We start from the raw sequence: 144,179 nt of genomic DNA, 5'->3' as shown, positions 1-144,179 counted from the left end.
AAAATATATCTTCGGGTTTATTTTCTTAAAGTATACTTCAAGGAAAAGGTCACGATCCATTCTCTAATCAAGGTGCAATTACCCAAAAGCAGAATGGGATTAATTGCCACCCTGACACTCCTGAGAAGCCACTCCTGCCTTTTGGCAGCTCTGCGCGCTCCTCTTCGTCCTCTTCACTTAAGGGAGCTTCTGGAGGTTCTGAAGACCCTGGCTGAATCCCTGCCTCTGGCACCACATCTTCTCCAGCCTCCTCATTGTCCGACTCGAGCGCCAGCTGCACAGGCTGCTGGCGCAGCACCACACCAGCTGTCGGAATCAGCTACAATCCGCACAGGCCACTGACGGGCCACAATAACTATGGTGATTGACTTAACAACTGTGGAAGAAAGATTGGAAAATGGGGCAAACTTGCTTAACAAATGTTTCAGAAACAGAAACATAGGAACAGTAATTTTGGGCTCAATAATGATCGTAAATGGAGGACTACCTGTACTCTGTTTTTTCTTTTCATTTTCAAAATTTCTACTTACATGATTTATTTCTTGGAACTCCATTATAGGTTGCAACTGAGAAAAAAAATAGTCAAAGATATGTATGTTAGGAGGAAGGATTTTGTTTAGTCTTAAGTGTTAATGAATTATTTTCGATTCATGTATTTTTGTGACATGGTATTAAAGTTCTAGCAACCTTAACATTGTATAAAACTGTACTTTTGTATTGTCTATTTTTTTCTTTAAGTTTTCTGAGATGACAGAGGCTTACTCTGAAAGATTTAAAATCCTATCATTATGCATGGATATTGAATTAAAGACTGATTGATGAATGCAAGTACAGAAAAGCTGTATACAATCAACGTAAAACATGGTTGAAAATAAATGGAATGTTAGTAAATAGTACAAGTAGACAGTAAGACAAAAGTGTATGATGTTCCCTTGGTTGTTTTACACAGAAATAAGTAATTCATGCTGGAGTTACATTAGAAGTATGGATGTGCTGATTGGGCCATGACAGGGTTTACTGTACAGTTTTGTAGGCAAAGGATGCTATGTTTGTGGCTGAGAACCCAAATGATTCGCAATGAGTGTTAAGTAATAAGCTGTATGATAAAATACAAATATGAACGACTCAAATGACAAAATTAACTGAAGTTTGGGTTAGGGTTAGGTTTGGTTTCACAGAGGATATAGAGGATAAATAGGATAAAATTGCAAAACAAATATAAGAGTGAATGGGGTAAGGAAAGTTGAAAGTTGAAAACTTCCTTGAAAACACAGTACAAACTTAAAGAAAAACAAATACCATAAGTGTATGTACACAGTGAAATCAAATCTGATTTGAAAGACTGAAAAGTGTATGAAGGTGCTGATGTAAATTCCAATTAGTTGTATTTTCTCATATATTCTCCCTTTGAGTTATTTTGCGTACTTATTATTATTATTATTATTTGCAGTTTGCATGGCATTGCTTTCCCCAAAGGAAAGAGCATTATGGGTACAGAGGACAAGATGTTCATCTGCTCTTTGTCTACAGCATAGTCAATCAGTCTAAATCAGACTATTTTCTGACCTTGAATGAATAAGACCACATTATAGTTCTTTTCAATACCACGTTCAATTCTTGTTTTTTAAAAAAATTTCTTTTGGCAAATGTTGACTTCCTTCATTACTAGGAAATGAATCAGTTGAAGGTTTCCCAGTAGAATATTAATTCACTAATTAGTTATTGGAAAAAAATCATTGCATATATTTTCTCGAGGTCCAATTTTTTACTTTAAACCGATCAGAAATAAAAAAAAATCAAAATGTGCTCCACCCGTTACATTTCATGTCACTATATGAACATATAGGGAAAGTTCAGACACTTCTAAATTTCTTAAGTAGGAAGTGACATTTTTCCTCCCTTTGTTCTTCAGGTTTCCTGCAGATTGCAATAAAATATAGGATATTTTCAAGACAGGAATACATGTAGATTTGATTGGCTTGAACTAATGGAATATATCTAGAAGTTATTTTGAAAAAAAGATCTGCATAGTGACCTTAGCTGTATCAGCCTTACCTTTTATGCTCCAAAACAGGTTCTTCTTAGTGCAAATATATGTAAAGCTGGTTTTTAACATACACTCTCATTTTCAAGCAATTATAAACAGTTCAGAGATAAAATAAATAGAATAAACTGTAGGCAAGCATTCAAAATATGCCATACTAAAAACTGTTTTAAGGTATTTTAAATAATTATTTATATAGCTTTGTAATAATTAATATATTACATTGCAGATGATCCTTCACAGAAGGTAGTTTAAGAAAAGAGGTGCATGTTATCCAAAACAAATGCACTGCTGTTCATTGATATAGAATGGGCTGAAGCTTCTAGTAGGAGATGCTTCCAAGCCACTGTTCAACCAGATTTCTTGCATGATCTGTTCTCGCCGCTCTATCCTTTCAGCCAATTCGGCTGCATCCAGGGGACAATAAACTGAATATGAAGTCCTGCATAAGCCTGTTAGTTCATCAGTAAAATCTGAATCAGAAGATTCCCCTCTCTCTTCCTCTTCTTCTTCTTCCTCCTCCTCCTCCTCCTCATTTCCATCAGCCTTCTGATTTTCTAGCACCAGATGCTTTTTCATCCTCCGTAGTTTTATCATATCATCGCAGCAAGAAATGTGCATTACCAGAGCACAAAGTGTGAGCATTAGGCCAACGCAAACACTAGACACAAACAAGAGAGCAGCTCTTTCAAGGTGATCTGAAATTAGAAACAAAATCCCAGACTAGAGCCTTATGTAGAGATTGATGGGAATAATAATAATTTGCTGTCATTTCTGAAAAGCCTAGACTTCTGAGACAATCTTAATATCTAAATCTACATAATCCATCAGAGCTTGCTAACATGTTTCTGGCCAGCAATATGGAAATGAAAATAAAGTACAATACCAAAATTAAGAAAACTCTTAAGTGAAATATGATGTTAGGTGATATAAGTGATGGATCCAGTGGTGAAATCCAAATGTTTTTACTACCGGTTCTGTGGGCGTGGCTTGGAGGGCGTGGCAGGGGAAGGATATTGCAAAATCTCCATTCCCACCCCACTCTGGGACCAGAGGTGGTATTTGTTGGTTCTCCGAACTATTCAAAATTTCTGCTACCGGTTCTCCAGAACCTGTCAGAACCTGCTGGATTTCACACCTGGATGGATCTATACAGTTTCTTGCAAAAATATGAAAGTAGTTTACTATTATCTTCTTCTGAGATTCCAGTTTTCTTGCCTACAATTCTGGATGTCCTAACACAGGGGTGTCAAACTGGATTTCTTCAAGGGCTGGATCAGCATTGTAGCTCTCTGTGTGTCAGCCGGGGGGGGGGGAGACGGGGCCATGAAGCACCCTGCTGGCAAAACGGGCTATGGGGGGATTGTGTGCAGGCCACTTGCTCCCTGTTTCTGGTCTGGATGGCCTTCTGCAGCACTTTGCTGGCCAAAACGTGCCTCAGAGGGACACATTTTGACTGACAGGGTGCTGCAGGAGGCCATGCAGGCCAAAAACAGGGCCCGGGGCTGTGCTCCCCCCCTGAACACCAATTTGGCTGTCAGAGGCACTGCAGGCAAGTCCCATGGGCTAGATTTAAGCACCCCATGGGCCGGATTCGGCCTGCAGGCATTGAGCTAGGGCCCTGTCCTAACAGATCCATTTCCCCCCATTTTTCAAGATCAGCAAAATGCTATTATTTAGCTCAGCCTGTAGCTACCAGTACCAGAGAAAATGTGAATGATCTCTTTAAGGATTTTTCCTCCATGGAGTTAATTAATTCAAAATAATACTTTAAACACATGTTAATTAGGATATTGTTCGCAAAAGGATATACCATAATAAATCAAGGAAGTTTTAAATGCTGCAAATATTATGTGTATTTAATATTTTATACTAATTCTGGAAAATGTAACTGCTAGCATTAACAGGATTTCTTATCAGAACACAAGAATATAAAGTAAAGAGGTCTACCTCTAATGTATGCAAATGTAGCCAAACTGCTGCTAATTATAATTCCTTCGTTCTTTGGAATTCTTGATTCTTTTGGATCAAAATTTACATCTGTGAGAAAGAAAAGAGGTTCCTAAATTAGATTGTAGTTGAATTAACTTTCCAAACTGAAAAGGAATGTGTATTTGTTAAATAAATAATTTAAATGTCCTACCACAAGCAATTACCTTCTTTAATGTCTCCATATTTCCATGTTGTTTAATAACACATTTTATGCATTAAAGCAAAATTAATTTTAAATTTCTATTTTACTTTATTATATAACACAACTCATAAATACATGAGAATGTCCTTTAAGATAATACGTTTGTTTCCTGTTTTTCCTAGGAATTTTTTAGCACTGTTGATATCAGGAAATTAATAAGAGGTTTCTTCCCACAAAACATGTTCTAAGCCAGGGGTTCCCCAGGCCATGACCCAGAATTGGGCCACGTGTGTGGCTGGCCAGAGCGCACATGCGCAAGGGCTGCATGCATGAGCACACCAGCCCACCACTCAAGCAAGCACTGCATGCATGTGTGCACATGCCAGCCCACTGCTTGCATGGCCCAGTTCCCCTCTTCTCTCTCCTTGCCAGGCCGCCAAGCCACAAAGGTTGGGGATTGCTGTTCTAAACTATGATTCCCAGCAGCTAGATATGAGAAGAATTACTTCAACTTAATAATTAAGTGATGACTATTTTATTTATTCATAAGTTCTGCAATAAAGTTTTGTTCATGTGATAAGCAACAAAGTCAATGAAGTCAGTTTAGTCTTTAGTTAGTTTAGATTCAACTTCTACTTGTCTCTGTCCATTTCTTTGTCTTCGCCTCATTACTTTTTGTGTGTGTTGTTTTTGCTACACCATTCAAAATGAATTGAACATTGGCTCATCCAAAGTTCCATGAAGAGAGACCCCTCCTCTTCTAGATCATTAAACGCTTAAAGGCAAATGTCCATAGCAAACCATTAAATTTACCATATTCATCTTCTTTTGGCTTCCAAGAGGGAGGGAGTATGGTAACCATTGGATTAACTGCTGCCAATATGAATCTTGGGACTGTAAAGTTGAAAATAAAAAAATGTTATGTGTTGATTTTAAAATATATATCCTTCTCTTTCTATAGACAAAACTGGAAAGTTTGCTAGCAGCTTTTTTTTTTCACACTTCACATTTTAGAAGTCAGTCAATCAAGAATATTTATAAAGAGAAGTCAATTTCTATACAAATATGTCACTTGTTGAATTGATGGCTTTTATGCATTGCATTGTTGCTTCACCGCCAGTCATAAACTAACTGAAAATATATGAAAGTTCAATAATCAACAGGCCAAACTCCACAAGGCCTTTCAAATATTACCTGACTAATTTCAAAGCTATGATCATCCAAGAAGAATCTGGATTAGTCCAAGAAACATAATTAGATTTTTGCCAATGTGTTTCCTAGTCAAAATGTATAAATTGTAAACAAAATTATTATCATACCTATCTTACATATTAAAATATGGGAATAATATGAATTTTCCATATATATGCACAATGCCCAGGTTTTGAAATGTTGCGATTTGTGAAATTATTGATTTCCATACTTTTCTTACCACATGCATAGCTGACATTGAGGTATTTTTTCACCCCAGGCATGCATGGTCTTCCAAAGTTATGACTGTTAGCAATAATTTTACACCTTTGCTTTCCGTAGCATTTCTTCGACAAGACTTCTAAAGCTGAATAGGAAAAACAATCTGAAAGGAGAAAGAAATATTTATTTATTTATTTAATTAATTAATTAATTAATTTGATTTATATGCCGCCCTTCTCCGGAGACTCAGGGAGGCTTACAATGCGTTAAGCAATAGCCTTCATTCTATTGTATATTTATACAAAGTCACCTATATGCACATATAAACAAAAATGATTTATCTGAAGAGATTACTGGTACCTGCTTGCAGAGATATAAATCTATTGGTACAGGAACAATACTAACTCAGAAAGCCCAACTAAATATAGATATTGCTTCTGATAATAGTATGGTATAGCCTTTATTGTCATTGTACATCATGTATACAACAAAATTGATTAATTTTTTAAAATTGATAAAGGGCAGTGATGGCAAGGAAGAAGTGATCATTTACATTATTTCTAAGAATTTGTGGTTGGCTCTATGCAGTGATGATATAAGAATGTATGATCAAGCCAATTATGTGACCCCACCCAGCACATTGGAGAGACAAGTAAGAAGAGATTTTGCTGTGGACTGAATGCACAGACTGAGTTAGGGTAAACCAGTTCAGGACAGCTAAACTTAATTATTAAATACAACAGTCCCTGTCAAGTATTTGCAAGCCATTGGCACATGTGTCATATAGACACCAGTGGAGGCAGAGAGTGTCTCCACCCCTATGTGGAAAGGAGGGGCTTACCCTGAGTATAAAACCCCCTCCAACCTTTTCCACCTTGCTCTCTCCATCTCTCTCTCTCACTTCTTGTGTTTGTTCTTCATGAGACTTGATCTCAGTTGTACATAGTTAATATGCTTTATCATATGAATAAATACGTTTAAGACATTTATTTATGCATCTGCCTCTGAACTCTTCTATGCTCCTGGGTGTTTCTACGATCCCAATTCCACGGTCCCAATGTAGCCAACTAATAGAACTGTGGCAAAAAACAAAACCAAAAAAATCCCAACACCCCAGGGTCAGTCTTAGAGTCAGAAGAAGGATTTATATGTGCTCTGGAGCAAATACAGCATGTCTGATTTAGAATCATCTAATTTACGAACAGAACCATTGTACCTTGGAGTTTTCATTTAAAATGCAGATTAAAATTCTAGACATTTTCCTAAAATAAAATAGAATTAATATATTATTCTAATTAATTTAAAATGAAAATATATTTCATTATTGATATGTACATATACATGTGCACGTACATATGCATTTACATATATACATATACATATTTTACTGTTTATTGCTAGAGAAAAAATACTGATGGATTCTCTATTATTTTTGCTTTAGATCTTTGTAAGTATCAATGTAAGCATTAATGCAACATGTGCCAGTAATTTACTTTAATTAATAAAAGGGAAAAATGCTTTCAGATATGTGACAATGACACCCCTCTCCTTCTGCTTCACATAAATAAATACACAGAATTACCAAACTGAAATTGAGGTTTTGCTCTGGAAGACTATTTGAGGAATAGCTTGGAAAAGATATAAATAGTTATTTCAAAGCAAGGAGATAAAACCTTAAAGTTGGATGCATGTAGATGTGCACTATTGATTCAGCTGATACTTACAAGGACATGACCAGACTGCAAATATGTTGGGATACTTCCACACTGTCCTGAAAATGCAAACTATCTCCCTTTTATGCATCTTAAAATGTTGGATTTCTCTGCCTGAAATGAGTAGGCTGCATGTCATTTAGATGAAATACTCTTTGTTAAAATTGTGATTTCTAATATAATCAATAGTATATCCAAATGCAGTGAATGGATTTAGGATAAGAAAGGATCAAAGAAAAATCAAAGCAGTCCCATTTAAGTTGCAGATAAAGGACGGGAATTAAAAGCAAAAACAAAACAAAACCCTGTGTTTCATTATCATCTCTGAAGGAAAAATACAGTTCATTCTAAACCCTTGCAATCCTTGCCCATCTTTTGCAGTTAGTGGTTAGCAACCAGACAGGTGCCAAATAATGCTGATAGTTTTTATTTGGTGCACATATATCCAGCTGGAAATGAAAAGAAGCAGCCATCAAAGCAGTTCTGAAACTAGTGGTAAAACATCAGCCCTGGTCTGAGCTGCTATTTAATCGTCCAGCATCTGTTGTTTTCAAGGGAAAGATCCTTTAAGTCACCAATTAGCTGGGTTTTAGCTGGGTTTTGACATGCAAATTATGCAGAGTTGTTGAAGCCATAAATTGCCCAAAGTTTAATAAAACTGACAAGTCGTCTTTTCTCTATTGAAAGCCTCTTCTATTTTCAAGTTCTGGTGTCTCTTCGCTACTACACAAAAGCTATCTATTCAATGGAATAACTACAGCCAATTATAGTGAAATTAAGGCTCCTTGGCACTCCAATGTGTATATTAGTGAGCGTATAATACTGGAAGGATATGTGTCGGAAAGAAATATGATCTCAATTATGTTTAGTAAACAGCAGAGTATTAATCAAAGTTCTAAATACTGTGGGGTGGGAACAAGAAGGGTAGGAATGTGGTGTGTAGATTCTGGTGCAGATTCCCTTCTGCTCTTATTCAGAGCAATTTGCTTTGGGAGTTAATTTCTAGGACTAGCAATGGCTTCAGGGAAATTATTTTTTTTTTTTTATTGAAAAGGTTTTCAAATACAAATTTTTCCCCCTTTTTCCCCCCCCTCCCCCCCCTCCCTAACCCCCCCTCCCCACCCTTCCCCCCCTGTGACTTCTTCGTAACAAAAAAAAACCCTAATTCATAACAGATTACTTACTCCCTCCTCAAAATACTGACCTTTACTTACTAAAAGTATTATAAATCCCCCTTTATCCATACATTTCAGAAAAGAAGAAGAGAAAAAAAAAAAAACAAAAAAAAACAAACACATTATACTATAACTATTATAAAATAACTCTAATTTAGCATAATAGTGTTTTATATCTATGCATTATTGCAACAATTCAAAACCACCTTCCACTTTAAAACTATACAATAAGTCCTACTTTAATAACATTTCAAAGCGGGCTCCCCATAAAATCTAATTTAACATTTATTCCACTCTATCCATTTCCTCCACTCCCCTAAATGTATCACTTAAAAATCCCTTTTCTTAAACTAATCAGTCTGTAGCTAGCTTATTCACCCACTGTCTTACAAATTTACCATACACAACAATTCTTGATATCTTTAATTCACTACCCACACTACTTAAATATATATATATATATATATTCCATTATATCTAAATAAAAAAAAGAAAAGACAATAACTTTAAATTTATAGTCCATATAATATCTTCTTGAAGTCTTTCCACTGGATTGTTAAAACCAACATCCATAATAGGGTGACATAGCTTGCGGATGCAACAGTTTATTCAAGATCTCCAATCATATCTGCCCCCATCAGTAGTAAACATCTTCTTATATATATAAAAGTAAAAACAACCACCCGAGTGACATTATAATTGTATTCCATATAATAATAATTGTGGGTTTCATCAGGATTATTAATTTCCATCATCGTATTGGGTAACAACCCGATCTTCTGCATGTCCCAATGTGATTCTCTTGCCTTATAATTCAAGATAATTATAATATATTTATCAACACAAAAAGAAGTTTCAAAATAGATAATTCAAAACCATCAATTTGAGGCTCTTTCCATGTCCCAAAATTACGGCAATGCAGAGATCTGCCACTATCCTCAGGATGATATTGACCAATATGTCGCCTCCTCTATGTTTTCACATAATCATTCATATTTTAAAATCACTGGCTTCACTGTTGCTTGGGTTAGAAATTTCTATTTTTGTACAACCTATTTCTTTTTTTGTTTTCTTTTTGTGGGTTTGACCTCCATCCTAATTTTTTGTGTCTCGCATTTCTTTTTTATCCCTTGTATATCCTCTAATTGGTTTCCATGCTTGTCCTTGCCTTGATAAGTCATCACATTAAAATCAGATGGCACTTCTCTCAAATTTGTAGATAATCCAGCTGGGGTATCCGATAAATCCAAAGGCAATTTATCTGGTACAGTCTCTGTCTTTAGTTCCAGCTCCTTCTGCTTATCCTGTATTATATCTGAAGACGTTAAATTCATTTTCAACCTATTTTGATAAAATTCTTCCGCCCTTTCAACAGTATTTAACTGGTATCTTTCTCCTTGATATCTCAATATAATACCAACTGGGACGTCCCACCGGAATTGAATATTTCTCCTTTTTAACTCAGACACCAGAAAGCCAAATTTCTTCCTTTCCATTAATATCTTAGGTGGGAGTTCCTTGTAAATCCAAATCTTTCTTCCATACAATTGCAAATTAGAATTGAAGGAATTTTGCACAATTTTATTCCTAATTTCTTTATCTGAAAAATAGATTACCACATCTCTAGGCAATTGCCTTTGCTTGGCAGTCCAAGAGTTTATTCGATAAGCTCTGTCAATCCTACAAAACACTTCCTCAGGTTGAATCTTTAAAATCCCAGCTAGAAATTCAGAAGATATTTTCCTTAAGTCATCTCTGTTATTTTCCTGCAAACCTCTAAGTCTTATTGCATATTCTGTGAAATTATATTGTATCTTTAGAACCTCTTTTTGAATCCTCTGTTCCAGATATTCTACATTACCAGACTTTTGGTCAGCATCCATTTTAAATTTTTCTTCTGAACTATAATCCTGAATATTTAACAAATCATTTTCAATTTTTTGAAATCTATTGTCCAATTTATCTTGAATTTCATCCATTTTTGACTCTAGTAAATTAGTATTTGTATCCAACCGAATCATGAATTCTGGCAATTTTAAAATTTTTTGCTGCAAAAAGTCAAACTTGGATTTCACCAATTCCTTAGTTTCCTGCTTAAATTTTTCAAGTTGCTGATTCACAATCTCATCCCTTCTTTCAATCTCCTCTAAGAGAAATTCTATTATATTAAAATCAGGTTTCTGGGACTGAAGAGTTAAAACATATTGCTTTAAATTCTTGGTGGGGGAATCCCCCCCACCTATTTGTTTGTCTGACTTCACAAGCCTCAGTGCCATGTTTCCGCCTAAGCAGGCTTTGTTAGAAGAAGAAAAAAAAAAAGACAAGACAAAAGACTTCCAGCCAGCAACACTCAAGCCTCCAGGGAAAAAAGAGAAAAACAAAAACAGGAGCGGAGTTTTGTCTACAAATGTAGCCAGTGGTATTTATTCCGCTACATTGTAATAATAAAAAACGGAAGAACTTTCCCTCTCAAACTCTTCTCCAGCCGCGGCAGACGCCATTTTAAAAAGAAACTTTTTTCCTCTTTCTCTTCCTCTATTCTCTTAAGTAATTTTTAAAAGATAAGTAAAATACTTGCGCTTCAGTATTACAGGTCCAGCTCACATTTTCTTTGAGTAATCTGTCAAATTCGCAAGCTTGCTTTTGACGCCTGGCTCTGCATTAGCAGAGGTCTCCCAAAGCCCGGAGCAACGGCTGGGGATATGGGGCATCTCATCCGCTCCATCCCAAAAGTAAAAGAAAAACTTTTGGGACTCTGCAGAGAGTTCTACCCACCCCTGCCGGCTCTATCTCCGTTTCCTCATGGGAACGGAGTTTTTTCGAGCCGCCGTTCCGTTGTGAAGGCGGCTCTAACAGGCAGTGGAAGCTGACGATCCCTAAGGAACGTCTGGCGGCGGCCAGCAGCAAACAGGAAGTAAGGGGAAATTATTTTTAATTGGAATCACAACAATGGGAAGAGGTAACACCATCCTCTGCATGCTAATAGAGATTATTCTGTTCCGCTAAATATATTATGTATATTAGAAACAATACATGATACCACATATTTGTTACATATGATTTCACCATGAATGTAATCCTTTCATTACATTATGTATTGTACAACCTTTTCCCACGCATGCTAACTACAGTAGTGGCCAAAATTGTGGAAACCTTTTGGAAAAAGTGTATTTTTGAGGTTTGATGGCTAATAACACCACTTTTTTTTTTTTTTTGGAGTTTCAAGATAATCATATTCCATTGCTGGAATAGCCCAGACCTTAACCCAACTGAAAATCTATGGAGCCGACTAAAGAAACTTGTTAGTCAGAAGTGACGTAGCAATAAAACCCAGTTAATAGAAGCAATCATTCAATCTTGGTTTCACATTATAAAAGCTGCAGAACTAAAAGACTTGGTTCACTCCATGGGAAGACGTTGTAAGGCCATAATTCATGCTAAAGGTTACCCAACTAAGTATTAACTGACGTGATAATTTTTGTATATCTCGCTTTTTCTATGGTGATAATTTTTGTATATCTCATTTTTTCTACGTGTTTCACTTTTCTTCTTTATACTGTAACTGCTATTCTAATAGCAAATCCTTCATAAAAGTTATTGCATGACATTCTTCATTAAATTATCTTTCTATTGATATATAATTTTATGGTACTATTCCAAAAAAGAGGTGGTGTTATTAGCTAATTTTAGAAAACACACTTTTCCCAAACGGTTTCCACAATTTTGGCCACTACTGTAGAGTATGTTTTAGAACCATAAATTAACCTAAATTTTTATCCAGACTCTTTCAGGTAAATTTACCTTGGGTAATATATTGTCTTTCAACTGATATATTGCCTATTAATTTATTAGGAATCTGAAGGCAAAAAATTAGTTTGAAATTACACTAAGGGCTAAGCTTGAATTGGCTAAACTTCCTAGTTTAACCAATTCAAAATACTGGGCAGATTAATAAGTATAGTGGACCAGTTATTTAAATAAATCATTAAGTTAAAGTAATCAAATTACAATTTGTATTGTCCTTCTTTGTGCTAACATGGAATTCCATTATTATTTTTAATCATGTTTAAAGAGATACGCTTGTATTACTTGTGTCAACTTGATCAATTCACCAGTGCATTGAGTATACTCAAGTCTTATAATCTTTCTTCGAATTTGATGTGATCATCCTAGCCCTAACCAAAAAAAAAAAAGACAAGGAATGTATGGCTCTCTTTGGCCAAAAGGATCTCCCTGATCAGCAAAAGCAAAGAGACATGGTATGCTTGCTTACCTCCTTATACAGGAGTTTATACTGAATTTATGACCAGCATTTGCAGCCAAACTCAGAAACCAGTGTTGTCACTTCCACACTGTCAGCCAAATCTTTCCATTTTAGAGGGGGATTTGAAGGAAAGATTAGTAAGAAAGCGAGCATTGTTATTCTTTACAATATAATTCCAAGTCTATTGTTTATTTCTTAGTTCTCTTTATATTCCACCTTGTTCTTCAGTAACTTGTTCTTCAGTCCTTCAGTTTCCAGAGATTTTTCAATTTAGTTTTTTAGTTTTTGATGGGGTTGTGCTATCCCAGGTAGAATTTATCTATAAGGTACAAATCTTCCTGGACCCTTAGTTCTTGCTCAGTGAACAGGTGGCAACCATAGTCAGGAGGGTCTTCATCCAGATACATTTAATGTGCTAATTATCACCTGTTCTGGACCAGAAAGTTGTTCTCATAGTCACTGATGACTTAATTATTCTCATTTGGACTACTGTAATGTGCTGCCCGTGCCTCTACCCTTGAAGGCTACAGCTGGTCCAAAATGAAATAGTGTAAGTGGCTATGGGCACATCCTGTTTTGCTCAATGTATGACCACAATTGAGCCCAAAATTTATGTTCCAAAGTGAGGAATTTGTTAAGTGAGCTTTGCCCCATTTTATGACTTTTCTCGCCACATTTGTTAAGCGAATCAATGCAATTGTTAAACTAGTAACACAGTTGTTAAGTGAATTTGGTTTCCCCAATACTTTGCTTGTTAGAAGGTTGCAAAAAGATAATTGCATGACCCCAGGACACTGAAAACATCATAAATGTGAGTCAGTTGTGAAGCATCCAAATCATGTGACCATGGGGATGCTGCAACGGTCATGTGAATTTTTTTTAGTGCAGTTATAACTTTGAATGATCACTAAGTGAACTGTTGTAAATTGAGGACTACCTGTATAGATTTGAATATGTGGTTCAACTGAAATCTCACTAAGGCAACCATGCTTTGTTCGGTTTATTTCTTTATGGGTGAGCACTGAGTTGCATCCTGGAATTCTTTCCAATGGGATTTCTTGACATAAAGGTTTTAATATTTTAATTGGCTAGCCTTTACAATTCTTTGTTTTCCCCTCCTCTGATTCTTTTCTTTTTCCTCAGTAATAGATATTTGGTATTTTGTCCAATAGTTATTACGTCCTGTGACTAAGATCAAGAGAAATCTATATAAGCTATTTAAAAATACAAATATTTTATGTAAAAATAAGGTGAAAAAAAATCCTTGGGTAAGCAACATTTTAAAAACCAGCAGGAAAAGGACAGTTCAAAGCATGTAAGCTGCAGTGAGAAAGATTTTTTTTGCAAGGCAGAGACCCATCTGACTTTCACACACAATGAAGCTCTCTTTGAAGATCTTGATCTACTTGTAAGTCATTGCTTGATACAATATATACCTGGAAGTTATATCCAGGTATATATTCAGGTCAATCTGAACAATCAGGTCATAGTAATCAATACATACTTAACATCTACTATTAATTTAGAACTATTTCCATTTAATCATTTTTGACCATTTATGCCATTCAGTAACACAGAAGCAGAGTGAAAGGAATGCATGAAAAAAGCAACATGATTATAAGGAAGCCATCATTGACTTTCCCAGGTAAATTTCATGTCATACCCACACAGTTGCTCAATTCCAAGAATTCTGAATTGGGAAACAACTACAAGCATTCAATTCCCATGCTAATGGGAGTCAGGAAAGGCAAATTGTTTTTTTCCTACGGGATAAAAACAAACATTATAACCTTTAAATTCTAGAATAAAGAGTTCTCACTTAAACTTTGTCAGCCTACCATATTGGGGAAGGTAATCCATTTTTGTTGAACAGAAGTCCATCTCGTGGGCAGACCTGCCATAAGAGGCTGAATAGATGTTAAGAAATTTTGATTCATGGCAGTGTAGTTTCAGTTCTTCATTTTCACACACTGATCTAGTTTTATATTCACCTGAAAGAGAAAAGGACAAAAAAGCAACAGTGAGAGATAACTGGACTCTTAGATAAGTGAAAAAAATATTATGTGCAGGTCCTGTTGCTACTTATGTACACAGAGATTAGTGTGGAGATAAATGGTGAACATCACATACAGTGTTTCCCCGAAAATAAGACCCTGTCTTAATTTTTTTGAACCCTGAAATAAGCACTTGGCCTTACTTTCGGGGAGGTCTTATTGTTTTGGGGTGCATGGAGGAAACCAGAGGAAATGGCAGGGACCAGCTGCTCATGTGTTTAAATATTTTCGGGGAGGGCTTATTTTCAGGGGAAGGCTTATTTTATGCTCTCAATCAGGCTTATTATCAGGGGATGTCTTATTTTAGGGGAAAGAGGGTACTTACTGAGAGATCCAACAAAGACATAGTTCTAAATTGGGGTTTATTAACTCATATGATTTAGTCTGGTGATTACTGTATTGACATCTTTTTTGGAACAATATTTTAATGTATATATAGATTTATAGAGACATTTCTTAATGTTAAATATTTTAATGTTGAATTATATTAACATGTGGAATTTTATAATTTTTGAGATATTTATTACAGGATTGGAGTGTCAGGAATTGCTAGGTAAATTATTGTGAGAAATTGGAAAAGTACTATCGTTTTAGGTATAAGGGACTGCAATACACCTGTCAGATATCCATTATTGAAAATAGTCTTTTTTACCATTCCAAGAAATGACACAATACATTTCCCTTTGGTACAGATTTCATAACTTACTAAAAATATTTCTAATTTGAAATATTCATAAATAGGTGTTGCAGGTACTTGTTTCATAGGTAGCCTCAATAGGCATTTTATAGGTAGGTATTTATTATATATGTTATATCTAGACTGTTCATAATTTGTTTGAATTTTGCTTGTTATTATTTGCCACTAATATTTTTTTTAGTTTTATTTTTGTAGTTAGTTGGATGCTTTGTATTTTTCAAAAGTTGCTATACAGTCAATTAAAAAAAGTTATTAGCTATAGAAAAAAGGGACTACTCATAGTATTTGTGGCAGAATTATACACAGAATGCTCAATAGAATATTTTTGATACAGAAGCTGTGATCAGTAGACTAAATTTTAGGTAGTTCTCATTCTATGCACTTTTGTATTCTATTTTTCTTAACTAGACCCAAAATGTTACCCAAAATGTTACAGAACTCCATGTATCACTGTCAATTAGTTAATTTCAGAGGGAAAAAAAGTATTTTTATTCTGTACCACTGAGCACTACTGGGCACCATACACAGCACTACTTTTCTCTGGTAAAAAGATAGAATGGAAAATCAAAAAAGATTAAAACCAGAGGTGGTATTCAGCAGGTTCTGACCAGTTCTGGAAAACCGGTAGCGGAAATTTTGAGTAGTTTGGAGAACCGGTAAATACCACCTCTGCCTGGCCCCGCCCCCATCTATTCTCTGCCTCCCGAATCCCATCTGATCGGGAGGAAATGGGGATTTTGCAGTAACCTTCCCCTGCCATGCCCACCAAGCCACGCCCACCAAGCCATGCCCACAGAACCGGTAGTAAAAAAAATTGAACCCCACCACTGATTAAGACCAATCCCTATCATGTTGGAGAATTATGGCAGATGTTTTAAATATTCATAATTATTGATACTCTTCACCACGTGTTATGTACCCTGTGCATTTTCTTGATAACCAGTTGTACCCCATTGGACTAGAAAAAATAGGGCAAGAGTTTTCTTTGGCCATATTCCAAACTAATCCTTTAGTATAAAGGATTGAGACTTTAAGGATGAGCGAGGATACACTCCCAGTGACTCTAGGTACTGATTGGGAAATTGTTGTCTCTGGGCTGCATGCACCACTAAGTCCTTCTTTGTTTCCCAGCATCTATTGGGGAACAACAACAAAAAAAGTTGTTGGCAACTACGGAGACTTTGCCCAGCATTTCTCACCAGACACTTATTAAGAAAAAAAAGAGTTAAAATTTAAAGGGATGTCAGCAACAGCTCTAGCAGGCTTTCCCAGCTCCATAAATTACTGCATTGAGCCAATGATGCTGCATGGTAAAGGAGGTTGAATGCACTGTCACTTTTCTATTAGTAAAACAGAACAGTAATGTAATATAAATAGAGTGGCCTTCTTTTGTTTTTTTGCTTATACTACATCCATTCAAACAAACACAGAAGAAATGTAGTTAAAACAGTTCAGGCTGTAAAGATGAATCCACAGCCATCTGTGATAACTCTATAATTTTTATTTTGGGATATTTTCTGGCCAAAGAGTGCTGGTTGTTTCTGGATAATACGGAAAAACATTTTTCAGACATTGCTGATAATACTGTTGTATATGTGTGAATGTATTGGAATATATTGGAAAAGCAGCTACAGGAAGCTTCGGGGCTCTGTCAAATCTTTATATATAGTGTCTAGCATTACATACAAGTACACGAAAAAGGGAGGAATAATGCACTCAAGAATATTCACAAAATTTTACACAGTAATTTGATTGGCTTGCACACTGTGCCAAGCTACACTTTCTATAACCATAGTTTACTTAATAAACTACAATCCACATAACATACAAACCCATTAACTTATAATTGCAACATTATCAGCTACTTCTAGTCAGTGCTTCCTGCTCTGGGTGCCCTCCTGTTATAGGGACTCCAGTATCAAGAATTCTCATCAAAGTTCATCCTGGGTAGGGAAATTCACTAATCTACAAGATGCCCCCATTGGGTAAGGGTAAATACAACAAACATTTTTATATGTGATTGCAATTTTTGAATTTAGCCAGGTCCGGGCTTTGCAGAAATCCATGCAAGGATTTTTGTGCTGTTATTACAATTTAAATTGAAAGAAACATACATAAAAATGGTGTCTGACCATTCTGCAAATTACTTACTAGGTCGGCACTTAAAGGAGACTAGGAGATATTTAGTGACTCCTGGACATAACTCAGATCCAAAAAGTCGACTGTTAACAAGGAGTTGGCAGTCTCTCAGGTCCTGGCATTCATCAAGGACTTTCTACAACAGTGACCAAAAAAAAAAAAAAAAGTCTTAAAAGAAACTTTAATGAACTATACAACAATGCAAATCCTGACTATTTAAGATCTATCATGACAAACTTTACCCACTGATTAACAGTAATAAATTTATCCATTAGAATACAAAAATAAGATTTCCAAAGCAAATTATGTGAAATAATATTATTAACAAATCACTACCAGAAATGTTTCTATTCTAAATAAACTTAAATATAAGAAGCCTCAATTCAAATCTCCACTACAGGCTGTTTTATGAACACGAATTCTGGAAAAACAGGAAGCTGTAGTAATGTTAGAGTACCATTTCAGAAACTGTCATGGGAGAAGCAGTTTGAAGATTTACAATTCACTGAACTTGAAGTACATAATTAAACATTATGATCATAATTACTTTTGAAATTACCATTTTTAATTCTCCCCAACCCCACTAAATGAAGACACATTCAGCTACTAGTAAATGAAATTTATAATAAAAGCATAATGCATTTCTATCATACTTGGCTGTCCTAAATTAACTTCTAATGAAGGGCTGTTTAAAACTTCAAATATTTATATACTGTGGCTTTACTGCCATTATTAGCATTCAGAAGCAAAGTGCTTTTAACCACTTTCCTCAAATTTCTGGACGTAAATATCCTGAGCCAAAATATTTAAAATGGGCAAGGGATTATAATTTGCATGCAAACAAATAAAAGAGAACTGAGAAAACAATACATAGAGGAGAATTAAAGAAATGTCCACAGAACTACAATATAATGAAAATTACTATCTAATATTCTATATTTTTAATACAATCTAGCTACTGGAATATAAGAAGGGGAAAAGGGTTTAAAAGCTCCCTGGAGCTCCTGATGCAGAAAACAGGTGACAGTTTTCAACTAATTTTTAGGAGAAAAATATATTGAAACTGTAATATAAGTCCTAACAACCAACCATTCCTGGCATAACATATACAGATAGTCCTCGCCTTACGACTACAATTGAGCCCAGAATTTATGTTGCTAAATTTGTTAGTGTTGCCCCATTTTGTAACTTCGAATGGTCACTAAATGAACTGTTGTAAGTTGAGGACTACCTACATTTAACATACTGTAGTAGTTAAAATTTAAACTCTTCAAAACTCCCCACAATCTAGAAAAAAAATAGAAATATTGGCTTTGACAACTGAAGCTCTTAATCTCTTTCCATGGATCATGTGGTTCTATTAGAAGCTTGCCTGCATGTGTTGTGTGGCTCAACTTGTGCTTCTAATAGCCAAAAAATATTGTTTGTTGCATTTTATAAATGAGGATGCAATTCCTATGCTTCCTTATTAGACTTAAGGATCCTTCCACACCACCAGAATTCCCGTGCACAATCAGTTTCTCAAAAAGCAATGTGAAAGTAGGCCACAATTCCATCTATTTCAGTTCTGAAATAAAAGAACCAGCAAATAACATAAATCAGTCAATATTCACCTTCTTTCCTGCACCTGGCCAAAGGAAGAGTTCAAAGACTATAACTCAAATGATAGAATAGAATAGAATAGAATAACAGAGTTGGAAGGGACCTTAGAGGTCTAGTCCAACTCGCTGGCAGGAAATCCTACACCACTTCAGACAAATGGTTATCCAACATCTTCTTAAAAATTTCCAGTGTTGGAGCATTCACAACTTCTGCAGGCAAGTTGTTCCACTTATTAATTGTTCTAATTATCAGGAAATTTCTCCTTAGTTCTAAATTGCTTCTCTCCTTGATTAGTTTCTACCCATTGCTTCTTGTTCTATCCTCAGGTACCTTGAAGAATAGTTTGACTCCCTCTTCTTTGTGGCAACCCCTGAGATATTGGAACACTGCTATCATGTCTCCCCTTTCCTAGAGCTCTAATGACAAAAACCTTACACTAATTTCATATAAAAAGGAAACAGAATATAGGTAGTCCTCAATTTACAACAGTTAATTTAGTGACCGTTCAAAGTTACAACGCCACTGAAAAAAGTGACTTATAACCGTTTTTCACACTTACGACCATTGCAACATCCCCATGGTCATGTGATCAAAATTGGGGTGCTTGGCAATTGGTTCATATTTATGATGGTTGCAGTGCTCAAGCATGAAAATGGGTCTGAATGCTTATAGATTAAAATTCTCCTTCAGAGCTTCAGTGAAAAAGCATGTATATAAAGTGTTTATTCTGGAAAACAATACTCTAATTGGGATATTTTTCTATTTCAGAGAGCTTAAATAGAAATAATCAGATATGTTTCTAAAAATATCCTGGTGTATTTTGGAACAATTGGAAGTCTTTTAAATTAAAATAAAATCAGACAAATATTTTTCATTTCAGTCCAGTCAGAACACCAAGTACAGATGTGAATTCACTTTTTTTTAAAAAAAGCTGGATTTTCATAGGCTATTTTTCCACTGTTGCAAAGCAGCACTTATAAATCAAGCTTATGAAACTTCTAGCACATGGCACTATGATTCTCCTCTGATAACAATGATGAGCTTTTATTAAGTGTAAAATCATGGTGGTTTCTACCTTATCTTTTGTGGCTGCAAAGTTCTTTGATTAAGAACAATCACATTTATCACATTTATAGGAATATTCTATGCAAACATATTTGGACAAATGTTATCTTGACTATAATGTCCTTTACTTCTAAGAATGTATGTACAAGGACTGCAGTAGGTTGGCTAAATGCTGCATTTTACAAAATAGGAAAGACCAGAAGAAAGAAGTAGATGGGTCAGGACAAAAATGAACATACACTTATATATTTGTAATATAATCTGCCCAAATCAACCCACTGCAGGATGTGGATCTATACCACACTGACTCCCATACGCTTCATATTCCCATTCATTGTAAAAATAAAAATATGAAATACATTAAAAATGGAAAGATGGCATACTTAAAGGCAAATTACAACCCTTAAGCATCACCTTTATATCAAAGAAAGATTTTACTATACATTTGGCTCAAAATAGCTTCTTAGGAAGAAGATTACGGGTGGTTGGAGTGATTTGTTTGGCTGTGTTACTTAGCCAGGAATAGGATTTAAGAAAGCAGTGACATATAGACTGTATACCAGCAAAAATATGGTGGAGATTTCTACTTAGCAGTAAGAGCAGACTATATTTATCATGATTCAAGTACTGCATACTGAGTGTGCATTATTACTAAAGCAAAATAAAAACGATTAACTATAATAGTAATCCTAAATAAATTATCAGGACTTCATTTCATGTTCATGTTGTTCAATTTTTATATTCAAATCTAGTTTGTAACTAAAGTGTTATATCTTGTTTCTTTTTCTTCTTTTGAAATCCATCAAAATAGTACTAAGACAAATATGGATTGCAGAAAGGCTGGTTTACCTGCTTATAGCAGAATAGTACTCCCCAACAATGTGTGTGTGTATGTTGTGTGTGTGTAATTTTATTCCCTTTTATTGAATGAATCCTAGATGTGAAATGTTATATCCTTTCATATTGTACCTCCAAAAATTTTGGAATTCTGTGGTAACTAGAATAATGCTCAAATATCTTATTATTTCTCCATTTAATACAGCAGGATAAAACACAGAATAAAATGCAGAACCAGAACCAGAACCAGTGAATTTGCTTCTAAACTCAGTCTGGAATATGAAGCTTCAACCTACAATCCTATCTGCTTTGCATCCTCTACAGTTCAGTGGTATGTATTTATGGGGATTGAATGAATACAATGGGAACTCATGTGTAAATATCATGCCAATTAGGAGGACTAAAGAGCCTATTGTGTAGTGTACATTTAAGTCTGACCACTTTTTTGTCCAGGAAAAGACTTTCCTATTCTTTATGTTGCTATTTCTAAGTTATTCTATAAGGAAATAATTCTTGCTTTAGAAGAGGGCAGCATTAGCCACATTCCCAGAAAACGTACAGTAAATATAATTTGCCAATATATGATGAAGTGACTGGGCTGTAGCATTATTATGGCTTGGAACATAAAAATGCTCTACAATTTTATTTTCATAGCTACAAGAAGGCAGCCAAAAATGCCAAAGGTGAGAAATCAGAAAATCTCTGTATGGATCCTCTGAATTGTTAGCCTAGTACTAAACAGTCTTGCTACAAAATTGGCTGATTGATATTTCAATATTCTTATTATTGGTAGTATTCCATTATCTTATCAATACTATGTTATACATTATGTGGCTGATTGAAAATCTGGAGCCAGAATTTTTCTGTTGGCAATATAAATTTAAGTCTTTCAGGAAACTCCACTGACCTAAACTAATGCCAAGACAATTCTGACAAAACTAGTGGATTGGCACAAATTAACATTGGACCATTGGTCATGAATCTTAATAGACATTCACATTGTTGGATGGTCTTTTGTCCCAATCTGCTTGGCAAGAGAGGAATTCAGACAGCTCATTCAGCAACTCAGTCTGCAACAACTCTTCCCACCTCCCAAACTGGATTGCTTTTCCGATGATGAGACCCTGCTCCAATGCATTCTTGAATAGCTTGTGCCACTCTACTTCAAATTTCAGCCAGTTTCATTTTAAAAATTATGGACTTTAAAATGTGAATGTCATTTTATAATTTTTGAAGAATCAAATATCAGCCTTAAAAGTACTCAGATTTATTCTCTGTATCAATATGGACAAACTTTTTATTCTGAAGGGACAAAATTATGAAGAAATGTCACCTGACAAGGCCTCATAATTATACATTGTAAATCCTCCAGCAAATTGAACCGACTCATCTGCAAACTTAATCAAGCTTTATGACTGATATTCCAGATGTAACATGCTGAATCTTTATTCATTTCGTTTTTAATCTACTGTAAATAAATTATCTAAAATATTTCTGATTTGTTTTAAATGCTACAATATAGTATTTTATACCTGCAAGGTAGTAGATGCCACACAGTTTAGTGGCTCTTTCACCATGACTTCAGGTTGTTGTGCACTACACAAGTGGTAAGCTTGCCCATAATATGCAGATTGGACACTTATTGTTGAATGCCGAGGACACCGTAGACTCAAATGATCACCGTCACAGGCATACACAGTATGGTTTCGCAGGAGTTTGGTTAGGTAACCTAAAAAAATATTTAACTGTGTTACATTTAGTGAAGCAATATTCCTTTCTCCTTTAAATTTGAATTATAATGATCAATAACTTTTGGCTTGATTAATAGTTTGGGATGCTAGTAAAGATCTACTTATCTTTAAAACAAATCAATGCCAGAATAAAATTTGCTGTTGCCATTGCTAATCTCTGTTCTCTTCAACTATGTCTTCTTCAAGTCCTAATAAATAGTGTTACTGCGTAGGTCTCAAGAGAAGTTGTCCCTTTTATGATTGTGTACATGACTAGGTCCCCTAACAGTGGGAGAAATGAATTCATTATCTGCCGGGCTACTACAGTGATTGAAAGTGACAAATGTAGAGGAAACTGATAAACACAAATACATCTCATCTGCTGTATTTCCTCTAACTTGCTGGAAACCTGGGGAGATTGTGTCAAAAACAGAAAGGGGGAGAAAATATGATGTTTTAACCAGGAACTCAAGAATGAAAATTCTGATGGAGAAGGCAAACGGCTGAGATGGAGACTGGCTAGTGAAGAGAAAAGACACTTTGCCCACATTTTCCCATACATTCAAATCTTACCACAAAGCAACTACCACCATTATTTGCTCAATTGTCCCCCCCTTTTTTTTCCTTTTTACTGGGAGGTGTTGAAGAGGAGCGAATCCACCATCACCACACTTACAGAAAAAGCAGAGCTAAAAGATGAAGGATAAACAAACTGGCAGAGGTAACTGTTTATGCTCAGTGTAGAGTTGCCTGTATTGGAACGGAACAGAACAGAACAGGTGAAACCAGTTTTGTCTGCTACTCAGAGTGAGCAAGAAATAGGAGGTAGGAGTAGACAGAGCCTTCTTTTCAACTTCAAGGAGGAAATAAGGAAAGTCCCAGAGAAGTGGAGTTCAGAAAAGGAAGCAATGAAACTGGGAGAGGGAAAAAGATTTCAGGGGCTTTGTGGCTGGAAGATTGCTTGCTGTTTTTCAGCAGTTTTTGCAGTGAAGAGAAAAATAAAAATAATTATTTGCTGCTTCATGCTGCTTTTCTTGCAAGTGTGTAGTCTTCTTCTGCAAAGATGTATTTTGTTTATCTGTAATCACAGCCTTTGAGGGACTGCAAGTTGCATCTCCATAGGACACTGAAGAATGTGGGCCTACATCTAAGTTAATTTGGTTTCTTATCTGTTCAGAACAAAATGTTCCTGTGCATAAATCAGCCCAGTATTCTCTTGAGGATATTAACTATGCAGACTTTTGAATGAGTTTCTGAGCATTTTAGCTGCTACTTTGATCTGCACATTCCTGTCCCTGTATCTAAGTTCTTTTTACCATCAATTTCATTATTCAGTGGCTCCATGAATAGTACAATAACATTTACTTTGTAAGACAAAAATGAAAAAATACCAATTATTCAATAGAAATTTTATCCCTTGAAGTGTCATTTAAAATGAAAGTCATATTATTGCCATATGTGCACCATGAAGGATGAAAATAGTTATGGGGATTTTGCTGTTTCCATTTGATAAGGAAACTTAGTGTACTGTTATGTAGACTGCTTCCTTTCAGGCCATACTGTCTCCAGAGACACTAATAATTTACATACACCCATCTCTTCTTTATTTTTCATTTGGATTGATATAAAGATATCAAACGGTAGCTACTTTCCTTGCCTAGAATTAAGACAGCAGAGTTCAGAGAACTCAAAATTATTTAGAGTTTTTAGATTTATTTCATTTTTTGAATCCATTCTGATTACTTTGTTTTGGTGAGATATTAAACATTCTTGCAATACGTGGGGTGGAAAGTAAGATAGGAATATGCTGCTGAAAATATGGGGCCAGAAATTAAAATATCCTACCTAGGGAGGTTGTATAAAGCGAGGAATACTGAAGTCTCCTATTCATAATTATCCAAAATTAAACCTCAGATGTTTCTTTGGTTTCCACCTCAACAGCTTTCGGCTTTTTTCATCTTGAAGTTAAATTTCTAATATGAAGCCAATAAAACCTATAGATGTTTACTTCAAGTTAAGGAGAAACAAAGGATCTTATCCTGGAGTCCTCTTTTAGTTATGGCTTATAGCTATATTTAATCAGGATAAAAACAAGCCCCAACAGAAAATCACTTAAACTGAAATCTTGGATTTACACTGACTGCTGAGGTTCAGTAACTCTTAATACTGGTTGGTCCAGTCAGGTCCTGTTTCCTGGATCCATACCTGCAGGGGCTGTAAGAAATTTTCTGTAGATATTGCCAGAGAATTATCAGCTTCATACACACCCTCTTGCAAGCTTCATCTTTTGGCAAGGAAGACCATCCAACCAAAAAAAGAAAGAAAGAAAGAAAGAAAAAGAAAGAAAAGAAAAGAAAAAGAAAAATGCTTCAAATAGGCTGCAACTTTTGGTCTTTCTCATGTTGCCTTAGATCGTCACCATTATTCTAGTACCATTCTCTGAACAGTTATTTGGCAAAGCCAGTTTCTGCCACTACTCATGGAGCCCATGAATGAACAAGTGAACAACTGCTCTCTTTCCCCAGCTTTTAGCCAGATCAAGAGAGAAAGGACAAGCAGCTCATTCTTCCTTGGGCAGCTTTACTCTTCCTTGGGCACCATGTTAGGTTCAGTGACATTCTCAGTTTTTTGCTACTTGTAAGAAACCCTTTATTCAACAGAAAAAGCACACACAGTTTATCAAGATTCAGTCTATCTTCTGATTTCTCACACAAAATCAGAAAATACAGAACATTTAAACAGGCCTACTGGATACTTTACTACCAGAAAATTTCAAAAATAGAGAACTAGTGGCTCTTGGTATTGGGTTACACCTATAACAATGGATAGCAATGCATTTATATAGCCTCTTTTCTCTCATGAAATCAATGGAAGTAGGGTTGATCATTCCCCAGACGCAACCCCTCCATATTTTGTGCTAATCAATGGCAGTTTTAATGGCTCAACAGAATAGGTCATATGCAGGCTTTTCAAAAGATCTAGGCCATTTGCAACTCTTGACGCTCTTAGCAATAATACACATAGACAAATAAATGACAAATGTTTAAATTTAACTCTGAGTTCAGCTTCAGACCAATGCCAGATAACTCTCTTGCCCTCTATCCTGAGTCCAGCACAAACTTGAATATGGCTGTTTCTGTTTTAACAGTCATATTAACCTTAATTAATGATTTCTTAAAGCAACAGCATCTTTTTTCAGACTTGTGCAAAAGCCTGAAAAAAACCAGGATGCTTTAATGAGAGCAGCGAGATGCTGGGTATCCATGAGCTCAGAAATTATTGAATCCTTATTTAAGCATGCATAGCATTTGAAATAATATATGTATGAATTTTAAAGAATGAACATGAGCAAGTTAGGGTTCAAGATTTTGATTACTACATTAATGATACTTAATACCACTAGAAAATGTTTCTAAATAAAGATGTTGGATACTATAATATTTGTTTTTAACTAAGTATTTTTAGACCAAAACGATCTTTGCCTTCAGAAACGCAGTAAGGGATTAATTAAAGGATTATATTCTGAGCACATTTTTTTTCACAAAGCATGTGCTGAGTGACAAATAAGAAATACGCCTTTTGAAATCCCCTGATAATATCTTGGATATCTTCTACCTCCACAAACGCAATGAATAATAAGTATGAACAGTAGACCTGAATCTATTGTTAGAATGGAGAGCTCTGATTTTAATTGCTTAACCAACAATGATTCCCCTTCATATGGCACATTGAAGGCCACTTTCCAAACATGGGAGAACTGGCCCAATTTCCTGGAGAGTCATGGACAGAATTAAGGGGTGAAATAGGTGCTTTGTGACTCAGGAGGCCACAAAAGGCCCACAGACCCAATCTTTTATGTTTTTCACCTTCATCTAAATTATACTATTGAAGCAAAAATAAAAATTGTGGTAATAATAAAGACTGAATTTTTCTATGTGGGAGTGCTGTTATCTTCAGTTAGTCTTGCTACTCAGAATAAATTCTTGACCTTAGAATTGTTTAATTCTAAGTGGTTATCTGTGGCACCAGGTTTTAAGTAGCAGATCTTGGTATTGAAAGAAAAACAACTAAACCCTTCATAAACCAGGTATCTGGCTACCCCTCCAGCAAACAATCACAACAGTGGCAGAATGTTTTGCTAGGAAAACAAGTATTACCCAGACTTCTATTTCAGGAACTAACATGAGTATCATCAAGCTAAGACAATTAACATAAATGTTAATTATATTGACTGGAACAGTTCAATCTATATTTTGTAATAAGAACTGTTGACTTACCATATATTTTTCATTACAGACCTATTTATTTCAGATCAAAATAGAGTGAAGTACCACACAAATGATTGGCCAGGTTCCTAAAAGTCTCATCCATCAAGTCCTCACAAGAATCTGCCAGATGGAACTGAAAAATTTATAACAACATCAGCAAACAACCATGTCAACAAGAAGGATGAAGTCAGAAACCTATAGAACAACAATTACAGTGCAAGCTATCATATTGGCAAGATTATCTCATTCCACTTAAAACTCCATAAGTGAATATCAAAGGGTACTGCTGAATTTGTTAATGTTTCTTAAGGCCCTAGGAACAATTGAATTGAGTCACACATGGGTCCATCTAATCTGGGTGTAGACATCACAGTACTTGCAATATCTTTAGATGGTCTTGACTACAATCACCATACACAGGGAAAGAAATTTAATGTAATATTTAAATATTGCAAAATTTCTGGGTTCTTTCAATTATGCAATAACACTTGAAAAGATTCCGGGGATCTGATTTAGGGTTCTTCATCAAATCTGAGAAATTGTATCTACCAGTCCTTATGCCTATCAGTATAAAATTTACTTCTCACTTGGATGATCCCAGTCCTGCTACTGGTACAGCATTCATCAATAGGGCTGTCCTCATGATGTACAGAGTATCTTAAGGACAGACTGATGGTTTTCCCAGCTTTGTTTTTCTCCCCTCCCAATAACTGTCACCAGTTGACTGGAGAACATTTCCTATTTACTTTATAGGAAGAAAGGAGGGCAGAGTTTAGTTATCATTTAAAATTCATTCTGACTTTGCATACATTGCATACCACCTCCCCTTCCTTCATGATATAATTCTCCTTCATCTGGCAGCTGGTGCTCAGGATGCCTTTGGACAATTTTAGTTCTACTCTGAACCAATGTTAGTCTTGAAGAAGGCCGAGAAGCCCTTAGTGGTAACCATTCTTAAGGTTTCATGGAGCAATCTTCCCTAGCCTTCTTGTAAAGCAGTGAATCCAAGGTTTTGACTCAAACATGGGCTTTGGATTAAAAGCATAAACTTGCTATGGTCATAAAATAACAATCATAAAATATATTCTGATATGCATCCAACGCAGAGGTGGGTTTCAGCAGGTTCTGACCAGTTACGGAGAACTGGTAGTGGAAATTTTGAGTAGTTCAGAGAACCAGTAATAAAAATTCTGACTGGCGCTGCCCCATCTAGTCTCTGTCTCCCAAGTCACCACTGATCGGGACGAAATGGGGATTTTGCAGTAACATTCCCCTGGATTGGGGTGGGAATGGAGATTTTACAGTATCCTTCCCTGCCACGCCCACCAAGCCATGCCCACAGAACTGGTAGTAAAAAAAATTGAAACCCACCACTGATCCAACCTCATATTCTTTTTTTTTAATAAATGAGATTTATTTCATTTATTAACTAGTACTCATTAACTGCCCACATATAAAATGAACATGTGGGCAGATCTGAGCAGCTTCACTAGCATGCTGCTTATTTTTTGCTAAGCCACAGTTTTTCACAGAATAATCGGAGGTCAAATTTTCTTATTACACTATAGAAATGTGGCGGAATGTAGTCCAAACTCCCAGGAGAGAAGGGATGCATTCCAGAGGAGCAAAAGACAACGAAGTTTGGTTGGGAGGAAGAGGATTAAGACAGCTCCTCCCTAGGAGTTCTCAAAGAATATCTTTGTGCTGCAAGTAAATTGCTTTAATTTGCAATATTTCTCTCTATAGGTGAGGAACAATAGAAGAAACTGCTTAGAAGAAACTCAGTGTGTCTTTCTTGGTTTTTAGAGCATGACAGGACATTAATCAACTCAACAATGCAAGAATACTTGTGTTAATCTAATAATTTTGTACTTATGTTAGTTGCCATCCCCCAAATTGATCTGTCTCTATGTTTGTGAGACTGTGTGTGTTCCAACAGACTCCTCTTTCAGGACAATATTGTATACATTTGATGAAATGATGTCTGATCCAGAAAAAAAATGATTACCATAATCTGTTATTCTTTAATCACTTCCTAGGCTGGGCTAATAGAAATTGAAATCCAACAACATCTGGAGGACAGTTGATTCTCCATTGCTGAAGAGTTTAATTTTTGTCCCTAACAGTTCTTTCAGTATCTGATTTGCCTTTGTGTTTTTTCTCCCATTTCTTAAATGTTCCAGTATTTACTAGTCATGCTGTCTCAAAACCCAGCCAGCCAAGAACAGCTACACAAAGCTAACTCTTATCTTTTCCCTTTTTTTCTGTTTCCACTGCAGATTGTAAACATTACTCAAATTTTTGCAATGTGGGTTGGCAATGCCCATTCTCACAGTGGCAATAGAAGGAAAACATTCATACACAATAGTCTTTCTTTCAATTATTGGCAAGTTGACAATTCTTGGTATTTTATTAACCCTTTGTGATAAGGTGTAGATGCTCACACTGAAAAATTTAGTTATCAGCTGCAATCAGCAAAACAGTCAATTCTCAAACATCTCTTTTAGCATAAAAAATAATGCAAAGAAGTTTTATTTCTTGGTTCAGCCTTTAGCTCAGAAAAAAATAACATCTATGCAAGATACTCTGTATTATTGATATGTGCGTGTGTGTCTGGTCCATAGTAGTTTCTATTAAGAAAGAACAATATTTGCTTGGTTTTCATGTGCAACTAACATCTGTCTTCAACATACAGAAGACAGCATATCTTTCTTGGGACTGGGGATTGCCAAATATAATTTTCACATGTAACATCTCTCTGGGTTACACTTGAAAGCTCTCAAGGTCAAGTGCCACAGAACTTTGTGTACTGCTGAACCAAAGATAACACTGTATTATGCTACTATTGCAACTGAGCCAAGAACAAAAGACTTTGTTCATATTGAGAACATTCAGTTAGATATAGATTTAATCTCACACATGCCTTTCTCTGCTTCTACCTAACCATGGTGGTACAAACGTGCCCATTTCTTTCTTTCCCATCATTTTTTTCTGCACCATTATATTGCCTTGATCTCCTTCCTAGCCCATTAATAAGGCAAACTTAAAGTGTCCTTATCTTGAATCCATAGTGTAATATTTCTCCCCTTATTCCACTACATTTGAAGGATAACCTCATGGCAGTGGTGAGATTCAAATAATTTAACAACCGGTTCTCTGCCCTAATGACCAGCTGGGTGGGCGTGGCCATGGTGGTGTAGTAGCACTCAGGCTCTGAGCCCCTGGGAGCAAAAACGGGCCATGGGGAGGATTTGCCACACACACACCCTGTGCCATTTTGGGCCTAGCAGACCTCCCTGCATTTACCTGGCAGCCAAAACGGGATGTGTGGGATGTGTGGGAATTTCTGAATGGGGCGGGGTGGGGAGGGGCCAGCCAGCAATTTAACAACTGGTTCACCCGAAGTGGTGTAAACCGGTTGAATCCCACCACTGCCTCATGGCCTTTAACATCTCTTAGGCTTGGTCACCCTTTACCTTGAAGGAAACTTTTAAGTGAATGCTCTGACTTGAAACAGAAAAATAGATACAGAGTAGGAATCAGCAATAGGGACTGCAAATTATATGCCAGTAGGAGTAGTTTCATGGGAGGGAGGTCAAACTAGGCAAGATATCAGGGATGGCATCATAATCAAAGTCCTCACCACTTTATATGTGTAGATGTTGTTGATGCACATATAAACAGAACGTTGTGAGTGTCATCTTGCCAGATTTGCTTCCCCGGTTCCCCCACAAATACCATTGGCTATTACAATTTTCTGCTGACTTGGGAATGGGTCTGTAAATCAGTAGTGAGGAAAGGTCCTTAGAGTAAATAGACTGAAAACAATTAAGTTATGTCATATTGATTTCAAGGAGTCTTCTTTAAGTAAGACCAAGTTTGGATTTAGCCTACAGGGCAATCAGTGATTGCCAGGGCATCAGAAACTTTGATGTAGGGAAATCAATTATACTAATTAGACAATATGTTTTTTTTTTTTAAAAAAGCATAGTTTTCCGTACTGCACCATATACAATTCAATATGGAAAATACCTCACTGAAATCATATGGTCATCATTAGTCACTATAGGCTACAAATAAGAAAACTCTGATTCTCCTATAGTTGTTGAATTCTAGCTCTTAAGAGGTCCAACTACCACGACCAGGTAAGGGGTCCCCAACCACTGTGACACAGACTGGTACTAGTCCGTGTCCTGTTAGGAACTGGCTCACACAGCTGAAGGTGAGCAGTGGGCAAGCGAGCGAAACTGAAACCGTTCCCCACTCCCCCCAGCCCGTGGAAAAACTGTCTTTCACAAAACTGATCCTTGGTACCAAAAAGGTTGGGGACTGTTACTCTAGGACACTGGGAGTTGTAATCTAATATTTGTGCCAATCCAACCATTAAATGACTAATTATGACTTCCATCAACTGCCTACTGTTTACTGTATAAAGAGTTCTGAAATATTTGAAAGAACAGGTTATTCTGAAATCGCCTACCACTTCATAAACAACATTGACAAAATTGTTACACAATTTGAAACCAGTGAGGTTTCAAAGTTGTTTTGCATTTGGATGTGATTTATTAAACTGGACTAAAATAAGGAACCTTTTTCTGAAATATTTTTGACTGATACATGATTATGTAGAAACCAGTCTTGCTAATTTCAATTATTGAGATAATATATAGAATTATGGCTTAGTATTTCTTTGTCATTTTACAAATTTATTCTAAATCTCTTTTTAAAAAAATAATGTAAAGATATGTCAAGTTATTGATTGCAAACAATCTGGAAATGAAATTGAAGAATTAAGTCTTTTAAACAATTCAATATTTGCCAATCATTCTGCCCATGGAGTATATTATCATAATGGCAACAAATAATGAGGATGTATGGAATACATATGGAATTTTGTTTCCTTGGAATTCCAAATAATGAAAAGCACTGTTTCTTCTACATTCAATGTTTATATCATGTCACCCTTTTTTTGGTCTTGAATCCAACTTTTCTGCTGCTGAAAATAACCAGATTGTCAGGTCCTTAAATTTTCAAGAAAAATAAACAATACAAATACATGTGTAATTGTCAACTGGTTACAGGAAAATCAGGAGGAGTAAGGATAAAGTTTCTAGAACATTTCTGATATATCAGGTAAAAAGCCTGAAATATACATACCAATAAAACATTTCTCCCTATGTAGATCCTTTTACATAATCTCTCTGTAGGGAAAAAGAGTATGCAAAACAAAATGAACATACCTATGTATCACAAGTACAAGTAGTCCTCGAGTTATGAATGTAATGAAGTCTGCCAATTACTTTCATAACCCGAGGATTTGTAGGAGTAACTTGCGTAACTTGACCGCGAACACTCCCTGCTTTCACCCACGCATTTGTTAAACGAATGTGCAGGTCGTTAACTGCACATGAGGTATCTCAGGATAGGGAAGGCCGTGGGGGGTCTAGTGATGGAACAATCCACCTGCTTAAGACCACCCAAGGCCTCCCCGACCCACTGAAATATCTCATGCTCCCCACAATTGCTTCCCCCCCCCTGCCATGCCAGTCACTTACCTTGTGAAAATCTAGCAAGCTATCTCCTCTTCAGCCTCTCTGCTGCATGAGATCATGACACTCAGAAGTTTCCAGATTTGGCCCACAAAGAGTTTGGAAGTGATAGGACACATTTAGGCAGCAAAATCCACTGCCTTAAGGGGTCCCATCGGCTTGCAAGCACTTCGACAAGCAATTGTAAAAAGCCTTTTCCAGGATGAACGGAGCTTGTGAGGGACACGCTGCCCCCTCCCAAGCTCCACTGTTGCCACCAAAGGCTTTTTGCAAAGGGTCGCCGAAGCCTAAGGGATGCAATCTCCCTGCAGCTTTCAGCAACCCTTTGTAAAAAGCCTTTGCCGGTACGGACAGAGCTTTGGTGGGATGCACATGCCACTCTGGGGCTCCATTTTTGGTGGCAAGGTGCTTAAGGAGGCCTTTGCCACTGAAAATGGAGCCCCAGAGGGGCACGCAGATCCCTCCAAAGCTCTGTCCATACTGGCAAGGCTTTTTGCATCCCTGTAGGCTTTGGCAGCCCTTTACAAAAAGCTTTGCTGTTACAAACAGAACTTCGAAGGGATGTGCCCGCCCCTCCCAAGCTCTGCTCGTGCTGGCAAAGGCTTTTTGCAAAGGGCTTGCCACAATCTCCCTGCAGGCTTCAGCAAGGAAATGGCAAACGGAGGGAAGGCCTGAAGGACCAAAGCCTTCCCTCCATTTGCAAAGTCTTTTACCGCAGATTTCATCTAGGCCTCAATTCACAGAGAACAGAGGCCTAAAGTAGTGTGCGATCACACAAAATCAGTAGCATTTCTGGACTGATTCATAAGTACTTGGGGGGCTAGGTCGTAACTTTGAATAATCGCTAAGTAAACTGTCGTAACTCAGGGATTACCTGTACACAAATATGACAGATGCTTTATATAATTATATAATAATAATTACGATCATATGAGCATTTGATATACCATATTCTTCTTGAAAATAAAGTCTACAGTTTTAAATGGACTTCAGATATATGACAATAAAATCACAAATTAGTGCTTCTAAATTTCACTGCACATTGAAAATAAAGTCAATTATAACCTTCAGAACCTACTTCAAAATACTTAATGTGCCCAATTAAGTCAGCAATATTGATTTCAATAAAATCTACTTTCCAGTTAAAATGCTACGGATTGCAGCTTTGGAAAATAAAAAATCTGATACCATCATTGTATCAACTCTTAAATTGAGAAGCATAAAATTTGACAGTTAATATCCATTACAATTGAAAACATATTGTGTTGTTTTATAAATCTTCAACAATGATGATGCAACGAAATCTATTTCTAGATCTCTGGAAAAATGGGATGTCTTCTGTCTTTAATAAACAAACAACTTTTGGTTCAGGACAAAAGCTGAATATAATGCATATGAAAATGGAAATGAAAGTAAATATATTTTTTTGACAGGAAGTAAGGAAATTACTGCAGTACTTGACTAGTGCGCTGATTATTGGCACGTGTGGATAGGACAAAAACTCCAACCCTGAGTCTCTTTAATATAAAAACCACATTTTCAAAATAATCAGAGACCCTGGAAAGTATACCACTGAATAATCTTAATATCAAAGCTCAAGACTCATGTGGACGAGAAAGGGCTTAAGCAGGAATATTTTTTTTAACGCTAAATGCCTCATTAATCAACTCATTATTGGATGCAGAAATTTGTGGTATTTTGGATCTCATATTGCCTTTTCTTTTCTTTTTCTTTTTTTCTGTTTGGCAAAGGTACATTGTAACACTTCAGCATTTGCTGCCAAATAAAATATAAAGTTTTACTTTATTGGAAAAAAGTTTATAAGGAACACAGAGTGAGTTATTAATCAAATGTAACTCACTGATTTCCCTATAATAAAGTTTTTGTTTATACAAGGCAGAAGAGTGATCTGTCTCTTTAAAAGGATTTGTTGTCACAAACTCAGCCAAGTTTAAAGAAATCTATTCTGTAGCTACTAACAAGGAAGAGAAAATTGGACCCAGATCAACAACTTTAGATGCCTGGTATTTAGAATATTGTGATAATGTGTAGTTCTTTAAGACTTATACCACCATATATCCAACCATAGTTAGAAGGCAAATGCTGGCCTTTTTTGGTAAGTCTTTCCTACTGCTGAGTTGAAATATTATTCACCCAAATTTGAATGAGCAGGAAACTACAACTCTGAAATTTCCTGTCCCCATTGGCGATCCTTATTTTGCCTTTGTTTCAAGTGATTATGGTCACTAATCCTTGTAGATAATGATACATTGACATGATTTTATACATGTCAACAAATAGCTACAAATTAAAACCTGGATCATATTTTATTCTTATTAAAATAATACATTTTTAAGCAAATCAAAGAAAAACTAAACAAACTACTCAAACTATTTAAACTGTATGATGAAAAATAGACTCACTGATGTAAACAATACTACCTGATGTCATCTGAGATCATAGCAGGAACTAATCTCTCAATTGCTTCCTCTGTGGCTGCTCTCAGTCAGTGTTAATAGTAGGTGAGAGATCCAGCCCTTGCCCACTCTTTTGCAGGGTCCCCCAGGGCTCGGTACTCTCTTTGCTTCTATTCAACATCGACATGAAGCCGTGGAGTGAGATCATCCGTCACCATGGACTGAGATATCATCAATATGCTGATGATACTCAGCTATATGTCTCAGCCCCTGGTGAGTTAAACGATGCCATGACCTCCCTCTCGTAGTGCCTGGAGACTGTTAGGAGCTGGATGGGGAGCAATGGGCTGAAACTGAACCCTGGAAAAACTGAGTGGCTTTGGGTTTGGGATTCTTTGGCCCATGGAGAATTGCCCCCTTTGGTCTTCAATGGGGTGGCACTGCCCCAAACAGATCTTGTGCATAATTTGGGGGTTCTCCTGGACTCACGACTCCTGCTCAAAGAGCAGGTGGCACTCATGGACAGGAGGGTCTTTCTAACTGCGGGTTGTGTGACAGTTATGCCCTTTCCTGGACCAACAATCCCTTCTCATGGTCACTCATGCTCTAGTCACCTCCTGTCTTGACTATTACAATGCATCCTACATGGGGCTGCCCCTGAAGAGCATCCAGAAGCTTCAGTTGGTGCAAAATGCAGTAGCCCCCATGGTTTTATGCAGATCTTGATGTGCACATGTTTCACCTCTCCTGAGGTAACTGCATTGGTTGCCAATTTGTTTCCAGGTTCAATTCAAGGTGCTGGTTGTCATCTTTAAAGCCCTTCATGGCTTGGGACCAGGTTATCTGAGGGACTGTCTCTTGCTGGTCACATCTAATCAATCTGCTAGGGTGGGGAGGCAAGGAATGTTGTGGTGCCCATCCCCTTGGGAGATACATCTGGTGGGACCCAGAAGAAGGGCCTTCTCTGTGGTAGCTCCCTCTCTCTAGAACATTATTCCCCCGACATTAGATTGGCACCCACTCTACCCTTTTGGAAGACGCTGAAGACGTGGTTCTGTCAGCGGGCCTGGAAATCCAGAGTGGGATGGAGCCCATTAATAGCAATAGCACTTAGAGTTATATACTACTTCATAGTGCTTTACAGTCCTCTCTAAGCAGTTTACAGAGTCAGCATATTGCCCCCAACAATTTAGGTCATCATTTTACCGACCTTGAAAGGATGGAAGGCTGAGTCATCCTTGAGTCTGGTGAGATTCGATCTGCCAAACTGCTGGCAGCCAGTGATCAGTGTTGTTGCCAGGGAGGGTATTATTATTTTACTATTTTATTATTTTATTATTTTTCTTTTTATTCTTTTTATTTCTTTTATATGGTTTTTTTATCCATGTAAACCGCCTTGAATTGCCATGTGCGAATAGGTGGCAATATAAATTTTCTAAAATAAAATAAAATAAAATAATTAATAATTAATGGCCCAGATTGTTGGGGGCAATATGCTGACTTTGTAAACCACTTAGAGAGGACTGTAATGCATTATGAAACGGTATATAAATCTAAGTGCTGTTGCTATGGCTACTTGCAATTGCTAGATATTCTCACTGAAACAGAGATCTCAAAACATCTGGCACAGAGAAAAAACATGAAAAAATAATTACAGATAATGCATCAGTTCTACTCACTCTAGCTTACATAGGAGACTTTATTTATTTATTTAATAGCTGCTATCTCACCTACAGTGGCTCTGGGTGGTGTACAACAATAGATTAAAAAATGAAGATATAAAACAAGCAAATATAAATATAAAAAGCCATCATAATAAGTATCCTAAAAACAAAAATACAAACCACAGTTGAAGGAAGAATATAAAAGTTCATTGAAAGTTTGGACTGAACTGGTTTCTGCTAACTTTAGCTGTTTTTCCAATGGTTGTCTGAAGCTTAATATCTATACATGCTATGTGCAACATCAATATGATTCAAGTTGTGCATGACTTTATGAGCACCCCAATAAAACTATAATTCTTTTTCTGGGAGCTCTGGAAATCAGTAGACAGGCATTCTCTGACTATTTATCGTGGGAAATAATGTTAGCTATTATTTTGCTTGCAGCACGTCTGAATAGAATGATAACCTACATGATCATGAATGTCTTTTATCCATGATAGTTCTCAACCTGTTGTATTGTGACTTGCAAGTGATTCTTGACTTGCAAAGGATGCTGTGGAGCATTGGTCAATGTTATTTATTTCTTGAGCTATTGATACATTATTAATCAAATTACTCCTTGAGCATAAAATCATGATTATGTTATATTGATGTTAGCCCCATTATGTGGCTACTAAGAATATTGGAACTTTAGGACAAGCCTTTTGAAAAGTTACTTCCAACTAGAAACTGTGCCATGCAACCAGATTCATAGTTGCAGTTTAGATATTTCAAACCTACATCCCATTAGGAACCTGTGAAACTAAGGTAACCTGGCATTGTTTCTGAATAGTTATTTCTGAAACATCTAAATGAAGTGCCAGAGAAATAATCTTGCAGTGTTTGCCAACACAGAAATTAAATTTTATGATCACATGCTGCAATAATGGTCACTCTTCTCTTCCTTTGAATCATATGTATGGAAAATCAAATTTAGGTAGTCCTAAATTCTGTGTAGTGTCAAAGTAAGGACTGTCATTTAGTGTCATGTTATAAACAGGTGTTTGGCTAGAAAATACTAGCTATATACTAATGTAGAAAAGCATTCAATAATTTGCAAGTGTTCAAAATCTGTTTATACTTAAAAGTACCCCTGAAAAAAAGTTAGCTGCTCAAAAAACAGCATTGAAAGAAAGGATAAGGAATGTCAGTATTCCTTCAGAAAAAAAAAGCCAGAATACGTTGGCTAAAACTTTCTTTAAGGCATAGTATAATACTAGATCTGGATCAAAACTATGTGCTGTGCCAGCCACCCTGCTGGCTGTGAAATCTACTAGCAGATTTTTGGATAAGAACATCAGAAATGGAAAATATCCCTGTATGACTGTGTTTTTTCAAACCTGGCAACTTTAAGATGTGTGGACTTCAACTCCCAGAATTCTCCAGCCAGCATGCTGGAGAAACTTTGCAATCAATGCCTCTCCCCCTCCCCAAACTGTAGTGAAGTGTAAACAAAAGACACTCTGCCAAAGTTTAATAGCAAATATCAAAATAGCCCAATAAAGCACCAACAGATCTTTACCAGGCTATGCTTTGAATCATCATCACATACTATTTGTACAATATTCAGACATTAGTTAATGATGACAATCACTCAGTCAAACAAACTCATCCAGATCAAATCAACTGGAAGTCTAGAGCACAGAAAATCCAGATACTTCAGAAAATATTAGGAATCAGATGCTCACTATCTTGCAGGAACTGTACAAATGTTTGTGTCTTATTTAGCATCCATAGCATCCAGTTGCAAGAAACAGTCCCCTCCATAAACCAGATCATCTAATATTAGCATTTAAACCAGTGGTGGGTTCCTCCTGGTTCCGCCTGGTTCCGCCGAGCTGGTAGCAGTGACGATATGACGTCACCAAACCGATTCTGTTCCCCCGCCCCCCCGCCCCCCTGCGTTATTCTTATCTTTTATTTGGCCCCACCCCCAATCTATTGCTGCCTTCTGAGTCCCAGCTGATCGGCTAGAAGGAAAAATCTGTTTAAACTCTTGCCGCGGGGCTTCAAAGGGCCACCCTACAGCTGATCAGTGTTAAAAAGCAGTGTGGTGGTAGACCGGTGCCTCCAAAAACAAATGAGTAGACCGGTGCCTGCAAAAATAAATGGGTAGACCAGTGCCTCCAAAAATAAATGAGTAGATCGGTGCCTCCAAAAACAAATGAGTAGACCGGTACAGCTCTGCAAGCAGTTAAAAGCCTGGTAGACCAGTACCTCTGCTAAATCCTAAAGAATTGTCACATGACCATCAAGCCACACCTACAAAATAAGCCACACCCACAGAACCGGTAGTAAAAATTGTTAGAACCCACCCCTGATTTAAACTGATGTAGACTGAAAGCTCATGAATAAACTGAAAACTTTATGCAGACAGTCCTTGATTTACAGCTGGTTGATTAGCAACTTTCAAAGTTACAACCTACCTGAAAAAGGGATTTACCACCCAGATTGGAAATCATGAGGTTTTGGCGCTCAGCAACATAGCTGCAGAGGTGGTATTCAGCAGGTTATGACCAGTTCTGGAGAACCAGTAGCGGAAATTTTGAGTAGTTTGGAGAACCAGTAAATACCACCTCTGACTGGCCCTGCCCCCATCTATTCTCTGCCTCCTGAGTCCCAGCTGATCAGGAGGAAATGGGGATTTTACAGTATCCTTCCCCTGCCATGCCCACCAAGTCACACCCACCAAGCCATGCCATGCCCACCAAGCCACACCTACAGAACTGGTAGTAAAAATTTTTGAATCCCACCACTGCATAGCTGGACATATAGTCATTTGCAGCATCCCATGGTCATGTGATCACACTGGTTTTGCTGAAAACTGGTACTTCCGTGTTTTGGCAGAACCATACCATAGCAAACAATGGATTCACATAATGACTATGGCATTCGCTTAGCGGCTGCCATAAGAAACTTTTTAAAATTGGGTTCATTACCATCTTGTTTTATATCCATAACAATTTATGACCATAATCGGCAGGCTCCATTACTGCCATAACTCAAGGACTATTTGTATGTAAGATCTGAGTTTATTTCATTGGATTCAATACATATATAGCCCTTGTAGCTGTTCACATATTACCATTATCCTGCAAGAGACTGAAGAACTAGATTGCAAATAATTATACATTAAAATAAATATATTTAAAAGTTAAAAATTCAGCTTAAAAATACATATAATGAACTAATTAGGATTTGGTTTCATCCCTCCCTCCCCACTAACCAATTGATAATTTCAGAACAGCTAAGCTCTACATCAAGGGTGTCAAACTCGATTTCATTGAGGGCCGCATCAGAGTTGTGTTTGACCTTGGGGGGGGGGGCAGGGGGGGCGTGGCTGGGGGGGCATGACCAGCTAGATGTCACTCATGTTGGAGCATCTGTGGTGGCCTGAGCACTCTGCCAGTGAAAACAGGCCCCTGAGCTCCGTTTTCGGCTGCAATGTCTTCCTGCAACCCTCTGTCAGCTAAAATGGAGCTTGGGAGGGCCACCTGCAGTCCTCCCGAGCTCCATTTTCACTGGCAGAGGCACCCCAGGCTGGTCCTTTGCTGTTTCCAGGGCAGCCCTGCAGGTCAGGTCTAAGCACCCTGCGGGCCGGATCAGGCCCCCGGGCCTTGAGTTTGACACCCCTGCTCTACATGAATTCAAGATAAACTTTTAAGATGCACTATATCTCATGTTGGGTTGCAGTCTCATGGTCAAGAAACAGCTTCCTGCTCTGTTCCTTAAGTCCCTTCACACATACTAAAATGGATGTATGTCTTTTGTTTCTGTGAAGTTCAATGTTCTACTCTTGTATCTTGCAGGGAATAAGAAACGTGTTATTAACTAATAACATGCAAGCAATTCTTCCTTAGGTTTTTTTTAAACCATTATTTCACACATAATAAAAAAAGTAACAATTGCAGGAGGTTTAGCTAAATTAACCCACTAATCTTTTTACAGTTCCTTTCATGCTTTATTAGTTGTGCTTGTGCAATACGGGAATTTCTAGTAAACGTTCTGTGCCCTTTTAATCCTAAACTATATGACTTTTCCGGTTCCGAAAACAATGGCTATTGAATGATTAAACGTGCAGCACTTTTTCCATTCAGTTGTACTATCCCTTATATCACTTGCATGTGTGGGTGAGGAAATATGTGAATTCTTGTTGACTCATGTTTGTTTTATGTTGTCATAGCACGTAGATTTACTTTTTTGTATACTTAATGTGCTCAAGTTTTCTTCAGAATCCCTGAGCATCTATCAACATGTCTCAGCAATGATAGCTTCCTAATTATTTTCTGAATGTGTTTTGGGGTTTTGACTTATTCTGTCAATATATATTTTGGACAGATTTGCAGACTGACTACTTTAGTGTAGCTATTTATCAAACATTTTCTTACCAATCTGTAGCACTCAATTAAATATCACTCAAACATAATATTTAGTAATCATCTTGGTATAATAACTATATCATACATTTCAAATATTTATGCTAAACCATTTGCTATCTTAATGGTTAAACTTTTATAGGCAATCAGCTGCCCTTCGGATTTTTGAATTGCAACTCTCAGAATCTCTGAACATTGATAGTGTTCCCTGAAACTTATAATTGTTCTTTTAAAATGGCTTTTTTGATTTTAAATTAATGTATAACTATAACCTTTTCTATTTTTTTAAATTAACTCTCTAAGGTTACTTAGAATTCTTACCACCTATGAACGGATATTGAAATAATTTTCTTTGGAAAATATTACAGAGTTGTGGTTTTACACTTTTAGAAAGCCTTTTAGCTATCCTGATTGTGATGTAAATTATTATGTGCAAATTATTTTTTCCCTAGAATACTTAAAAATGAATATTATCTTTTCTAAACATGCCTTCTGGATTGAGCTTTCCTTCCTCTCCGCCCATATCCCCAGCATGAGTAAACCTCACAAGCATTATGCACCTAACAATGTCCGCATTATACATATGCATTATACATATACATTATATATATACATATTTCTGCACCAAATTCCCTTCTTTCAAAGCATTCAGGACCTGTACAGTATGCCCTGACTGAACAGAGCTGATAATAATTATTCAACTGTCTCTAGTGGAAGGTCTAGATAAAATCAGAATGGATAAGGGCTCAGATATTAAAATTAACTAGAAAGCAATATCAAAGGGGCATTCATGACATATCAGTTTTGTAATATAGTGGGTTCAACCTTAGATCTTGCCACATGCTTTATTGACGAAGATCACTGATGCTTCCACTTTTAAAATGAGTTTGGTTTTCATTCATCTAAAAGCCTTTAGTACAGTGTTTCTCAACCTTGGAAGCTTGAAGAGGGTGGACTTCAACTCAACCCCAGCGCTGGCTGGGGGATTCTGGGAGTTGAAGTCCACCCAACTTCAAGCTACCAAGGTTGAGAAACATCGCTTTAGTAGATAGGAAGGTACTGTCAATATCCTAAGAGAAACAATTCCTTGGTGGCGCAGCCGACTAAAGTGCTGTTAAATAGCACCAGCTGCCTGCAATTACTGCAAGTTCAAATCTCACCAGGCTCAAGGTTGACTCAGCCTTCCATCCTTTCGAGATAGGTAAAATGAGGACCCAGATAGTGGCGGCAATAAGCTGACTTTGTATAAAAAAGAACACCGCTTAGGGGGCCCCAAAAGCCCTACTAAGCAGGTATATACAAAAGTATGAAGGCTATTGCTTAATGCATTGTAAGCCGTCCTGAGTCTCTGGCATATAAATCGAACCAATAAATAAATAAATTCCTTAGCTAAAAAGTATAACAAAATCCAGGAAAGAGAACCAGATACGCGGCTAATAAAATGAGTATATATCTTTGAAGTTTGAGTCATCACACTAATATTGAAGTTGTTATTTAATTTTGTCACACCCGGCAGGTTTCCAGCCCTGATGCTCTCTGCTAGAGATGTTGGTTGGATCGTAACTACCATCACTCCCAACTAGAAGGCTGTCTAGTAGTGATCAGCAAGTACTCGTCGAAGGAGGCTGCTGTCGACCATTTAAAAGTTCCAGGGTGGGTAGAAACTTGACAGGTCAAGCTTTCTTTCCTGATCTCATCCTCCTTGGACTTCAGAGACTGAGAAAGTCGACTGCTTAATCCCCCAAAGCGCTCAAACATCCCCTTCTAAACCAACCGGGTTCCTGGACATCCCTCCCCTGGGCGCCCATCGGTTCCCTGCCGCCTTGCCTTGCGGGGGCTGACAGAGAAAGTGGGGGGGGGGACGGCGGCGGCCAAGGGTCGCGTCCCTTTACCTGAGAAGTCCGCCAGCGCGGCACTCTCTTTGGTCCAAAGCAGGAGCAGGCAGAAGAGGCGAGGGAGCAGCTGGCGCCGGCTCGCGCTCTGCCCAGCCCCCAGTTCACTCATGGTGCGGCGCCGATCCAGGCAGCCCAATCGGGTCACATGACGGCTCCAGCCAAGAAGAGTCCCTGTCCTTCCCAGGACCGGAGCGGCTGAGGGAGACCAACTCCGCGAGGGAGAGGGAGGCGAAGGAAAGGGGCGGGAAACGGCGGGCCACATCAACGCGGCGCGGAGGCTTCGCTCGGCTTCCACGCACTTTCCCCGAAGAGGAAATCCCGGCCAGATGCAGCCCGCGGCGCGGTTGGAAAAGCCAAGGGCGCGGCGCGGCTGTTTGCGTGTTGGCGGAGAAGCCAGGAAACACTTTCCAAAGCCGGCAGGACGGCGTGCGCGCAGAGCTGAGGAGCCGGCGCAGCCTTGAACGGCCGGCTAGTTACTCAATGTTCATTGCCGCGCTGTGACTCTCCGCTTTTGCGCCCCATTAGGTTCCCTTGACCCTGTTCTGGCCAGTCTCCTTCGAGGTGGCCTTGACCTCTCTGTGGGTCGTCGGCGACAACCACCACTACTACTACTACTTCCTTCTTCTTCTTCTTCTTCTTCTTCTTCTTCTTCTTCTTCTTCTTCTTCTTCTTCTTCTTCTTCTTCTTCTTCTTCTTCTTCTTCTTCTTCTTCTTCTTCTCCTCCTCCTCCTCCTCCTCCTCCTCCTCCTCCTCCTCCTCCTCCTCTCTCGCTTACTTGTTAAAGCCGCTCCCTTTGAAAAGACGCGATGCTGCTCTAGGGTGGGATGCGCTCCGACCACCACTACTACTACTACTACTTCCTTCTTCTTCTTCTTCTTCTTCTTCTTCTTCTTCTTCTTCTTCTTCTTCTTCTTCTTCTTCTTCTTCTTCTTCTTCTTCTTCTTCTTCTTCTTCTTCTTCTTCTCCTCCTCCTCCTCCTCCTCCTCCTCCTCCTCCTCCTCCTCCTCCTCCTCCTCCTCCTCCTCCTTCTCCTCTCTCGCTTACTTGTTAAAGCCGCTCCCTTTGAAAAGACGCGATGCTGCTCTAGGGTGGGATGCGCTCCGGGCTGATTTTTGGCCATGCCCCAGCCCCTTGACGCGCTCCTTGGTTATTGCTGGTGCTGCCGCTGCGTGTAAGCGATGGGGTGGATGTTAGAGACCAATGGGCTGCTGCTCTCCTATAGGGCATCAACGGGGCTAAGGCGTCTGAATAAACGTGGATAGGATTAACCTGAAAGTGAAGGTAGGAAGTAAAGGGGGAAAAAGACGGTCTTTCTTTCCCCTCTCGCAACCCTTATTTTCGATCTCGATGAATGGCGTACAGTCCAAATTCTCTGTACGCTTTAAGTAGTGGGGAGGTAGTTGTTACCCTCTTGCTGCAAAACTTTAACCAGTGCAAGTGAACACAATCCTTTCTAACCTGCCATTGCCACAGTTCTTCCACCTGTTGCCCTCCAAAAATGATGAACGTTTCCCACTGACAGTTAGGATACTCATGCTTCATGAGGAGGTATTTGTAGCCAGATACATCTGAAGGCGTCCACTGTTAATATTTAATAATTAGTTAAAAATACATTTCTTGGAGAGATTGCAAAGGCATTCACCATTCAGTAGTGAAACACCAGGCTAAAAATCACCTTGGCAAGAATGCTGGCTTGGTGATTTTGGGCCAGTCACTCGCTCTCAGCCCAACTTACCTCACAGGATTGTTGTTGTGGAAAAAATAGGAGGAAGAAGTATTAGGTATGTTCGCCACCTTGAGTTATTTATAAAAATAACAATGGCAGGATGTAAGTAAAGACAATAAAAATAACTTTTCTTCTTGAGAAGCAGTATAAATTTCAATATTCTTCCCTTCACATATCACATATGACATATCACCACACATCAAGGAAAGGCTGAATCTTAATGTTGTTTGCTTTTGGCTTTGCATTTAAATTTTTTATTATATCAAAGTAATATATGCATATCACTATGGCAATATGACAGAATCCCAAAATTAGTGATGAAGTTGAATTAAATAGCCTAATTCAAACAATTACAAAGAACACATAGCAGTAATCTATTCTTGCATATCAGGGGTAGATTTCTCCTTTTGATGCTTTGTCATAATTTCTGTTAGCCAGATGATAGGTTCAGCATCAAGTGTGGCAGTGGTAAGGCAAATCCACACCATTTGAATTAATATTTTATTTCTAGAATTGCATTTTGAACAGCAAAGTGATTTGGACCTCACAGAATATTTAATAAAAGCTGACTTCAATCTATAAATCTCTACCTTGAGGGTTATAAACTCATTAAGGCTGTCATTGTGTGAACCCAGTCAAATTGCATAGATTAGTTTTTTAGTTGTTTACCATGTTATACAAACTCAGCCTGTATGATTACTTTATTGTTTACTGCACTGTGTGAATTTTATAAAAATAGATAAATTCAAATTAAATTAAGTTTGCTGTATCAATGCAGTCTTAGACTACTTGCAAACTTGAAAATCAATTTGTATGTGAACATATAAGATATGGCCATCAAGTGGTAACATGGTTCCATTTCCATGTGATTAATATAGGAAGGAAACCTGTGATCCCAACCTTTTTATTTTCTTTTTCAATAGCACTATGTTTCATTTTGTGTACTTGTGGTCATTAAGAAACAAGCTGCTTGGGCTTAAGTGGCAGTTCAAATACTTTTTAAATTTGTGCCATCCAGTCAGTTTTATAACTGTGCCTTTTCACTGATAGTATCTTCTGAAAGCATTCAGATGTTACATTTGTAATATTTTTAAAAAGCAACTTTGTTTTCATTTTTCCCAGCTCAACCACTGACAAAGCCAGATTTAAAAAGAAAGTGATTATCTATCTTAGTTTCACTCTAAAAGGGACATGATATTGGAGTCTTGTCAAGAATCCAGAATGCCTCATTTGTATACAATCACTCTTTTTCTGAAAGAACAGAAACAAAAGGTTCAATATACTGGCAATGCCCATAGCAGTCCAAAGAGCTGATGATTTTTAAAAATTTCCTAGACTTTTATTACTTGGAGCATTTTTAAAATTTTTAGTGCTTTATTTTGTTGAAGCATGGTGTTATTATTTTTTATCAATGATTAAAGTTGCTTTGTTTTTCATATCGAATCATCTTGAGACTTATTTTCCTTTACTAAAATTTTATAACTGGGGATATAAATCATGACAATAGCAATACTTTAAATTGCAGCAGTCGCTACTCGAAAACTGCCAATATGTTATCACGTTTCAAAACATCTGAGCTCTATTTCTACAATTAAACGTTGGACTAATTGAAGTAAAATACACAAAGTAAATTAATCACTACACGGTCCTTATTTAAAACCCTACATTTGCAGAGTTTGTATTTTGATGGAAATGGAAATGAACATGGCATTCCAATAATTTTTATATATTGGATTTCAATCAATGAAACAGTTTTTTAATACATGAGCAATCCCTCTGGTTATTCCTTCAGTTTAGTTTCTTATCTCAGCCACTTTCTTTGAGACAAGACTAAGATAGGTGACATCTTTGACCCTTCCCCAACCTGGTTATCTTCTGGGTGAGTTGGATTTCAACTTCCATCCTGTTTGTGAATTAGGCTTTTTGATTGATTGATTGATTGATTGATTGATTGATTGATTGATTCATTCATTCATTCCAGTGGTGGGTTGCTACTGGTTTGCCCCGGATCGGGTGAACCAGTAGCGGCGGTGGCAGGAGGCTCCGCCCACCCGCCTGGACATATCTGCACATGCGCGTCGCACACACATGTGAGTACACCCACAAGCGAACCAGTAGCAAGGGGTTTTGAAACCCACTACTGATTCATTCATTCATTCATTCTTCTGCAATCATTACAACTTTCGGCAATGTACAAATAACAAAATCAGCAAACTAGAATTCCAAAATCAAATTCCCAGATCATTGTCTAAGTCCCCTGGAATAGGTTAGGTTTAACTTGCTTCTGGAAGGTGAACAGAATTGGGGCAGCTTGGGAGTCATAACAAAACAACTCCTCCAGTCTGCTCTCCAATTTCTCTATGGGGTGGAATTATTTTTCACAAAATGGTGCATTGGACAGATTAACTCTAGATATAGTAAATAGTTCTGGAGATATTAGTACCATGACATATAGGGGTTTATAAGTTAAAACTATCAGGTTCAATTCCAATAAATTTGATCAAGTAGAAATCTATTGATACCCAACGTATGAGTCTATTGCAGCAATATGATATGTTCAAGGCAAGTTGGCACAGGAGCTGCTGTATTTTGAATCACCTCCAGTACATGAGTGGTCTTAACATTCCCATGTTGCAAGATCTTTCCATTTGCCACTGCCTTCATCTGCCTATCCAACAGTAGTCATACAATAAGTCTAGGAAGACTGTAAGTCCACTGACCTACCCCCTCAGAGACAGTGCTACCCTTTCAAGAAATAATACTAAAACTGACAGAAGGATTTGATGGACAAACAGCAACTTTGTCTTATTTGTATTCAATTGCAGTGCCTTTCTTCTTATCCAGGATAAGACTTCAGCTGAATTACTGGAACAGCCAGGATGGCAATGTAGATATTATTGGCATTAGCATCTTATTGAACAGGACTATTCTATTTATTATTATTTAGCAGGATAATTATATTTATGATTCTGATACAGTATGGCATTATTCTAACCACCTGAAAGATACCAGGTTGAGGGAAGAGTTAATGTTTAGGTTTAAATAAATAACACTCTCCAAGTCTGCTTTCTGAAGAGGAGTCAATCTATTCTTCTCTTATGGGTAGGGCTGGGCACTGCAAATAATGTGAGCCAGGGTTCTGGAAAAGTTTTTGTTCAGTATTCACCATTTAATCATAAGGGTTATATGCCTTATATACCATTAAAGTATCACTGTACTATTTAGATCTATCATTGAGTGTTTACTTACCATGTCTAAACAACCTCAATCTTCGTTGTCATCTTGCCCTATTTTATAATTTAAAATTCTCAACTTTCCATTTTCTCCCATCAAGTTGATTCTGTCCCACCATAGCTTCAACATATTTAAAACTTGTAATGCTTTGCCACTTAGTATCTTGTGAATGAGACCAAGTGGCCTGTTGCAGGCATGTAGGGGGAAATGGGCATCCTGTGACACTGTCTTCATTGCAGTTGTGTGTTTTTCTAAGATTCTCCCCCCCACCTTCCATTAGTACTTTGTTTCTCAAGTTCTTTGATACTTGTTATCCCCTGCCTCACTATTTCTAGAGAAAACATCTTTCCAAGATCCAAATAAGATGGAGGAGAAGAGATGTCTACTATTATGTTTGACCTATTTTTGCCAGCTCAATACTCACTTTTCAGCTATTTGATTTTTAGGGATATTCATACATACACACACACACACACACACACACACAGAGGCAACCTCTTGAAAATTCATTATAAGCTTCTTTATGGTGATGCGATCAGGCTTGAAAGAGGCAACAATGTGCCCTCTTTTGGACACGCCACCACTTGACTCAATCACATTAAATAATTGCTATTGGGCCAATGCTTCCTTTTTTATGGGAAACTGTAGAGAAGATGGGGCAACGAGTACAGGGGTTTCTGGTTGAAACAGACTAATCTGAATTTATGCCTGGACATGGGGTAAAAGCTACATTAATCACTTTTATGGATGACTTTCAGCATGACCTGAATGACCATGGTATATCTCTCCTGGTCCTATTAGATCTTTCAGCAGCATTGGATGCTGCCAACCATCATATCTTTTTGGATTCCCTGTAACAGCTGGAAATCAGAGGTATTATTTTGCAGTGGTTTTGCTGCTTTTTGAGCAAGTGGTTCCAATCAGAAGAGATGGAAGGAGGAGAAGTTAAATCCTGGGCAGTTCAGTGGAAACAATTAGCTCACTTTTTTTTTTAACACCTACATGAAGCCATTAAAGCACAAAGCTGAACAGGAGATGCAGTGGAAATCTTGAACCAGTGTTTACAGGATGTGAAGGAATAAAAAGGGTGGAAGAGACTAAGACTGAATTCTAGCAAGATGGAAATACTGCTGGTGCAGAAGATTTCAAGAATCAACATATTCTATCTATACATCTTGATTTAATTCAATTTCCCTTGAAAGCTGCCTGTGAGTTAACTGGTGTGAACTAGTTAGGGGAGCAACATCTGTGCTATAGGAATTTCCCTGGTGGTGAATAGAGTTATGATGTGTAATTCATGATACTTTTTATTTTCTTTAAAGCTCATTTGGACTCCCTGGCCACCATTACTCCATTACTCTAGATGGAATTTGCCATGTAATACATGTTTAGGTGGGAGGAAGCTCTGGAGTTCCATCCCAGAGATCAAAGGATTGGGAGCCAGGAGGAAGATTTTCTCTCTGTATTCTTTCCATTGTGGAAAAGTTTATCCCAAAAGATCAGGACTTATGTACCCTGTTAACATTTAGACCGTTCTTCCACAGGACTATTGGGAGAATCTTAATTAGTCAAACAACAGTAAACTATTTTCTGAGGTTGTACTTCTTTTTAATTGCTTCATTTGTTATTATGCTTTTATTAAGCTATTTAGAAGCCACAGAAAAAAGACCTATAGGCCAAAGAGACAAATTACTGCATAAAAATTTATTAATTAATAGGAACTGGCAATAAGAACAGCAAACTGCTTTTATCATTTTGTGACAACTCAGGAAAAGTTAAATAGTATATTCTTCCATTAAATATTTTTTCTAAGTTTCATGATTTCCATAGAAATCATGCTGCCTTGGGTTATTGAAATCTTAAATCTAATGAAATATATTTATAATAAATTGCCAAGTAAATATCCATTATAAAACAAAATGAAGAAAAAATGGAAATACTATATTAAACTACATACTTAAGATCAAAATAGAAAATTGTACACAACGCTAAAAAATGAAGATGATATAACTTATCTCTATGTATTCACACATGCACACCCATATACATTTAAAGATAAATGCGTATATGTATGTAGATACATAGCTATCAATCTTCTAAGAATATATGCCTTTCTCTAATTGCCTTTGTAGTTGTGATACAATATTTCTAAACAACAAATTGTTTCTAGACTATTGCTTCTCCATTGATACTAATTCAAAGTTTGAGAGTTCACAAAATTAAGATATCATTTCAGATTAGGAATATGGACATTCTTCCATGAGTATATACTCAAATTTTTGCTACAGCGCAGTGATATAGCCAAAGTTTATTATAACAAAATATTGACATATTTAATCCTTAATTGCCTTTGAAGGATCTAATTTACAACAACAACAATAATAATATCTAGCCAATATGGATTATAAATGGACAAGTTCATATGTGCCATAATTACTCAAATTTATTACATTTGTAGCATAAAAATGGGAGCCAACTTTTTAATACTGTATATTCTCTAAGCAATATGTTAACTGATTAAGAATGATTTATGAGCCCGTTTTTCAGAAAATTATGTTACAAGCCATTTTTAAATCAGAATTAATGTCAGTTTTTTATTAAAATAAAAATCAAATTTAAATTTTCAATCAAGTACAATAAGGATAGCGATCTTTAATTGCTTTCAATATTTGAACAGTGACAAAGTTCTTATAGAAGTATCATCCTAAGGAAAAGCTCTTGCTAAATTATAATTAATTGACTAGAATATAATTAATTAAGTTCCCACTAACTTAAATTAATGGCTTGGATTGTATTACACACAATGTGTTGCGCCAAAGAATAGTAGCGCCACTTAAATCAGTGAGACATTAAACTGAAGACTGAATTATTCTAATAAAAGGACATCCATTTACTGAGATAAATAAGCTTGGGATAATATCCAATAGAAATCTGTTACATATTGTTTCATAAAATAAATGTGATTAAAAACCATTAATCTGTGCATTGAGAATGACAATTAAGTTTGACAATTGCTTTATCTTAGAAGGCACTTCACCTGAAATATTATCGATATGTGAATGTGTATAAGTCAGCACCTACTGCCCTTCTAGAAGAATGAAATATTTTGGGAAATAATAAAAAGGCAGAATATTATATTTCCCCAGAGGGAGAAATGGAAGAACATGTTTTTAGAGGCAGAAAACAACCCCCACTTTCCTTAATAGCCCACAGCAGATGTCAGCACTTAAGAGATAAAGAGCTTATTGAAAAAGGAAGACAAATATCTAGATAGCTCTATTCATAGGCAAAGCAAATACTGCAGGCAGAAATCCATTCAAGACAGGATATTTTGAAACTCCCTGCAGAGGGATTTTGATCCCTCCCTGCAGAGGGATTAGCCCTCACTCAAGATCCAACAGGACAAAACCATTAAGACACAATAGGAATTGCCCAACACCCTTTCAGAACACAAGCCCCTTCATTACATCATCTCAGAGCAGTCCAAACTTTCAACCAAACCTGGGAGCTCAGAGAAACACCTAGGATTTGTATTTCCTCTTTTGCCTATAGAGTCAGCTATGACCCCTAAACGACCCCATAGGAATCTGACAACAGCCAATAGAATATTAAAGGACATGTTCTTGCACAGGAACAGGAAGCTCAAATACAAAACCCAAAGAAGGTAACCCTCCCCCAACTCTCAACTCCATTCTGTCAGCTGAACCATAAATCCAGGTGGTTCTGCTTCATCAATAAACCATCTTTCCAATCAACTTCCATGTTTCCAGTGTCTTTCTCCCAGCTTGGAACTGAACCGGATGGATATTTCTTCCCATACTATTATATAGTACAAGGGTCAGCAATCTGCAGCTCTGGAGCCGCATGTGGCTCTTTCACTCCTCTGCTGTGGCTCCCTGTCACTCAAAATATGTGTCGCAACCGCCAATGTGTGACACCCATCGGCACACGATTTATTGAGCTTTTCAACCCCCAGTAGGCCAACCATGAATAAATCCAAGTAAAGAAAAGTTTCAGAAGAAAACAGAACATTTAATTCAACTACATATGCTAGTTTTGTGGCCGCTCAAGAAATAGTCAGGCATGGGAAGGGTTTTGTGGCTCCCGGTGTTTTCTTTTCTGTGGGAAACGGGTCCAAATGGCTCTTTGAGTGTTTACGTTTGCAGACCCCTGATATAGTATATAGCCAGGGGTGGGTTCTACTTACCTTTACTACCGGTTTGCAATGGGGCTGCGCATTCCTGATGACGTCGGGGTTGGTGGGCAGAGCCTCCCATCGGTTTTACTAAACCAGGGGCAACCCATCACTGGTATATAGTTACTTCAATACAATTGGATAAGTATCTGGAACTTAATTAATTTTCAAGCTTTTACATAGCCATTACAAATAGATAACTCTGAACTCTGAATTTGTCTGTACTTGATTACACTTTAGATCAGCGTTTTTTCAGCTTGCCTGAACTTTAACATGATGTGTGGACCAACTCCCAGAATTCCCAACCAGCTATCCCTAACCACTGAAAAATACTATTTTAAATCAAGATATTTGATCCCCTATAACTGACAGCAAGCATTTTTTTCTCTTGTTTGTTCGTTTAAAACTCCAACGGAACTAAAAGTAGTTTTTCCTTGGAGATACAGATTTCACTTGAGGGGTGCAGATTGCAGAAGGAGAAAAAACTCAGCTTGGGAACATATATATTGAAATTGCAATGGATTACGTCATCTTTTGCTCCTCTGGGCAACGAGGGTGACCCTGGCCTCCGCCACTGCCCTACAGAGCTCAGACTGATTGCCTCCTTTAGTCAGGCTAGGAACCCGTCTCAGTTGTAATTTCGCGGATGGGGGGAGAATAAGCGACACGGACCACTTCCGGCCGAGACGGGCAACCCCGGCGAAGGCGAGCCCGGCTTCCCTTCGCTCTACCGGGTGTCGCGGCGAACCGCGTTTGCTTCTGGAATATGGGCACCAAACGCAAAAGCTCGGCCTCGGCCGGGCGGCCGGACCCGCCCCCGGCCAAGCGGGTTCGAAGTACCGATGCCGCGGAATTCACCGGCGCCCGGTTCAAATTCCTCCTCCGCGATTCCAGCACCGCGATGAAAGGTCAGCCAGCCACGCCGCTCTCGCCGTCCCCACGTGGATTCATTCAGTCGAGTTGATCTCTCCGCTGCAAAGAGCTGTGCGGTGGCCACAAGCTGCATGTTGCTAATATGCGAACAGTAGCTGAATATTTGAATGCAAATTAAGTTGTCTGTAATACATGTGTCCCGGACAACAACGTGGTGTCCAGAAGCGAGAGACAAGCTTAAAATTGATTCTGTGTCCTTCGATTCTGAGCAAAAGGATTGTGAATTCTTTGTATAGACAGCTGTTGTTGCGAGTTACAATTGATAAAAAGAATTATAAAGGGAGCGTGTGGGGGGGTGGGGTGGGGAAGGTTACATTTATTAGAAGGCAGGCAGTCTTCAATAGATATAGTAAACACTGATAGATTTTCCAACTGCCATCCTTGGTATCATGGCATGCCCCTGCATTGTTTTAACACAAATTGCCAACTTTTTCCCTTTTGCTCCTACTATTACGTTTGTCTTGTCAACCTCTGCATTTGAAGGTCTTTTTTTCCATAACTTGTTTCCCAAAGGCTGTATTGGTAAAATATTGATAACAATAAAGAAAGAAATCAAAGTTCACTTTCCAGCTCTGCTATGGAAAAATGAGGTAGTTAATAAATTGGGAGCCTGAAATACAAACTACTACTTGAATAAAACCAATTTACCTGCCAATTATAATTAGTTGAAGTAAAGAATAACATGTCCAGCATGATTTGAAAGAAGAATCAAATGTATGTTTTGTTCCAGGTTTGGAGACGTTCATAGCCAAAGCTAAATTACTACCGTCAAATGAGCAATATGATGTAGTGGAAGGATACATAAAAGTTTCGATTGAATGTGTAGAAATCTTTAAACTTCTGGATGGTGAAAGGCGTCCTGACAGTGAGGTCAGTGTTTCAATTGATGAGAGCTGTCACAGGCTCCTGTTAGTCAGTGTTTTTGTGCTATTAAGAATGAACACTGAATTCTGCTGTGTGCCATTTGTGATTATTTTACTCATTTAAAAGTGTCTTTGCACTCCTATACTTGCTAGGGAGTTAACCCTTAGTGAATTTTATTTCTGCAATCCTTTCTAAAAATTTCATGCAATGTTTTAAAAGTATTTGTCTTCTTATGAATAATGAATTTCCTAGCTGTTTCCTACAGTGCTGGGATGCTCATGGAGATACTTTTAATTCAGAAATGGGCAATGCATCCAGGTCTTGTTGGACTGTAATTCCCATTGGCCACGTTGGTTAGGCTTGTCCCCATATTGCTGTCCCTGCAATAAAGTGTTGTAAATAGCAGTATACTTTGGGGTTTAGAGATGGGGTATTATACTTCTGGTACTGGACTGGACCTAGAGTAGATACTAAATATAAATGTGCGTTCTAAATGAGGTAGTAGCGTTCTAGCAAATAAATTGGCATGGATGAGCATTTGTCCCATTAGTGGAAAGGTTTCAATAATTTATTTGTACTATTTGTACTAAACATGTCAGCAACATCCTTTTTGTAACAATTATAAAAGATATTACTATCCTTTATGTTTTAGACCAGGGACACAAAATCTTTTTCTACTGGATTATTGATCTAGTCACAGTCACACATAAAGTATTTAAAGGATAGTAAACAGCTTGATCTGAAGCTGATGTGGTGCAAGTGTAGAACCTGTGGAAGTCCTGTCCACTGACTGGATAAACATTTTCCATACTGTTTTCTGATAGGATTCCCTTTAAAAATGAGGAATAAGTTAGCTGTTCATCAGTCTGTCCTCAAATTGACTTCAAGTGGAGACTTTCCAGTATCCCTATTTAAAAAGATATTTAAAGAGTTCATAAAATTAAACAAAATAGGCAGATAGGTTTCCCATATGCCTTTTAAACAAAAACACCATAGTAACTAGTAACTAAAGCTTTGGAAATTTTCATTAGGATCATGTTGTCTTATATTCTTGTATGGACCGCACCAGTAGAGGCTAAACCAATTTCATTGTATACATAATGTACAATGACAATAAAAGCTTTGAATTTGAATTTGAATTTGAGTGTTGTTGCAATCCAAAGCCTTGTCTGGGTATAATTTAATTTAGCAGCAGAGGGTTTTTCTAAGAACATTGCAAAGCTTCCTTTCCTGTTGAAGTACATTTTGTTTAGAATGCTGAGTTCCATTTGTATCTTAAAAAGACATGTTGGAATGTTTGAAATTTTGCAGATGCTGCTAATTTTTCAAGCTCTAGAAAATATTTTGCTGCGAACAGCAAGTGATCTGTCCCATTTTCGTGTTGTGGGGATGAATATAGTAAAGAAGTTGATTAACAGTTACATGAAATTAATTTATGCTGCCTTGTATTCTGAAACTCATAGGTAAGTTCCTTGTTTAAAACAAACCATTGTTTAGAACTGCGGTGGAATAAAATTTTCATTGCTCAGTACTGTGTTTATGCTCTGTCACCAGGAATAACAAAGCACTCTTTAATACTGATTTAAAACTATTTTACAGAAAAACTGTAGTGACATTCTACATTGTAATCCTGTGTTGAATCTGGAGACTAGAATAATCAATTTTAACGCCTGTCTCTGTCACTTTAGGAACATTTTATTTGTATAAACTTCTTTATTTTGCTTTGTGGTTCGTTGATTATCGTTTTATTCTCCATACATTAAAAAAAATCTAGAATAAAGAATAAGTTTAAATATATAGCTTCATATTTACAACGTTCATCTAGTCTGAAATTACGTATGTTTTCTGATATTATAAAACCCAGATGGTGCAGCATTTATAGAACTGAAAATGGTGTTACTTCAAAAATCTGCTGTGTTCTGTCTTGTCATTTTCATATGGCAGGGTCTGTCTTGAAATCAGAATTTAATAAATTTTAACCAGAAAAATATTTATACTACAGTGTTCATTCATAAGTCTTTACTTACTTTCTCTCTTTCTCTCTCTCTCTCTCTCTCTCCCCCCCTCCCTCCCCTCCCCTCCGTTCTCTCTTCTCTCTCACAGACAGACAGACAGACAGACAGACACAGACAAACCCATACACATTTGCAAAATGGCACTATATTCATGAAATAATTTTTTTAAAAAAATCTGACAGTGTTATTGAATTGTGGCAGTTATTGGTGCTTCCCATAAAGTGCTAGGCTTTTTCAAACTTCAGTCCTAAAGCGCTTTTATCAAATCTGTTTTGATCTACTATGAAAGCTTTAGTAATAATCAAGATATCTTCATTTCATGCATATTGATGCATGCATACAGCCATCTTCCTATTAAAATATTTGGGGCATATTTTAAATATAGAAGATAAATATACGAGATCATTTATCTAGTAAATGAATAATAACTTTAGCAATGCTATATTACTATTTAATCTGGGCCCATAACTGGCTAATGTGTTTCCATTATATACTATATGAACTCTGTATAGGGCAATACTTTTGTATTGCTTTGTAGTTAGCATATATCTATATTTATACATGTAAAGTAACATGAAATACAGCTTGCTGTAATTAAGTTCCCTTGAAATTTTTTGTGTCTGGTTAAAGTACTTGTGTTTAGATTGACTGAGGCATCTGCTCCCTTAGCTAACTAAAATGAACAAACACCAAAGGTGTCCTCACTTTTTAATTTTTCATTCATTAGTTTGTTTGCCAACGTTGCTTAAATATTGTTCCCTGTTCTAACTGTCTCTCTTTACAGACTGTCTCGTCTGTGTCTAACTTTGCTATCAGCAATGGTGACACAGGGATCAGATGCTGCCAGAGATGTCTATAGCCACTTCGATTTCAATAATAAATTCTTACCTAATTTAGTGAAGAAGAGAGACTATAAGGTAAGAAAGCAAAAAGTCTGCCATGAGAATTAACTGATGGCTTATGCTTTTTCATCTCATTTTCAAAACAAAGCTGTGGTCAAAAGAAAAGCTCTTTTTTATGAGACAAGTTGTTTCTTTTTAAAAAAATCAGTCACCCATGTGCAACTCATAAAAGAAACTTGTCATCCTCTACATGATCTAGTACATTCATATACCATTTGTACAAAATAGCCTCCTTGTTTTTTAAAAAAGTTGGCAGCTACAATTTTGAGATAAATCATATTTTTTGCAATGCAGGGACCCTAGTTCATATAAAAATCCTTAAAATTAAAAAGACAATGAAGCAAAGTCATGAGATTTTCACAGCAAACCCATAGACATATGTAAATTCAGCCTGTACATTCAGATTTTAAGAAGAAGTACAGTACAGAATAGATTTCTGAAAAATGCCATGCTTGTCTGGAGAGATCACACATTTGAAGTAAAGAAGAAAAGCTATCACTTCTAGAAAAAAAAAGCTTACTTAGATTTTTGATATGCTAGTTTTCTGTATGCAAGCAGAATTTTGTTCTAAATTGGTTGTGCCCAACCTTTGGCCATCTTGATTGAAGATTATGAGTATTGCAGTCTAACATAGTTGAATGGCAGGTAATTAGAGAAGGTTGATTTAATACATGTGACTCTTGCATCCTTGGGAATTGTGTCATTTGAGTTTTATGCAAACATAATAGTCAAATAAGCATAATAGGCAGCCAGAATAGTAGAAACTTCTACTTATCTAAACTATTATGGGCTCACGGTCAAGAGCATGATTTTAGATATACAGATGTAAGATCCTGATAAGTACAAAACAAGAAAGTTAAGGTACTGTATTTTATGAAATGTGCAAAAGATACACAAATACTGGTACTTTTATGAATTAATTCTCATATATACTGAACATCTTTTAATATTTATTTAGGGTAAACCTGATATCCGTACAGCATACATCCAATATGCCATTTCCTTTTTAATTGCTGGCGACCATTCTATCCTTGTGCAGGTTCTGGAGTTAAAAGGTATTTTACAAGTATTCCTAAATTATTTGTTGATGTGGGAAGAATATGTATAATGGATTTCATGATACCTATACCAAGGTTTTTGCAATCATTGCTTATTTCCATATGTTCTTGTTTTGTTTTCCCATCAAAACAAAACGAAATTCTTGAGGCATATAATGTAATAATAGAAAAGCTTTGGAAAGTCTCTGTTGCTCTTAAAGTAATAAACTTGGGGTTGAGGGTCAAGCACCACTGCAGTAATAAAAAAAAAGTAGGGTTCCTCTAACCAGAGAGTGTGCTAAGGGCCAGGAAAGCATCTGCCCAAGAATTATAAATATTTCTGTAAGGCACTATGGAATTAGTTCACAATATTAACTTTCTTTTTGCTGTGTTACATGCTCCCTGTTTATGAGTTTGGTTTATGTTGTCAACATACTGTATTCTGATGTAACTGGCAAAGCTTTGCAAAATTGATTTAATTAAAATGTTTACTGTATTTCAGGCATAATGTTATCCTTTTTAATTTTTTTTAGATTTCATTCCAGATATTATTAGGACAGGGTTAAAAGAAGATAGAATTTCCACAATTAACCTTCTGCTTTCAACTTTGGAAACTAAGGTATACTCTGCAAATATTTTTGTTCTTTATACTGTATGTTCTTTGACTGTTGAAATATCTTCATTGTGGTTTTTCAGGCAATCTCTGATTACCATTTTATTTTGCTGTACTTAAGAACTTATTAGCATTTCAGGTGTAGAGCTTTTTGCTTGATTTGCTTATACTTTTAAGTAACTTATGTTTTTTAAATAAAAAATTAAAGTTGCAAATGAATGCAACAGTGGCATTAAAGTTGTTTATGATACTTCTGACAGTTCCCATAGATGTAATAGCACACTTGTGGCCTGACTTAAGAATTTTGAACTATTGTGTTAAAATGTTGTGTTATTTGTAGGTGGTTCTCAATAAAGATATCAGTAAGACTCAGAAAGTACACTTTTTTACCTCAGAAATACTGAACCACATTGCTTCACTCTATCGCTGGAATGGAATTACTGATGTCAGCACAGTGGATGTCAAGGTATAATAATCTTCTTATAACAATCTTATAATAAGACATGTTGTTACATGCCACCACTCAAGGAGGAAAATGAAAGGCCATACCAAGCTCAGAGTTTGCCTAGTAAGGTGAAAATAGTTTGCCATTAGGAATAGTAATCTGGGCTATTTTTGAGGAAATGGTATCCAGTTTCAATGTTCCAATGTCAGCAGCCAGGTTTATACAACCAGGCAGAATCTATACCAGACTGACACAGTATGGCTCTCTTCAGGTATGTTGAAATTGCACCACCCAGAATTACCCAGCCTGATTGGGGAAGCACTAGAAACATTTAAGAGCAGAACCTGCAACCTTCTATTTTGTGCTCTGAAAATACTGAATAAGCAAATGTGGTAAGCTGACTGTTTTTCTTCAATTTGTTAATTTGATGCAGGCTTCCCAAGAGTGTGAAGAACCAGGAAAGCTTTTAGTGAGAGAACTGGTTCATAAATTTTTAATGAACCTTTGTTGTTCTCTGAAACATGGCATTAACTTTTATGATCCAAGTCTTGGCACATCTGGCAGGTAAAGCATTCAGTTATTCAGTGTTAAAGTCCAGTTATATTTTGTAGTTTTATTTAGGTTAGAGCTAAATTGTTTGAAGTATTTTCTTCAGTGTTGCCTCATCTTTTGTGAATGGTAAGAGTGTTGGTTATTCTATGTTGTAATTTCACAGGACAAGAGCAAGATTTTTATCTCTTGGTCTATTCTAGAAGCAAAACTTCTACTGGTTTTGGTCATATAGTCTTCAGCAAACTGCATCTTTTAAGCATAAAAATCTGTTAAGTCCTGTTTTCTTTTTCCTTCTCTCCATCTTTCTGGCAACTTCTTCTACAGTGGGCAACGTCTGAAGTCTGCATATAAAACCAATAGCATTTAGTTAATTAATCTGCATGTTTGCATGTAAATTGGAATTACTACATGATAGCATAAATAACGGGTCCCTAACCCTCACTACTGGGCCATGAGCCATTGGGAACCAGGCCGCAGATGTAGCGTGCGAGAGCGCATGTGTCCCTATTTGCACAAGCGGTAGTCAAGTGCATGCACTCCCGCTTGCCAGCCACTCCCACAGAACCATCCCCACTCTCACCGGTCCCCAGAGCTGGAAAGGTTAACTCTGTTTTATAATTCTCCATCCTACTATCCTCCAAAATAGATGAGATAGATGAGAAAAGCTAACTTACCATAACTCCTGCCCATTGATAGCATCTGCAGCATAAATTCTGATCACTGATTGTCGATGATATATTACTATATTCTATCAAAGTGATGCTTCTTCAAACTTATTATTTTGTTAGAGGAGGTAATTTGGTTCTGCTGCGCTTTCTTCTGAGTCTAAAGACTGCTGTAGAAGATGAGATGATTGCTGATCTTATGGTGAACATTTTCAAAGTATGCCCAGATTTACTGAACAGATACTTTAAGGAATCCCAGTATTCTTTTGTTCCGAGACTAAAATCTGCATGGCTAGACAACATGAAATTGCTGAGAAAGGTAAGAACTACTTGAAAAGTATGTATTTAGTACATGAAAATGACCCTTATCAACATTTCTCTTGTTATAATGACAGTTATTGAAGTGTCTCTATGTGAACAGGACTATATTTGCCCTCTTATATTTGATGGTAAGTCAGAAAGAAATTCATTTTAATTAATGGGTTGTGGAAGGATGGATAAATGGCGAAGTATTCAGACTTCGGAGCTCTCTTGTGCTTCTCTCAAGACTTTGCACAATAGTAAAAGTAAATAACTTGAGCTGGGCTGAGAGAGAGTGACTAGCCCACAATCACCCAACCAGCTTTCATGGCCAAGGTGGGACTAGAATTCCAGTATCCTGATTTCTAGGCCAACACCTTAACAACTAGACCAAACTGGCTATCTATCCTGCATATATTACATCAAATAATTGAGGGCAAAGTAATTCAAAAATATATTATTTAGATACAGTATAATTTAAAAATCTCACAATCTCAACTTGTAAAAATCTCCTTTTCTCCCTCCTCTTCTAAATAATATCTGCAGTTTTTATCTGATCTGCAGATTTTATATCACTGCAGATCTCACAGGTAAGAATTATTTTTTAAAAATTCTTGTATTATTTATGTGGACAGAATCAGAAAGAAAGGCTATATTAAAACACATGTAGCTTAATTTGAGTAAGTTCAAATCCGATTTGAATCACTCTTTCAGTCTTACCTCACAGGGTTGTTGTTGTGGAAAAATAGGTGGATGAAGGAGTATTATGTATGTTGCTACCTGGAGTTACTTATAAAAGTAATAAAGCCAGGATAAAAACATAATAAATAAATAATGCAGAAGTGTATTGTAAGCTTGTATTGGTTTCAAATATGCAAATTAATATTGTGATCAAAATGCAAATGTAAAAGATCTATATTTCTTAACTCGTTGGGATTATTTATAGTTTAGTTATATAAATTTCTGCCTGGAAAAAAATATTAGTGAATTCAGTGAGGTTTCTCCTCTCCCACGTAGTAAATCACAGTACATCTATAAGATTGCAAACTTACGCATTTAGATTTTGTTTATTTTGAAAGGGAAAAAAGTTGGAAAAACATTCCAACTCAGTGCCATTCATACCTCTGATCAAATCATCGTAGTCATATCCAGTAATTTAAATTCAACCTGTTAAAATATCAGTTAGGTTTGGAAGTGCCAATGCAATTGGTATAATATAGGCTTCTTATGATTTAATAAGTGAGCCCCCTCACTTATGCATCTGCTGAGTTTTATAAATTAACTGTAAAAGCAATTCCTTGTACAGTCTATTATAATAATCCTGCCTAGCTGCCAGTAATGCACGGATAAACCACACTATGCCAACATTTGCATAATTTCTTTAATTGTGAAGGAAGTGGAGATCATTGCTCTTGTTTTCTGTTACAATCCTCCTCATCTTGCAGATGCTTCCCTGACTGCTGAAACTTCCCAATGGAGGAATGATTCCCATGATATTTTCTCATGGGATTTGATAGAAGTATGGGAAGCCGGATACAACAGCTAGAGAGATGACATTTATAGTAAAAGACAAAACCCCCTTTGGCAGCCTCTTAATTTAATTACAAAAATGCCACCTTAAATCCATGAAAAAGTCATGCAGATTCTCTTCTCTTTGAGTACGTTTCAAAAGCACACTGTTTTCATCAAACTGAATGAGAACTAAGAACACCATCCTATAGAGAAGTTTCCATTGAAGTTCATGCGTTTCAGAAGTTTGAAATGAAAAGAGCCAGAACAATAAACAGGAAGTGGGATTGTAATATGTGGGCAGCTAAATGTATTCTTGTGTGTTTTCAGTGCTTAATTGCTGTAATCTGCTCACAGTCCTTTAGGAGTGCACTATTAACTCAGGAGAGGTGATTAAATATAGTAGTGGCCAATGTATGATTATCTTTCCCTGTGTTTATTGAATTCTTATATCATTGTACCAAATCCGCTCTATAGATTGAATTACTGGTAAGCCTTTGAACTAAAGATTAGCTTGGTAGTGTGTTATTTGGTGCTATGTATCACTAGTTATTTGTGGAAAATGTAGCCAGCCTGAAAGATATTAGATCAGCCTTCCCTTGTGTATCCTACCAGCTTGGTGGACATTGGTTGCTATAATTTTCTGTGAGTGTGGTTTGTGGGGGACAGACATAGGAAAATGTAATAAAAGATGATGGAGAATGTTTGGGAAAGATTATTAATTGATGCTTCTCTGACTTTAAAAGGTGACAATGATTTAAGTAAAATCTTGAAAATCAAGTGAGAGTAGAGTTAATAGAAAAGGATTCATATCTCTAATCCCTCTTCCCTGCCCCCATCCCTCCAATTTATTTTTTAGTATGCCTAAAAAAGCATTGAAGGGTTCTAGGGTTTTGTTCTTTTTATCTTGTCTTCTATGCTACCGCTCACTGCTGATAATCTGAAAATGCAGAGAATATATATATACAGTATATTGAGAGATTCTTGATCAAATGTCAAATTTGTATGGCCCAGACAGAAGTGGTTTATGACAAAAATCACTAAAACACCACAGTAAGAGCCATAAAGGTTGACTCAGCCTTCCATCCTTTCAAAGTCCGTAAAAGGAGGACTCATGTTTCTGTGGGCAATATGCTGACATTGTAAACCACTTAGAGAGGGCTGTAAAGTGCTATGGGGCAGTATATAAGCATAAATGCTATTGCTATAAACTTCTAACATACCAAGTAGGAAAACCAGCAATATACTGTTGTGGCATGTTACAGTGGCAAGAAAACCCATGTATGTTCTGCAGTGCTGAGGCCTATTTTTGCTGATGATTACTTTTGTTCTGGCATGTAGACCTAAGTTGGTTTTTAGTGCAAGGGAAGTATAGCATTTGAATCCCATGTTTTCAGAACTTGCTGAATATTGTTTTTTCAGCAAGATCTGCAAACATGGGATTCAAATGCTATACTTGAATGCTATACGTCCCTAATTAGCGTAAAACTAGTAAGTTTTCCTGCTTCAGTAATGATCTCTCCTGCCAGTGTTTTCACTTCTACATTTTTTTTTCTTTTCATGTGCAATTGGGTATTTAGACCATCATGAATCTGGCTGAATTGGCTACAGCCACTATTGCATCACTTGGGTTGTGTATCTATATTATATACTTATTTGTAAATACGTGTTTTGTGTTTTTAATTTCAGATCTATGAGGCTCAGCCAGACATTTCCAATGCTTTTAAAACCACTGAGTTTATTCCACTTCCTAAATTGCTTTCTATGGTGAAAGTGACTACAGTACCTGCAGTGTGCAACAAAGCCATGTTTACCCAAGGTTTAAATGTAAGAACTCAGACCACAAGATGATGATGGTGTTTTCCATTAAATTGTGTCCGACTCTTGGCGATTCTATGGGCCAAGTGTCTCCATATCTTCTGATTTTGCACTACTTCTTTGAGTTGTTCTATGCTCTGGCTTGTGTCAGCTTTGATGTTGCCACACTCTTAAGTGTGATCCTTCTCTTCTCTCTCCTACTTTCCCTCTGCTACTGTACTTACAGTATATTTTGAAAAACAAAACAAAAGAAAAAGAATTGCATCATGCACCAATCCATGCAGTTCTTAGGCTGATACTCTCCCACTTTCTCCTTCAGGGTGGTCAGAAAAGGCATGTGGAGATTTTTGTCTTAATAGCATTAGGTCTGTCCAGCAATTAATTTTAACTATGGCTTATTAAAACAAGGCCCCGTTAAAATGTAGTATGTTGTTTGTTTTATTAATCTGCAAATAAAAATAACCTCAGTGTTAGAGTGCAGTGCTAACAGTAAGAATAAAAGTCAGAGCTTCCAATTTGCTCTGAATGGCACTAATAAAGAACTTCACTTTTGAACATATAGTAGAAAGAGTTCATTATTAACAATATTAGCATTATTATCCTAGCTAGGTAAGGTCTACTCTATATTTTGAACATTATTTGGAAAAAATATTTTTAAACACTTGTGTGTGGCACTTCTTTAAGGCAGCTGTATATTTTTCCAAGTTTGTAAATGAGTTTGAAAAAATACCATTGTTTTAATAAGTTGAACTCATTTAAAGCATTACTTCATTTTGCAATCTTCCATGCTTCTGAATAACACAGTACTGTATATTGCTATATTATTGAAAAGTAATAATAATCTTTGGGCAGCTTGAGACCACATTGTTTGCCTAATCCACATGCAAGATAAAATGGACAAGTAGAAATGTGCAGTATCTGAAATTCTTGAAACAAGGTGGAAACAGACATGTTTTTTTTAAATAAATTTATTGTCAGAGAACTACTGTTACATGTAACAAGTAAATCATTTCAATTTCTGTTTATAACTGAGCAGATAGACAGGAAAGTTTATTAACCAAATATATACTCTTCCTCCAGCTTTGTTGTTTTGTAAACTTTTATTATCTTGGTATCTGTGTCCACAACATAATATCCATTTCTTCCTGTCTATTTTCATTTTACCTTAAGAATTATGGGTGTAAGAACATGGATGCTTTCATGTTAGTATCACATTTTTCAATCAGTATCTTCACTATCATGTGATTTGTTTGTTCCTTTTTTATTTATATCCCACCTATATTATTTTTACAAACATACTACATCAGGACTTTTAAAACCTGATTTATTGAATAAGCCAAAGAAGAATCTGGTTCAAATATTGCAGTAACGCCATAAACAAACCACATTATCGTATAGTACAGTATATGAATACAACCAGTAGCTCCAGTTCCTTGCTTGGCATCTTCTGTTAATTTTAAACAGCAATTAATTGCAATATTTCATTGGATCATATTGGCTGTGGATGATGCAACTGACAGTCCAACATATCCAAACCATACCATTTTGCAGAAAATGATAATTGATTTCCCTAAGAAAGGCACTACGTCAAAAGAGACTGAGCATGCTACTTTTAAAAGTCTTTATATTTAAAGAGACATTTTGGGTTTATATCTTTTTTGGATTCGAATTCATTTGATGCATCCTTTTTCCCCTCTTTCTTCTTGTCTATAATTATAGTTGAATTGTTTCCCCTTCATGTCTCTAGTTTGTTACTATTTAACCTTAGAGAACATAGTTAAATTGTGCAAGATGAAGATAAAGCTAAGTGATTGTTTCCATGTTTTAATTTTAGATAGCCAGTAAAACAGTGAAGCATACTATATTTTCACTGATAACAACTATTCTGAAAAGAGCACTGAAAAATATTGACTATTGTCAGAATGAGAAGATATGGGAGAAGTCAGAAATCTATACTCCACTAATCATGAAGGAATTCGTTCAGCAGTACCGGGAAGCACTTAGTAAGGTACAGTCTTAAAAAAAGAAATGAAAACAGGCTTGACTTGCAGTTTGATGAACAAGAAATGCTTCTGTCTTGATTCTTTCTCTTTTTTTTCTGGCAGCTGTAGATATAAATATCTAAAGGTATTTAATTAGGTGTTTTTTTCTTCAGTATATTGGCCTATATAGTACTATTGATTTGGAAGAAACTGTAAATGTTCTTTTGTTTTCACAAATTTAATTCCATGTTTATATTAGTGCCGAGTCTAAAAGTATAATTCTTAGAATAATGTGAAAAAGGCAAAATAACATTTTCTTAATTATACATTTGAAATATGGGGCAGCAGACATAGCCATAGATCTAATGGAGCTAGTACATATTTACGGTTTCCCTTTTTATTATTACCTTATCCTAGCAGCATCTGCAGCACTCCTTAATGATAGTCATACTAATGACATATATATGTCCTTGTGTCCAACATCTGTCATAAGTATGTATGATAATTGTCACACATGAATCCGTTTTACCCCCTGGCTACAAACGCCTGTGCTTTAGAAGTTGTTTGGGAGCTACATTGGAATGAATTTAAGAGCAAACAAGCAGGATATTAAATGGGACAAATCAAATTTGAATAAGGAAATAATAATAGATTAAAATAATTTACAGGAAAAAATAATCTTTCTTGTTAATATATTCAAAACATTTGCAGGTAAATAACCTGCAAATTTTTGCATAAATTCAGATTTCTGATTTTTCTGCTGTACTTCTGCTTTGTACAACATAATATAATGATCTTGTTTAAAACCTAGCTTTTACCAGATATGACTAGCATAATTGCCGTCTGGCAGTCCTTTCTAAAGCAAGATAAGGCTCAGGAAGGACAGAAAGAGAAAGGAACAGAAGCTGCTTCTTATATGGAAGAAACAAATGAAACAAACAAAGAGCATGGTAAGGAATCTTTGGTCATTGTATGTACTTACAGATTTGTTCTTTTAATCCAGTGACTGAAAATATCTGATAATTCATGTTGGCCCTGAGCTGATCTTTGACAAGCTCTATTTAATGTGAAAGTTATATTTTAATAATATGTAATAAAATTACTAGATATCCTTTCTAAAACCCTTGTTTTATAGAGTGTTAACAACCCAGTCCTGTGCAAAATTCTGAATGAAGAGATTCTTGCAGCAAAGCAATTAAGGAAGTTTTCTATAGAAGGCAAGCAGAAAGCAACTTAATGTCCTACTTTACACTTCACACTAATTCCTGTATAGTGTAAAGCATTATCGAATCACTGTTTTTTGGATTCATAGAATTGGCTATTTAATAAACCATGGTTTATAACCTACAGCGGCTATGTTGACAAACCATGCAAAGTCGCTAACTAGCAAACCGTATTATTTAGTACAAAGCAAGAATCACTTGTCTCTTAAGAAATATATTCCTTAAGAATGTCTATGGAGATTCTCAGTCGTCCAGGTCATGGTTGTCCCAAAGGTGCTTTTTCAAGAGGCAACTGGACTTTCTGGTTTTTCTTTGAAGATGTTTTGCTTCTCATCCAAGAAGCTTCTTCAGCTCTGACTGGATGTTGGGGAATCCTTCCATTCCCCACTATCCAGTCAGAGCTGGGATGAGAAGTTAAATGTCTTCAAAGAAAAGACAGAAAGTCCAGTTGCCTCTTGAAAAAAGCACCTTTGGGACATATTCCTTGAGAGTTCTTAATTTTGCATATTCTGACTTGGCAGAGAAACAACCCTGCTAATGTTTCATTCCTTCTCATTTAGACAAAAAAGTTTTATGCATCAATACTTTGTAATTTCTTTCGTTTTCCACCAAAGAGTGCTATAACAATGCTGGCAGTGGTTACTGACCCAGAAGAGGGAGTAGAATTCATTCCAAGCACCAAAAGAGCCAGGCTTAAACTTTTAGAACTATCATTTTAATTCCCTAGATTTGCTGTCAGTTGATTCATTTTTAAATTACATATATTGGTGGCCTCTATTTTTCAGGATTGTACTATGTGTAGAGAAAAAAAATCACTCATATCATAAATGGGATTTTATTTTATGGCATTTCTTTGATTTTTTTTTTAATATCTGTCAATCTGTGATTTTTCTAGGCTTGGATGATGTAGAAATCACTCTTCTGAAAGCTGTTTTACTTCAAGTTATATGCCTTTATCAACAAGTTGTTCCTCACTTAGTAGCACAGAGCAACTTTGATTTTAGCAAATTAATAAAAGGTAATGTTAAGGATACTCTAGCTAAATGGGACTACACCAAAAATAATATTTATAAAAGAGGGTCTTGTCTAGCACTTTAGCTAGCAACCGGCAAGATAAGTATACTTACACCACTGCATGAGATGGGCTGCGATAGATAGATGATAGATAGATAGATAGATAGATAGATAGATAGATAGATAGATAGATAGATAGATAGATAGATAGATAGATGATAGATAGATAGATAGATAGATCTGTGGGGTCCTTGGTAATCTCTGAGCTTGGTGGTTTTCTTGCAGATATTTCATTACCAAACTAGGTAACATCATCACTGCTAGAAGGGAGTTGGGTTTACTCTTATTTTTATATATTAGTGGCTTGCCCTGTCAGTGTTAGTGGGATTGTTCTTAGTGGTTCCTTGATTAGGTTGTTTATGGTTAGCTTGTCTGAATTGGTAGTCCCTTGATTGGGGTATTGTTTACTTCTTGACTATTGCTCCAAGGTTAATTTTGGTGTTACTCTTTGCTCGTGTGAATGCTGATTTCTGGTGGGGAGGTGTATTGGTTTTTTTGTTTCTTTTTGGCTTTTTGATTGTCTCTTTTGTACAATATGTAGGCATCGTTTATCTCTATATGGCTGTTGATGCCTGATTTTTTGAATGCCAGGCTTCTAGAAATTCTCTGTTGTTTTTTAACTTGGCTTGATCTAGGATGCTCAGTTTCCCTATTGAAACTATGGTTGAATCTGTCCATGTGTTGTGAAATTAAGGAGTTTTCATCATGTCTTCTGACTGCTGCTTGGTATTCATAGATGTGCTCTGTTAGTCTTCTGTTTGTTTGTCCTACATAGTGGCTGTTATAGTCCTTATATTGCCATAGGTTGACTCCTGTTTTTTCTTCTGGGGCTCCTGGGATCAGGGTAAAGATTTGCAGCTTCTTTTCAACTGCTTTGCAACTTCAGGAACCACAGTCACAGTTGAAAGATGCAGATGAGTATTGAAAAAGTTGATTGAACTCTTGAGTTTGGTGCCCTAAAATTTTAGAATCTTCTCCCCAGGAAATCTTACATTTGGTGATTTCAATTCCAGATGAAGAACTTTTCATTTTCCCAAACTTTTAAAATTTATGTTAATATCAGTATTGTGATGGACAGGGGGAGACAGGATGTGAATCCCTTTAGTTATGTTTTAGGCTGAGGCATAGCACTACGATGCTATTAATGGAATTGGGAATGCAAAGCTGGGATGGGAGAGGAATAATTATCCTGATTCCTTGATGACTTGGTGGCTTTCAATATAATTGATTGTGGTATCTTCTGGACTGAGTACAGGAATTGGAAGTGGGAGACATGGAATTGTGGTGCTTCTCCTTTTTCCTCAGCCAGTTTCATTTGATAATTGGTAGAAAAGATAAAATTCAAAGGCCTTCTTTATGGGTGCCTCAGGGCTTTATGGTTGTCCCTCTCCAGGTGAACCTACGGGTGAGATAATCTGTTGGGTTCAATTATGATGATAAGTCTTGTTCCAGCACTTTGTGGGGGGGGGGGGTGTATTGAGAAAGGATCAAACTCAACTGTAATAAGAGTGAGAGACTGCGTTCTTGGAACATCATTTCCACAGCGATTTTAAACAGCTTTGAAAACCTGGCTGTTCCTGCAGATCTTGAATTAGGGTAGTTGTCAAGGTCCTTTAGTCTGGGTTTAATATGGAAGACGAAGTATTTGTCTGGGCTGCTGATGTCTTTTTTGATATTGTGCTTTTGTTGTCTTCTTTGTGTTGTCTTTTTGATACTCTCTCCCTGTTTAAATGTATAAGTCACCCACAATCTTTTTGGAGTCAAGCAGTTCTAGAAATTGAATAATTTATTGAACTGAAGTGAATACTTTACTTGGCCAAGTGTGATTGGACAAGGAATTTGTCTCCAGTGCAGAAGCTCTCAGGGTATATGTAAAGCAACAGAATAATAATAATAATAATAATAATAATAATAATAATAATAATAATAATAATAATAATAATAATAATAAGACCAATAAGAGGGGGGGGAGTAAAGAAGATAACAAGAAGGATAAATAATTATACTAGATAGATAGATAGATAGATAGATAGATAGATAGATAGATAGATAGATAGATAGATAACAGTGTTGTGATGCTAAAATATTTTATTTATTATTAAATATATGCTGCCCATCTTGCTGTCCAAATATCTTAATGTGTAATGCTGCTTGGATTTTTTATTTACTTTGGTTATTTTATCTTTGACTTAACTTTAATCAACAACTGTACACTTTTCAAATCATAGGTATTTTTACTGAAAAAGGACTGCAACAGGAAATTTCTCCTGTTCTGCATTATCATATTCTCAAACTGGCTCTTGAACTGCCTGCAAATAAGTTTTCCTGGTTCAGAATACAGGTAAGAGTGATATCTATGATGTTTAGATATGTGTCTGTGTCTGTATTTATCACCAGTTGTAGGCTGTCCCCATTGCTGTGCTGACTTTCTATGTCTCTGCCATCTCTGTAATGCTGTATAAACATCATTTGAAAAGAGATTTTTGCATTATTTAAGGTTCTGTTTACACTACATAAGAGGAAATTTGGTCCTTGAAGTGGTAAAATCTACAGCAAGCAAGAACCTAAATCTGGCAGCAGTGATATTGCTGTCTTGGGGGGGGGGGACTCTTTGAAGCTGGAAACATGGAACATAAAAAGCATGAACATGGGAAAGCTCACCATAGTAAAAGATTAAATGAACGAACGAACGAACTTCACATTGACAACTTACGCCTCAACAAATTGAAATGGATTAGTGAGCATTTTTCAGTTAGAAGAACATACTACCATACTTACTAAGGATATAAGACACAGAAGGGTATTGAATTCATTGTTGGAAGATTGTTGCAAAAACAGTACTTGAATACAGTGAAATCAATGAGTGAGTAATACGAATTAAACTTTGCAGACAATCTTTAATGTGGCAATTATCCAAGTTTATGCTCTAACCACTGATGCAAGAAGTGGAGGTTGATGAGTTCAATTTGAAATCAACAACACTGAGATCATACAAGCAAAATATGCTGCTTGCGGTTGGAGATCGGAATGCAAAGTTGGAAATAATGAGAGATCGTAATTGGACTGTATGACCTAGGAAACAGGAAGCAGGAGAACACTTACTGGTTTCTGCCAATCTAACAATTACTTTAGTTTCAGCAACCAAAATTATGTCTGTGTATATGGACTTCCCCAGATGGAAGTAAACAGGAATAAAATGGACTATATAGATGCAAGGAAGTAAAAGAAGTCAGTTATAACAGTGAAGATATGGCCCGGGGTGTTGTAGAAAACATCACAAACTGCGCATGTGCAAGTCAACCTAAACAGAAAAATAAAGTCTACTAGCCTTTTGAACATATACTCACCATTTTTTTTTTATTAAAAAGTTTTATAAGAAATACAAACAGTTTTCTCCCCCCACCCTTCCCCTTCCCCACATAAATTATACATTTTCTTATACATAAGAAATCTTCCATATACATGTTTCCCTTAAAGAAAGCATTAAAATAAAACATTTTAATTATATTCGGAGTTGCTCTTCTCCTTCTTCCCTCATTCCACAACAAACCTTCTTCTCCTCCTCCTTTCTTTCCCGTCCCTCCCTCCTCTTCCCTCCTACCTCTTCTCCCACCTCATCCTACTTCCTTTCCCTTTCCCCCACTTCTCTCTTCTTTTCCCCCTTCTCGCCTTCACTCCTACTCCTGTCCCCTTCCCTTCCCTTCCTCCTCTCCTTTCTTCCATTCCTCTCCCTCCCTCTCCTCTTCCTACCCCCTCCTCCTCTCTCCTTTCTAACTTCTTTGCTGTGAAATATTTTCCTCCTTTAGTATCTGAGCAACTCCTATATTCTAGAATACACTTTCTTCTGCTAAAACATTTCTCTATTCATCACTTCCCCCCCTTATCCCTCCTCCCCACCCCACCCCTGACTTCCCAGAGCAAAAACAGGGTATAGCATCTAACAAACACATGCTAAAATAAACTAACAAATTATAAAGTTCAAAGCTCCCACATGTTCTTTAACTCCCTTTGCTCCAATTCAACAACCTCCCTTTTATAAATTCTCAATACCAATTAAATTAAATTCATTCTTCCTACTTATATAGAAAAAAGAGAAAAAAAACCTTTTTCTTAATGCATAATCCAATACTTTAGCTGTTTTACAAACAATAAAAATCATGAATAAATTCCATTTCTATACCAGAAAAAAAATTTTCATCTTAAAATCTTGCACATTTTATCTCAAATATCTTTTAAGATAATATAGTCTAATGTTAAACATTTTAAAATTCTCTTAATACCTTTAAAACACTTATTTACCAAATATAAATTTCAGAATCTATAGGAGGGTATCTTTCAATTTTTCAATTAACCGTCTTAATACCTCTAACTTTTTAAAAGAACAACCCTTAACTATCCAAAACTAATTATCAGTTTACAATAAAATTCTGAGTTTAACATTAATCCTCTTCGCTTCAAAGGGTTAGACATCCTAAAAGCTTATACAATTTATCTCATATATCTTGTAGAATAATATAACCTCATGTTAAACATTTTAAAAATCTTTTAATACCATTAAAACACATATTTGCCCGTTGCCAATTTCAAAATCCACAGGAGAATATCTTTCTTAATCTTCTGTTCTTCACTTCTTTTTGTATTTTTTCCAATCCTTTTTTTTAATAAATTCTTTCAACAATCCCCCCAGTTTTATTTTGGAAACTTTTAAAATAGTGATTTGAGGTTGATGTTTCTGAAATACTCGCTCTCTTCTTGAAGTCAGATTTTCTAACTTAAAATCCTCATCTCGTCTCTTCTGGTTTGTATAATCATTCAATCCATTTCTTTGTCCATATAGCCAAAATTTGTTGCCATAAAGATTGTCAGCTTGCAATAAAGAAACCATTTGTTGCTTTTCTGTCACTGGAATGGAAACGTCCACCAAAACCTTTATTTCAGCTGTGCCAGCCAATCTCTTAATCCTGTCCATTTCCTGATCTTCCAAAAACAAATTCTTCTGAATAATTTCCTGCTTATAATTTCCCAAGCTATTTTTTGAAAAAGCCCTTTCGATTGTATTCAGCAGGGCTGAGGTAAAAAAGTTTAGAAGTTCTTGAAAAGCCTGGACAGTCACGGCTTGGGAATTTGCTGATTCACCAGCCCTGTTGTCAGCCATATTTCAGCTACTTTGTATTTATCCAGCTATCAGGACAACAATTCAACTTTTTTCCACACAGTATAAAGACCAGATTTTAGTTAAAATCAGAACCAAATTCTTTTCCTCAATACCAAATTCTTTTCCTGGCCGCTTCCATTTAAAGCTTTCTCTTAGGGTGTAATCCAATAGCTGTAAAGTGTTAACAAGCCTTAACGAGCGCTTCCCCTGGTAGTTTCTTCCTCCCGCCCTCAGGCGCCATTTTCTGCATATTAAAGCGGAGTTAAAGTGTTACTTGCAAATTTCCTTTTGTTTTCTCCTGATTTGCTCTGTCTGCGATCGAAGTAAAGATGTTAAAAATCCCCCCTGTTGATTTTTCTGCAGATTCTGGTCGCAGCTTCTAGCTCCGCTTCAGCGGAGTCGTTTCTGGTCCGGAGTGGCTTGACAGGCTTCAATAGGGAGCCCACACCCTTTGCGCCCCAGGATTTCTCCTAGCGCACTTGGGGGGGGCTCTACCCCTGCCTGTCGACTCTTCTCTCTCCCCTTTGCCCGGGGAGAGGGTTCCAAGCCTCCAGACAGCAGTTTTCCGGCTGTTCTGGGGCTTTTACAGAACCAGAGAACGGGCGCTCAAAAAAGAGCGTCTTCAAAGCTGCGGAGCCAGGCAGGAAGCCATATACTCACCATTTTGAAGAACGTTAGAAATTGCTTTAAAGTCCTGAAATTGCTTTAAAGTCCTGAACATTATTGAGAGGGAACCATAATGTGAAATGCAATTTAAAGAAATTAGGAATAAATATGAAGAGATTGCTACAAAGATGAAGAAGAAATTAGATGAAATTAGATTTAGAGCAAATTGCAAAATTTGCCTTGGAGAGAAAAACCAACACTAAGAAAGCCAAAGATATCAGGAAGGAACATAACAAACAACTTCAGAGAGCTGTTACAAGAGACAAGGAGCAATATTACTACCACATGTAAAGACGGTAAAAATGAAAATAGATAAGGAAAAAGAAAGAAAGGCTTCTGAAAGATCTCTGAACTCAGAAGGTGATGCCAACCTTGAATTGGTATACTAAAGGGTGTCCATGAACAGATAGTAATTGATTAAAAAATCCAGTCTATATGCCAATACCAAAGAAGGGCAAAATGTTAGTAGCTTTCTCTATACTAGTGACAGAATTCTAATACCATGTTTCCCCGAAAATAAGACCCTGTCTTATATTTTTTTGAACTCTGAAATAAGCTTGGCCTTATTGCCATGCGCTCAAAAGCCCGATTGGGTTTATTATCAGGGGATGTCTTATTTTGTGGAAAACAGGGTAACAATATGCAAATGACCTGCAGTCTTTAGTAATGAAAGTCAAGAAGCACAGTGAAAAAAATTGGACTAAGTTTAAATATGAAAAAGACTAAATTAACAGGTACAAATAATCCTCAGTTTACAGTTTCACTTAAGGCAGAAATGCTCAAATACTCAAATTATCCTAGTTTGGACACATTATGCAAAAGTCTTACTCTCTTATAAATTCTATAATGTTTGAAAGTGGGAAAGAAAGAAGAAGAGGGAGACCAGCAGCATTATAGATGGACTTAATTACAGCGGCACTGTGTACATTGTTGGAACGTTATTATATTTTATTTATTATATAGAATGCATTTATATGGCTTTCCATCTCACAGGGAGTGACTCTGGCCAGTGTATCATGTTGGAGAAATGATCAGCTTGTAGGAAATATGTCTGAGGGCACATAGTCAAGGGTTGCCAAGATTTGCAGGCTTCTTTACTGTTTTGTGAAATTTTGATTGGTCTTACAAAGATACATTTGTACATAAGGTATTTTGCTTTTAGAAAATAGCACATTGTTTGTTGTTCCTCCAATTCAAAATATGGAATGTGAAAATATTGATTCATGCTATGCTTCATTACAGGTAGTCCTCGGCCTACAACAATTTATTTAGTGATTGTTCAATGCTACAACGGCACTGAGAAAAGTGACTTATTACCATTTTTCTCACTTACAACCATTGCTGGATCCCCATGGTCATGTGATCAAAATTCAGTTGCTTGGCAGCTGAGTCATATTTATGACCATTGCAATGTCCCAAGGTCATGTGATCCTCTTTTGCGACCTTACAAGCAAAGACAATTGGGAAGCCAGATTAATTTAACAACCATGATACTAACTTAATAACTTCAACAATTCACTTAACAACTGTGGCAAGAAAGATCATAGAATGGGGCAAAATTAACTTAACAAATGTTTCACTTAGCTGTTCTGACCTAGGCTTCCTTAGAAAGTATAAAGCACAATCTTAGTCCCGTCAAAACCTCTTTTATTTACACAGCTGTGAATTATTGTCATTCACAGTCCGCAAGGCTTCACAAATAGTCTTTTGGGGAATGTTTATAAATACCCACCTTATCTCGCTTGGAATGCTACCAGAGAACTAATTGCCAAATATAGGGCAAGGCCAAATTTGGCACAGAGTCAAACAGAACTTTTCAAAGCTTGAACCGACCAGATGAACTAATTGCTTCCTGCAAAAGCTCACGTCCCGATCGCTCCTCTTTTATGTCTTATGGGAGGGGCCAATCATCTCCAAGCCTTACTCCCAAGTCGACCCTATTTTCTTAATTGTTCTTGTCTTCTGGCAGTTCTGCACATGCACACATTGGGAACAGGCTCCCGCTGTTCTTCTGCCTCGCTGATGTCAAACTCCGGAGGCTCTGGAGGCAGCACATAACTATCAGATGGCCTTGGCCCTGTCTCTGCCTCCAATGCAGAGCCCTTGTCCGAGCTTTCCTCAACCCCCAGGACTGGCCCAAGTTCCTCCCCAAGTTCCTCACTGTCTGACTCTGCTGCCAGCTCTCCTGGCTGCCAGCGGGCCACAACATTAGCAACAGAAATTTTAGCCTCAATTGTGGTCATAAGTCGAGGACTACCTGTATTTATCTGGTCCTGCTATACACTTATTTAATGTATTTATTGTATGTATTTAATGTAAAATATTAGTTACTGTGGTGAGAACTAGAATAATCCAACTATAACCAATGCAAATGCAAATGTGTTCTTTTAGGATGCATCTGAGAAGGTTTGTGGTGACAGATCTGTATTTTACCTACTGATGAAAATGTTTGTCACCAGCCCCCATTCACAACTCAAAATAGCAACCAAGAAATTGATTTTTAAGGTGAGTTATTATTTGTCTCGTGAAAGCAGAGATCATGCCATAGAAACTGATCTTTCCTGATTAGGTTCCATTCCACATACCATTCCTTATATATAACCGGCATCATCTGTAGAACTATTTGTAAGCCCTGGATTGGGAAATGTTGCCTTAGAAGGTTGGGTTTAGAAGTTAGCAATATAAGCAACCCCCTTTTTTATTTTTTGAAGAACATACCACTTGCTATTTGAATGTACTGTACCCAGATGAGGATCCATTAACAGTTTTAAAAATTATATGGGTTTTTTTCAGTCTTGGACAACAACTACACAATTCCATATGGGGTTTTTTTGGCAACATTTTTGGAAGTGGTTTGCCACTGCCTTCTTCCTAGAGAGAGTGACTTTCTGCTAAGGTGGGACTAGAACTCACAATCTCCTAATTTCTAGTCTGGTCTCTTTAGCCACTGTACCAGACTGGTTTATGAGGTTGAAATTTGATCTTCTGCTTGGCATGTCAAACATCTCCAGGCAGTGTTCAATATTAAAATAGCTTTTATATAAAAGATAAAGTATGTACAGGTAGTTCTTGTGGTCATTAAGTGAATCCAGCCCTCCCCCCCGACTTTGCTTGTCAGAGGCCCTCTGAGAAGACATGATTCATTTAATAATTGCATGGCTTGCTTAATTATGGCAAAAAAGTCATAAAATTGGATGCAATTTGATAGACAGTAGTTGCTCTGACAATAATATACGTACAAGTGGCTTGCTGCTACCTTTTTTTCAGGATTTATTTTTCTATTTCCAACCATAGCAATGGATTTTATTGGTGGTCTCCTATTTCAGGATCAGCCGCTTAGTTTAGTCACAATAAACCATGGTTTGCTAGATGCTTTTAGATGTCTATGGAGACTCTCAGTCATCTAAAGGTGCTTTTTCAGGAGGCAACTGGACTTTCTTGTTTTTCTTTTGAAGACATTTTGCGAAGCTTCTGAAGCTTTTTCAACTCTTGACTGGATGGTGGGGAATGGAAGGATTTATAATCCTTGCAGACAGCTGGTCATTTGCATTTTTAGAGAGTCATTGAGGCCACTTGGAAGTTATCTGTGTCTTCAGGGTCACCTGAGTAGTGCAAATGTGTGTGGAGCCTTCTTGGCTGCAGGATGTTTTCTGCCCTGTGTCCCTTCACTGTTCAAGACAGGCGCAGGCTGTTGGGGATGAGTTTGTGTTGTCTGCATCTCAAACTGAAGTGCAAATTGTTCCTGTAGTCTGCAATTTTTCTGGAAATCCATTCATACTCCTTCACCATTCAAAGGGTGTTCATCCCAAAGTGAATAGCTAAATGTCTATGGAGATTCTCAGTCATCCAGGTCCTGGTTGTCACAAAGGTGCTTTTTCAGGAGGCAACGACTTATTGAAGCGAAACGTCTTCAAAAGAAAAACAAGAAAATCCAGTTGCCTCCTGAAAAAGCACCTTTGGTATAGGGCTTTTTGATTACATTGACAGAAATATGAGATAAGTTCTTAATAGAAGCTACTATTTGTTTGAATACGAAGGCTATATTTAATATTTTAGTGTCTGCTGCATAGTCATTCAGAAATAAACTTCACTTAATTAAATGGCAGCCCCTTTTTAATATATGCTTAGGATTGCGGCTTTAAAAAAGAAGCAGTAGGGCTGAAAACCATCTGAGGGAGATGGGTGGTTAAAAAGTATGAAAAATAAATATCGCAAACATGACAACTTCTTTTTTAAATTCAGCTGCAATGTTGTGGCCCGGTATCTAACTAAATTTCAGTGAACTCCATGGAACTTATTAGGATATTTTGGACTGTTAACTTACTAATTAAATTGATAAATGTTTTCAGCCTCAGTATAACAAAAGTGACATATTGTTGGGACTGTTTAAAAGGAAAGGCTTTGCCTTGACTTTTTCAATTAAGACTTTTAATTCAACTATTTTTGGCAAAGAATTAGTTGGTTACTTTTATTGTTCCCAATCAGGGTCCATAACCATTGGAACAGGACATAGTTACTGACTGGGTTCATATATCAGGCAAATATATAGCTTATTTTAACTATGGTTTGCTGAATGATAATCAATGGCTAGATTTACACCTTATACTAAGTATTATTATTTAGTAGTTAGATTTGCATGTTACAAAAACCATATAAATTAGATGATAACTTAGTTTGATATGTGAAACCAATTATGCATCTAAGCAAGTAATTTTTTTTCTGAATAATTTCAACAAGGATGTATTCAAGTTTCTTTATTCTACATTCGTCATATCCATTTAACATGAAATATTTACTTTTATAAACTATACCTCTCTTTAGCGCCTATCAGCACATGCAACCCTTGCATTTACATTTCAGTGAGCAATCCTCCATTTTTTAATAGACTGTCCTATCAACTGTTCTGTCGATAATAGGAACAAATTTATTTCTTTATTTGGGTTTCTTTCAGCAAGTAAGTAAAATAATAATAATAATAATGTGGGAAGCTTCCACCCTGCTGGCTCCACGGATGCCAAGTTTTGTTTCCTATACAATGCTGGCATGCCATCCTTCAGGAGCCATTGTTTGCATAGTCTCAAAGTGGCAAGCTGTGAATGCCTTCTTTAGCTTGCCAAGGGTTGTTTCAATTGTATGGTGGCAGTGAGATTCATTAGCAAATCTGCATTTAACATTTGCACAGCTGTTGGATCAGTGCGTGGAGTAATATACAGAATGTTCTCTAGGACTGAACTAAAACTGGAAGATGCATTTGTGGTGAACCTTTGGGAATTTGTGGTTTTCTTTTCAGCAGCCTCTGGATGTGGAGGAGAGATAGTAATTATTTCCCACTCTCTGTCATCTGATAACTAGATGCTAAAGATAGGCGCTAAGTTCTTATAAACATTCCGATGACTCATTTTGTAAGCTATCATAAAAAGCAAATAAATTGCTTGCTTAACATTCAACAACTGCTTTCTTATAAACAAGTAACAGTTTGGATGGAAGCACAATTCTTGACTATTGAACTGGGTTGAAGAAATACTTCTCGAGAACCTGTTTGGTCATACGATTCTCTAATAGAGATGCATGTGTGAAAGCTATATATGTTTAGACAGGTTGTTGGTGATTACCATTGCTTTTGCATCTATCTTAGAGGTATAAGTTGCAGTTTGCATTAATTGCTGGTACAAACAAAAACCAATTTTCTGAAATGATATAGGTAATGTAAAATGGTGAGAGAGGAGAAGCAGAAGGCTTTCACAATTCTTTAATAGAATCTGTATTATAGGACAATACACTGTTTTTAGCAAAGCATAACAGACTTTTATGGAAAAGGTCATGGTAAATGACTAATCTGCCATTAGCTTTTATTAGCAGTGTAAAAAGTTGCTGTACAGAAATAGCAGCTAAAATGTATGTATAATACTTGTTTTCTTAATAGGTTTTGCACGACAGTGGAGTATTTGAGTACACTGGGAAGGAACTTGAACTGTGGCTCAGTCATTTGGATAATACAGTTGAAGCCAAAAAGGAAATCGTGATTCAGTTTTTGGAAAGGGTAAACAATATGCTAATTAATCAGTTTAACAATGCCAAGAGTAACATTTTGCTAATAGCAAAATCTTTCAAAAGTTATGAATGAATTATAGGAACCTGACATTTTGTAGTCAGGGAAGATGGAACAAAGAAAGTGAGATAAACAAAGATTTTGTTAGAGATTTACATCTTACTGACAAAGGCGTAGGCTCTCTTTTCCTATACACATGATATTGTTTTATGTGGCATAAAGTTAACAAAGGACATTGGAAAGAATGGCACATTATGTAAACTTTGCCTTAATTCTCCCAGTGACATTTTTGATGTACGTATTACTTCCTCCCCCTTGTGAAAGCAGTAATTAAATTTGACATGCAGGAAAGACCTAATACAGCCCTGAAGGATTACTTCTCAAACAGCTCACTGATTAAGAATAATAGTACTTTGACCTCTCTTCAGATCTTATAAATCTTTTGTTTTACTAAAGAACAATAAATAATCTGCTAATTTTTCTTATAGAATTAATTGATTAAAGATGACTAAAAATAAATTGCTATTTTCAAAGGTAGCCCAAAATATTCAAGAATAATCCATTTAGAAGGAAGAGTGGAAAATAATAACAGCAATAATAATAATATACACTTAGTTTTTATTTCTATATTATATATTCAATTAAGACTTGGAATTACCAGAACATGAAATGAGTTTGCATATGTAGTGCAATTACAGCTGGGTTCACACATCACACTTAATCCTGCTTAGTTCTTACCATGGCTTATTAAATATATTTAATTTAAATTGATTTAAGTTGTCTCAGTCCAGTTCAGTAAACCACAAGCTATTTCCTTATGGTTAGTATAATGTATGAACTTGTATCTAATTATAGTTTAGTAATTGCAAAAAAAATCAAAACCCCACAAAGTGATATATGGGCATTTAGATCTTAAAGTGCCACAATACAATTTGGTTTATCATTGTTACCTTTCTTGGTTAAATTGTGTTTTGATAATAAAAAGGCTGTAGAATCATTCAAAGGATTATCAGGAAATTATTTTGGTTGATATAAACTTTTGCAAAAAAATAATAATTGCGGAATCTACTTGAAGAATAAAGTACCAATATGGGTTTCTGAAATCTGACTGCTTTCCTTGTATTTTTATTCGGCTGAGTTACATGAATATGACATCAATTGCTTTTACAACCAACACACACTACTGCAATCTCTTTCAAAAATGGATTTGATTTTTTTATTATTATAGAAAAAACATCCAATCTCTCCTTTGGATGATTAAAGAATTTATTCTCTATAATACCTTGATTTCAAATGCCTTATTTTCTATTCATCTTTTCGTTCCCTTTTCTAGGTCTTGGTCAAAGTGGTAACCAACCCATATCCATATACGGATAAAGCAGCTGACTTTGTTCAAGAAGCAAGCATTCTTCAGGTCAACTTATTTAAACAAGATGTTGATAATATCAGCATACCCATTTCTCATATTGATGGTAAACCCAATTCTTTCAAAATTATTCTCCTAATCTAGCACTAATATTCTTGGAAATTTACAAAAAAGCAACATTTTAAAAAAAGGCCACCAATTATAAAATCTCGTATAAAGTTAAAGCCATTAATTAATATATTACATATCTACTGGGAACAAAAGATTGTTTTAGTTTCCATTTACTGATACAGATTTTTAGGATTTTCTGGATTTAAAAAAAAATTGTGCATTAGTTTGCTTTTGATAATGTAGATCCCAGGGATTTATTTTTACAAGGCTTCTTCCAAACTTTGGTAAGGAACCGTAATCAGGTTTCCACATCATACTTGATAAAGAAATGCTCTTTTTCCTGTTGCTACACCAATGGGAAGTAACATGCATTGGATTTGGTCAAAACAAAGTACGATAAATTGGAACAGATTTTCATTTAAATTAGTGGATGAGATGGGTCTCAATAAACTTGATGTCAAATGTGGGTTTCTATGAAGTTTCAGTTCCAGTAACTGCTGTAATTGTTTTACAATAGAAATTGTAAAGTATATATTCTTTATTTTCTTAATAATATTAAAATTCTTAATAATATTTACAAATAATATTGTATGTTACTATAAAATATTTAATTGTTAAATAAAATGTGAAATGTTAATTGTTAAAAAAGTTACTACTTGCCATATTATTTTAAATTAAAAATTTGTAAGAGATTCTATATTCATATGGCATATGTTAATACTACACGTTATTTTCTTTCTATAAAATTAACAGTTATAATCTCTTTCCTTAGAAGGTTACCTCGTTTGCTGCTGTATCATAGAAATATCTTTTTATATAATTTTTTTCCTTACTAAACTAGACGTTCTAGATATGATTGATGTCCTTGTGGAAGACACAGAAGGTTTAAATGAAGAAATTGGATGTACTTTAAGTGAGGACATGATTGTGAACACGTTTCCATTTAGTGCAATCGTCCCAGCTTCTTTAGAAGCAAGAAATAAGTTACTTCTTGATGAAAACACAAGAGGTATTTTTGCTTTTCTGTAATTTCTATCCTGCTTTTTCACAAAAATAATGATAATCAGCCTTCTCATAAAATGCATTTAACATATTGAAAATTCTTGTAAAAGCACATATAAAAGGGGAACTTGCACATAAGCAGCTAAAAAAACCCTAATGTTCAATTTCACAATCAAAATCAAGAAGCTGTTTGATTTTTATTGTGAAAAGTAAACGACATGCAGATAACTCTACAGATAATCATGCAATTTTTAATCTTCCTAATAGAAGTTTGCTGAAGGTGCTCTCTGAATTTGAAGCCTTCAGTTTCAGAAATCACAAGCATTTAGTTTTGTTATAGTTATTGTTTTGTCTTTATAGAAGAAAGTATTGTGGAATATCTCATTGCTGTGTTCACTGACCTCCTGAATTCTCAACGAGATCCTTTAGCCCTTTGCCTGATGTTTCAACATTATGATAAAGAACTTCAGTCTGTTACTGCTCAGCTTTGTCAGTTCAACTGTTACTATAATCTTTGGATACCACAACAAGTTAAGGAAGCTTTGGTAAGCAAGCCAAAATGTATACTAAACAGCATAATTTGGTGTTAGTTAATATTATAACACATAGGAGAATTATACGTAGCAAAACATGCTCAAATTTAGTTATACAATTTGAAATTCAGACATCCTGTTAGCTTGCTCTTTTTTGATGCATCTTTTTTCATCACCAATCAGTGGCACTGTGGAACTGTGTGATGAAAAGTGATGTCTGATATATATATATTTTCAAAACATTATTATAAGTGAGCTCATTTAAGTCTGATAGCAGCAAAACCAGGCTAAATCAGCCCTGTTTTTTTCAGTCAACAATTCTTCCTGTCCATGGAATTGCTTTTAGATTATTTTGATTTATTTTTTATATTGATTTTCCTAGAAAAATAATACTCACAAAATGTGGGGTGCTTGGTGTTCTCTGAGCTTGGTTGTTTTCTTGCAGACATTTCATTACCCAAACCAGGTAATATGGAGCTAGGGAGCACCAAGGCGGAATGGGACCTTCAGGCTCCCACCCTTGGCCATGCCTCCTTTGCCTCCCACCTCAGCCCATTTATAGACAGTTTTCTTCCTCTGCTGGTCTTCCCCTGACCATTTGCCCTGGCCAATGGGCCTCTGGCCCTCCGGCCGTCCGCCCTGTGCCCTTCAGCCCGGCCCATTCGCCAAGACACTGTTTGTCCTGGGCCTTTGGCTACACGGGATAATTAGCCACCACGCAATTGAGTGGCAGGCAGAAGCTTCTGCTTGCCACTGTGCAATGAGCAGTAGGTGATAGCAGGGGTTGTAGAGCTATGGGGAAGGTGAAGCTGCCGAATGGTGGTGGGGCACAGCTTCAGGCAGGGGAGAAAGTGGCTTTTAGCATGGGGGCATGGCAGTCAAATGGCAACGGCTCACAGCTTCAGGCACGGGGGGAAACGGCTACTGGCATGGGGGTGGGTGCAGCAGCTGAACTGCAGAGGCTCATGGCTTCAGGCACAGGGGAAAGTGCCTTCTGGCATGTGGGGGTACGGCAGTAGAACAGCAGAGGTTCATGGTTTCAGGCATGGGTTAGGGTAAGGAAGGAAGGGGAGGGAGGGAGGGAGATCGCATGGCTTCTGCCTGTCACCTGATTGGGTGGCGTCTAATTGTCCCGTGTGGCCAAAGGCCAGGGACAAACAATATCTTGGCAAATGGGCTGGGCCAAAAGGTGCAGGGTGGAGGGCCAGAGGCCCATTGGCTAGGGCAAATGGCCGGGGAAGGCCAGCTGAGGAGGAAAGCTGGCTGTAAATGGGCTGAGGCTGGAGGCGAAGGAGGCATGGTACAGGGTGGGAGCCTGAAGGTCCTAGACCCCACCAAGGACCCCTCATTTCAATCCTAAGCTACAAATGTTCTCCTTTATTGGAATAACAATATGTGTTTTGTTACAGATTTTGATGTAAGAGCACATTGTTCTTTTAAAAGCTAAATTGAAAAGAAATCTGTCTGAAAGCTTAATCCAAAACAGAGCTAGCAACTAAAACTTAAATTTCACATAACTTTGACCTTAATTTCAGGGCTGTTTGGAGAAATTAGAAAAAAGATGAGGCAACTGATCAACATTACTTTGGTATATGTTTTGTGACACTGCCTGCATGTACACAAATTTTAGAGAGCAAATTTGGTATAGTGGTCAAGGCATCAGGCTAGAATTTGGGAGACCATGAGTTCTAGTCCCATCTTAGTCATGAAGGCCAGCTATAAGTGACCTTGATCCAGTCATATTCTCTCAGCCCTAGGAAGGAGGCAGTGACAAACCACTTCTGAAAAACTTTGCCAAGAAAACTGCAGGAACTTGTCCTGGCAGTCTCCAAAAATTGGACACAACTGAATGGGGAACAAAACCCCATACAAGTGAGTTTGTGTTTCAGTAGCCTGATGCTGCTTTTGTCATTTTGATGTCTTTGCCTAATTTCAAAAGCCTCCTACAGGCAGTTTAGCTCTCTGGCAAGAGGAGTTGGTTCCTCTTCCAAGCTTCTTCTGTTTAGGTAAAAGATATTGGAGTACAAACAGTTTCCTTTACATACATGTAATTGTATTTTCTTTTGTTCTTACTCAGTTCCAGCAAGACAGGAACAAGAGTGTGGATGAGGTGTGGTCATCAGATTCCTCCTTTTTTACCTTGTTAAAAAATAGCTATCAGAAAGGTGTTGCTGTTTTACTGGACGAGGATATTCAAACAAAGCTAAATGAAGCTATTTCCCAGCTCCAACCTCAGCAGCTCTCGTTGGCTTTAAAACATGTTCTTCTGTACCTAAAAACTACTGTGGAGAACTTCGGCAGTGTGAGCTATTTTTCTTCTTGTTTTTTTGAAAGCAACTTTAATAGTTACGTACAGTCCCTTTCATTAAGGACCACCTCAACTTTAGATGACAGCAAACATGCACTTTCTGAAGCAGGTGTACTGTATGTAGCTAAAAAAAATACATATAATCTCTTGATTCAGGCTTCTAAGATACATGCTTGTAATAGTGTCCACTTGTAAGCGTTGATTACAGTGTTGAATGGAGATGCAAAGTATGTTGCACAGACTTGCAAAGCAAATAAATGGAGCCTATATATGATAATTAATATGTCCCTTTGATAAAATATATAATTGTTTTGTTTTCAATCCCCCATTTTTTTTCTTCACTTAGAAATATCTATCCTTTTTCCAACAGTTGGGCAAGAATTCTGGCCTTTCCCTTGTTACTGTCTACATGGATTTGTTGAAGAGCTTGTTGCGCAAAGGTGATGATACAGAGTTGCGTAGTCAGCCTGAGCAGAAAAATACCCAGATTGAACCTGAACTTTTTATGGAAGCAGAAATTTTGATACAAGACTCTGAGAATGACAAGGTGCTAATTTTTCTGTGTGGATATTCTGGAGAAAAAAAAACTTCATGCATGCTCTTTACTGTGCATTTACATGGACAAAATCCATGAGAGAGAATTTTTTTGCTTAAAATGAGTCATGAGTGCTTATGTTCTGAGTACAATGAGAAAAAAAAATCTCTCATGCACTGGTTTTGTTAGATAGTAATCTAAACATTAAATTCATGACATGATACTCTGTATTTAGCCTACATATTTCAAAATGTGCCATGGTCCTGGTAGGACATGCAATTCCTGGTAGAGGAAGATGTGCTCTCTAAGATTGATTATACTGAGTTCAAGTAAGAATGTACCATATTTTTGGTGTATAAGATGCATTTTCCCCCTCCCCCCAAAAGTGGGTGGAAATGTCTATGTGTCTTATACAGCGAATGTTGCTGAAGCCCCGCCCACCCACCAACCTCCACCCTTCGGCCTCTGCCTCCCAGCAGTTTGTCTCCTTGCAGCAAACAGCAAACAGCCTGGTCAGCTTCACCACAGCCTGATTTAGCATGAGCAGCTGATTGGCAGTTGGATCTGCCCCCCGGAATGCCACCTATTAGCTGTTCCAGGCTGCGAGGATCATAGCCGCCATTGCCACCCATTGCCGCTGCCGCCTATCACCACCTCCGCACGCCCAATTTTCGGGCTCTGCATGTCCCATTTGTGGCCTCGAGGTGGGGATCGCTTATCCCCGTCGCCTGGAACAGACTGAAAATGGGGCGTGCGGAGGCCAAAAATGGGGTGCGCGGAGGCCAAAAATGGGGTGCACAAAGGCAGCAATAGGCAGCAGCGGCAATGGGTGGCAACAGTGGTGATGGGCAATGGCGATCCCTGCAGCCTGGAACAGCTGATGGGAGGTATTCTGGGAGGCAGATCCAACCACCAATCAGCTGCTTGTGCTAAATCAGGCTGTGCTGAAGCTGACCAGGCTGTTTGCTGCTTGCTGCAAGGAGGCAAATTGCTGGGAGGCAGAGGCAGATTTTTTTTTTTCTTATTTTCCTCCTCAAAAGCTAGGTGCGTCTTACAGTCTGGAGCATCATATAGTCCGAAAATTACGGTAACGGTTTATACACTGCTTATAGTTGGTCAGTATATGGCAAAATACCAGAGATAGCTTTATATAATCATAGAATGATAGGGAACGTATAAGCCATTGTGTGCAACACCCATTTCAGTCCAGAAATCCAGATTAAAGCATCCTTGACCTCTGTTTAGATTTCATTTCAGCATAGCCTGTGAAGAGGAACTTGGCACCTCCCTTAGAAATTGGTTTTGCAGTAAAACATTTACTGTTTAAAAGTAGTTCTTTTTTGTGGAACCATTTTCCTCAATTTTTCAGTCAAAGTTTTTGATAAATATTCTTTTTCAATTTGATATATATTACTCAGGCTGAATGTACTATCAGGTGTAAGCTTTCAGATCCCACTCTTAATCATACTAGAGAAGGTTGTTGCTTTCTTACTGAGTAAGTGAATTTTCCTAGGGATCTACCATCGTTAGCAACAGTGAAAAACAGAATGCTGATCAGACACTGATCTAATGCAATAAAGTTCTTATGTTTATTGGACAAAGTCTTTTATTGTAATTATTTCTATTTTAGATCATGGAAGAGATGCTCTCTTTGGTCTTCAAACACCCTATCCTAGAAAATTGGTTCCTGGCTATAGAACAACATTCCCTCCCTCCACACAGTCTTAATCCAATTAAAGTAAAACTGCTTTCAAGTCATCTAAACCGCAACATTCTTGACTTGTTGAAAATGAGTTGTCCATTGCTACAGTTTAGGAATCAGCTAGATATACTCTACAGATATTTTGAAGCCATCACAAAGACTGTTTTGGAAGAACTGCACTGTGGTGGAAAAGAAGGATGCAGAATATCTCCCAAAAAATCTCTGCAGATAGAGGCTTTACAAGAGCTGCACATTTATATGAATACGGACCAGCTGAAAGAAATCATGCTACAACTTTGCAAGGCCAACCTAAAATCTGAAACTTTAGCTGGAAAAAAAATCTGTCTGAACATTCATGGACAAACTTTGATGCAGCTGCTCACAGATGTCTACCAGAGAGGTTCTCTGAAAGGAGACTCCTTTTTTTCAAGAGAGCACATTCAAGGAATGAGCATTCTGTTGTCTGCATCTATCACTGAAGAATTGGAAAAGGTCTTTATGTGTATGATACAGAAAGAACCTATCTTTGCCCAGGCAGTTGACATTGATGTGCAGCTTTTGTGCCTTAAGCATTCCACAGAAATTTCTCTTTCTATTGTAGCTTTATTGATTCAGTACTCTCACACTCATTTGCTACATTTTGAGCTTTGGTGTCTGAAGAGCAGTACAAGCAAATTTCTAAAAATGAATGCAGCCCTTTTTATGCCCCTTGTTAACGTGTATTTGGACTGTCAAGAGAAGCAACATTTCAAATGCTTATCAAAAGGTAATCATGCCAGCTGATTTTTAACACTACTCTATAACCATATTATGAGTGCCTCGGGAATAATATGTTAGCCTTTTAATCCTAACATTGTTAAAAAAGTAGGACATTGAAATATTCTTTTATTTCTGATTCATTTATTTTTTGAATATTTTGTTTTGCATTTCTTGCTTTGAAGCCATCTACTAGGCTGATTTGTGCTTCTATAATATTGCCTAGAATAAATGATGCAAGGAGCATTTATCTAGATATTATTCAGTTAGCTTTTCTGTGTAGTATCATGAACCTTCTTTCCAAGCAAATAAGCATTTCTCCAGATACAGTTCTGTCTTGGCTAGAAATCCTACTCTTCTGTTGAGTCTATATTTAAGAAGCTCGTCTTAGGATTTAAGTTTGTTACTGTGGGCCCTGGTGCATACATAATCCCCTGAATTTTGGAAATGTTGATTTGTTCCTTTGTACTTTAACTTTGTATCTTGTTTTCAGCTGTTAAGTCTGTCTTGAGAGAAGCTTTATGGCCAGAACTGCTGAATAATCTTTTGAAAGTGGATTCATCACAGCCATCTACTATGGAATGTCATGTTCTTTCCAAATTATTGCCACTATCCGATACAGAGGCATTTACTGATTTAACAGAAAAACTAACTTTAACTCTTGAGAGACTTGGAAATCACGAACAGTAAGGTTACATAATTTCTAGCTGTGAAAGAATTATGCACGTGAACAATTTAATATTTATTTTTTATTTTAAAACAAGTAGAGATTCAGGATCCTTTTTGTAGTGTATTTTGAAGTGTGGATGAAAATCATAAAGTTTAATGTAGATATATAATAGTTAAAGGAACTAAGCCCACTTTTTCCCTCATGTGGCCCAGTCCACCTTGCTGCCTTCTACTCGTTTAGCAATAGACATTTTGGGCTCAATTGTGGTTGTAAGTTGAGGACTACTTGTAGTTAAATTGAGTTTATATAATGAGATAAGGTTGGGGGCATGTGAAGAATTGAAAGAAGAATTGAAATAGACATTGCTTCTGCTCTGTTACTCTTTTCAACCTCTCCAGGTGGATAATTGCTGATGCTGTATCAAGAGCTCTGGAGACCTCTGCAGAAAAAGTGCATTCATGGGGGAAACATCTACTAGTTACCTGTATGAAGTGGTTGATCCTGTCCTTCAGTAGTAGCGAAGAGCAAGAAACATATTCAGAAGTGGAGAATACTATGCTATTGAAGCTAGAAAACCTGTTGGTGAGGATTGGGATTTTCCATTCATTTGTATATTAATTTATTAAGAAATGGTGAAGTATCAGGCAAAAGATGCTGAATACAGCAATACATTTCAGGTTTTTTTCATTAGGAAGTGTATATCCATAATGGATCCATAAGTATACAAATAATTGCAAATGCTAGTTTTTCAATTTTGCTAGAATTTTGGAGAGCATGGACCCACTATGGTTATACCCACTATGGTTACTCCAGATGGGTTTCCAAATGTTACCAATTTCCTCTATAGCTGTGCATTCTATTAAAGAAGACAAGTAATATACTGTCAGTACTTCTAACTTTTCTAACCTTCTAACTTTTCATAAATTTCTATTAAGAAGCAACTACTCAAAAGTTTGATTTGATAGTGTTTTTAATTATGAAAACATGAGATTGAAAAAGGTAGGAATGCAAGTTATTTGCTATTACACTTAACATCATTTGCAAACTCCTTCATATAGCATTAAAATTCTCTACTGTAGTACTTTCCCTTTAAAATTTATGAAAATTGTTAATCATGGACGGAGATTTAATTCACACAAAACTTTATTGTAAATGATAGAAGAAACATCATAGGAACCAATACACACTTTCTAAAAAGTGTTACGCCAAAAATTTTAATATTTGTCAGTTTGCTGCATTAAATTCATGAAGAAAGGATGGGATTATTCTTTTCACAGAGTGCAGAGACCTCCTTTTGAATGATCTCTCTTTCTAGTTTAGGCCAATAAGTTCTGAAAGCTTTATTATATTGCAGTGTATGATATATTATTTTTTCTTGTTTATTCAGAATTCAGTAACTCAAGTGGTTCCAGACGACTGGAATAGTTTTGTGAAGCTGGGGCTCAAGTAAGCATATTTATGTTTATAGCAATGATGCATTTTTTCAGATAGCCAAGCTGAAAAATTATGAGAACACACTGCTTTAATATGAGATTCTCAGTCATCCAGGTCATGGTTGTCCCAAAGGTGCTTTTTCAAGAGGCAACTGGACTTTCTGCTTTTTCTTTGAAGACGTTTTGCTTCTCATCCAAGAAGCTTCTTCGGTTCTCCCTACTTCCAGTACTCCCTACTTCTACACAAATGAAGTGTTTTTGGTTATGCAAGCTATTTTACTGAATTATCTCTCCCTCTGTGTATTTAGAATAATTTCTGCACAGATTATATGCATGCAGAGAATTCAGTTTTCTGATTCTTCAGCCATTGGACGAAGAACTTGCACTATTTCAATCAACCTGAATAAAGTACAGGTTCCACTAAAATTCGTCACTTCTATAGTAATGTGAATATGAGATTAAATATTGACAGAAGTGACCATAGGGATGCATTGGTGTCAATATCTATGAAATATAACAACTGCCTGAATGCAAAATTGTTTCCTGATTATGGAATTTCTTTTAATTTAAGAAATAATACCTGATACATCTCGTTATTATCCTTTAAAGCTGAAACACACAATCTGAATACCCAGAACCCCGGAAACTCCTTGGTCTCTATAGATCTGCAAAAATTGCTATTAAATTATAATTGTTAATGTGGCAAACAAGGATAATTATGATATGATTGAATGGCTAGTCCTTGTTTAGCAACTCTTCACAGTTACAACAGCGATGAAGAAGTAACTTTTTGACCAGTCCTCACATTTATGATCTTCCAAATTCTATAAACAAAGAACAATGATTTAAGCACAATTGCGATTTTGCTTAGTGATTTTTTCACTCAACAACTGAGTTGTGGCTTTCAATTGTGGTCACTAAATGACAAGTTCCTATTATATTAAGTATATTTAATTTTAATTAAATATAAAAATAATTTAAATAGTTTGATTTTTTTCTGGTCCAACCAACTAGGACAGGGGTATCAAACTCGCGTTGTCATGGCATCGTCATGTGATGTATCACAACTTTTTCCCCCTTTGCTAAACCGGGCGTGGGTGTGGCTAGTGCGTGACGCATCCGCCCACTGGCCACGAGTTTGACAGCCCTGCACTAGGAAGTCCAGCATGCAACTAAAAAGCCAAGTTCTGGAAAAATTAGTTACTGGATGAGTTGAATGACAGCTGTAATTATCCATTGAGTAACATGGGCAGGCAGATAGAATCTATTCTTTCTAGAGGGCTCCAGGTTGGGAAGGCAATTCAGAAGCACATTCATTGTTTCTACAGACCCCAAAATAATGTCAGCATGCAGAAGAACGTCTGGTATATATCTTTGCACAAGCTTGTTAGCAAAACAGTCTGATATTTGACTTAATGTCTTTTTAATTGTCATGCAGGTATCGTTATAAAGACCAAACTTTCCTGAAAACTTTGAATGCAGCTATAAATGTATTATACCAGAAAGAAAACTCTTTTAAAAAGAGATTAACCAAACCTGAAGTGCTTTATATGATGATCACGCAGCATTCACTGTTTTTGTCCACAATGCTGAGACCACAAGAAGGCAGCGACACAAATGCTCATCTAAGAGGTCTCTCTTTCTTTCTAGCTTCTTTGGTGTCTATGTATAACTTATATATTTGCAAATCATTTTCCCATACATTTTGTTTGTTACCCACCGATGTATTTTGGCAGTTGTATCTATCTAGTATGATCAGTTTTTTGTTTTTTTAAAATTTGATTTATATGCCGCCCTTCTCCGGAGACTCAGGGCGGCTTACAATGCGTCAAGCAATAGCCTTCATACTTTTGTATATTTATACAAAGTCAGTTTCTTTCATGATAATTTATAGACTCATACAGACAGCATACAAGTTTAATAAATTATTATAATGCTCAACTTAATTTGTCAGTGGACTTCAAAAAATGATTATATATGGTTATCATACAGTGCATTTTGCACTGTATGATAATCATACAGTGGTTACCAAATGTAGAAAGAGGAGGGAGTATGTGAGAGAAAAGTGAGAAATACTTTCTCTTCATAAAAACTGATTTCCCAGCAAATTAGTTTTCATCATTCTCTCAAGATCATTTTCCCAGAAGGTCCTGAACAAATTAAATTTACAGTTGCAAGAAAAAGTATGTGAACCCCTTGGGATTACGTGGAGTTTTGCATGAATTGGTCATAAAATGTGCTCTGAACTTCATCTAAGTCGCAACAATGGAAAAACACAGTCTGCTTAAAATAATACTACACAAACATTAGATGTTGCCATGGTTTAATTGAACATAACATGTAAACATTCACAGTGCAGGGAGGAAAAAATATGTGAGCCCCTAGCCTAATGACTTCTCCAAGAGCTAATTGGAGCCAGGAGTGAGCCAACCTTGACTCCAATCAGTGTGATGATATTGGATGTGTTGCTGACCGCTGTCCTGCCCTTTAAAAACACACACCTGTTTTGGGTTTACTGGTTTCAAGAAGCACTGTCTGATGTGAACCATGCCTCGCAGAAAAGAGCTCTCCGAAGACCTACAATCAAGAATTGTTGACTTGCATGAAGCTGGAAAGGGTTACAAAAGTATCTCCAAAAGCCTTGATGTTCATGTGTCCACGGTAAGACAGACTGTCTACAAATAGAGAAAGTTTAGCACTCCCTAGGCGTGGTCGTCCTGTAAAAATGACTGCAAGAGCACAGCGCAAAATGCTTCATGAGGTAAAGAAGAATCCTAGAGTGTCAGCTAAAAACCTACAGAAATCTCTGGCACATGCTAACATTTTTGTTGACACATCTACAATAAGGAAAACATTAAACAAGAATGGAGTACATGGGAGGACACCATGGAGGAAGCCATTGCTGTCCAAAAAAAATATTGCAGCATGTTTGAAGTTTGCAAAAGAGCACCTGGATGTTCCACAGCACTACTGGCAAAATATACTGTGGACAGATGAAACCAAAATTGAGTTGTTTGGGAACAACACACAACACTATGTGTGGAGAAAAAAAGGCACAGCACACCAATATCAAAACCTCATCCCCACTGTAAAACATGGTGGAGGGAGCATCATGATTTGGGGCTGCTTTGCTGCCTCAGGGCCTGGACGGATTGTTGTCATTGATGGGAAAATGAATTCCAGAATTTATCAAGACATTTTGCAGGAAAATGTACGACCATCTGTGCCAACTGAAGCTCCGCAGAGGATGGGTGATGTAACAGGACAATGACCCAAAGCATACAAGTAATTCAACAAAAAAATGGCTTCAACAGCACAGAATACACCTTCTGGAGTGGCCCAGTCAGAGTCCTGACCTCAACCCGATTGAAATGCTGTGGCATGACCTTAAGAGAGCAATTCACACCAGACATCCCAAGAATATTGCTACACTGAAACAGTTTTGTGAAGAGGAGTGGTCCAAAATTACTCCAGATTGTTGTGCAGGTCTGATCTGCAACTACAGGAAACGTTTGGTTGAGGTTATTGCTGCCAAAGGAGAGTCAACCAGTTATTAAGTCCAAAGATTCACATACTTTTTCCTCCCTGCACTGTGAATGTTTACATGTTATGTTCAATTAAACCTTGGCAACATCTAATGTTTGTGTAGTATTATTTTAAGCAGACTGTGTTTTTCTATTGTTGTGACTTAGATGAAGTTCAGAGCACATTTTATGACCAATTCATGCAAAACTCCACGTAATCCCAAGGGGTTCACATACTTTTTCTTGCAACTGTATGCTAAGCTTTAAAAAAAGGTATGGATGTGCAATTATTATTAAATAATTATTGGTCTGTAATGTTTGTACCAACAAACACTATTCTTGTGTAGTCCTCACCAACCTGTTGCCTTTCAGATGTCTTGGACTACAATTCCCAGGATATCTTGCCAGCATATAGTTGGAAATACATCTATAGGTTTCCAATTTAGACACTTTGTGTAGCTTAACTCATATGAATGGGAACGCCACAGAAAATTAGTGTGGTGTTGTTGTGATATTTTATTTATCCCAGAAGATCCTGAGTAGTCAACTTATTGTGCAGCATTATTATGTTAAAAAAGTGCTGGAAAAAAAGTGCCTGGTATGATGGGAGGGAAAGAGCAAAATACTTTTCCTTTTTGTTTTCAGAGACGTTAGTGAACCTCCTGTTGTCTCTTGTGAAACTCTGCCCTGCAGTTTGTGAGAGTAATCATTTTGCTGTGCTGCTTGGAGCATATGGTGCAACACTGAACATTTCAGGTGAGCGAATTTTCTCTTGAGAGTGATGTTTATTAACAAAAAAGTCTAATGTAGAAGAGGAGGGGTAATCGATTGTGCATGTTTGACTTAACCATTCAACTGTAGTTCTCAAATCAATCAAGAAAACAGAAGTTAATCTTTTTAAAAAAGATTTTGTGTCTTTAAGGCCTTGAACGAAACATTCATTTTTTCTGCATTTTTAAACTAACACAGCAAAAATTCGAGAAAGAAGGGCATGCTGCTTAAGACATAGCAGTAGTGATGACTGGATGGGGGCTTGTATTATGGGGTGGACTGAACCTGGAGGATATTGAATACACTTTGTGATAGGTGTTCAGGAACTTCAGTTGGACTCACAGCTTTCTGCGTTACTAGATGATGAATGTTTCCATAAAATATTAGAATTCAAGATGATGATAGGATGGATATAAAAGCTCAAAACTGAGAATAACAATAATGAGTCAAAGATGCTAGTTTTCATTTAAGCCCTCAGTGAGACACCTGAATGTGTGAAGTGCATGAAATGGAGAAAATGGGATGGGCACACACCTATCTTTAGCCTCCATGCAAATGTTATATGGCTATGTTCTTAGGAATGTTGGTTTCCCCTAGATATATGTCATTTTTACATAGTCTTTCTTTTTTTTTTTTTAGATCAGAAGATATTATTTCTACTTAAATTATATGAAAATAATGGTCTAAGCCTTCTTGACTTCAGGTTTGTTTATACATCTTGGTCATTGTAATAGGTGAAAAATGTACATATTTTGTCAGCCTTATTTTGCTATGGTTTGCTTAATCAGAATTGGTTGAATAAACCAATATATATTGGGTTCATAAAATACATTAAGATTTAAACTATTTATAGAAAATAGTTTATATAAATATAAACTATTTACAAAGTACAAAGCTTGGGTTTACAATGCATAATAAGTCGAAATCAAGGAAGCAACATGATATATAGCCTAAAACTATAGGCCACCTGAGGCTTTCAAAAAAATTGTGATTCTCAGAAGCCTTCAAAACATTGTTATCAAACAGTAATTTTTAGTATGGCAAAATAGGAAAATTATTTAAATATGTAATGAGTCTGATCTTAATTCAATTCAATTTTAATTTTAATTAAGGCTATATGCTTACTAAATGAAATTGTTTAGTTTTTGCCTGGCTCCACCTGTTATTTTTGGAATGAAGCCTTCCCTACACCATTCAAAGTCAAGAAATATTTATACCATCTTGGAATAGTGTGATACCAGAATGGAGTCCCTATATCTACAGTCTCTTCTTAAATTATTTACTGCTGCTATAATTGCCTGTGACCGCTAACTCAAAGTACAGTAGGTAATATGAATCATCTGACTGCTCCAACTTCCTATTTGGATCGGGAAGCTCTCCTCACAGTCACTCATGCTCTTGTCACCTCACGGTTAGATTATTGCAACATACTCTACATGGGGCTACCTTTGAAGAGTGTTCGGAGACTACAGTTGGTCCAAAACGCAGCCGCGCGAGCTGTCGTGGGTGCACCTAGGTACACCCACATTACCACCAATTCTCTGCGAGCTGCACTGGCTCCCTATTGGTCTCCGGTCACAATTCAAGGTGTTGGTTATTACCTTTAAAGCCCTACATGGTTTAGGGCCAGGGTATCTTCGAGACCGCCTTCTACTGCATAACACCCAACGACCGGTAAGATCCCACAGAGTTGGTCTCCTCCGGATCCCGTCAGCTAAAGAATGCCGGCTGGCGGGCCCACGGGGGAGGGCCTTCTCTGTGGCTGCCCCAGCTCTCTGGAACCAGTTACCTCCTGAGGTCCGGACCATCCCCACCCTATTGGCCTTCCGAAAAGTGGTGAAGACCTGGCTTTTCCGGCAGGCCTGGGGCCGTTGATCTCGCTCTTGTGATCCAGCGAGATCCGGCCATGAATGGTGTGAATGAGTTTTAATGTTTTTAATTTTTAAATGTTTTTTATAATGATTTTAAATGCATTGTGAGCCGCCCTGAGTCTTCGGAGAGAGGCGGCATACAAATTGAATTAATAAATAAATAAACTAGAAGCAGCAGAAATGCAGAATGGGACCTTCCTTACCTGCCATATATGTGCAAGGACAGATAAGATAATAAAGTTGTTTTATTTGGTAGGAAAATGGCACTTTGCTTTCTGTTTGCTTTGCATGCCTTCAGATACTGGTACTTGGCTATGGGTTTCATTATAAACTTAATGAACTGGTAAATTCAGGGACTGCCTTTTCTTCTGATCATTCTCCCAATTTACTTCAATGATCAAGAAACACTGTTATATAAATATTCTTCCCATAAGAGATAAAGTTCTAGGACAGATGCTTGTCATCTCTCCTGGTTACAAAGTGGTCAAGAATATAATGGTAGCACTTAAATATCTGGATCATCTTGCCCCTGGGACAAGCAATATTTATGATAGCTAGAAATATTGTTGGAATATCTCCCCTGTCTTTGACATATTTTTCTGAATCATTAAAGAAGAACATCTTGAAGGCAACAGTTTGAGTTCTGTTCTAAAGCTTTTGTTTGATTAATTAAAAAACAACATTGTGGCTATGAAAAGAAGCCTTCTGCTGACAGTGATTTTTGTTGACACACTTTGCAGGAGTCAAGACTTTGTAAAAATAATTCACTGTGATCTTCTCTCTGCAATTTACCAAAACGAACAGAGTGGACTAAATGTCATTTCATAATGGTTTAATTTTGTTTGAAATGGCTTAGGAAGGGAAAGGAAACACATTCTTGTAAGAAGTGGAGGCAAAAGCTAGCCTTATTCTACTGTTAATAAGCTGATTAATATTTTAATTGCTATCTTCTCTTCAAGTACAACATAAAAACACATATTTTTCTACTGGTAAAATTCTAGAATATTGCTTTGGGGTCCAGCTGCTGTGGAGCATCATAAAACATGCAAAAGTTTGGGGAAGTCACTGTGGCAGCAACCAAGCATGCAAGAAATTATGTGCCTGCTGGATCGAGAAATAATGATGAGGACCATACTCCACTTCCCCCAGGATCGGCGTCTTCTTTCCCCGGAGGTGCCTTGAACTTAACTGCAGATTTTTGTTCTTTTTATATATAATTTAACTTGATGCTCGGGGATTACGCATCAGATACCTGTTCAGGATTTGTTGTTTAGTTTTGAGCTGACTATTGAAGAAACAGTTAAAATGTTTTTGCAAAAAGAAAAATCAGTCAAGCCAACATGTAGCAGTAATTTCTAAGTTTACAGGTGGTCCTCAACTTATAATTAGTCATTTAACAACCATTCACAGTGGTGATGGTCTTGAAACAGGTGCTCTATGGCCCATAAAGCACTTCTACTGTCGTAAAACATTGTGTAGGGCTCCCCCAATCACATGATCATATTTCAGCCCCTTGGCAACCTGTTCTAATTTATAACCAGTTGCCAAAGTGCCCTGTGATCACAATTTATACTCTTTTCTCTGACCTTCCCCAGAACATTAATAGGGAAGCCAGCAAGGAAGGTTGCTGATGGGAGGGGGGACATTGAATTCCCTATGACAGGGGTCCCCAATTCCTGGGCTGCTGCCCACTTCAGGGCTGTGGCCAGTTTGCAACTGGGCCGCGGAAAGCGTCAAGCAAGCTCACATGCTCAACTCCACTTGCACAAATGGAGCTGTGCACACGCATGTGTGTACCCGCCACTCAAACAAACATCCCCTCCCCCCCCAGGCTGCCAAGCCAGAAGGGTTGGAGACCTCTGCCCTACAAGCACTGAGGAGTTTCCCCTCCTTTCTGTGCAAGGTGGAGCAAACCTTCCATGTGCTGAAGGAATGGACCTCAAATCTGGCAAAAATGCTAGTGAATGCCAGCATTCTGCACCTTTCAGAACGCTTTCTTTCCCCAGAGGGGAAATTCCTTGGTGCACTGAAGGAATGCACTTCAACTCTGGTGAAAAAGTTAGCACATGCTATCTTTCTCATCCTTACTCTCCTTGGTGGGGCAGGCAGAGGGCCCTAGTCACCTGGATATGGTGGGAGGCCCAAGGCCTCTCCCTGCCTCATCCTGTCCAGGAGGCTTGAGCTCTCTCCCTGGCACTTTGCATAATGACCCATGTGATTGCTTAACTGGGCAAGCCAGAATTGCAGTTGTTAAAACGTACATATAGCATAGCATCTCTGTTGACAATCGCTTTGCTTAACAACTGAGATTCCAGACCCAATTATAGTCATAAGTGGAAGATTAGCTGTACGGGTTTTTTTGCAGGATTTGTATGGTAGGTTCAGAGAAAAAACAACCAAGGGACCTAAAATCCAAGAAGCAAATCAAAATTCAGGCATGCACTCTTTTATGTTTTTCATTTTAGGAAGAACATATGTTCCAAAGCAAAGGGAAAAGTGATGTGGCTTTTGAAGATCTCTATGATCCATGTTTTCTTCTCCAGCTATTCAGTGAATTATTAAGGCCAGGTATATAAAGTGATTGTCTTGCATTGTCTGGAAGCATTCAATACAATACGAACTTTTGGACCAGTCTTTCCCAGTCTGGGCCAGTAATTGGCTGACTGCTGTTCCAAGAGTTTCAGCATTTGGGGAGGGCTTTATATTGGGGAAAATAGTATAAACACTGTTTTCACAAAAAATGTTTGAGTTCTAAACTTGTGAGATCTTAAGACAGGGGATCTTTCACAAGTTCTTAGGGGCAGCTACCAGAAAACCTGCTGAATCAAACAACCTTCTTCTTGGTCAGCATGAATTTGATTTTGTCGTTTGATTTGGACTTTTTCTGAAGTGTCTCTTTTTGATTAAGGGGATTTACGTTTCCTTGTCTGAGTTAAAAGAAAAACTGATTTATGCTTGAGAATATTTTCCAGCTGTTTCTGATATTGTTCTCAGGATAAATATTATATTGGGGTAACTGGCTTTTACTTATCCAGCAGTAGTAGGATCTAAAAGAGTTGATTAATTAGAAATATGATTGCTTTGAAAGAAAGAGCAAATGTCTATAATGATCACAGATAAAATAATGCTTTAAGAAAAATGGCAGTTTTGTGTATTCTACGATATTTTAAAATAATATATCCCAGAATGAATGGAGTTACCTTAATGTTTTTTTTAAAAAAAGCTTCCATTCAGAGTCACTAGCTGATTTTCAACAGAGAGCAAGTGGGGCAGAAGGGGACCTGAGGTCGTAATTTCTGCATTTCATCCCCAAAACTATAAAAGGATTTTGAGGAAAAGAAAAAAGCGGGAGTATTTCACAGTTTGAAGCCCTAATGAAATCTACTAATTCAATTATTTTGTGATCACAAAAAAGAGAGAAAATGTTTAATAGAAAAGAAATTTAGGTAGCTTCAACATTATAATTACATTTAACAATTTAAATATAATTCAATTTTTCTTTCAGTTTTATCTTTGTTGTTGTTGTTGTTCCATCCCCAAGCTGCTTTTTGGAGGGTAGATCCTATGTGTATCTGAAGGGTAGCTCTCAATCAGAAAAGTTCATTAAGTCAATGGAGAAACACGAGGCCACATTTTCCCTGAACAGAATGATATTTTGTTATCTTTGGTGACTTACTATTTCCTTATCTACATTCTTTTTTTTTTCTTTTTTGCCTGGTGTTTTTGATATCGTTGTAATAGGTTTTGACTTTTCTCTTTGCCCCCAAGATACTTAGTGCTAAAAAAAAGCAGTTTTTGTCTCAAAAATTTCCTTTTATGTTGTCAAATCCAGAAGTCTACTGACTTCCCTTTTGTCTCAGCTGTATCTTCTTTCTACAAGTCTTGTTTAGGTTCCTTTGTGTTTTTGTGGCATCTGCTCTATGCTGTTCAAACCGAGGATTCCATTGTATGTCCCGCATGCCTTAATACTTCCTTTTATCCTGCAGATACAGTTTTAAAACAAGCTCATTTCATGAATCTTTTGACTACAGAATCCTGCAGGACAGTTGAGCATCCTTAGCTATGGATGTGGGCCAAAGGACCCATGTTTCTTTTTTTTGTGGTGTTATAACAACACTGTGAGGCAAATGTTTAATAATTCTCACCATTTTAAACCATATTATTTTTTAAAAAGAGAAATATATGGCAGTTTCCAGAACTGATTATTGTATCAGCAGTTGTTTACTTAGCAGCCATCTTTCCAAGGTTCTGTAAATAAGCTCTGTGTTCAACATAAATTAAAGCTACATTAGCAACTAATTCTAGCTGGCAAGGTCAGGGTTTTTTGTACGTTTCTTTGTATGTCCTAGACCTATTTTCATATTAATCTTCAGAAATTTCATGTAGACCTTGCCTATAAAAAGGTTTTATCCTTGACAGAATGTGTCTTTTTATAAAATGGAATTGGGGGATTAACCAGAACTGCTTTTCATTCTGCTTCTGTCCTCACAATTGCAGTGATTTTCATTAGACTTACTGTTCCACAAACATATGTGTACTAATCGAATAAAAATTCAAATCCTTCTCACAGGATACATAGAAAAGTGTAGTAAGAGATAACTACTCTGTTTTTACTGGCCATGAATATGCATTCTGATAGAGGTGAACTGAGAAAAAGGGAGGAAAAAAATGGTATTTATACCAGAATGTAGAATCCATTAGAAGGGTACAGTAGGGATCCTTATATGTGAAGAGAACTTTAAGGTAATTCAACTTTATACAGGAGAGAGCAACAGAGAAGACTATTTTTCTAATGAGATTATCATTAATTCTGCTGGTGATTGTTGTGATTTTAATATGTGCATTCAGATTTTATTTTCTTAAATTATTTTTGAAATACTTTCTTATTAAAAATACATACTTCTTTTCTTCCTGTTTTGTAGAATGTGTGGTGGCATGTCATAAGTTTGTTGAAGTCAATGCATTGGGCTTGACAGTAGCTGCTCTTAGCAGCTATGACAGTAACATGCGTGCAGCTGCCTACCATGTCCTGAGTTCCTTTCGCTCTCATCTGGAAGTGGCTCGGTTTCGAGAACAGAAACAGGTAGAGATGATTACACTGGGATAAACAGTGGGATAAATAATGGAGAAATAGGAAAAGGAGAAAAGAAATAGGAAACAATGGGAAATTTAGGGCAAAAGAGAAAAACTCAAGATTTCAAAATACAAAAAAAAGGGGGGAAAGAAAAAGGTGAAAATAAAAATGGGAAGGGAGAAAAAGAAAGAGAAAACCATATGATTGCAAAAAAACTGTAACAATTGAAATAACTAGTATTACAATAAATTGTAATGTTGAAATACTGTATGAACTGTATAAAAATGGGAAACTTTATGATTGTAAAATGAAATGAATAACAATTGGAATATTTGTATTGTTTTTTTCTTTTCTTTTTCTTTTAAGAAATATGAATAAGTTTAAATTGTAACAATTGAAATGGATAACAGCTAGAATAATTTTAAGTTAATTATTATAATGTGAAGAAAGTAGAAATGTTTAATTGTGATATACTAAAATGTTGGATTTGTATTTTCATGATATAAAATAAGCAGACTTATTATTATAAGAATTAAACTACTGTAACATTACATAATGAATCAAGGTGAGGATAGATATACAAATAAATGACAATGGGAAGGGGCAAAATATAGAATAGAAGGGAAAAACTGAATTTGATTAAGATTAAGATTAGAGGTGAGAATAAAGGTAATATTGGTTCTTAAAAAATAGATGAGAAATGAATATGGCAAAAAGGTAATATAGAAACTGTAAACTTAATTGAAATGGTCTTTTTAAAAAAATAGATGAAACTCAATTGAAATGACTAAACATTGTTTAAATTTGTGAGCCGGCCAGATACTCTGTTCAAAGAAAATACATTGTATGTTTGTATGTGTGTTTGTCTAAAAAATTTAAAAAACTTTATATATAAAAAAAAAGGTAAGTGAATCCAAGTTTGTATTAATATTCTTTATGCAATTTTTAAATTAGATTTAAACTACTAGTAATTTCTATTTTATTATGCATCCACGTTGATTTTGTATATTTAAATGCTGTGGCTTCAATGAGTGTGTTAATCTGGGATTAGGATAAATACCAATTTATTTGCAGTGGCTTTAAAGGAAACTAAATATTGTTCTATGAAAAATAGTTTTGTGAGTGCAATTAAAGGTTTCTAAATGGAATTTTAAAAAACATTTTTCCAGTTTTACTTTTTCTTTTTTTTTGTAGTTGCTGTACCTTATGGACGTTGTGCAAAATGGAATAAAACAACCAAACCTCAAATTTACTTTCCCTTTAACCCTGTATATAGCTAGAGTTGCCCAGCAAATACTGAAGCCAGGTACTATAGAACTTTGTAGAGTTATATAAGCTAAAGGGGAATAGAACAAGACACTTCTTCTGAAGTCTCACTCCTGATTTTACCTAGTCTGGTAACGCAAGATTTGAGAATTAAATGGCAAGCTCAGAGAGCAAACCACTACAAAAACAATGGAAATATTTGTAATTCACAAAATAATGGGGCAAATGGCCATTTTCCATTTGAGATATCTATGTGATTATGTCTCCATTGGAGAAAAGTTAATAGTAGAGGGGAAAATACAGTGAAGTTAGTTCTGTGTAAATATATGTACAACAAAACAAAATAAGAAAATGAAAATGATAGTTGATACCTGTTTTGTATTACAAATTTTAGATGTTTTATGCATGAAAAATATTTTTATTGTTGAGATAAGAATATAACATAAATATAGTTATATAATGTGCTTTGTAATTAATATGAAAATATGCAGTACTTTTTCATGAGCTGTGGCGGCGCAGTGGTTAGAATGTAGTATTGCAAGCTAATTCTGCTGACTGCCAACAATTCGATTCTCACCAGTTCAAGGTTGACTCTGCCTTCCATCCTTCTGAGATCTGTAAAATGAGGATCATCTGTTCTATGGGGACAATATGCTGACTCTGTAAACCGCTTTGAGAAGGCTGTAAAGCACTTGAAGCAGTATATAAGTCTCTGCTATTGCTATAATATTTAATTATGTCTTGTTGTTTTTACAGAGGAACATATGTACACAAGGTTGAACAGATTTCTTCTATCCCACCAGTATTTGGATTTGAGAAAAGTGCCAGGATTTTTTCACCTTTTCTATAGTTTTGATTCAGAGGTAAAGAGACTCATATGGACATTTTATGTCCAGCTATCTTTTTTTCACCTTCTTTTGCTCCATTGCTTAGCTATTACTAATCAATTACTTTCCTGCTGTTATGTTGCCATTTTAAACATGTTCTCCAGAAAGTCTCATCCTGAAAAACCTTCACAACTTTTGCATGCTTATTTGACATAAGAAAAATGTGTAATATTGTTTTATGTCCACATGCAACCAAAGGTAAACTTTCTGATAGAAAATAGATTTGATTTCACCATATATGCAGAATTATTATGAAAATCTTTGGGCATTATGGATTGCTAATATTCATTTAGTTGAATCTGCTGATTCAAAGAAAAATTGGATAAAATTAGTTGTAATTACTAACTTGTAAGCGGAAAAATACCTGCTAGTATATCTGGAATTTAATTGGTTCAACTGTGGTTTAAGGATTTCTTTTTCTTTTTTTTTCTTTTAGTCTCCTTTTTGAAGTACATCTGTTGCCTGGACTCAGCATTCTCTCTACATGAAAAAGAACTGTAATGTAATTTTGCTTGATCCCTTAATGATGCTTTATGCATTTTCTTTGTTTTCTAGCACAAAATGGAGCGTGAATGGGTTCTAGCTATTATTGGAGATGGTCTCAGAGATAAAAACTGCTATCAGCTGTATGATTATCAAAGAATTTTCCATGTCATTCTGTCCTTCTTCCATAGCCCATTGTGCGATGAAGCAACACAGGTAAAACTCTTCTAAAAATAAAATGGTTTTTATTTCATTCAGAGCAGGAATGGCATTTACACTTTTATCCCAAGATGTCAATCTGAGTCTGTCAGTGTAAATTGAACGCTTGCCTATACATTCTGTAATAAATGTAATATCTGAAGCAAAAAAATATAGAGACTTACTAAATGTTATTGCATTCAGTTGGATTTTTCAGTTTAAGAGAGATTTTAAACTCTGATGCAGAGGGTTGCCATTTCTGTGAAATGCTGTGGAAGATGGCAGAGAGAAGCCACCAGGAGAAAGAAGCAAGTTTGAAAGGTTACCGCCTTTCCACTCCTGTTTGGAATAGATCCCTTTGGAGCAAAAAACTACCTTAAGTAGAAGAATATAATTGAATGCAACTTCAAATTAGTCTGGATGAGAATATAGAATCTGCATGCTGACATTATTGCCATTTGCATTTTTTGATGTATGATGGGCAAATTGTGTATTCAGGTATAGAATTTGTACAACACAAAAATAGACCAGGAAACAGAAAAACTTCCAGAAAGCCTAATCTGACATGGATTTACCAATATGTTTGGGTACACACACACGCACACACACACATACATATTCTTCAATTGTTGTAGTCTGCCTGAGAATTCATTATCCCAGACTCTTGCATATCTATCTAGCTGCCCTATATTGGCTCCTCTCTTAGTTGGTATGATTACTCTCACAACTGAAATTCAATCTAGAAAATTTAATGAACACTGACAACTACAGCAACATCACTTTATTCTCCTCCCTAGGAAGTTTGATAGTATATGAACACAGATAATATGATAATTAGTATTTCTCCAAATACTCCAGCTCTTACAGTTAGGGTTGAATTGTAGCCACTATTACTAAATCATTAGATGCTATCCGGATCTATAACATGGTGCTAGAAAATTCCCTTTTATCATCTTCTTTTATTAATAGTATTGTTTTGTTTTGTTTTGTTTTGTTTTGTTTTGTTTTGTTTTGTTTTGTTTTGTTTTGCTTTGCTTTTCAGAATCAGATTCTGGAAATACTTCAAAATGCTGCCTACATCACTAAAGCTGCTTATGAACTAATAAGGGACCATAGCCTTTTAACCTGGCTGTTATCTGTTATTGAGAAGAGGTACACATTGCCTTTCATAGATGCATGTTTTCTTCTTCATATTTAGATTTTTTGATATAATTGAATAATAATCAGAAAAATGACATGTAAGTTTATTAAAAGCTTAAGAAGTACTTCAGGGTCAAATAAAAACTCAATTCAAAATATGCCACCTCTTTTAAAAATATCAGACTTCACTTAAAGCAAAATGACTTACTCAAAATTTTATTTGAATAAAATCTGAAGAATGTAATATTATCTGAAGACTGTAATATTGTATAATTGAAATTAGTATAAAAGTAACTCTGGTAACTAGTCTTGTATTATTCAGAATGCGACAATGCTTGGAAGTAACTTTTTAAAACCAAATTGTAAGGGCTAATATTAAATTTATATAAAAGAAATTGAATTCAGATGTTCCAACTATTTTGTCAGTTCCTAAAAATGTGAGCTTTTATAATGTAAAAACATATAGTAATAAAATTAAATGTTTCCTGAAATACTTGTCTTTTTTATATCTAGGTTTTTAGAAAACAAGTTGTTAATACGTATAATCTCCTTAATCAATACTCTCTGGAAAACTAATTTAGGAAATAAGCAAACTTCACTCAGTTCATCTAGCCAATTAAAAGAATTAAAAGAGAACCAGAAATTCCTTCCCATCCAGCTTATTAATGAATTTCTCCATGTTCTGCTCACACTTCTTAACCACATCAGGTAATTATTATCTATTTTTAAGGTATTGTATTGTTGTACTGCTTTGGCATATACTTTTCCTTTACAAAAAGAATTACTTATTCATTTTAAATAAGAGTAATATTTGTCATCATCATAATCTAGCCCAGTCTAGGCAGCCATTAATATTTTCTGCTGAAGTCAGGCCTGTCTTCCGTAATTCATGCTTTGTATCATTTGGAATTTCTATCTCACATTGCTACTGATTTAGGAGGCTTTTCTTAAGGTTGTTTCACACTAGTTTGGATCCTGTTAGCAGAACTGAATATAGAGGTATCGACTACATACGTTCTTTTGAGCCTTTGTTTTAGGTGGGCTTTTGACCTATCTAACCCCAAATTGCATTGGTTAACGATTTAATATTCCTAGATCCAATGGATCTTAATAACCCACGGCTTGGTCTTGGTAGGATTGAGTCAAAGTTGGTTGCCCCACATCCAGGGAGCAACAGATTCAGAAGCCATAAAATGTGATAAGTCATTGGCTCCAAGTCACATTTTATACTAATTTTCTTTAAGATTAATATATAGGTACAACATTTATGTCATATTTGTAATGTTTTTCAATAATGTATAAATTATTCATCAATTTCTTGTTTTGCTTCATTCAGGAATGAGATTAACCATTTGGTGCCTAACAAAATCAACACAGAGCAGTGAATTATATTGTGCAAAATGTGAGATGATATAAACATTTTGTCCTAATTTTGTCCCCTGTCTTCTGCTAAATAGAACCAACTTGGATCCTGTTGAGTTTATTCAGTTTTTCAATGTATTAAGTTCTGTATTGGAATACCGTACTCTGGTTATTGAAGCCTTCAGAGAAATGGGCAGATTCATTGTAAATGAACATATCCTTTCAAACAATGATGTGTTGATACTTTTGTACAAGTGGAGTATAATTAGCAAAGATATGGAACTTCAGGATGACCTGCATGTTGTTGCACAACAATATCAAATCAAAGAATTGCTTAGTAAGTATTCTCAAAGTACTTCAGAGAGTTGCCATGTAATATTAATGTCTAGATTCAGCAAATGCTGTAAAAACAGCCACTTATTCTGAGATCAAAATAGACTCCTGCATTTGTAATAACTCTCACAAAACAATATGTTGTTTGCCAGATGAGTTACACTAGAATATTGAATTCAGCAGGCATATATCTGAAAATATCTCCTTGATTCATGATGGCAAATTAATTTGAATATCTTCATGCTCAGCCTCACCGAAAGTCAGTATCAAATGGTTTTTATATAACACAAAGGCATTGGAAATAGGGACATCATCAGTTGTTTTGGTTTGTCAAAGATTACCTCAGGAAATGCAATCCCTAATGAAGGAGGAATGACTGAGGAAAAACTGTAAGGGAGTTAAAATACTATGAAAATATGTAGGGATACAGTGTATAAACAGCTTTATATTGTGTAATGTGAACACGTATCTGATTCTGTTTAGCTAAACTGCTACCGTTGATGTTAATTTTAAAGACGAGTATAAGCCTTTGATGCATTTGATAGAAATATTTTTGCTGCACAAAATGTGCTGTTCCAGAGATCTTGTTAGATATGAATTAACATTTGCTTTTAATAATTGAGGTGCCATAGTTAACTTGCTGGTATTTATTTAATATTAAATCTGCTACTTTTTGAGGTAATTAGCATACTCACTAGGAAATTAATCTGCATGACAACATCTGTCAATTCATCTCAGCCTTAGTACTGTTTAATTATTCAGTGATTGACCTTGTTTCATTGTTTATAAAAGGGGTTTTCCTTTTATCTACTTCAGGAAATACAGACAGGAACAAACCACGATTACATTCTCAAGCATCAAACCGACTAGCTCAGAGAAGGAGTAAAATTGAAATAGAGGCAGCTGCAATCTCTGTATGGAAAGAAGTTTATTTAAATGAATGTACAACTCTTCTGAGATCCATTTTTATCCACTGGGAACCTGTTTTACTGGAAACATCAGCAAAATCTCCAACAGAACAGAAAGGATATAGTAATCCAGATCTTGCCTGCAAGATTGCTTATTTAGTATTTAGATGGCTTGTGACAGCCTTCCTTGATAGCAACTTGAACATTCAGAATGCACTCCTGACTTTCTGGTGGTTTAAAAAATGTGGTTTTGGAAACAACATTATATTGGATTATATTCTTACAGACGGAACCCTGAAAAGGGCTATATTTAAGCTTTATAGTAGCATCTTTAGTGCCTCTGAAGTTGTGAAATTGAGTGAGCTCTCTATGGTTAATGGAATCATGCTCCATCTACTAGAATCTCAGGGCCTGACAGAAAATAATTTTCATGGAGCTGTGAAAAAATTCTGCCTCACTGAAGTGACAAAAGTGAACAAAGGTAACTTTTTTTTTACACAGAAAATACTGTCCTTTCCCTACATGTTGCCTTTGACATATGCTAAACTTCATGTCTATTAACTTATAGTTACGATTAGAAATCAAATTGAAAAAGGCTGTTCTGCTTCATGAAACCTTGGAATTTGCTATATATCATAATAGATTAACATTTCCAGAAGATGGGCTATGGTCAAGGGCAAATAATAGTTCAGAACATTGGGTTTTAGTATATAATTATCTGTAATATCCAAAAGGTGAATTGGACTTTCTTTGTTTTTCCTTGAAGACATTTCGCTTCTCATCCAAGAACTTCAAACCTGAAGAAGCTTCTTGGATAAGAAGCAAAATGTCTTCAAGGAAAACCAAAGGAAGTCCAGTTGTCTTTTGAAAAAGCACCTTTGGGACAACCACAACCTGGATGACTAAGAATCTCCATAGTTATTTTTAATATCATTTTAAAAAGTACAGTAATGTTTAACAGTTTGAGTCTTCAAGTACTGCAGTTTTTCTGCTATTTTTAAGTCAAGACAATACAATATTTCTAGTAGCTATTCAAATATTAATTTTGGGGGACTGAGGTTATAACTGGAGTGGGTGAGTTCTACTGGAAAATGAAATGTTCATGGTAGATCTTTTGAAGACTAAATTAAATCTATAAATCAGATACTCAAATACTAATAACTAGGAATATCTAAACTAGGCATGTCCAACCTGCCAGATACAGATAGCATGTAGCCCTGGACAGCTAGTAATGCACCCCCACAAGACCATAAAGTTTTATGTTTATTATGTGATTTATACACATTGACTATATTATACATTTTATGTGTGGCCCAAGAAAATTTCTGTTTCAGTGCAGCTCAGGCAAGCCAAAAGGTTGGATATCTAGTATCTAACCATTCTCAATGCAAGTCATTCCCAGTACAAAACAAACCAAAAAGTCTGTTTCAATCAGGGTAGAAGTATGCTGGGAGAAGCACATGAGAAGCCAAGACATCAATAGCTGAAAGGAGGAAAGCTGATGGGGACAGTTCTTGGGTGGCATGATGGCACATGTCATACTGGGACATCAACTGAGGCTGAGAAGGGAAGGTACTGGGAAAATTGAGGGGTAGACCAGAGGGATATGCTATGTTGGGATTTGCTAAGAGGTGAAGGGACAGAGGACAGCATATATAACTCCCTCATCTAAATTTTGCTTTGTATAAAACCAAAGTGTTATGGGTTTTGGCCTGCCATACCATGACAGAATTTCAATCATAGGATAGGTTCTTTCAAGTTTGAAATAAAGTTGTTTTCCCATGTTATGCATACCCCTTTTGTAATTATCATTTTCTTTTTCCTTAGCGGCAAGCATTTTCCTTACTTCAATTTATATTGGAGATATTTGGCTAGGAGCAAGGCAACCAGACATGTTTATGACACACATTAAACTAATATGTGGAGCAACCAATACTGAACGAAATGACAAAAAAAGGTTGGAATTTGAAGATTCGATGGTTTCTCTCTGCAAAGACATATACTCATTTTTAAGTCTTCATTGTCATATGCAGTCTTAAACTCAAAAATTTGTCAACTTTCCTATCTTGAAATTAAAAAATAAAATAAAAAGAACTATTGCGTACAATTCTACAGGAATTGTTTCAAAAACAGTGTCTATTTTCCTATTAAGAGTAGTACAATTGTATGTTATAATAGGCATGATTTCAAATAAACTTATATTTTTTCAGAATTTGGCAAAGCTGGTTTTAGATGCTATTTTTGTATATTGTGTTAAACTGCTGGAAAAAGTAATGAACAAAACATTGATTTGAAGTTAATAATTTTGCAGTATAGTAAACATGTTTACTGTTGTGTGAAATAAATATATCCATTAGAGTTGTGTATGCTTTGAAAATGGTTTTAGAAGTAATGTTTTGTTATATGTAGAAATAGAGACAGTCCCATTTTAAAGCAACTGTAGTTCTTTTCAGGCTTCTGTTTTAATAAATCACATTAAAAGGTGAAGTTGCTTTAATGGGGTTATCTTTTCAAAAACAGTATCTTTGTATCAAGTTCATCACACAGAAGCCTGAAAAAAAATATGACAAAGAATATTTTTCTGAATTATTTTTGAAGCATGCACATCCCTAGCATATATATATATATCCGCACTCCAAGGGAGTTTTTCCTTTTCTGAAGCTTCTGAAATGTTCATAAGAAGAATAACCAATGTTTGAAATAGTTTTCTTGAATCATATTACTGCATAATGATTTCATGTGTAAATACTGTAACTACTGTTGAGTATTTATTTCTTGTCAGAATACTATTCTATTTTAGAAAGCTTATAACTGGGTCCATATTGTGAAATAAAAACCTCAAAATAATACTTATGCAGAAATTGCTTCAGCTAAATGTGATTTCTCAACTATAAGAAGCCATTCGTTTAATTCAAAGGTACATAATGCACAGGCTTCATACAATCTCATATCTGGATCCAGAAACTGGCTGAAAGAAAACAAGACCACAGTAGTGTCAGGGTTTATACTTTCTTTTGTTTTGTCATGTTACCAGGCTAGTCTGTCATATTCATTTACAAGAAATTGTCTGCCACATTATTTTGCAAAAATGCTTAGCTATTTTCTGTAAGGGTGTAATGAAATCTGACTTTATTAGCTGTTATGAATTAATATGTTATATTTATTATATTTATTAACATATAATATTAATATTTTTGAGAAAAAAATAATAGAAGAAAAAAGGGGGCCAAAAACACACACCATGAAGTGAATCATAGGAATTTACAAGCAAATCAAATTGGCTAAAATGAAATTTATTAAGATAAACATTTTCAACATTAGATTTATATAATTGAGTATTCTACGTAGTTTGAAAAATTGCAAGTTATATTTAAAATCAAAATAATATATGAACAGCAGTAAAATCAATACATTATAAATCATAAAGTAATATAAATAACTATAATAATTTCTGTTCAAACAAATCACTGAAAATTAGAATATTATCACTTGAAATTTTAGATATGGTATAAACTCATATATGGTATTATAATCCTTAAATGGTTCCCAAGTTGAATTACATTCTGCGTCAGATTTACTTTTGAAAATATAAAAGTTATTTTGGACATAGAGTTATACTCCTACGGGTTAATTAGCCATTCTTCTGAGAAAGAATTCTGTGTACTTTCCTATCAGAAGTGTAAAGAGTTCTTGCAGCAATTAACATGTACAAAGCTGCTCCAGTGTACTTTGTGGGGATATAAGCTTTGATAATATTAAATTGGTTGGAAAGGAAACTAAGCTTTTATAAATTGTTTCAATCCATTAGAGAATGGTTTTCAACATGGTTGAGCTGTGCAACATTGCTACCAAATATGGAAAAATGATCCAACCCGATTATTAGATTTCCAGTAATTCTTAGAAAATGAATTATATCTGTCATTGTAAAACTTTGCCCAACATTATACAACACTATTGTATATTTTACATTACAGAAAAGAAAAAATATTTTTGATTTTTTTTTGTAGTAATGCTGCTTTCAATACATGATATATTCTATTCAGATAAAAGGATGTGCAACTTTAATGTTGCATATACATACATACACAGAAATCTTTGTTTTTTATAAAGTGAATAATTTATAATACAGAGCCACTGAATTTTGTTCCACTGAATCTCAGGCATAACTACTTTTTAATTAGTCTTAAGTAATGTTCAATCACAACTTATTTGCAATTAGGACAAAAGTCATTCTGCAGATTCAGCCAGGTTTTTTTTATATATAAAAATCATGTATTGTGTAAAAATAAAAGTAATGTAATATTTCTAGTACTAATTCAATAGAAATCTGGTTCTGGTTTGTTCAATTTCCTGAATGATTTGAAGCATGACTTTTAGCTTTTAATCTGTATATATAATGTTAAAATGTTGTTTTATCTATGTATAACTCATTTGATATTTTTTTTTATAAATTAAATTGTAGATTTCATATTTTCTGGTAAATCTATCCTTTTGTATTAGATACTACAATGATTGTTATATAATGAAAAAGCCAAAGTATTTTTTTAAAGAAGAAATACATGTTTTTTTACATTGGTATTCCTCCTAGCACATTATACTATATTATATGTAGTGGGCTTCATATTTCATTTGTGAGAAGGTTTTACACTGAATTGTCCATATGGTGACATGGTAATCTATTACTTGAACAGAGCCCTTCAATTTCTTCTCCTTGGTTATCTACAGATGTTCATACAGTGTCATTGTTAACAAGATTTTGATGAATAGTTTCTGAATAATTCCATGGAAACTTCTTTGATCCTCCAGTCCTGGGAACAAAATTGCTAAATTAAGTTTGATTATCTTTAAATTGTTATCAGGTAATATGTGAGATCAGTAATAACTGATAACCAAACGTTCATATAATAAATTTATTGGCTCAAATCATACTGAACTTTATAACAGTGAGAATTTCAACTAGCATGTTTTCAATGCTAAATCAGTTTTTAATAACAATACCTTTCTCTATAATAGTCCCAATAATGTTTATTTGGTCAGTGCCCAGTAATTCAATATTTATCTGTATGGAACTATTGCTCATTTTCTGAGAGGTTGTCAATATGAGATAGGTTATGAGATTGGCTGTCAGATCAATGTATTCAGCAAATTGATAAAACACTGCCTAAGATATACAGTATACATTCAAAGTACATATGTAGACATTCTTCCCATAAAAATTGATGCAATCTTTAAAATAAAGCAGCATTAAATTTGGCAGATCAGATTAGATCCAAATTTATTTCAATTTACTTTAATTAAAACTTTAATTAAAGTAAATTGAAATGAATAAATATGGATCTAACCTGCCAATTTTGTAGGAGGTAGGAGATTAGAAAATTTATAGGAATCTGATATGTTGCAATATTCAGTAGATACCCTTCAATATCTTTTCTTGAGATTCAACAAATTTCTTTGGTTATTGGCCACATTCCAATACTAAATGCAACATGTGATAAATTACATAAATTGCTTGGATTTATTTATTTGTATTTTTAAGTACTCTAACCATCACAAGGACTTTACCATCTTTAAGGTGTTGAAAAGTATTCTCAAAAAACTGAACTGCAAATAATTAAGAACTCTCCTATGTTTAGTTTATTATATACTTTTAAATTCAGTAATTTATTAAACATATGTAAGAGTTAAAGTCAGTCTTTTCAGTATATACCAATTTTTCTAGAGCTGTACAAACTTTATAACTAAAAAATCATTTGTAGAATAAAAGATATTTCACTCACTTCATGGATGTTGTACCAGATCGAGATATGTAGAACAAAATAAAGAAGAGAAATGCCACAAAAGAAACAAGTCCAATCCAAAAGCCTATGATAATTGAATCTGTTGAAAAATAAATTAAACTCTTCAAATGAATATGAAAATCAGCATATTTATATACAAGTAATTCATATGTCCTTTATTCTGTTTAATTAGTCAAGAGGAGATTTTAAATTGAATACATTTTATTTAAAAAGAATAAAACATGCTTAGGATCTATTTCCTTGTATTCTAGATGTAACACTGGCCATCAAAAACCTGCCTCCATGAAGACAAGGAAGATTAAATTTATCTCCACCCATAGAATTTAAGGTTTCCCTGGTTCTCCTATCCTATCTAAAATATATCTGAAAGACTTACCCTTTCAGTTAAGGGGAATAAAATATTTATTTCTGCCTAGTGGAGAGAACAGCAGTACTTACATCTGTTGGCTTTCAGCTTACTTGCGTCAACTGGAGATAGATCAAAGTAATCAAAGTAATATTCATAGTGCACAGTATAATTTGTTGAATTGGTCATTTCAGTAGTATAACCAAGGTAGCATTGGACTCTTAATAGATCCAGCACAAAACTACAGTGTTCCCATAAAGCCGAGCTGTAATTGTGCAAATAAATTTTCATTTGACATCCTTATATAGGTTGAGATACCAGAACTATTCAGGCTGACCTTCATTTCTGCTGTTACAGCTGCCAAATGTTAAAATGACACTGAATGTCTCTTGCTTGAAGTACCAGCCATGGCCCACTGTGTTATTGTTTGTACTATAATCTAATGCCAACAGTAAACAAAATATTTTGCATCCACATCGTTAAACAACTGTTTAAATTCATTTTAGAGTATCAGATGCTGCTTGTCAAGTGCATGCCTCCCAACAAGTTTGACAGAAATTTGACAAGGACAAGGATTACAGAATAGATTGTTAAAAACTTCATTTTGGGGTAGGGTTTGCCTGATTTAGCTACCTGCAGTATTAAACGTTTGAGGGGGCAGCATTTGTTGGCCCAGCAGGCTCCCCACGACTATCTGTAACACAAGTTTAGGCTTTACCACCAGTTTATTTTGCTTTTTATACATTTACGCAGTCTTTTTGTTTTAAGGGCAGGGCTGTATTATAGAATAGTACAGTCTAATGCTAGCCACGATTCAGAAGTAAACGAAGCCGGCGTCCACATTTCTCGCTCTTCAGACGAAACACGCTCAGTCTAGCAATCTCGGCTCTTAAGCCATTGCGCTCAAAGCGCTTCCACGGCAAGTCTATCAACGGAGGTCTTTCCGTCTTGAGGGAGACCGTGAGCTACTGCGCATGCGCACAAATCCTACCACCACCACCACCACCACCACCTCCCCCCCCCGCCCCGCCTTCCTTGCTTCGCGACTACTTCTGCCTCCTCTCCTCGGGAAAGAAAACGAAACAACCCTGTTGACGTGCTAGAGAGGGGCCGCCCGTTATTTCCGGTATTGAGACAAGGGAGGAAGCGAAGTTCGGCGCGAGTGGCTTGGGGAAAAAAAATGGCGACATTCCAGTTTGAAGAAAGCGCTCTGTCGGCGGTAACATTCTCTGACAATCTAGGGTCCAGTAACGAGGAAGGGCCGAGTGCAGAGGACCTGCCTATGGTGTTCCTGTGCGCCGGATGTAAACGGCCTGTAGGAGACACGCTCAACTGGGAGACTAACGACGAGGAGACCAATTGCATCCTGCTCAAGAGTCAGTGCAAAAAACAAAAACAAAAAACGCGCGCGGCTGCCTAGCAACGCTGCGCGTTCTTGGTCGAAATTCTTTTCCCGCGCGTGCGCGAGAGCCCCGTTCCATTCCTCGATGCGCGCAACGGCCTTGCCAGCCGTCGAGGCGCCGGCAAAAGAATTTCCGCCCTTGGCGTCTTGCCTTGCTCGTTCTCGGGTTGCGGTTCTGGGTTAACAAGTAACGTAGTATAGGTAATCCTCGACTTCCAACAGTTCATTTACGTGACCGTTCTGAAGAAAGTTATTTATGACCATTTTGCACACTTAACAACCTTTGTAAACCTCTCCAGGATCATGTGCCCAAAATTCAGACGCTTGGCAAGTGGTTCATATTTATGACCGTTGCTGTGTCCTAAGGTCATGTGATCACCTTTTGCAATCTTCTGACAAGCAAAGTCGATGGGGAAGCCAGATTCACTTAACACAACCTTGTTACTAACCATACTGCAGTGATTCACTTAACAATTGTGGCAAGAAAGGTCATAAAATGGGGCAAAACTCAACTTAACAAATGTCTCATTTAACAACAGAAATTGTGTGCTCACTTGTGGTCGTAAGTCGAGGAGTACCTGAAGTCATTGTCAGCAGTGATATCTTCTAGGCCAGACTCTTCTCCCTTTCTTAGATTTGACTGCAAGATTATTTAGGGTTTATTTTTTTCTAAGAACCTGATAATGTTGGTCAAAATCCCAAACCCAAGAGAAATTGTAGTTTGTCACTGCTGCTGTTGAATTGGTGATCTTCAACAAATTTCATGATCAACAAAGCTGGTTTATCTGTTGCATATGCTGTTGAACTGCATTGTATTGGGTTTTTTTTACTCATCTTTAGTTTTTTGTTACATATTCATTTGATAACAAAGGAGAATATTTGTAGCTCAGGATTGAAATGAAGGGTTCTTGGTGCTTGTTTTCTTGCAGACGTTTCATTACTCTAACTAGGTAACATCATCAGTGCTAGATGTTGCCTAGTTAGGGTAATGAAACCTCTGCATAATGAAAACAAGCTCAGAGAGCACCAAGGACCCCTCATATTCATTTGAATCAGTGGTGGGTTTCAAAAACTTTTACTGCTGGTTCTGTGGGCGTGACATGGTTTGGTGGTCATGGCTTGGTGGGCGTGGCAGGGGAAGGATACTGTAAAATCTCCATTCCCACCCCACTCCAGGGGAAGGATACTGTAAAATCTCCATTTCCTCTTGATCAGCTGGGACTTGGGAGGCAGAGAATAGATGGGGGCGGGGCCAGTCAGAATTTTTACTATCAGTTCTCCGAACTACTCAAAATTTCTGCTACCGGTTCTCCAGAACTGGTCAGAACCTGCTGAAACCCACCTCTGATTTGAATGGTGGTTTTTATGCCCCCTACTCCGAATGGAATATAAGTGTTTAATTGTCAAAAGGAAAGCTTTGTTAACTTTTCCTGGCCCGAAAACTATCATACAATCTTGACATTGCTTTCTGTGTTCTTTGGTTTATTAAAGTGGTCTGTCTTTTTATGAGAACATTTTGTTTTTGCTTGCTTTGATATGTATCTTTCACATTTCAGGTGTTACACTCAATGTCTCAATAGACAAAGAGCAAAAACTCTCAAGCCAGGCAGGTGAAACTGGCTGGTAAGTTATGATAAGAACTTCAGAATGAAAGTTATTTATTTTATTATTTTTTTATTTTATTTTATTTTATTTTATTATTTAATGTTATGTTATTTTATGTTATTTTATTTTATTTTATTTTATTATTTATTTTATTTTATTATTTTATTTTATTATTTTATTTTATTTTATTTTATTTTATTATTTTTTTTATTTTATTTTATTTTATTTTATTTTATTATTTTATTTTATTTATTTTATTTTATTATTTTATTTTATTTTATTTTATTTTATTTTATTATTTTATTTTATTTTATGTTATTTTATGTTATTTTATTTTATTTTATTATTTTATTTTATTTTATTTTATTTTATTTTATTTTATTTTATTTTATTTTATTTTATTTCTATACCGGCGTTCTTCTGCGGGACTCAGGGCGGTGTACAGCCAGGATAAAACATAGCATATAAAATTTGAAAACATTTTAAAAAACAATTAAATAATTTTGGCCCGGATTTAAAACAACCCAATTAAAACCTAATTCAATTAAAAACTGAGAGGATGGGATCAAGCCAGCCCAGCTAGATGGAATAAGTGTGTTTTCAGGGCCCGATGAAAAGTCCAGAGGTCTGATATCGTGCGTATCTCAGGGGCAGGTCATTCCAGAGGGCAGGTGCTGCCACAGAGAAGGCTCTCCCCCTGGGGGTCACCAACCGGCACTGTCTGGCCGACGGCACCCTGGGGAGGCCCTCTCTGTGCGAGCAAACCGGTCGGTGGGAGGCTATTGGCGGCCGAAGGCAGTCTCGCAAATACCCCGGCCCTAAGCCATGGAGCGCTTTAAAGGTGGTCACCAACACCTTGAAGCGCACCCGGAAGACCACAGGAAGCCAGTGCAGCTCGCGCAGGAGAGGTGTTATATGTGAGCGCCCCGTCGCTCCCATAATCCCCCGCGCAGCCGCATTCTGGACCAACTGCAGCCTCCGGGTGCACCCCAAGGGGAGCCCCATGTAGAGAGCATTGCAGTAGTCCAGGCGGGAGGTGACGAGTGCTTGAGTGACTGTGCGTAGGAGTCCCGATTCAGAAAGGGACGCAACTGGCGTATCAGGCGAACCTGATAAAAAGCCCCCCTGGCCACGGCCGTCATATGCTCTTCTAAAGACAGCCGTGCATCCAGGAGGACGCCTAAGTTGCGAGCCCTCTCCGTGGGGGCCAGTGATTTGCCCCCAATAGCTAGCAATGCCACCAGCTGGCTATATCGGGACGCCAGAAGCCACAGCCACTCGGTCTTGGAAGGATTGAGTTGGAGCCTGTTTTTCCCCATCCAGACCTGCACAGCCTCCAGGCACTGGGACATCACTTCAAGGGCATCGTTGGGGTGGCCTGGGGTGGAGATGTACAGCTGAGGTCGTCAGCGTACTGATGGAACTCCACCCCAAAGCCACGGATGATCTCACCCAGTGGCTTTACATAAATGTTGAACAAAAGGGGCGAGAGGACCGACCCTTGTGGCACCCCACAAACAAGGCGCCTCAGGGTTGACCGCTGCCCCCCGTCAACACGGATTGCGACTGGTCAGAGAGGTAGGGGAGAACCACCGCAGAACGGTGCCCCCCACCCCCAGCCCCTTCAACCGGTGCAACATGATACCATGGTCGATGGTATCAAAAGCCGCTGAGAGATCTAACAGGACCAGGATAGAGGAACAACCCCTATCCCGAGCCCTCCAGAGATCATCTACCAACGCGACCAATGCCGTTGCCCAAGCCATGCCCAGGTTCCGGCCTGGGCACAGCACGAAAGTTATAATTGACCTGTAGCAGAACTTCATGTTGCTGTACCTGATTACTTTTGATCAAAGCTTTTTTTTTTGTTTGAAATGCCCATGTAGTTTAATAGTAACCATATTTAGATGCCCTACTCTTTATTTGAACCCAGCAAATTAATATTATAGTAATATTTGTGTTAAACCATTCAATATCATAATATAGTACATTGTTTTTCATTTTTGAACATTTTATCAGACCAAGTGTAAAATCAAAAGGCAAGAGGAAGGAAAATGGATGAAGAAACCCTGAATGTGTCAATAGTGGGTTTCAAATCCCAGCGCTACTGGTTTGCTATCGGTAGCGTGTAGGTACACTTGCTCGCTTCTGCGCATGATGGTGGGCGGAGCCTCCCACCGCTGCCACTACCGGTTCACCCGAACTGGGGCGAACCGGGAACAACCCACCACTGGAATGTGTGGATAAAATCTGTAGAGATTGTATCTGTTTCTCCAGGAATTTTCAGTATTATTTGTTTCATTTGCAGAAAATTCTAAATTATAGCATGTAATTAAAAATAAATCTGATGTTTTGCTTTACAGTATTCTTGAAACCTTATTTTGCTCTGGCTGCAAGATGAAACTTGGAAATATTTATAGGTGTACCCCAAAACATCTTGACTATAAACGAGATTTGTTTTGCTTAAACATAGACTCCCTAGAGAGGTAAGCAAACCTTTCACATTTTCCTTATAATCTCTTAAATAGAATTGGTTACTTTGGGGATTTAACTTTTTCAATTACAGATTTTTTTTTCAAAGGCAAATGGAATGTTTCAAGTCTAATGGAATATTATTTATTACCGGTATTTGTTGCTTTAAATTTATAGAGCATCATTCTTTGTGCTATTGCTTTGTGGAACAAGAAAACTACATCAGAAATGGCCCACTTTTTTCCCAAGTATTGAGTTTCTATTCATTTCTCCTTTCCCCCTCAAACATTATATCCATCTCTTTATGAAAAAAGTCTATGAAATAGATATAAGTTCCAGAGATATTATCACATATTTATATTAGTGCGTCAAAATTGTTGACATTGTGTATATTGTTTACTTAGAATTCTGGTGTTTGCATAATTCTAATCACAATGGTTTTTCTTTTTTAAAGTTTTTGGTTCTAAACCTCATTGGGATAAAATAGAATCATCTGCAAATGAAAAAGAATGAGTTTATTAGCACCTTTTCTAACTAACTAATGTCATTAAAACACAGATCACAGAATCTTACGCCATTTAATAAAATTGTAATAAATGATTGTTATGTTGCTTATAACTGTACAAATGTCTAAGTTATACCCTAGGGTCATCAGAACAAAAAGCTAACATTGATGAGGAACCTCTCACACTTGAAAGTCGAGCTAGTTTAGAAGAATCATTAGGAAAGGTAAAATAATTATTTGGTATTTATATGTTGCCTTCTATACTTATTTATTTAGCTTTATTATGATGAATTCTTAAATCTTTTGTTTATACACAAGTAAAATCATTCAATAACAGCTAAGGGAAAATTTGGGTAGAAAAGAAATAAATTTCTTTGTTCTTTGCTGTGTGCTTCTGTGTGAAAATAAAGTTGTTTTTCTGATTAAACACATTAACACTACATGCAACTGTTCATGCAACTGCTTATGCTCTTTGCATAATGCTTGTTTGAGACCAATGTATCATGCAGTTCCAAATCCCTATTTATATCAATTATAAGATATGAAAGGTGTATCCACTATGAATTCTCTGATTGTACTGATGAAGTAGGAGAAAAGTGGTATTTTAAATTGATTTTTTAAAACTTTATTTTACAGGCAGAAAGAATACTGAAAGCATTAGAACAACGATTATCTGCAGTAGAATCAAGTTTTGCAATTCTTCACAATATTGGCTGAAAAATATTGCTGACATTAATATTTATAATATTAATAAAATCTTTGTATTTACTGTTGTAAAATTGTTGGATTACTGCAAGAGTCTAGTGCAAATTATAAAAGTCTACCCAGTCTTCTGATTAAGAATACAGACACTTTAGAAACAAAAACAAAATTTCTGGAGTTGAAGAAATCTTGTAAATACACCCACGTGGGTCCTTTTACAATATTTTTAAATCTTAAACATTCTAATTAATTGAAATTCCAATAATTTGTCTGTATTTTTGTGATTTTTGTTGTGTTGTGTACTACGTACAATTTCTTACTTTGGTTGGCAGTTTAGATTGGAATGTAGTTAATCCACTTTTTGTGGAAAAGATTATTGCTTTGGATACCTAATTGTTTACAGGGCATTACAGTTGAAGCTTTTATTGTAGCAGCCAGTTAATTGTCTGCTAGTTTAAGATATTGATACAGTATATGTAATATACTGGCAGGGGCTATATACATACATATTTCTTAATTTGTGTTATTCCAATGATTTTTTCTACTGTACTTTGAAATATTCAAATATAAATAACTGTTCTAGAAAATTCGAACAATATGGCAAGAAATTCTTAACCAAAAATGAAGCATAGAAATAAATTGACTATACTAGTTATTTTACAAAATAAAGTGGTAAAAGTTATATAATATAAATCTTTGTCACTGTATTTTAGAATAATTGTTTTCTAATATCAGGAATGTTGTTTAAAAATCAAAATACTTGAATACAGTGATATATATGTTTCAGTACAAATAAAAATTTATAGTTAAACTGCAATTTAAAATTCAGTTTTCTTGTAAGTCTTTATGCTTATTTATTACTTTATTCTGTAATGAAGAATAGAATAGAAGCTACATGTAGTTTGCCATACTGAAATGTCTTTTATGTTCCAAATAAATCTAGGTGGGATTAGTCATCACAGATTTCTCATTATGTTGTAGCACATTTTGTTCATCTAAATAGAACACATCATGCTGGTTTATTCTTATTTTTTTTCTTCTTTAAAAATGGAAAAAGTAGCTACTATTCATCAAGCTATAATTTGATATGTAAAGTATGTATGTGTGCTTGTATATTGCATATAGACATTCAAATATCAGTTCTTATTTCTATTCGTTTAAATAGAATGGGGTATGTTGAATAAAACAATCTGTATTGACATGAGGTTTTACACTGCTGCTTCAGTGCAAAGACTTAAGTGGCTAACCATTGCTAATTAGGTTTAAAACCATGGAATATCATACAGTAGTAACAAACCACTTAATACTTCCAGAACAGATAAATTTACATAAATTTATCTCCAAAATCTATAGAAAAACTAAGATTTAACTGCTCTTCGAAATATTGGCAGAGATGAAGCTCTTCTTCATACAAGCATTTTCTTCCAGATCTGAATCAGAAACAAAAATGCATTATGCTGGTGTCTTTATTGAAAAACGTAAAATTATAACTGGGCTAACATCCCTGATCTTATTTGTTATTAGAGGTAGCCTAACCATGTCTCTGGGAACAATACAAAGGGATATCTTATAAAATCAATTACATTTTTTAAAGGCAGCAAAAGCTTGGTACCTTATAAGCCTGTTACTAGGAGGAGTTTGGAATTTTCAGCATGCTTCCCATTGTTACTGTTCTATCTGTTAAATTAGAAGTGCAGTCTTATTACTTCATTGGAATAAGCCTGATTGCACTGAGTAAATTATAATAATTAGTGCACCAAATCATTTTATAAATCTAATGATTGGAATATATCAGTTCAGTTTAAAAATAGATCTAGAAATGCATTTTTAAGTATGTTAATATAAATTCCAAGATGTGGGCAGAAATCGTCAAGGGTAACCATGCATGAATTTTAATTGTTTTCATGGATTAAAAGTAGACTTTTAGAGCATGGCTGATTTTAGTTTCTTTTTTCCCCTTGCAGCCCAAAGATTAATTATAAATTTGTGCCAAGTGTTAGGATGTACTTTACTTGTACTGACTGATGAAGGCTTTTTAAAATTTACACAGAAGTGATAATATCCCATGGAGAGAATATTTTTGTTTTTTATCCCTAATGTATGATAATAACAGCCATGTTAGTTTTGAAAGGTTGTAAAAGAATTTGCTGTTTAAACAGCAATCATTGTAAAAGGTTTCTTAAGAAGACATTGGGGTGCATTCAGATGTCCCGCACAGGTAAATAGATGACAGAATAATTGCAGCAGCTATTCTGATAGAATTGGATTGACATTTTATTAGGAAGTCATTTTGCTGCATGCTATCCAAGCAGGATAGCATGTCCAGGCTTTGGCCTCCTTAAAGGAATATTGTTAATGATTTTAAGTTACTAGTTTTTGTATAAAATTACAATAATTTTACACCTGGCAAGTAGTATACTCATCTATCCTGAGATTTTTTTTTCATTTGAAAAGAGTCCATTTTATCTTTGCAGCTTGTAAGATCTTCATCACCACAGCCATCTCCCAGCTACTCTATAATGCCCAAGTCTGCTTTAAATCTAAGTCTGCTTAGATTGCAGCTATTCAATCTAAGTTCCCTAGTAGCACTCTTGCAGTCTCAAAATGCATGTACTATCTGCCTTTGGGTTTGGAAATTTTGATTTAAGAAGAGGAGAAAGGTCAACTTTGGACCATTGTTTGTCTAGTCATTGGCTGAAAAATACTCTATTAGCTCCCCAAACTCCCCTTGCAACTTTTGTTGACCAAGTCTTTGACTTAATCCCAAGGGAAAGACTGGAACAGATTAAGCAATCAATCATTGACAAAAGTTTGCTCTTACTTATACATACCTATACAATCTCTCTAACATTTAACTGAGAATTAGATCTTTCCTCAAGGTCATCTCTCTGAAGCTGTTCCAACTGAAAGAGGGGTAAGGCAAGGCCATAAACTAGCCCCCTTTTCAATTTATAGATTAATCCAATAATAAAGCTGCTCATGGTCCCTGGTTATTGTCTTCCTGTTCTGGCAGAACTGGTGATTTTGGCACTTTTATATGCAGATTGTATGGATCGCTCATCTATTTCTCTGGTAGGGATGAGAAGGGCACTGCCTTTTTCTGCCTAGAAGATTAATAATTAACAGAAAACAAGCATTCTATTTGCTTGACACCACCATAAAATGGCATAAATGACAATTAATGGGACTCCCATTGAGCATCAACACCTTGGAGTGCTGTTGCACAGCAATCTATCTTTAAATGCACATCTTTTCTACTAGGCTGGTGGTGTTCAGGCTAGCTCCAGAGCTATTCAGTTGTTTTTAACTGTATGTCTATAGAGAGTCATCCTGGTCATTGTTGTCCCAAAAGTGCTTTTTCAAGAGATAACTGGACTTTCTGGTTTTTCTTTGAAGACATTTCACTTCTCATCCAAGAAGCTTCTTCAACTCTGACTGGATAGTGGGGAATGGAGGAATTTATACTCCTTACAGACAGCTGGTCATTTGCATTTTTTTAGCAAATTGTTAAGGCCACCTGGAGGTTTTTCTGTGTTGTCTGGATCACCTGAGTAGTGCAAATGGGTGTGGAGCCTTCTTGGAACTGTTGAAAGGACTGTCCATTCAACAGTTCCAATAAGTCCTTTCAACAGTTCCAGGAAGGCTCCACTCCCTTTTGCACCACTGAAGACACAGATAAACCTCCAGGTGGCCTCAACGACTTGCTAAAAAGAATGCAAATGACCAGATGTCTTCAAGGAGTATAAATCCTTCCATTTCCTACCATCCAGCCAGAGCATGTTTTTAGCTGTTTATGTTTCCCCTTATTTTGTATACTGCCCAGTGTCCACTGGAGTTGGGTGACCAATATAAAGTATTCGTGGCCAAGACTGCCTTTCAGATTCTGTACTATATTTAGGCTTTAAAAATACCAGATCCACTCTCAAGCCATGGATCTGGGGTACACATCTTCAATTTAAACTAAGCCTATTGTCTACTACTATAATTTGGGAAAATTCTTCCAAACGATTGTGTATTAACTGCCTATTTGCCATTTATTATAATACCGAAATTTCATAGGACTTTTATATTAGCTAGGTTATAAAAATATTCCAGTGCACCGGTGCCTATGCCCATGTGGAGATGGCTCAGTAGTGTCTCTGAGTCATAGGCTCCTCTGTGGTCCCCTTTACAGAGACTCTAGGATAACCCTCCTCCCACCTGATCACTTTCAATCAGTGGCAAAATAGCTGATTTTCAGTTACCCACTTCTTTTTTATTTATTTATTTATTTATTACCAAATGTATAGACCGCCCTTCTCCCGAAGGACTCAGGGTGGTGTACAGCCAAAGTAAAAAACATAGATACAAACATTAAAAACAATTTAAAAAGATATATATAAATTTGGCCCCAAAGTTAAAAAACAATAACAAAGCATATTAAAAACATTTAAAAAGCATTAAGCCAGCCCGGCTTGCTGAAAAAGGAAGATCTTCAGGGCATGGCAGAAGGCACCGAGGTCTTGAATTCTTCGTATCTCTGGGGGCAGTTGATTCCAGAGGGCAGGTGCCCCCACAGAGAAGGCCCTCCCCCTGGGAACCACCAGTCTACATTGCTTGGCCGATGGCACCCTGAGGAGGCCCTCTCTGTGGGAGCGCATCAGTTGGTGGGAGGTCGTTGGTGGCAGCAGACGGTCTCAAAGGTATCCAGGTCCTATGCCATGGAGCGCTGTAAAGGTGATAACCAACACCTTGAAGCGCACCCGGAAGACCACTGGGAGCCAGTGCAGCTCACGCAGGAGAGGTGTTATGTGGGAGTGCCATGTAGCTCCCGTCACTACCTGCGCGGCCGCATTCTGGACCAGCTGGAGTCTCCGGATGCTCTTCAAGGGGAGCCCCGTGTAGAGAGCATTGCCGTAGTCCAGGCGAGAGGTGACGGGGGCATGAGTGACTTTGCACAAGGAATCCCGATCTAGGAAGGGCCGCAACTGGCGGATCAGGCGAACCTGATAAAAAGTTCCCCTGGCCACAGCCATCAGATGTTCCTCCAAGGACAGCTGTGTATCCAGGAGGATGCCCAAGTTGCGAGCCCTCTCCGTGGGGGCCAATGACTCGCCTCCAATAGTCAGTGATGGAGTCAACTGACTATATCGGGATGCCGGGAACCACAGCCACTCAGTCTTGGATGGGTTGAGCCTGAGCCTGTTCCTCCCCATCCAGATCCGCACAGCCTCCAGGCACCGGGACATCACTTCAAGGGCATCACTGGGGTGGCCCGGGGTGGATATGTACAGCTGGGTGTCGTCAGCGTACTGGTGGTACTTCACCACGAAGCCACGGATGATCTCACCCAGCAGCTTCACATAGATGTTGAACAAAAGGGGCGAGAGAACCAATCCCTGAGGCACCTCACATATGAGGCGTCTCGAGGTCGACCTCTGCCCCCCTGCCAACACAAATTGCGACTGGTCCGAGAGAAAGGAGGAGAACCACCATAATACGGTGCCCCCCATCCCCAGCTCTTCCAACCGGCGCAGCATGTAGTCGATACCATGGTCGATGGTATCAAAAGCTGCTGAGAGGTCTAACAGGACCAGAACAGAGGAGCAACCCCTCTCCCGAGCCCTCCAGAGATCATCTACCAATGTGACCAATGCTGTTTCCGTACTGTACACGGGCCTGAAGCCCGACTGGAATGGATCTAGATAAGACGTTTCCTCCAGGTATTGTGGAAACTGTCGTGCGACCACACTCTCAACAACCTTCGCAACAAAGCGAAGGTTGGAGACAGGACGATAGTTGGCTAATACTGCCGGGTCCAGGGAAGGCTTCTTGAGGAGAGACCTTACCACCGCCTCTTTCAAGGCCGTGGGGAGGTAACCCTCACTCAATGAAGCGTTGATAATTCCCTGGAGCCAGCCTCGTGTAACCTCCTGGGAAGCCAGTACTAACCAGGTGGGACACGGGTCCAGTAAACATGTGGCCGCACTAAGTCTCCCCAAAGTCCTATCCACATCATCAGGGGTCACAGAGTCAAACTCTTCCCAGATAACATTCTCAAGATATTCCTCGCCACCCTTCCTGAATCTACCCAGTTAAGAGTCCAAATCCCCCCGAATCTGTGCAATTTTGTCATGCAGATATTGTCCAAATTCCTCAGCCCTGCCTTCCAGGGGGTCCTCTCGCACTCCCAGATGTAACAGGGAGCGGGTCACCCTGAACAGGGCAGCTGGACGATTATCTGATGACGCAATAAGGGCGGAAAAGTCATTAAACTTTGCCGCCTTTATCACCACTAGGTAGGTCTTAATATGCGACCTTACCGGTGTTTGGTCAGATTCAGCGAGACTGGCCCTCCAACTGCTCTCTAGGCGTCTTTTCTGGTGCTTCATTTCCCTCAGCTCCTCGGTAAACCATGGAGCCCCACGGGATCGGCACCGAGTCAGAGGCCGCAAAGGCACGACTCGATCTAGAGCCCCCCCAGCCGCCCGGTCCCAGGCAGCTACCAGGTCATCGACCAAGTCGTGTGTCAGGTCCTCAGGAAATGGCCCAAGCTCCGTCTGGAACCTATCCATCAGGCGCCTGGGGCGGACCCACCTTATTGGTTCTGCCTCCCTGCGGCGGGGTGTAGCAGTTTGAAGGTCCAGGTGAAGGAGCGAGTGATCTGTCCATGACAAGGGTTCCATTTCTATATCCCCTATAAGAAGACCACCCAACCACTGGCCAGAGACAAAAATCAAGTCCAGAGTGTGTCCCCCCCTGTGAGTGGGGCCATGAACTAGCTGGGTCAGGTCCATGGCCATCATGGAAGCCATGAACTCCCGGGCCATCTCGGACGTTTCACCAACGGATGGCAAGTTGAAATCACCCATGACCATAAGCCTGGGTGTATCAACTGCCACCGTGGCTATCACCGTGGCCTTCCCCTCCAGTGGACATGGTAACAAGAGGTCTCCAGCAGGAAACCACATCTATTTTCTTCTCACACATTACTTGAAAGCAAAAGGTGTCAAAAGGAACCATAACTCTAGGCTGTTTAATTAAATGTTGGGCAGGTGCATTGATAGGATCAAAATGATTTACCTTCCAGACAATTTTTATTTTCATTCTCATCTATACACTGTTGCCAAAATTGCAAAACGGCTAGACTTATTTGGTAAAATATGGCAAATAGGGCAAAATTGAGACTTGGGACCTTACTAATTCCCACTAACAATATTTCTAAATAAATACTAGTTAAAAACAAACTGATTAAAAAAACATAAAATTGCTCAAAGAATGAGATGAAAACAATGCTGTAGGAGAATGGTTCCTAAAACTACTAATATTTAGCTTATCACAAAATATCATACAAAAATCAAGGAGATGTAAACTAAGGAGATGTCCAGTCATTCTTTGGTTCAAAGGCATAGCTAATGTGAATTTGCAGTATGAGATGTTGATTCAGGAGAAGAATAACTTACGTTGAATACTACAGGATGCTTGGGCAAAAGCACGGCAGATCTAAGGAGAGAGGGTAACTGTACTTGAAGAAGCTATCCTGCTAGATAGTTTACTACTCAATCTTGTGTTTGCTTTCTTCAAAGGAAGTTCTGTATGCTAAGGGTTTTATTCCCAAATATGGATACATAGGATTTCAATAAGACATCATTTCAGTGATGGTATCTTAAAACCTAACCACTAAGCTACAGTAATAATAATACACAAATGTAATGTCTGAAAGCAATATTGTTTCCCCAAATTTAGGTTCTCCTATATGAATATTAGTATGAAATTAATTTTACTATCCCATATGGTAAGGAACACATTGGCTGTCAAATCCTGCTGACGGATTTTCAGAATGTATGTAATTTAGCCCAGTGGTGAAATGCACTTACTTTCGCTATTGGTTCGGAAATGTGAGCACGCGTGCCTCTTCTGCAGGCTCTGCGCATGCACAGAGGGTAAAAAATGGGGTGTAATGACATCCCTACCGGTTCGCATGAGCCAGATAGATCTGGCCAGATTTCACCGCTGAATTAGCCTGTATATCGTAGGGATTATTTTTTGATCAGTACCGTCTATGTTCTTAAAATTTCAAATATTTTAAGTTTAGCAGAACTCTCTCAAGGTAAATGCCAATGGGATTGCAACCTGAATATGGTAACATAATTAAAGTCTCTCTCTGCACAACATGGATTTATGCAGATTATAATTCTAATATATCATAAGATACCCAGGCCGGAGAAGTCTGTTCCATGGCTGAGCTTCTGGAAACAAAAATGTTAAGCATATAGATTCATATTCTGGAACAGGAAGGAAGGTAATTATTTTAGTGTTACTGATTAGGAGTATATTAGACTTAACTTTATTGATATGATCACTAAAACAGCAATTTTATATTTGTCTATTGTGTCTTCTCTTCTACCACAAGGTGGCATGTTTGCCCTCTAGCTATTCTTTTTGGCCTTTTAGTTTTGTTATGGTTTCTTTATTTCAGGTCTGATACATGGCCCATTAATTTGCCATTGGTTCCTCAAATTTACAGCTAAATCAAAATAAATAAATCTTTCTAATAATCCACTACTTAACTGGAAATGTTTTGTGAGACATTTCTGTTCAATTCAATTGTATTCATTTTTTTACTTAGGAAAAAAAAGTTTTTACTAGTCAACTAGTAGTTGACTAGTAAACTAGTCAAGTTTTACTAGTTTTTACCAGTTTTTACTTTATTTTTTATATTCTCCATTTTAGGTTTTAATGATATTATGCCATTTTATTGGGGAAGAATGCCAGTCAATATATTGCTGGTTACTAAAGACATTTAGTGCAAATACTACTAACACTATTAACACTAGAATTGTGATTAGTTCTTAAAAACAGCAGATGAAGCAATAAATCTGCACATTCTCAACTTCAGATTATTGTGTTGCCCCACTCACTTATGCACACACGTAAGTGTGGTTTAGAGACTTTATTAATGTTCCCCAGCAATTCCCTTCAACCAGCCTCAGAACTGTCCCAAATAGATCCAGTCACAAGCAGGCCAGAAGGCAATGGCCAATAGTGCATAAAACAATGGAAAGTCGCTTCAACAAATAAGTCCACCATGTAAATCCACCAGGCTAAACTGAAATGCATCCACAAGAGCTCACTTGGCAAGAGAAGTTCACAGTCTCCAAGGCACAAAATCAAGCAGGACGCAAGAGGAACAAACACACAGCCAGAAACCAAATGCATTTCCCCAGCAATATCTCCTTCTGCCTGCTACAATAAATAGCTTTCCAGTGCATCCCATCAATATGGGCGGGGTCTTCTCTTGAGTAATCTGGCAGATCTCCATTTCTCTTGTCCTTTCTCTGACCTGCGTGCTCTCAGATCTATCATGGAAGTGGTCCGTCAGCAGCCTGCAGAGCTGGCAGTAGAGTCAGACAGTGAAGAGGCTGGGGAGGAACATGGGCCAGTCTTGGAATCTGGGAAAGGCCCGGACAAGGGCTCTGCGTTGGAGGCAAAGATGGGGCCAGTGCCATCTGGGAGTGATGCGCAGACTCCGGAGCCCCCAGAGTTGGACAGCAGAGAGGCAGAGGAACAGGAGGAGCCCTGTTCCTAGTGCACGCATGCACAGAGTTGCCAGAAGGTTGTTGTGGCTCCGATCCCCGAGCCCATCTTATCGGAGGAAGAAGGCTCTGAACATGAAGGAGAGGAGCTGGCCAGGCCTCCCTCTCCAGGCCCCTCCTCTCTGGCAATGCCTCAGGTGTCTGCCGAGGGAGAGGAGATTGACCAGGAGCCAGGTGTCTCCGATGACAGCGATGAGGGGGATAAGTCGTTCCTGGATCCACGCCAATGAAGGCAAGATAAACGTTTGCAGCAGATGAGGAGGCGTGCCAGGGATTAAGCTGAGTCACTAGACCACACCCCACAGGCTATATAAGAGAGTGTGGTGGCCATTTAGACTCTGTGACGGACAAAGCTAACTTCTGGCTAGTCACTTTGTACAACACCTGATCTGCTGAAGGTTTCATGTTTGAGCTGGACTGTTTTGAAAACTGTGTGTATTAGTTGGTGTTGTCTGGTGGAGGAACACTCCCTCTTCTTGAAGTAAAGCACTTGGCAGACAGTTATCGTATTGCTGCCAAGTTCCTGATAACGAACCTTGTGTGTGCCGAGTACTTCTTTAACCCCCGGCTGGCTGTTTGTGTGTGTGTGGGGACAGGGACAGAACAAAGGCAAGAGCAGCTAAAGCAAAAGGGACGACTCAGGAGTAAGGCCAGGAGATGATTGGCCCCTCCCATAAGGCTTAAAAAAGAAACAAAGGCACTTGGGCCTTTTTGCAGGAAAGCAACGTTGCTAACTCTGTTTCCAGTCAGCGTCTCTTGTTTGTTTCTGAACTTCGTGGGGCTTTGCCAAGTAAGGCCTTTGGCAGGGTATCAAAGAAGATAAAGGTTGGTGATTATCCTGAAGGATTTCTTCCAAAGGACTTTTTTTGCAACTAATTGGGACTCAGCTGGGAATGAACATAATTCTCAGCTTTTACAATAAAATAGGTTTGTTTGGGACTAATTATGTCTTGTAATGATTCAGTAAGCCTAGGTCACAACAGGAAGGCAGCTCCTCCTCCTCCTCCTCTTCACTGACCATCCACCCCTGCAAGCTGTCCTCAGCCGAAGCCTCCCATAAATCTCCTTCAGCCACGTTCAGAGTCATCAATTAACCCAGTTTCTGAAGTGCCAGGAATGAGCTCATCCTCCCTTGAGCTGACCTCCGAGGAAGAATCTGAGGAGTCGTCCAAGGGAGACATCTCAATTATAACTTGAGCTTCATGTTGATTCCCACAACAAATCCATCCACATGTGATACATGTCTCACTTGAAAGCCCCTATATTAAAATGATCAGAAATTGTACAGCTTGATAAAGTATTCTATTTAGCTTAACCAAGTCCTTCTAATGCAAACTAGCGTTCTGTAGATGTGTTGAATTCCTGACCAGGTGGGCTGCAACTGTTACTCAATGCCTCCGGATGGTACCAGATTACAAAATGTAACCCTAATGTAACATACATTTATTTATTTAAAATGTATTGGCCCATCTTACCACAAAGTAACTAATGTTACAGAAGAAGCATATATTTGCCTGATAAAAATATTCTGTTTGTATCTTAAGTAAAAATAACTGAATAAATTTTTGAAGTTTTGTATCTACTTCTGCTTACTACTAGTATGGATATAGCGTGGTGATATCTCTCAGCATAAAGAGCAGTGTATCAAGTTGATTATAATATTGTTCTTATGACCGCTATCTTCAATTTAGATGAAAAACTACTTATAGGTGTGAATGATATATGTATATTTATGGCTGTAGAGTAATCCTTTATTTTGAAATTTTGTAAACTTTCAATAGGTTCTAAAACAAAGATTAATCACTTTTCTGTAAGGAGAAATTAACCAAACTCATTTGTTAAAATATATGTTAAAAACAATTAAATTTTGTATTATGTCACTTTTTAAAGATGCTACATTATAAAGAGGGGATGTAGCAAGCCTTGGCATATATTCAGTTTTAGTCTTCTGCCTCAATACATTCCTTTTAATAATAAAGTACATTCCTTTTAATAATAAAAAATTGATGGCCTTGGTATATATTTTAAAAATATCCTGCTGGATTCTAATTAGTTTTACTATTCAATTTTACTATCTACCCAGATAAAGACTGGGTACCCAGAATGAATGCTAATGTTCAATCAACATTCCAAACAAATCATTGTGATCCTTTACTTCAAAGGAAAGAAACCATCATTCTTTCAAAAGGATTAGATACAGAATACATTTATTTCAGGACCACTAGATCCTCTGATTGAGGACAAAATGATGCATTATTTCTAAGAGTAAACCTCTGTATCAGTTATTGATTGGATAATCCAGTGTGTTACAGCTTAATCTATCACTGAATGAAATTTCCAGTTTTTAAAAAATGAAAAAAGTTACAATTTAATTTTGTCCTATTAAATGAGAATGAGCTTTCATATATATATACCTAGTCAGTGGTTAGTAGCTCAGAAAACTGTTTTCTGGTGACCAGTAAAGGAAACATATTTACTTCCTGTTCAGAAGCTTATGAAAAGTACCATTATACTTTTTTATTGTTCAAAGGTGGAATGTAGAATCAAAAACAGCACATGGGGTTGAGAAGTAGTGAATAGTGGTGAAAAGTAATTCCTGACCTAAAGATTTCAAGCCCATTGTTTATAGAATTAATTGAAAAGCTTAGGTGAATGGAAAAATAAATTATTAATACCAAATGCAAATCAAATAGACATAAGAAATGTAGGTGCCAATTTAAATATGGTAATTTAGGAAAGATCATGGCAAAGAGGAAGATTTGGTTCACAAATAGAATATTCAGAGCAGCAAATTATAAAAGGAAACCTACAGGCCTAGGATCAAACAATATAAAATAAGAGATACCCAGCTCTTGAGAGTTCTGTTTGAAAGGAGGGTGACCTTTTTTTCCTTACATCATTTCTCCAATGTAAACAGTTACATTTGCTCTGCTTTAAACACACATGTAAGAATCAAAATAATGTCCTATCATAAATCTCTCAATTGTGTTTTACCCTGTGAAGGCACAGTTTGTCTCTTTTTTTAGCATGGAAACCCTTCACTCTGGTGTATTTTATAATCATAACTATCTATGAAGGCATTGTCTCTCTCAGTATGCTGGATTTAATGATGTCCTGATCAATATGGTACCATTTGCTCTGTGATTTACAGTAATTATTTCTAGTGTTGTGGTTTGGGTTATTACTTGAGTCATCTAAAGCTATTTCTGAATCAGTTTGCATCATAGACCCCACATCTTGAAGCCTGCTGGATAGGATAGGATAGGATAGGATAGAATAGAATAGAATAGAATAGAATAGAATAGAATAGAATAGAATAGAATAGAATAGAATAGAATAGAATAGAATAGAATAGAATAGAATAGAATAGAATAGAATAGAATTCTTTATTTGCCGAGTGTGATTGGACACACAAGGAATTTGTCTTTGGTGCATATGCTCTCAGTGTACATAAAAAGACAAGATACATTCGTCAAGAATCACAAGGCACAACACCCAGTGACAATCATAAGGTACAATAAGCAATTAAATCATACTAGGAAACTTAGATGGTATCCAAGTCAGTGGTGGATTTCTACTGGTTCACCCCGATTCCTGTGAACCGGTAGCGGCAGTGGTGGGAGGCTCCACCTACCTGCCCAGACATCATCACGGACGATCTGAGCATGCACTGAAGCGCTGCGTGTGTGTGGTCACAGTTGCAAACTGGTAATGAAAGTAAGTGGATCCCACCACTGATCCAAGTTGATCTATAATGAGCTGATAAAGACCATCCATTGTTTGGTCTGTTTTTTGGTAAGGGCTGCCTCTATCTCTGCATTGTCTATGCTTACAGCTGAAATTCTTATGCAATTTTTTTAAAGTTATAAATGTGAAGTTCTTTGGGAAGATACATTCTTCCAAAGTTGTTATGGAACATGACTAGCCATCAATATAATACATAATTTTTACTTATTTCTACAAATCTTATATTTTCCCCAAATAAATGTGGCTAGTGAAGCAATAATAGCCTATCTGTTATTTCCCCCCTACAATGGGTAATAATTCCATGTTTAAAACAACATCCTACAGAAATCACTTCTAAGAATAACTCACTTTTATTTCCTTTTCAGATGCACATTTCTGTGGGTTTATAGTGTAATGTAGGCTAGCCCATTCAACAAAGAGTGTTTTGTTTTCTGCAAAGCAGTGAGAACCTTCTTCTCCATCCTAACTTTAGAGGCTCATATATATTGTATAAACTGAAGCAGCTGGTTGAATCAATAAGCTAAATAAATAGCACTCATATGGAAAAAGTTAGATGTCCCTGCCAAGCAGAGGGAGATGAAGAAATATGCATTTGGTGATGATTGTAAATCAAATGATTTGTGGAGGGCTGGGCCCAGTGGTGAGTTTCAAAATGTTTTACTACCGGTTCTGTGGGTGTGGCTTGGTGGATGTGCTTAGTGCGCATGGCAGGGGAAGGATACTGTAAAATCTCCATTCCCTCCCCACTCCAGGGGAAGGATACTGTAAAATCTTCATTCCTTCCCCAATCCAGGGGAAGGTTACTGCAAAATCCCCATTTCCTCCTGATCAGCTGGGACTTGGGAGGCAGAGAATAGATGGGGGCGGGACCAGTCAGAATTTTTAGTACTGGTTCTCTGAACTACTCAAAATTTCCGCTACCGGTTCTCCAGAACTGGTCAGAACCTGCTGAAACCACCTCTGGCTGGGCCGGTGAGAGGTCAGTGAGTTAAATTTGGATAATGACTCCTGTTTTCCTGACTTGATGCGCCGGCAATCCTACTCATGGGATCTTTGTACGTTGATTGGATGAACTGAGTGCCCGTAATTTTTCTTGCAGCCTTGGCTCCGCCCACAGTGTCATTGCCTCGTCAGTCTTTTTCACTCAGTTGATTGGAGTAACCTGAGTGCCTTTGCTACTGAGTGTTTTGACTATTTTTCTATAAATTTAAGCTATTTTCGCATTTTATTTAATTTGATTTAATTCTTTGAGCATAGAGAGCTGCATTAGGGAGCTTGTGTGTGTTTCGGAGCGGCGCTTTCGGCACTGACTTTCGCTTGCCGATTCGCCTTATTAACGATACGCTGGACAGCTGAGAGGCGCGGGCAACGGTTTTGGCTCAGTTTTTAAACTACCAACCCAGCCCTTAATTGCTCCGACAGACAGCTGAGAGGCGCTTATTATCAAATTTGCCCGGCTGAGGGGACGGCGCAAGGGAGCTGGTTTGCGTAGCCTCGGCTTCAGAGTGGAATTGTCTTGCCGAGCCGTCATTTGTGTGGTAATTGCTCCAGATGAGAGGCGCGCCTTAAAATATCCCCGGTGGTTGCCGCAGGTGGTGGAGCTGGTTTTGGTCTGCCATTTAACCGCCCCCACCTACGCAGCTCTCTCATCGATTGCAGCTCCAGGGTCCCTGCCCGTCAGAGGCACACCCTGAAGATAGAATGCTGGTTTTCGTGGCGGTTGAGATTTCCTGCCATTTTCAAATGGAAATTTTTTTTCTGCCTAAGGGCGAGATCTCCAGTACGATTACTTGTAACTGCCTATGGTTTGCATTAATTATTTAATTAATTGATCAACTTCTGCTTAACATTTGTGTGTTTTTTTCTCTTTATGAGGTTGTGTGGTGTCCTGGAAAATTGCTAAGATTTCCTCCATTCGCCATTTTGTTGAGGAGGTTTACCTTGACAGCTCCCGAGTACAGCGAAGCATGGCATACTGACAGTTCCTGCAGCCATCTGCTTCATTCTTTCATATACCTGCTTGCCAGTGGATTAAAGGGAAGTCAATTATTGCCTTTATTTTGCTTCTTATATAATTGTCTTAGTTTTTCTAAAAAAAAAAAAAAAATCTGTTCCACAGTTATGGCGGATTCCCCTCTGTCCTCTGATATTGAAAGGGAAGCTTCTCCTCGTAGGGCCCCTTCTCCTAAACCTGCGGGGAAGAGAAAGGCCAAGACCAGAGGTGTATCTAAAACAACTTCAAAAGCTGTTCCAGTTGAGGGGACTATGGACAAACATGCTCTTAGATGCCATAATGCTTTAGAGAAGCAATTTAATAGAGCTAAAGCTACAATGCATAATGAGGATCCGCCTAGTTTACCTGCTGTGGATAATGAGGCCCAGCCAACTGTGCCTCCTATCGCGGTTTCTCAGGAACACAATATTGTTTTAACATTTAATCTTTTGTGTATATTAATATAACATTTCAAAGCAGCCTTCCCCATAAATCCTAATTTAGCATTTATTCAGCTCCATCCATTTGCTCCACTCCCTTAAATATATCACTTAAGCATCCCTTTTCTTAAACTAAACAATCAGTAAACTAACCTATCTCCACCCACTTTCCTACAAAATTACCATACACAACAATTCTTAATATCTTTAATCTACTGCCTGCCCTACTAAAAAAAATATTCCGTTATATAGAAAAAATCAATAACTTTAAATTTATAATCCATATAATATCTTCTTTGATGTCTTTCCACTAGATTGTTGAGTACATCATCCATATTAGGGTAACATAGCATCCTAGTTGCAACAGATTGTTCAAAATCCTCAGTTATCATCTGCCCCCATCAGTAATAAATCTCCTCATATATATATAAAAAAGGAAAACAACCACCCGAGTGACATTATAATTATATTCCATATAATATCTGTAATTGTGGTTTTCTTCAGGATTATTAATTCCCATCATCATAATGAGTAACAACCAGATCTTCTGGGTGCCCCAGCGTAGCTCTCTTGCCTTATAGCTCAACATAAATATAATACATTTATCAATAAAAAGAAATCCAAAATAGATAATTCCAATCCAACCAATTTAAGGCTCTTTTCACATCCCAAAATTACGGCATTGCAGAGATCTGTCACTCTCCTCAGGATAATGTTAACCAATACTTCGCCTCAGCTGTCTTTTCATATATTCATTCATTTAAAAAAAAAAAAAACTGGCTTCACTGTTGCTTAATTTAGAAATTTTTATTTTTGTGAGACCTATTCCTTTTTTTCTTTTCCTTTTGTGGGTTTGATCTCCATCCTAATTTCCTTTCTACAAGTTGTATATCGACTGATCGATTTTCATTCTGCTTTATGACTTGATCTTGTTGGTTTTGCTTATGTAACTCATATTTCTTTTCTATCAATTGTATATCAGCTAATTGATTTCCATGCTTGTCTGTGACTTGATGAATCATCATCACGTTAGAATCCGATGCCACTTCTCTTTTATTTGTAGATAATCCAGCTGAGGTGTCTAAAGAATCCGAAGGCAATTTGTCTACAGAAGCCTCTATAATTCGATGTTTTCCCTTTATTTCCAATCCCTTCTGCTTATCCTGTATTGTGCATAAAGATGTTGAATTCATTTTCAAAATTTTTTGATAAAATTCTTCCGCTTTTTCAACAGTATTTAATTGATATCTTTCTCCTTGATATCTCAATATAATACCAACTGGAGCATCCCACCTGAATAGAATATTTCTTTTTTTAAGTTCAGTCACCAGAAAACCAAATTTCTTTCTTTCCAATAACATCTTGGGCGGGAGCTCTTTGTATATCCAAATCTTTCTTCCAAACCATTGCAAAGTAGAGTTGTAAGAATTTTGCACAATATTATTTCTTATCTCCTTATCTGTAAAATAAATCACCACATCTCTAGGCAATTGCCTTTGCTTTGCAGTCCAGGAATTTATTCTATAAACTCTATCGATCCTACAAAATACTTCCTCAGGTTGAACCTTTAAAATCCCAGCCAGAATTTCAGAAGATATTTTCCTTAAATCATCTCTGTTATTTTCCTGCAGTCCTCTCAGTCTAATTGCATATTCAGTGAAATTATATTGCATCATTAAAACTTCTCTTTCAATCCGTTGTTGTATATTTTCTGCATTACAAGTCTTTTGATCAGCCTCCATTTTAGGTTTTTCTTCTGAGCTATTATCTTGAGTATTTGTCAAGTCATTTTCAATTTTTTGTATTCTATTGTCCAAATTGTCCTCAATTTCTTCCATTTTAGACTCTAATAAATTAGTATTTGCATCCAACTGGATCATAAATTCTGTAAAACCATTAGCCATTTTTATAATCTTTCGTTCCAAAATATCAAACTTTGATTGCACCAATTCTTTAATTTCCTGCTTAAATTTTTCAAAGTTCTGTTTCACAATCTCATCCCTTCTTACAATCTCCTCCAAGAGAAATTCAATTATGTTAAAATCAGGTTTCTGAGACTGGAGATTTAGAACTTGTTCATGTAGTTTGTTAATGGGGGAATCCCCCCCCCACTGCTTGTTTGTCCGGCTTTATAAGTCTTAATGCCATGTTTCCGCCCAGACAAACTTTTTTAGAAAAGAAAAGAAAAACAGAGAAAAAAAAAGCTTCTTTCCAACCAAGATCAATATCATATCTCCAGGAGAAAAAAACCACAAAAGTGAAGTTTTATCTTCAATTGTAGCCAAGAGTATTTATTCCGCTACTTTGTAGTAATAGAAAACGGAAGGACTTTCCCTTTCAGCCCCTTCTCAAGCCTCGGCAGTCGCCATTTTTAAAAATTCTTTTTTCCTTCTTCCCTTCTTGAATAACTTTTATAAAATAAATGAAATACTTGCGATTCAGGATCACAGGTCCAACTCACGTCCTCTTTAATTAATCTGTTAAATTTGTAGGCTTGTTCTTGTCGCCTGGCTCTGCATAAGCAGAGGTCTCCCAAAGCCCGGAGCGGCAGCTAGGGAAATGGGGAGTCTCATCTGCTTCGTCCCCAAAAGTAAAAAAAAAAACTTTTGGGGCTACGCAGAGAGCTCTACCTACCCTCGCCAGCTCTATCTCCACTTCCTCGTGGAAACGGAGTTTTTTCGAGCCGCCATTCCGTTGTGAAGGCAGCTCTTTACAGGCAATGGGGCTGGCGATCCCGAGGGATCGTCTGGCGGCGACAAGCAGCAAACCGGAAGCCTCACGAACACAATATTGTGACCTGGCCTCAGGGTGACATTATACTCATTCCTCAGGGCCACGATTTGTTATGCAGTCAAGGTACTCATGGTCAGTCCCTGCCACCGCAAGTGCAAACTGTAAGTTCAGACACTAATTCTGCTGCAGCTGTTTTTCAGCCACAGGTACTAGGTACCTCCAATTCTGGTCAGGTGATTGATTTCAAAGCTATGCTGTCTCAAGCATTTGCCAATTTTTTGCAGTCTACGTTGCAAAATAATACAACACCTTCCTTACTTATGACTAATCTGAGAGCAATGCATTCTGGCTTAGTGGCCAACCCTTCAACTTCTAAGTCTACTAATGCTCAGCAAGGTGTGGTAGGTTCTGAACATGATGACGATTATTTTGATGAATTTGATATGTCTGAGGATGATGAAAATATGTCTAAAAAGCCTGCCTTTCCAGGACTGTTCAGACCTGCTCTATTTGCATCCTTGCTGCATGAGGCAAAGGTGGCCACTAACATGGCCAAAGTAATTGATCCAGTCTCTTCTTCTCAAGAACAACCCAATATTTCTGATGCCTTATTTAAAATGCCTCAACCTGAGCACGATTATATTCCGTTCCCGGACTTATTCTCCCAGGTTATCCAAAGTCCTCGGGACCATCCTGGTTCTCTTTCTGGCCCATCTGGCCATGACAAACGAATGTACTCTGCCGCCCCTCAACTAGAGACATTACTACAACTACCTTCTGTGGACGAGCCTGTGGCTAGTCTTGTCTCCTCCTCGGTTTTGGCTGGCAATGTTGGAGATGGTCTGAGAATGGAGGACAAGCGGGCTGAGATGTCCTGCAGAAAAACACATCAAGCAGCGGCATGGGCCATCCAAGCGGCTACTGCTGCTTCATTTTTCAACAGGGCATCCCTTATATGGCTTCGCCAATTGAGAGACAGGGTGCCCCCAGAGGAGGCCAGAATACAACAGGATGTAACTAAACTGATTGCGGCAGCCGAATTTTCGGCTGATGCATCGTTAGATGCGGCAAAGTTTGCTTCATGGGCCCTTACTTCTTCTGTAGTTTCTCGTCGTTTGTGTGGCTTCGCCATTGGCGGGCTGACACAAAGTCTAAATGGCGACTCACGGCTGCACCGTTCAAAGGATCATCGCTCTTTGGAGCTGCTCTGGATCCTGTCCTGGTGGAGGGACATGATAAGAGAAAGATTCTTTCTACTTCTTATAGGAGACCGGATCGCAGATCTTCACTTTACGGCCGCCAGCCCTTTCGGGCTGATCCCGGACCCAGTGGGTCCTATTTCAACAGAAATTACAATCAAGGGTATTTCTCTTCTTCCGGTAGATCTGCCTTTCGTGACCGCGGCCGGCGTCAAACCAACTTCAGGAGGCCCTTCCGAGGCACTGGATCCCGGTCCTTCCATCGAGGCAAATGACTTTCAGTCTCATCTTCCGGTTGGGGGCAGGCTTCAAGTTTTTTACCACCAGTGGGAAACCACCTCCACCGATGCCTGGATCCTCCACACAATTACTTATGGCCTCAAGTTGGAATTCACCTCCCCTCCTCCGTCAAGGTTCCTTCAATGTCCCAGATCAGACAATCCTCAGAAACGTCATCTCATGTCCCTTGAAATACAATATTTACTGGACATAGAGGCGATAGAGCCGGTTCCCAACGATCAACTTTGGACCGGTTTCTATTCGGTACTCTTCCTGGTACCCAAAAGTTCGGGGGGCTGGAGGGGTATTCTCAATCTGAAGGAACTAAACCTCTACATTTTGTATCGACATTTCAAAATGCATTCGCTCCAATCGATCTTAGCATGCATTCGACGCAGGGATTTGATGCAATCTGTGGACATAAAGGAGGCATACCTTCACATGCCGATTCATCCAGATCACAGACAATACCTTTGCTTCGCCTTCGAAGAACGCCACTTTCAATACAAGGCCATGCCGTTTGGACTATCGTCGGCACCCAGAACATTCACGAAAATCCTGGCGGCCCTGACGGCATTGGTGCGGGAGTGTTCTATCCGTATGGTCTGTTATCTGGACGATATTTTGATACTTTCAACTTCTATGGCACAAGCACACAAGGACAGACAGTTTGTACTTCAAACCTTGCAGAGTCACGGATTTGTACTCAACATTCCCAAGAGCCAATTAATTCCAGTGCCACGTATTCTACACCTGGGGTCAGTTATAAACTCTCTTCAAGGAAAGGTGTACCTGTCACCGGATCGACAGTGCAGTATACGAGATATGGTGAGCCAAGTGATGCTCCAAACAAAAGTGACCATCTTGCTACTGTCTCAACTATTGGGCAAATTCATATCTTGCATACAGATTGTGCCGTGGGCTCGTCGTCATTCTCGCCATCTGCAGTGGTTCCTGCTTCTGTTCCAATGGACGGGACAGGCGGACTCACTAGACAAGGTAGTAGTCCCGACCAGAGTGAAGAAGTCACTGCAATGGTGGACGTCCAATGCTCTACTGGCCGGAACTGCGTTTCTGGAACTCGACCGCATCACTGTCATGAAGGATGCCAGTCTTCAGGGCTGGGGAGCCCACCTGGACTCACACATTGCGCAAGGGGTTTGGTCCCCGCTCGATCTCCGACACAATATAAATTGGTTGGAGCTCCGAGCTGTCCGACTGGCATTACTGCATTTCCAACCACATGTGCTCAAGAAGCATATTCTTATTCTGACAGATAACATGGCCACGAAGGCCTATATCAACAGACAAGGGGGCACACGCTCCAAAGATCTGATAACAGAAACAGAATGCTTGATGTCTTGGGCAGAGAAGAATGTTCTCTCATTGAAAGCAGAGCACATTTCAGGTGCCAGCAATTTACAGGCGGATTACCTCAGCAGGGAACAATTAGACCCCTCAAAGTGGCAGTTACATCCCCGTCTGTTTCAGAGTCTATCTCTCAGGTTCAGAACCCCGATTGTAGACCTCTTCACGAGCGCACACAACACACAACTTCCACGGTACTTCACCCGGTTTCCGACTTCCACTGCAGAAGGTCACGACGCCCTTCGGTGTCTTTGGCCGAAGGGTCTACTTTACGCTTTTCCTCCAAGCCCGATTCTGCCACAGGTTATTCGGAAGATATTGTTAGAACAAGCCAATCTGATACTGGTAGCACCCTATTTGCCACGACGGACGTGGTTCACTGATCTGAAGGACCTATCATTGGAAGACCCTTGGCAGATTCCCCAAGACCAACTTGTTCTGCTACAAGGAGCCATTCGTCATCCAGAACCAGGATGGCTGAAGTTGGCCGTATGGCCCTTGAATGCATCATCTTAAAAAAGGATAATATTCCATCGAACATCATCTCGACTATTCAAGCAGCCAGGCGACCTTCAACTATAAGAATTTATAACGCATCCTGGAGTTCTTTCGTGTGCTGGTGCGTTACCAAGCATGTAGATCCTACCTCCGCCACAATTTCGGAAATTCTACAATTCCTACAATCTGGCCTAGACAAAGGTCTGTCTCCTTCTACTCTTAGACGTCAAGTGGCGGCTTTGGCAACGGTACTGACTAGCGAGGGTCGACAACCTCTTTCCCATGATCCAAAGATTAAAGCCTTTTTGAGAGGGGTAGTCAACCTTTCCCCACCTGTAATACACCGCTTTCCCACATGGGATTTGACATTAGTTCTGCAGGTTCTTACATCCGAACTATTTGAGCCTTTGGCTTCGGCTTCATTGAGATATTTGTCTCTGAAGATGGCCTTTCTTCTAGCGGTGACTTCGGCTCGCAGGGTTTCGGAGATTGCTGCATTGTCCGTTCACCCAGACTTATGTGTCTTTTTTCCAGATAGAGTCGTGCTCCGCCTAGACCCTGCCTTTCTGCCTAAAGTAAATTCAAAATTTCATAGGGGTCAAGAGATTATACTCCCCAATTTTTGTCCAGATCCACGTCATTCACTGGAACAACGGTGGCATACGTTAGATGTCCGTAGAGCTCTGAGATGTTACATTAAACGCACATCTCCCTTTCAACGAACGGAAGCTTTATTAGTTTCCTTTTTGCCATCTTCTATGGGTCAGAAAGTCTCTTCTCATACGGTGGGAAGGGCTTAAAGCTTGTATTTCAAAAGCATATTGTTTGCAAGGGGTGTCAATTCCGGGTGGCATTGTCCACCATTCAACACATAGCGCTGCTACGTCAGCGGCTTGGGCTACCCAGGCATCTGTTGAGGACATATGTAAGGCAGCCACCTGGTCTTCTATAACTTCCTTTGGGCGCCACTACCGATTGGATACCTTTGCTTCTGCCGATGCTGCCATTGGCAGACGTGTACTACAATCTGTAATCTCCACACATGGTCAGAGAATGGTATCGGCCCCTCCCGAAGCATTAGTGAACTTGGGCATGTCCCATGAGTAGGATTGCCGGTGCATCAAGTCAGGAAAATGGACGTTGGCCTACCTGAACGTCCCTTTTATGCTTGATGCGCCAGCAATCCGGCCCACCCTTTGGCCGACCATTCCTGCTGTGGGATGGTGTGTCTTTTGTTTTTTCCTCTGCAGCGT

General features: G+C 37.3%; 4 protein-coding genes across 4 annotated transcripts; 2 read left to right on the top strand and 2 right to left on the bottom strand.

The window, feature by feature from the left end:
• Positions 1 to 2,214: 2,214 nt before the first annotated feature.
• EVA1C (eva-1 homolog C) lies at positions 2,215 to 43,537 on the bottom strand. The gene is made up of 8 exons (XM_034432914.3): positions 43,072 to 43,537; positions 22,669 to 22,865; positions 17,645 to 17,768; positions 14,581 to 14,733; positions 5,611 to 5,754; positions 4,992 to 5,072; positions 3,995 to 4,084; positions 2,215 to 2,742 (listed from the first exon to the last, which is right to left on the bottom strand). The coding sequence occupies exons 1-8, from the start codon at positions 43,334 to 43,336 to the stop codon at positions 2,315 to 2,317; spliced, it is 1,482 nt and encodes a 493-aa protein (XP_034288805.2). The 5' UTR covers positions 43,337 to 43,537; the 3' UTR covers positions 2,215 to 2,314.
• A 9,332-nt stretch (positions 43,538 to 52,869) lies between these two features.
• URB1 (URB1 ribosome biogenesis factor) lies at positions 52,870 to 111,113 on the top strand. Its single transcript, XM_034432564.3, has 39 exons — positions 52,870 to 53,137; positions 53,893 to 54,032; positions 55,338 to 55,489; positions 56,826 to 56,958; positions 57,902 to 57,998; positions 58,514 to 58,599; positions 58,934 to 59,059; positions 59,472 to 59,602; positions 60,379 to 60,574; positions 63,754 to 63,891; positions 65,717 to 65,890; positions 66,676 to 66,814; positions 67,983 to 68,105; positions 70,390 to 70,502; positions 76,374 to 76,487; positions 79,906 to 80,022; positions 81,365 to 81,503; positions 82,350 to 82,517; positions 82,871 to 83,055; positions 85,121 to 85,345; positions 85,722 to 85,898; positions 87,517 to 88,354; positions 88,838 to 89,030; positions 89,413 to 89,596; positions 90,402 to 90,460; positions 91,886 to 92,079; positions 94,617 to 94,727; positions 95,382 to 95,445; positions 97,615 to 97,786; positions 99,079 to 99,181; positions 101,536 to 101,696; positions 102,882 to 102,993; positions 103,710 to 103,816; positions 104,396 to 104,539; positions 105,564 to 105,673; positions 106,175 to 106,369; positions 107,119 to 107,360; positions 108,173 to 108,745; positions 110,092 to 111,113. The coding sequence occupies exons 1-39, from the start codon at positions 52,996 to 52,998 to the stop codon at positions 110,301 to 110,303; spliced, it is 6,789 nt and encodes a 2,262-aa protein (XP_034288455.2). The 5' UTR covers positions 52,870 to 52,995; the 3' UTR covers positions 110,304 to 111,113.
• Positions 111,114 to 111,541: 428 nt separating this feature from the next.
• Positions 111,542 to 114,739, bottom strand: MRAP (melanocortin 2 receptor accessory protein). Its single transcript, XM_034432807.3, has 3 exons — positions 114,501 to 114,739; positions 114,042 to 114,141; positions 111,542 to 113,072 (listed from the first exon to the last, which is right to left on the bottom strand). Exons 1-3 carry the CDS (start codon positions 114,697 to 114,699, stop codon positions 112,994 to 112,996), a joined length of 378 nt encoding a protein of 125 aa, XP_034288698.2. The 5' UTR covers positions 114,700 to 114,739; the 3' UTR covers positions 111,542 to 112,993.
• Positions 114,740 to 115,159: 420 nt separating this feature from the next.
• Positions 115,160 to 122,055, top strand: MIS18A (MIS18 kinetochore protein A). Its single transcript, XM_034432691.3, has 5 exons — positions 115,160 to 115,784; positions 117,367 to 117,433; positions 119,779 to 119,901; positions 120,523 to 120,616; positions 121,029 to 122,055. The coding sequence occupies exons 1-5, from the start codon at positions 115,589 to 115,591 to the stop codon at positions 121,107 to 121,109; spliced, it is 561 nt and encodes a 186-aa protein (XP_034288582.1). The 5' UTR covers positions 115,160 to 115,588; the 3' UTR covers positions 121,110 to 122,055.
• Positions 122,056 to 144,179: the final 22,124 nt, after the last annotated feature.

The sequence above is a fragment of the Pantherophis guttatus genome, chromosome 5, assembly GCF_059756535.1.
Source record: "Pantherophis guttatus breed Tessera chromosome 5, ASM5975653v1, whole genome shotgun sequence".
NCBI lineage: Eukaryota > Metazoa > Chordata > Lepidosauria > Squamata > Colubridae > Pantherophis > Pantherophis guttatus.
The sequence above is the reverse complement of the archived record's forward strand: the minus strand, read 5'-3'. Positions and strand labels throughout refer to the sequence as shown.

What these genes read in the sequence shown, in the direction of transcription:
- EVA1C (XM_034432914.3), bottom strand. Translation starts at nt 43,336, where the DNA reads ATGTGGCCCGCCGTTTCCCGCCCCTTTCCTTCGCCTCCCTCTCCCTCG. An exon ending in GCCAAAAGAAGATGAATATG is followed by an intron (nt 4,085 to 4,991) that starts GTAAATTTAATG and finishes TCTTTCTCACAG; the next exon opens with ATGTAAATTTTGATCCAAAA. An exon ending in TACATTTGCATACATTAGAG is followed by an intron (nt 2,743 to 3,994) that starts GTAGACCTCTTT and finishes TTCTAATTTCAG; the next exon opens with ATCACCTTGAAAGAGCTGCT.
- URB1 (XM_034432564.3), top strand. Translation starts at nt 52,996, where the DNA reads ATGGGCACCAAACGCAAAAGCTCGGCCTCGGCCGGGCGGCCGGACCCG. An exon ending in TGAAGAAGAGAGACTATAAG is followed by an intron (nt 56,959 to 57,901) that starts GTAAGAAAGCAA and finishes ATATTTATTTAG; the next exon opens with GGTAAACCTGATATCCGTAC. An exon ending in TTATCTGTTATTGAGAAGAG is followed by an intron (nt 105,674 to 106,174) that starts GTACACATTGCC and finishes TTTTATATCTAG; the next exon opens with GTTTTTAGAAAACAAGTTGT.
- MIS18A (XM_034432691.3), top strand. Translation starts at nt 115,589, where the DNA reads ATGGCGACATTCCAGTTTGAAGAAAGCGCTCTGTCGGCGGTAACATTC. An exon ending in CAATTGCATCCTGCTCAAGA is followed by an intron (nt 115,785 to 117,366) that starts GTCAGTGCAAAA and finishes TTCACATTTCAG; the next exon opens with GTGTTACACTCAATGTCTCA. An exon ending in TAGAAGAATCATTAGGAAAG is followed by an intron (nt 120,617 to 121,028) that starts GTAAAATAATTA and finishes TTTATTTTACAG; the next exon opens with GCAGAAAGAATACTGAAAGC.
- MRAP (XM_034432807.3), bottom strand. Translation starts at nt 114,699, where the DNA reads ATGAAAATTTATTTGCACAATTACAGCTCGGCTTTATGGGAACACTGT. An exon ending in TAAGCTGAAAGCCAACAGAT is followed by an intron (nt 114,142 to 114,500) that starts GTAAGTACTGCT and finishes ATTTTTCAACAG; the next exon opens with ATTCAATTATCATAGGCTTT. An exon ending in TCTGGTACAACATCCATGAA is followed by an intron (nt 113,073 to 114,041) that starts GTGAGTGAAATA and finishes TTTTGTTCCCAG; the next exon opens with GACTGGAGGATCAAAGAAGT.